The 144,179-nt window shown below is 36.1% G+C and overlaps 3 protein-coding genes and 2 long non-coding RNA genes across 8 annotated transcripts; 4 read left to right on the top strand and 1 right to left on the bottom strand.

The window, feature by feature from the left end:
- Positions 1-56,674: 56,674 nt before the first annotated feature.
- LOC148215924 (uncharacterized) lies at positions 56,675-64,688 on the top strand. Of its 3 annotated transcripts, none has more exons than XR_015796328.1 (4): positions 56,675-57,206; positions 57,690-57,837; positions 63,028-63,133; positions 64,592-64,688. It is a non-coding gene; the product is annotated as an uncharacterized LOC148215924 (long non-coding RNA). The 3 variants fall into 3 exon arrangements; XR_015796327.1 differs by having other exon boundaries at positions 57,687-57,837; XR_015796329.1 differs by lacking the exon at positions 57,690-57,837.
- Positions 64,689-65,556: 868 nt separating this feature from the next.
- On the top strand, positions 65,557-95,790 carry DCN (decorin). Its single transcript, XM_007432479.4, has 8 exons — positions 65,557-65,775; positions 69,558-69,789; positions 76,233-76,345; positions 86,507-86,720; positions 91,029-91,142; positions 93,008-93,101; positions 93,878-94,016; positions 95,514-95,790. Exons 2-8 carry the CDS (start codon positions 69,594-69,596, stop codon positions 95,706-95,708), a joined length of 1,065 nt encoding a protein of 354 aa, XP_007432541.1. The 5' UTR covers positions 65,557-65,775; positions 69,558-69,593; the 3' UTR covers positions 95,709-95,790.
- Positions 95,791-97,323: 1,533 nt separating this feature from the next.
- Positions 97,324-120,996, bottom strand: LOC148215923 (uncharacterized). The gene is made up of 3 exons (XR_015796423.1): positions 115,666-120,996; positions 115,410-115,531; positions 97,324-98,142 (listed from the first exon to the last, which is right to left on the bottom strand). It is a non-coding gene; the product is annotated as an uncharacterized LOC148215923 (long non-coding RNA).
- Positions 112,171-124,461, top strand: LUM (lumican). The gene is made up of 3 exons (XM_007432478.4): positions 112,171-112,540; positions 121,008-121,910; positions 123,534-124,461. Exons 2-3 carry the CDS (start codon positions 121,028-121,030, stop codon positions 123,686-123,688), a joined length of 1,038 nt encoding a protein of 345 aa, XP_007432540.1. The 5' UTR covers positions 112,171-112,540; positions 121,008-121,027; the 3' UTR covers positions 123,689-124,461.
- A 9,901-nt stretch (positions 124,462-134,362) lies between these two features.
- Positions 134,363-142,820, top strand: KERA (keratocan). 2 transcript variants are annotated; one of them, XM_088141542.1, is made up of 3 exons: positions 134,363-135,003; positions 136,493-137,385; positions 142,111-142,820. In XM_088141542.1, exons 2-3 carry the CDS (start codon positions 136,500-136,502, stop codon positions 142,275-142,277), a joined length of 1,053 nt encoding a protein of 350 aa, XP_087997668.1. In that variant the 5' UTR covers positions 134,363-135,003; positions 136,493-136,499; the 3' UTR covers positions 142,278-142,820. The 2 variants fall into 2 exon arrangements, with proteins under 2 accessions (XP_087997668.1, XP_087997669.1); XM_088141543.1 differs by lacking the exon at positions 134,363-135,003 and having other exon boundaries at positions 136,162-137,385.
- The last annotated feature ends 1,359 nt before the right edge of the window (positions 142,821-144,179 follow it).

Here is a 144,179-nt window from a genome sequence, read left to right as displayed (position 1 = left end):
TTACTCTTGCCAAATCTTTTGCCTGTCACTTACCTGTTGAAAGAAGTGAGGTTCTGGTAGGGTGGTGGGAAAGATTACAGCTCTAGTGGTGAATATGTGTAGCTCAGGGTTGAACTATGGAGTCCTTGGGGTTCTCTGAGCTTGGTTCTTTTCTTGCAAACGTTTCATTACCCAGCTAGGTAACATCTTCAGTGCTAAAATGGGATGGGGTTTGCTCTCTATTTATGTGCTGCGGCCTGGCTTGCCAGTGCTGGTGGGGGTGGGGGTTTTGTTTTTACCAGAGGAGCAAAACAAAACCCCCACCCTTACCAGCACTGGCAAGGCAGGCCACAGCACATAAATAGAGAGCAAACCCCATCCCATTTTAGCACTGAAGATGTTACCTAGCCGGGTAATGAAATGTTTGCAAGAAAAGAACCAAGCTCAGAGAACCCCAAGGACTCCACAATTACTCCTATTTTTAAATACCCCAAGATTTTGAAAGCTCTTGCTCTTTATTCCAGTATAAAGATATAAGTGGAGAAGGAGGTAAATAAGGATCTGGTCTTCAGTTTTAGGGGTAGGAAGAGTTCAAGGATTTTCAGATCATGGCAGATCCTCCTGTTTTTTCACTCTCTGCAGTGGCAAATGATCATGGGCCTATTCTTAAGCTCTTTATAAAACACATGAAGACATCCTGTTCAAGATATCAATTCAGAAAAGAAAAAAGAAATGGAAGAAACACTTTGGCTCTGATTTCACATCTATATCTGTATCTGTATCTGTTAAAAGTACTTCCTTGTTTAAGCCCTATGCACTATATGCCTCCTCTCAAAGATTATCCTGGAGGAAGGGCAACCTTGGATTTTTTTTAAAAAGTCCATCCTTCTCATGAACGAGCCACTACATGAACAACCGTGAGTCCTTATTTGGCCAAACAGTCCACTTAGAGGTAGTACGGAGGTAGAGAACAAAAATGATTTTTGGGTTGGGACATGAGAAGGATCCATCCCATGCTGTGGTTTTGCCAGAATATTTTAGCCCCTTTCAATATGATTTATAATAATGGGCCTTATTCTTAGCTGAAGAGGTACATAAGATGTGTATGACACAGCAGATTGTGTCATATTTGATGTGCAGTTGATGTGCAGTAGAACTACATGAAATATAACCTTACAATGCAGCTACAGCTGTCCTATCCTGCTCATTACTTGCCATCTTGCTGTGGGTTTCTCCCTTCTTTAGGTATTCAACTTCTATGGTTGAATTTAACTTCTTTGCCTCACTATGACCTAGAAACTTTATTAACTCATAATAGTTTGGGGTTTGATTGATGAAGCACACTCTGCTTTTGTCCTTTTTCATTTGAGTCCCAAGATAGGACTTTTCTGGGGTATAGCAGCAGTACAGCGGCAGCAGTTAAGGAAGTCACACAATCTCCAGTCTCAGATTTGATCAATGCCTGATCTATCTTCTGCGTTCTTTTTGATATCTTGTTGCAACCAAGTGCTTCAGAATGCATGCTTGTACCATCATAATGACAGCATTAGGCTTTTCTTTGACCAAAGGAAGCCAAATCCAAGCATTTGTTCCTGGCTTCTAATGAGATGATCTGCTAAGTATGGTTAATGCAACTGCCATAAGTCCCTCCAGTATATTGTACAGCAGGAGGTTGATTCCACTGGATGTTAGAAGCACTGGTCCAGAGGAGACTCAGAAATAGATCAACTCTGATGCTATCCAAAGAAGGAAGTCATAGTTAAATGAAATCCTCAGCGCTTCTCAACCAATACTATCTAAATTTACATTGATATTAAATCTTGGATTCATAGTCTACATATTAGGGTGAGGCAAGGTTTTGGTGGCCAAGGACTGCATTTGACATTTACAGATGGTGAAGAGTTCTAAGTGAGTGGGGCACTGCATATATACAAAGTCTATTCCTCTCTCTCTCTCTCTCTCTCTCTCTCTCTCTCTCTCTCTCTCTCTATATATATATATATATATATAATATATTTTTTTTCCTAAGAAAGAAATACCTGAGTTTCATTCATTAGATAATCTCATTGGTCGCTTGGTGTCACTGTTGCTCCCTTCACATTTGATTTATTCAGTAAAAAAAGAGATGGAAGAGAAAACAGTTCAGTAAAAAGTCAGATTTATACAAAGTTGTCTGATTCGCACCTCCAAAACTAAACTGTCCTTGCTCATTGACATTCTCACATTTCAGAATTTTATAACATAGTTTGCAACTTAAAAGATCATCCCAACATTTATATAATATGCTATCTTTAAGGAAATGTAATACATTTTATATATAATATACTTTAGTATAGAACAATGCTTACAAAAGTATTTAAAAACATACAATATTATATTAGAGAATATGGGGAACCTAGTTTACCAAATTATAATTGGGTACAATAAAGATACTGAAAGGAAAAGTACATACAAAGCATGAACATATTTTAGGATAAATTATTACCAAAACATGTACAATTTTTCAGTTTTTGCACAGATGTTGCGGGGTGGGGTGAGTCAGAAACTGATGCTAAAATTTGTTGAAATTAACTTTCAGAAGGAAAAATAAGAAACAGATTTCCCCATCCTTCAGTATGCTGCACAGGTATAGAATCTTGCTGTTACAGTGGCTGAGCCCCCTATAAGATAGTATATTCTACAATAACTAAAATATCCTCCAATAAACATATTGAAATAATCCAGTTAGTAGTTGCATATAAAATATAAAAATCAAGATTTGCCCTATATTCATTATTAATATGCATATATGCATCCTTAAATGTTTCATTATTTTAAGTATTCATATATTTCATTCACATTACTAACCGTGGGACATTGTTCACATGCAGTGTGTGTTGCATTTATAATCTTGGATACATGTGGTTCCAGGTTCAGTTCCTAACATCCTCATTCAACAGTCATTAGTAGCAGAAGTAATGCCTTACTGCCTCTATTCCAGAAAAGCTTTGCTAATTAAGGATATGTTTACTCAGCAAATAATTTAAGAACTAAGTTTTCCCAAGCAGTTTTGAAACTGTATCCAGACTCTCTCTCTCAACGCTAAGTGGCAGTACTAGCTTTATATCAAATTTCTGTTCCTCTGCTGAAACTCTTGAATCAACTGTTCCATTTTGCCTCATAGCTAATAGATGGCAGATTCCTGCATTCACTTAGCAAATTGATTTAACTCATCAGTCATTTCACCAGAGAATCTAGTCAAAGTGCTTGGATGTATTTCAGTTTAGTCCTGTTGAGATCAATAGAATGTTTAACAACATAGAAGAACTTCAAGTAGACTGCTTGTTGATAGGGCTGTATCATAACATCCAATAAACATATATGAGAATACAAGGGGTGGTTGCCTGAGTATAGCTTGTAGGATATGGCCATTTGGGAGCATAACCTATTGACATTTGACCCCTGTGGAATGATCTATAGCTCAATGATGTTTATATCTGCTCAGCATGTATAAGATCCTAAAGCTGAGGATCTCTGACATTTCCAGATGGGCCAGGAGAAAACTCCTATAAAATCATAGCAGGTCATTGGCAGTAGATCTGTTTCCCAAGTGGACTTAACTGGGTCAGCAGGGGAGGGTTAATGCCTAATGGGAAAGGATTAAGTGACCCAAATCAGCTAGCTCAAATCACATTTAGCTCCAAAAACGTTCAATTAAAGAAACCCCATATAGTTAGCTATGTTATGGGAAGACTAAAATCCAATCAGTTGTTCCATTTCACCCACCTTGTTCTTCATGAAAAAGCAATAGAGAAAAATGCCCGAAAAAGCAGAACTTTCCATTACAGAGCTCACTACTAAATTTGGCAGCCTGGAGGAGACCTCCCAAAACTGAGTCAAACCACCCTTCTTACTCCTTGCCAGGCTAATAGGAAAAGAGCTAGTGATGTAGTGAAGCCAATGAGCATCCTGGTGGACATGGATGGGGACTCTGTATTCCTGAAATATGATTTCAGACTCAAGTTAGTGTGATCTGTGCTGCCAGAAACACTGGTACAGGAGTCTGCCTGGGTTAATGACTGATTGGGTTAAGGAGGGCTGTGGGAATGTGGCAAGAGTAAATAATCCTGAACTAGCTGGATTAGATTTAAGACATCTTAGATCTCCACTACTAAACCATCACAAATATCAGTGATAAAGGGCAATACATAATGTCAGTGAAAAAAGCAAAAGAAGAAAATGGGGAATGGTGAAGAATATTTATTTATTCATTTATTTGGTTTTTATTTATAATTTTGATTTATAAGGCCACCACAGCTCAACCCTGTTGGCAATGTACAAGTAAAAACCAATACAGTATCTAAAAAAGTACATTAAATGAATAGAAAATAAATTTCCTATAACAGAGGGAAAGGCATATCACAATCTAAACAAACAGTACACATCAAATAGGCATACCACTGACCCAACCCAGAGCTTGGGGAAAAGCCAAGTTTGTAAAGATTACCTGAAGGCTTGGGAACTCAGAATGGTCCAGACTTTGGGGGGGGGGGGGTGTGCTATTCTAAGAGACAGGAACTGTGACAGAAAAGGCATGCTTCCTAGGTCCCATCAGATGACATGATCCACTCTGTGAGATCTTACAGGGTAGACAGAAGTTATGGGACAGAGGTGGATCTTCAGAGATCCAGGGCCTATTTAACAGGTATTTTCAAGCTTTAACATGTAGATTTTGAGAAGCAAATGCAATTTTTCCTACCTAAGCATAATCCTTATTTTGTAGTTTATGTGAATCTCACTCCTTGTGATAAAATTGTTCATCTTTTGTTTCCTCTATTCCCACTTGCACCATACATCTCCCAGTTCTGTGCAATATCTTGTATACTGAGAGAAGTGAATACATAAATATCCATCACCATGCTGTTTTCTTTTGGGGTAAGCAATGTAATGCAGAAAAAGTGAGAAGTAGTAGGCAAAATAAATAAAAGGAAGGAGTTAAGCAATAAGAAAGAGAAATCTGCATCTAGTTTACACCAACAGTTTCCATTTTTTTTGTTGCAAAGCATTCTTGCTTCTACCACATCCTTACACTGATTCAGATATTGCTTTTTGTTTTTTAAACACATTATCTCAGTTCCTCTTGATCCATTCATTCTTCCTTCATATATTTTTTTTGTGATTCAAGCTTTTTGTAAGTGATCTGGATAAAGGATTGTCATTCTGCTTATATCTGAAGGGTGTGTGTGATGTTCTCATTGTCCCACCACTTCAGCCTTCAAGTTGTTTGTTAAAGAAAATCAATAATGTATACATATAAATTGTATTAGCATATTTCAATAAACGATTATATAAGCAAATGTTTCAGAGAAAGCTATTCTTTTTCCCTTCAGTGACTGTATCAGTTTAATGAAAGCCATGAAACCAAATTTCTGCACATTATGAAATTTCACATAGAAACCAGATTTCATCAAGATCTAGGAGTTCACCATGTTTCATGATACATCACACATGCTGATAAACAAAATATTAGCTTCTCAGTGATATAGGTTTTGTAGTTTTTTTGTATGAGCGGTTATATTTTCAGAAAGTTGTGAATCAGTAAAAATGCAGTAGAAAAATATTATATGAATTTAATTCTGGCACACCAGCTTTTTCAGCTGATTTAGAGTGATTCCCTCCTTCAACTTCACTCCAGATAGGGCAACCTGATCTTGGCTGCAAATATCCAGACAATCACTAGATGGTAGCAAAGAGAATTTGTGTAACCCTTTGCTGCCACCTAATGGTGACCCAGAGTGGTGCAGTCCAGATTAAGTTGATTTAGGCCCACTCCTGTGATATAAAATATACAGAATAATAATCTGCTGTGAACAATAACTTGAAAGTTATGCCTATTAAATAGGGCACATGAACATGGAATGAAAAGTAGAAATGGATGCATCTGAAGTATGAGATTGTCTCGATGGTGGTTGAGATTCCAACTTGGAAACCTATCTTGGATTGATGGAAAATGAACTTTCAGGTGAAAGAACAGAAATATATATACAGGTATTATAATTAAATGATGATAAAGCTGAAACTGGAAAAAATTACATACTTCTTTGTTAGTTCTGTGCAAGATACCCTACTGACCATAACATGATAATAATAACATCCAATATAAAATGCTATATGGTAAAGGGCTTACTATATGCTAAGAAAAGAAACCTAGAAACTGCCTAAAGTTTATAAACCTTTATCAATTCCATGAGAGTTCATCAATTTAGTTCATCAGGGGGAAGGAAATGTTTATAATGTGTACATAATCTTATCATAGAGTCATGGGTGTATACCATACTTGTAATCCTTTGTGACATATCTAATATCTAATTTCTCATATACATGATGTAATTCATAACATGCACATTCCTCATAATGAAGAGCAAGTGTTACAATTGTAAAAAATGTCTAGCATCACTTTCTACCTTAGTTGATGGGTGGAAGAGAGAGACTTCTAAATTGTAAAATATGTTTAACACATTTTAAAGTTTTACCTTTTCTGCTGGAGTGGCCATATTTAAATATCATACACCACAAACACATAATCTAATTATATTTCATGAGAAAAACAATCTAGAGAAGATAATAAGTTTATTTGATAAACTTTGCAAGGGGCAGATGCTATGCATCTGGCATTGTAAACATCACTGGAGCTTTCATGGAAAGGAAACATATAGATTCACATGTTATAGCACTATACAACTCACTCTTACATGATGGGGTGTTGGTCTTGAGTTTACATTCATTAAAATAATCTTTCCCCAGTTATGTGTTCTGCATATGGACTATAACTCCCAGTATCTCCTAATAAACCAGGTAGATTTATTTTTTATTCCCAATTTCCTTACTTATTTGTACTTGTTGCATTCTCTAGTGATACAAAGGAAGTTACCTTATTATATTATCTTTTCATTAAGAAAATCCTAAATATGCCAGTGTTTATAAGGGCTTTGAGAATTGACTTTAGAAACCTCAGCAATGCACAAGATGCTTTGCCTCAAAGAAAGGGGAGAAAAAAGAATGGTCTTCCACCTACATTACTTGAAATTCAAAGAGGAATGACCAGGGAGTGGCCAATAATATAAAATGCGATCTAAAAATGTCCAGTCTGACAAGGAATGGGAAACTTTTTCACATAGTTTTTAAAGATATAAATAGTTTCTGTTGGAGAAGAAAAGAAGAAATAAGAACTAAGATTATCAACTACCCAATTTGTCCAATTCTAACTATCTCTTTACTGAATCAAAATGATAGTTGCAAACAAAAACAATAATACTGTCAAGAATATGTATTCTGATGTGACAGATAAATAACTTTATACCTATTGATAAAACTCTGTAAAGTACACATGTTGTTTGCCATCAGCGCATAAAATATTATCTAAATATTTTGCTCAGCAGGGTTATTTATGTTGTGTGGGGAAGAGGCAAAGAGTTGCAAATAAAATACTTGACAATTTGTTTCAGAGAGAGAAATGTGTTGGCTACAGCTTGTCAATTACATATATCAAGAGGTTTTGCTATGATTTAAGATCTACCTTCAAATATTATGCATTACCTAACTCTTTGTTGGTTGCATAACTTCAGGGTGGCAGGTTTGTAAGCAAATATGTGCTTTCCTACCATAGCTGGGCTGGGGAGGACCCTTGCGTTGGGCAGAGACCTCAGACTTCCCAGCCAAGTTAGCTTTTTGCCAGGGGCCTCTAATCCATTATGACTGGTCCTCAGCACCTGTCTATCACCTCAATGTCCCAAGCACAAACATAGGCCTCCAAATCTGCAGTGAAAGTAATTTGAACAACAGTTGTGTGTATTAACATAGCATCAAGGAAAGGGGTGAGGGAGAAAGCCCGGGTGCAGCATAGAAAGCCAACGCCTTACACAGGCAGTCACTTTTGAAATATGCCGGAATAATGGAATCATTTTCTATTTGCTGGCTACAAATACCTCCCTCCATTGTCTCCTTCTTTTGACCCTTGGGATATCTTCCTCTGTAAGGCAGATCTAGGTGCAAAATAAAAAGTATATGCATATGTAAAACCATAATGCAATCAACAGGATGAATTAAACAAATGCCTAACTTTATTTGTTTCTATCACTTCCTTTTTAATTTCTCAAGTTGTAGAGCATAAAATGGCACAGAAAGATTGCCTAATACAAACTTTCTCAGCTCAGAGTTCCTGAAATTCCTTTATTACTCTGGGATTGTTGAAAGAACACAAACAGGCATGAATGATTTAAAGAACACAGACCATGATTGATTAACTAATTGATTAATTAATCATATTCTGAAAAAACTGACATAGCTTATTTTTAGTGCTTTAGTTTTCTTCTTCCAAATGTGTGACAGAAATAATCCAGATTAAATTCATTCTCTGATCTGAAGATTCATGTTCTCCCACAAATCTGTTTGGAGCAAACACTTCCAAACAGCCAAATGCTTTGTTACCATTTCATAAACTTGCAATTCACTTAATTTGTCTGTTTTAATGCACAAGTGTTTTAGCTTGACTTTTCTTTATTATTCCAAGGCAAAAGAAAAATCTAAAGAATCCTTCTAAAATTGAACAAGGAGAACCAGTGTAACATAACAGTTACACTTTATTAACTTTATTAACAGTTATACTTTATATTATTAGACAAAGCTTCAGATCTCTATTCTACCAGAGAACCTATTGGAGGATCTTGGACCAGAGTCTTTCATCCCAATTTATTTCACAGGCTTACTGTAGTGAAATAGTAAAGGAGATTTCCATATAAGCCACCTTCAGCTTCCAGAGAAAAAGACTTAATTTAAACATAACATATAAACAAAATCGTTAGAAGATAATAGGTGGTGATATTCATAGCTAAAAAATAATGATATTTTCCTGACTTAGTATGATAATTCTACCTTTTTAGTAATCTGTGTATACCCAGTTTTGTAATAACAGTTTGCTTGATCTCAAAAGCTAAGTAGGATCAGACCTGGTTTAGTACTTGGATGGGAGACCACCAGGAGTTCTTAGGCCTATAGGCAGGACTGAAAAGTCAAACAAATAACCTGGAAGAAGGCAATGGAAAATTGTTGTCATACTGTTACCAGGAAAATTACATGGTTGTGTGAATGGAGTCACCATGGATTGAGACTGATAAACATGGCAGGACAGAAAACAAGGAATATAGCATTACTTTCATTACAGATGGAAATGTAACTGTTAACAGAGCAAAAGTTATTCTGAAAAGCGTCATCAAGCTTATGTTTGAGTATGGGAAGGGAATTTCTTCAGCTTCAGAAAAAAAGATGTGCAAAATATACTTCTGGGAATACAGATATAAAGCTAAGAACAATATCTGTTACTGAAACTTTCTTGCGTAATGGGAAAGGCATGTCTTTTTTACAAAATTTGATATTTTCCTTAGTTTTAGGGGACTCTGACAAATTGCAATACAATGCTGTCTTCTTGGCAAACAGACTGGAAATTGTGAACCTAATTTGGAATAGAGAAAATTTCCCTCACAGTTATGATTACTGTGTTGAGATTAACCCATAGAACAGGGGTAAAAAACATGTCACCCTTCAGTTGTTGTTGACTGCATCTCCCACTGATGTGAAATGGTATGTTGCTATGCAGATTTAAGTTAATAAACTCTTGACAAGTCAATATCTTTCTATCCATTGTACAGGTGTTCTCCTTTTTGACATATTGCATACAGTCAGGAAAATGCAAGAAGGTTTTACAACTTACTGCATGTGATAATTTTTTTGTGTGTGACAGTGCTGCGAAGATAAATGTACCTGAAGGATAAATTGCTAGAATGGAGAAAAAGCTTCATTCAAAGTTACTGCCTTGATTTGCAACATTTAACAAGAAACAGTACAATTATAGACAAATAATACCAATTAGTTTACAAATGTAAAAGCTTTGATAAAGTATCATATTTGATTTATATTGTAAACTATATTTTGTTTATATATTTCCTTGGATCACATTCTGTCTTTTTTCTTTGGTTTAGAGAAGCTCCGTGTCAAAATGGGATGCATTTCAACTCCCCATGCCCCTCGCTTCAAACACTTAAATATCTTCCCCTTCTCAGTTTCAAAATAAAATTTGTGATTGGATTTTAAGACTTTGAATTGCTTAGTTTTCATAGTTTGCAACCAGAACTGGATATAAGGTAGTGGACCTGCAAACATGGGTTAAATTAGAGCATAACTTTAATTATTTAACAGAAATAAGATCAACAGATGAAAACTACAGGATATTTTCACTGTAGCACTGTAGAATAGGTAGATAATGATTCCATTACAGGTTTGTCACCAGCCTCATGTTGAACGTCTTCTAAAATCCAACTACTCTGAATGTACTACCTATACAGGCCACAGAAGTGTTCCTACTGGTCCCTAAGGATTAGATACACCACTCTTCACCCCTGTGAAGAACATAGGCTCCACTTATTGACCAAAAATAATGATGTATTTTTCAGAGATTTACAGTAGTCCCAACAGGATGTCATCCATTGCTTGGGGGGGGGGGGAAGAGCTTTTGTGTTGAGAAGCTCATGTTCAACACCTTGGGATCCTTGGAAATGTTTTTCATTATATTTTGCATGTCAGCTTTGCTCTGGTTTGGCTGCAAATATCCATTCTCCCCAAGCAATAATCTGTAGTTTTTAGTTGTAATAAATATTGAAGTTCATATAGCTAGTGAAATGAATAAGCTCTGAAGAGTTGTTCACATAATTTGTTGGAGGAGCTAAGATTCTTTCTGTTAAACACAGGCTTGGCACCAATAATATGACCAACTCTTTACAAATTTGAGGGGTAACACAGAGTTCATGTTCCCTGTGTCTTAGCAATATAATTAGTTTTACAGAACAATTCTCTAATCATGGACTTCTCTTTTTTCATTGGGAAACTCTGTCTTCATCCTCCCAACCAACTCAGTTTTCCCAATCAGTAAGTAAAAGTATTTGTAGGCCTGCTGGATTTGAACATATCAGCAGAGACTAATTATCAGGATTAGTCTAACTAAATTTTCTAGTTATTATTGAGTTCTACCTTCATTCAGAAATAACTTGTTTCTGATCTGGTTCTGAAGAAGATGCAGTTGAAGATATTTTGGACTCCATGCATCAGCATTCTATTATTCATATCCTATTCAATGTGTTCAACTCTGTATATTAGTATCCTCTACTTTTTATTTTTAATTTTCATCTTACTTTTAAAATACAATGCAATATTTTGTAAATTTACTAGAGCTGTGCAGTGCTACAAATCCAAAAGATGAACCTAAGTGCGTCACAATCCTAAAATTTACCTGTGCCTTGTCATGTCATGCTGGTTGCATTGTTGATAAGACTGTGATCTGATTGATGCAAAGAATACTGTAGATCTGAAAGAAGGGCTAAACATGCCTTATTAGTCAAGTGTTTCAAGGACACTTATCTTTGTTGGCAGGAATGTGAATTGAAAAGGACTGCAAAGCGCTGTTAGGAAGTTTCTATACTGCCACCATTTCCATTTCAAAAGCAATTTGAAAATGAACCATCATTCTTAAGAAAGAATCACTTTCCAGATCAGAGCTGCCACAACCCTGGAGAAACATCCTTATCCATATTATATATGCATTTGTCTGGTTGTATATAAAAAAAAATCCTAAGTGGATTCTATGACGAAGAGCTGCGAGTTATTAAGCCTCCTTTCTCATACTCGGTGACTGGAAGGAAGAGTTCCTGCAAATGGAGATATAGATAACCTACAAACTCCACAGAGTCACAGCATTTCAAAGAAAAGATTGGTGTTACTGCAGTTTCAACTATACAACAGCTGAGCCAGAAATAAATCAGCTTAGCTCCCAAACATCGCTGATATCATAGGATCATAATTATGCAGAGCTTGTATTGAACTGGTGCAAAACCATTGAAAGAGTCCTACACACTTATTTTCCACTCAACAACTTTTGTTTTAGGTTGTCCTGCTCCGTGTGCAACATTCACCAATCGTATCTGATTATTCTTTTCGATTTTTTTTCAACCTGTTGCCAGCACATTTTACTTTTACACTGCTACAAACCCTGGAAACTTCTTTGTTAAATTAAAACTTCTAGTTAAAACTTCTTTAAAACTTCTGCCCAATATTTTTATTAATCTGAGTATGTTTCGTTTTATTAAGACATTTCTCTTTGTATTACTTGTACAGATTAATATTGTACTAAAAATCTGATCCAGTATTTACTATATTTTCTAGATGGATATTTATGGCACATAAAAGTGAACAAGAACAGTAATAATGGAAGAATTTTGCCTATCGTAGTGTAAGAGCTGCCAAATGTGTTGAGGCACATACCATCATGTGTAAATAGCCATCAGCAAGAGACATGATTATAAAAATGATGTATGGGGAAATAATAAAAGCTATGATCCCTAGAGGGAAACTGCTTGGATGTTTCAAGTAATCCAGTATTAAAAACCAGAGGGGGGAAAAATTAAGCAAAACTATTTCTAATAATCAAAGCAATTTAAGCAGAGATGTAATTAACTTCTGCTTGTTTCAGTCTGGGCAGTTAAAGTCACATGAAAAAAAATATTTTTATATATATATATAGTAGTGGTCTTTAAACAATCATAACTCTATTATGATTATAGAATCAATGCTAATTAAGTGAATTAATTATTTAACATCTATAATTATTTCATATCTATAATTCAGCTTCTTGGAGCAAAGTCAGGGAGTATTTGATGTCTGAGTTGGATTAGGTCAACCATGGGTCCATTTGGCTTTGAAGTAACAGGTTGGGGGAGGAGGCCCATAGCAGAATGCAGCTTATCCCAAAGTAAAGTATTTCTTTACAATAGATGAGGCCAGACATTTCCATAATTAGCTGGAAATGCAGAAATTCTACCTTGGAGAGAGAACATTTTTGACTATAATTAATATAGCCCATGAAATAATGGATCAGACATTCCTAGAAAGAATTTCATGATGCTTTTTGTGGTACAATGCCTTTTTAATTTAGGACAGTATTTGTATACTGTAATATCATGATCTTGGATATAAGGCATAAGTTGCTGAAATATGTAAATGTAAGTGCAGTGGGAAAAAAGCTACAGTCCTGCGCATATATCAGTAGACAGTGCTGTCTAAGTGCCCCATGTTGTTGAAATTCACCACTTTTGGGCCTGGCCACCTAGATAGGAATCAGAAATAAAAGATTCTCCTCTCTTCTTTTAGGAGAAAGGCCATTGAAGCCAGTGGAGTTTTGACTTTTCTTGAAGAAATGCAAATAGAACTGAGCTACATAAAATAACTGGGATCAATGGAATCCAGAATACTGACATATTCCTTTGAGACTTGTAGTCCTGGAGCCAAGAATTGCATCAGAAAAAAAGTATTAGCAGCAGCAATAGCAAAAGCAAAGATCAAAGTAATAAGGTTATTAGCAAAAAAAGAAGTAACTGTTCACTGGAAGCATCCTAAAGTCAAAGATGAAATTAATTCATTAATTCATTAATTCAATACATTTTAACTATAATTTTGTTATTTTATTTGTTAAATTAATGTGCAATAATTAAGAAAGAAAACCAATAGAAGAAGGATAATGCAGTTAAAAAAATAATGGTAATAATAAACTGAAAAAGAAGAGCAAAGGAGGGGATAAAGATAATCCATACATCATGCCAATCAGTATTATTAATATATATCAAGTTCAGCCCTTTAACAAGTCATTAAGTCTAGAAACATAAATACCTGGTGCTCCCTCATGTTAATTCTACCATATAAAAACCCTTCAAAGATCATTGGGAAACAAATTTATTGAATACATGCTTTAACATCTAAAGTCTTACATTCCAATTACATAAGATAATTCTTATACATGATCCCTAGGCTCAGGAGAGCCAAAGTTCTTCATAAAATGTCAGATTTGATTTTTTAAAAAATAGTTTAACATCTCATTTACATCTTCAACAACTGTGTTTTCCCCAAAATATTGTGTTAACAGGATGTTGTAATTTGAGACCAAAAGAAAATCATAAGGAAATAACAACTAAATCATATGAATTAAAAAGCCCTCAAATTTCTTACAATACCAATATGAAAATCCAGTAACTATTATCTGGGGAGTCTAGTATAAATGCAATTAAATTTTATGATTATTAACTTTACCCTTAAATTTTAAGCAGTATATTTAACATTTTTAAAATTGCAAGGAATTGCTGAGGTCATGTTACTACCCTATCTGATTAGTTGATGCATTGGCTCAATTAAACTCTATAATTCAATAGCTTTTTCCAGTGTTAAAGAAGACTGCATATACTTAGATATAAAATACTTGAGCCTCACTGAGATAGTACTGGGTGTGAATACAATGCTTTCAAGCTGTCAAGTTGAACATATATGCTGAATCATTTAGGGCAGGAAATAGAACACAATTAAGGAAGAATGTTAATTCTAGATTAACCTTTGATCCTTGAATATACATATACACAAAACGTAGCTAGATGGCAAATGTTTTTTAAATAAAATATGCACTTTTGTGTACTTTTAAAATGCTATGATTATCTTTCCTCCACAAGATTCCATTGTATTTCAAATTATAGAAAGTTTTTGCACAACATATTTACTTCGATTCATATGTAGTCTTTATATTTATATCTTTCATACACTTACTGTGGCTTGAATCTAAACTGTTAAATATTACTGGAAATACTCAAGGTTTTTCCAGATGCCCATGCCACATCACCAATTGCTTTAGAAGTGTGTTCAGTTTGAAAAGAAACTCATTATGTGGCAGATGGAGGATTTTCCTTGAGGAACCCCCACCATCCAATCTCTTTAAATGCACGGAATTAGTTACTGTATATTCAGACTTATAGTGCAGTTTGCAAAGATGCACACTACTTTTTATAAAACTGACATAAGTTGTTTTCAAGAATGTATTAGTTTTCACACATGTACTATTTATTTTATCTGAATACAATCAGTGTCATGCATCATTTAGGAATATAATTTAGTGCCTTCTAAACTAATAGCAACATTCATCTGGTGGGGGGGCACTCCACTGGTACACCTCCAGCCAAATCTTTTTTAGATGTTTGTTTTTAACTGAGATAACACATTTATGGTTGAGCCATTTATTCTATGATGTTTCTTGTTTTCTGAAATGTATCATATGTAGATAACATATAGATGACATTTTGACATCCAGCTGTCTGCCTTCGGGCCCTGTTTCACAAGTGCAATTGCTGTGGGAGCAACTATCCAACCCTCTTCAGATGGGCATAAATTGTATCTTATAAACTCTTATGCTGTAAGTAACATAGTGTTTAGAAAGCAGATTTGCTACAGTTGCTCCCCCTACCCAGTTTTAAGTCAAGATATAAAGGCAACAGATTCTGAGCTATGTTGCTCCCATACCTAAGCCTACAACTAAGTCCTGAAATTATCAGATGGTTCTCTCATATCTTCAAAACCAGTCAAAAACCAGCAATGAATTTTCCCCTCAGCATTTTTTCACATAGGTAAGCATAACTATTAACTTTGTTATGAGCTGACCAAACAGCCATGTGACGCCTTATTCATACTGACATAGTAAGAACAACAGCAGCATTGACTGTCTTCTTCCAGAGCATTTTCCTGACAGAGGTATACTGGGCAACTATGTTTTCAGCTGTCTAGTTTGATCCGGCATTTTAGACTAGATCCATTCCAAAGGGATGCGACCTTTGGAAAGATTGTTCTTTCTTCAGTCACCTTATGAAGATTAGCTCTTCCTCAGGCAAGTTTGTTCATCATGTATGTGAATCATAAAGACTATGATAAAGAATTGTTATTGCTGCACTTCAAATGGTCGTCTATGGAATCTATCTTCTTATCTCACTTGGTCTCAGATTAACTGTTTGTTCCTTTATACCTGCTACTTCAGTCTGCACCTTGCCAGGTGGTATGAGGCTTCTGCCATACATTAGAAGGTCCCAAATGAGCTTTCAATAGGTGCATGACCCATATGTGTGAATTCACAAAGGACCTACAATTACAGATAAGTAACCAGATCTTTCTTGAAGACATTTGAAATGAATACTGCTGTAGTTCAATGTAAACAAGACAGAACTGATAATTCCTGGGAATGCAGTAGATCTGGGCATCCACTCGCACTTGGTTGAAGTGGTCTTAATTATAAGGCATACATTCAGCCCTTGGCAGCGCTCCTGGACAAAGCATCGTTCATGGTTTCTCCTGTGGCACCTGCAGCCTTGACTGCCTGCTTTGGGATCTGATTGCATCACCAGCTGCGTGAATATTACACAACAGAAAGGTGGCCATTCTTACTTATTCCTAGTGACATCTATGTTTAATTACTCTTCAGGAAAGTTTGGAAATTGTATGTAACACAGAATATTGTTGCCCACCTGGTACCATGTATGGCTTATAAAGATATAATGTGTCTCTTAAGGATCTGTGCTGCATCGCCATTTATTTTCAACTCGGAGTCGATTTTGAATTTGGAAGCTATTTGTATACTGGCCTCTTAAAAAACATTCTGCTTTATATTCACTGTTTTGTAAGGTGATTCTGTTTCAAAAAAAGTCCCAGAAGAAACTGCTGCTGCAGTGCAGTCAAGAAAGTTACATGTATGCAGCCACCAGGAGTCAACTCGAGGGCATCTTTATCTTTTTATGCTGCAAGTATAATGATCTCCCAGGAAGCCTCTGTTCCAGATATTATCCCCTAAGGAGAGAAAATGATAATTTTTCAGAAGCAGAGTTTTTGTGTGTGCTTGCTTTGATTATGGTTTCTTTAGTTTTCTTTATTAATCTGACGACATTAAAGGATTATGATTATTCCTTCAGGTACCTCTTTTTTTCAATTTTTTTTCCGAATTATAGTTGGAAAGTGATAAAGATATACTGAAAAGATGTATTTATACTGATAAATAAACAAATACAATAACAGTACATGCATCTTGCTTACATCTAATACCATTTATAAATTGCCTGTTCTATCTTGTACACTTCACACTTTTATATATACCAATTATTACCTTCCTTTTTGATGTTGTAGAAAGAACTGAGAAGCTACATAGCATTCTGGAGCTTCTTTTTCATTTAATGTGTTTATTTCCCATATTAGCAACTCCTCTGTGGTTCAGCTTTGACCCTGCCTGCAGCCCTACCTCCAAAACACACTTAAGTTTTTAAATCTCCATTTAAAAAAACCAAAAAACAAACCTCTATTCTTCACCTTTTTATTTTACAGAAAGATAGCTTGCATGAAAAACCAACAAAAACAATTTATAATACCACTTTAAAAGAATGACAAGCAATTATCAAAACACTCATAATCCTCAGTAAAACAATCAGATCAATGAGGAGCGTTAGCAACTTGCTAGTAATCTAGTGTACTAACTTTGGCTTATTTAAATGATTCATAATTATTAAATGATTCCAAAACTGACATTTGACACCACCATGTCAGTATATGCTTTCCAATATGCCAACATTATTCCTTCTTAGAGATCTGCCTTGTCATTTTACATATAGTGAAGTGACTCTAACTCCTGGTGAATACCCAGCTGGGCTTATTGTATCATCTAAGGAAAGAGAGTGGCTACCTTTGCAGCCGGTAAAGCTATAAACAGGTCTCATTTTTTGTGCATATGGAGGAAATTCATAGCTGAAGCAGAGCTGAAGCACAACCACTGAGAGTCCAGTTTTTCAAACTCTAGGCGTCCACTAGGATTTGTATGGGTTTCAGAAGACTAAGGGGTAGGAGAACGTTCTCTGCAAGGGCTAAGGGGGAAAAAAATCTGCCCACAAGGGACTAAACCATAAATGCTATAGCCAAAAGCATTTTTGATCAGCTTTGGTTTCTGCATCAAAGGTGCCCTTACTGGAGAAGAGAAGCTTGTCATCAGTGTCATATGTCTTTGTCACCTCCATATTAGGCTATGGTCATACCTTCCAATTTTGGAGACCTTCCCAGTGTGGCAGCAAAAACCTCCACCTTTGTTTAATCCCTTCTGTTGAGGTTAGATGGGCATAGAAAGTGAAAAATACCTCACTATGATATAACATTTTAAAAGAATAAAGAACAGCAACAACAACAACAACAAAACATCAGAGAACATAAAAAAAAAAATGCTGTCCCGCTTACTTTCATAGGTATTGAGAGCAAGACTTAGGAAGTCATGTTCCTGTGCCATAGACTCACACTCACCCAGGTTATTTTACCCAGTTTCAAATAATTTTATAATTTTACACAACTGTATTATTCCTTTATCACGGATACTCTATTTCATTATGGTTTCCTGGCTAAACTTAACCCTTACTCTTTTTTTACACTCAAATTATACCATAGCTAAACTTCCTTAAATATTTACAGAGTCTAAATGTGCTTCTGCTGGACTGTATGCACAGTTCAGGGAAATAATTTAAGACAAAAGTGATACCGGAAAGAAATAGATGCACATTAAAAGGGGAAAGTCATTGTTGTAGGTTAAATTAGAAGGAAGCCACCATACACATATATTACAATGTGAAGATATTTGAAACTAGAGGGATATAGTGAATAAAATTGTTATTTACGGAGGTTCAGATGGTGGATATGTGTGCTCTGCCCTACGCAGCTTTGCAAAACTGTGTGCAGTGCTTTGCAAGAGTGCAAAGTGAACATTTGTGAGATGCTAGACATCTTTTCTGCAAACCAAATTAACTTTGTGCAGGCAGCCTGCTCAATGGTCCCCCGTTGCACCAATATAGCCTTATGGTCCTCAAGGACCCTTTCTGTCACAAGCAAAGCACATTACCAAAACATCCACTTTTTTTTTTCTTAAAAGACATAACTGAGGATTCAGAGCCTTGGGGGTTGGGGGGGATTCATCTTTGGAGTTTATCTGTTCACGTGCTTCTAAACCGATTCCCATTTCTACAGCTTAAAACAAAAAACTCTAGCTTTTTATTCTTACCATATGGATGGCACCTTCAAAAACTAGCAATGATAGTTCCTGATCCAATGCTAAGTAAGCTTCTTAAGGGCAGAAGTGCAGATATTGTGATTTCTGTAATAACATTATTGGAGGAGCAGATTTGTCTGTCTGTCTGATTGTTTTCAAACTAATTCACATTGTTTTATGTAGAAAATAAGTTTTAAGAACCAGATTTAAGGCAGGGCAGCAATGAATGGCTGAATATTATACTTCTGGATAATTTTATCAAAATTTACACATTAATACCAGGTATAGCAATTTGCATATTAATGTGACTAGATTCAGCTAATGTGCCTTAATTTGTGAAACACTATATTTCTACAAAAGATATACTGTAACAAAAAATGTTGTATTTGTCTGACATAGCATGTTTAGGTGATTATTTTGAAGTTGCAAGGTAGGGAAGAGTCTTCTGTATTCTTGGAAGATAATGTCTCCTGTTCCCTCATGTGCCCTTTTAATCTGCCCCCTTCATAAATGGGGAGAATTAAAAGAACAGAAACAATTTCACATATCATTGGGTACAATTCAGAAATTTTGCCAGGCTATTATATGTGATACCCAAGTGGACCCCCTAATGTCATATAGGATTGAATATTATCCGGAAGGAAAGACTCTGTTCTTCCCATTCTCTGCCCTTCAAAGTTCTAATAGGATTGGCTGTTGTTCACTATTGATTGACAGAAGGAGGGGGAAGGGGAGGCGGAAGAGGACAACCTTCTGGTGCCGGGAACCTTCCATCATTGGTCTTGGATGGGTTGGCATTGCCTCAGACAGACCTGGTGCATAATCTGGGGTTCTCCTGGACTCACAGCTCCTGCTTGTAAAGCAGGTGGCAGCTGTCATTAGGAGGGCCTTTGCATACCTTCTGGATGTATGCCAGCTGCGCCCATCCTTGGAGCAGGAGACCCTGCTCACTGTCACTCATGCCCTTGTGATCTCTCATCTGGACTACTGCAATGTACTCTATATGGGGCTGCCCTTGAAGAGCATTTGGAAGCTTCAAGTGGTGCAGAATCTGGCAGCATGGGTAGTAAATGGTGCCAGTTACAACACCACTATTCTGTGAGCTGCATTGGTTGCCAGTGTGCTTCTGGGTGCAATTCAGGGTGCTGGTTGTCACCTTTAAAGCCCTTCATAGCTTAGGACCAGGTTACATGAGGGACTATCTCTCCCCAGTTGTTTCTACCGTCTGATCTAGGATGTGCTTTGGGTCCTGTCGGCCAAAGAATGTCAGTTGGCAGAGCCTAAAAGACATGCCATTTCTACCATAGCACCCAGCTTTTGGAAGATTCTCCCTCTGGAGATCAGGATGGCCCCAACCCTGCTGGCTTTTTGTAAGGCCCCAAAGAGCTGGTTCTGTGCCTGGGCCTGGGGCCCCAAGGGTGTACAGGGATCCGTTTCTTGGTTATGCTAGTGATTTTGGTTGATGTTGCTCAGCTGCTGTGTATTTTAACTTTTGTAATGTTTATAATTAATTGTTTTTATTTTATTTTCATTTTGTTTACCACCTGAAGTCACTTGTTGAGATAGGCAGCTATATAAATTGGAAAGAAGGAGGAGGAGGAGGAGGAGGAGGAATGATGTCTGTTTTGAATCTGTAAATATGTGGTATATTTTATTTCGATCTCTTTTGAAGGGAATGGTGATTTGGGCCCATTGAACTCACATTAATTGCATACCATATGACCCATCCCCAATACCTTCCTATATAATTTTTTGCAGTGCACTTTTTGTTTGATGGGGTGGGGGGAGGCGCTGTAGGTAGTTTTATAGGTTGGAATGGGAGCACACAGACTGATGAAAAATCCCTAATTCCCACTCTTAAAGTCTTGCCCCTCCAATGAAATAAAAATGTTGGCTCTGCTGTTTCCAGTGATTGCACCTTCTGTAGCCTACTAGAGGCGAGGAAGCTAGCTTGCAGCCTCAATCCAGAAGAATTTGCTGCCATGCTATTTGCACTTATTGAGACATACCATGGAAGATGTGATGGAAATTCTTCATTCATGCCTGACTTAGCTAAATACACTAAGACTGAAATACCCTTGATGTGCAGATGTTAAGGGATGAATGGATGATGGCATTTTGTTGCAGATGTAATAAGGATACTGCCTCTTTAAGGCATATATTTTTACAATGTCCTATACTTATTAAGTTTTGGGATAAAGTAGTGGACTATATAAATATGACTCTGCGACAAAAGCTAAAATTTTCAGAGGATATTCTTTTGAACTATATACTTAGTACATGGAATTTCACATCTGGAGAGTATAAATGGATTCTCTGTGCCCTTACTATGGCCAAAAGACTGATATTGCAGCAATGGAAAGATAATTGTACGGCCCCATGTATTCAATGGATTGAAGACCTAATTGCACTTGCCACTTATGAGAGGATTGTCTACAGACATAGACTTTGTATGGACAAGTATAATGAAAAATGGGACTCATTTATACAAAATACAGTAGGTTAAAAAAAAAAAACAACTCATGATAATCATATAAATCTATTAGAAATATATATTACTTGAATATTTGTATTAGATAAGCATATACAGAATGGAAATTGTTTATTGTTAGAATGATTAACACTTTTTTCTCTGTTGTATTTTTTCACTTTTTTGTTAAAGCACTTTTATGTATTTTTTCTTCTTTTTGTAAATAAATAAATAAATAAATAAATAAATAAATAAATAAATAAAATTGAAATACTCAGAATCATGGACCTTATCAACCTCTGCCTCAATATCTGCTTTCAGTTTGATGGACAAATATACCAACAAGTCAGAGGAACACCCATGGGATCACCACTCTCAGGACTCATAGCAGAAATTGTAATGCAGTGTCTGGAAACTATAGCACTCCCATGCATACAACCAACAGTATGGATCTGGTATGTAAATGACACCTTCATTATAGAAAAAAAAAAGGAACAACTAAAGAAGATATGTGAAACAATCAACAACATCTTCAAAGGAATAAAATTCACAAGGGAAGAAGAAAACAACAACACACTACCCTTCCTGGATATCCTCATCAGCAGAGGAAATGACAACAAATTAAAAACGCAAATCTATTGAAAAACAACCCACACTATCCACATGCTCCATTACTAAAGTATCAACCCAACCTCCCACAAGAGAAGCTGTGTAAGAACTTTATTCAGATGAGTACAAACGCACTGCAGCAACCCAGAACACCAGAAAAAGAAAACAGACCACCTACACAACATCTTCCAACAAAATGGATACCCACACAACTTTATCCAAAAGTGCCTGAGCACTCAACCTACTACAGCAGGACCAACACAAACTATGAAAAGGATAACACTACCATACATCAAAAACATCTCAGAAGCAACCAACAGACTATTACAACCACACGGCATCACCGTAGTACACAAACCAACTAAACCCCTCCAAAACATCTTAAGTAAACCAAAAGACCCAGTAGCTCAAGAAATAAAACAGGAGTCATCTACAACATACAGTGTAAGGACTGTAACAGCCACTATGTAGGGCAGACAGGCAGAAGACTAGTAGAGTGCATCCATGAACACCAACTAGTAGTCAGAAGACACAATGAAAAGTTCTTAATCTCACAACACATGGACAGAATCAACCATAGTTTTAATTGGGAAACTGTGAGCATCCTAGACCAAGCTAAATCCAAAAATGTTAGGGAATTCCTGGAAGCTTGTCATTCAGACAAATCAGCCATTAACAGACATATAGAGTTAAACTACGTTTACAAACCATTCAAAATAGATAATAAAAAAGCTAAGAGAGAAACAAAAAGACCAGAACACATCCTCTCCAGTGGTCAACACTGAGATAAGCATGGATTAACGCCAGACAAATGATCAAGTAGAAAACAATACACTAATCAAGGAGCTACCAAGGAGAAAGCCACACCCCTACCAACACTGGCAGGGCAAACTACTCTATATAAACAAGAAACAAACCCCACACTCACTAGCACTGATAATGTTACCTAGTTGGATAATGAAACATCTACAAGCAAACAACCAAGCTCAGAGAGCACCAAGGACTCCACAGTTCAACCCTGAACTACACATATTCTCTTCTATTGGATTTTTCACTCAATAACAAACATGAGAGTGGTTTATCAAACATGAGAGTGGTTTACCAAATGAAGATGAAATGTACAACAAAAAAGTTAACAGCTGGTTAACTAAAAATTGTTAGTTAATAAACAATAATCACTAGCTAAACATCAGCAAGATGTTACCACATGTTGCTATCAGTTTTGTATAGTTTTGTGTAGTATGTTGGAAATCAGTACATGGAGAGATTTGTATTTTGAAGCATACAGATCTGATTTTGTCCTCTTGAATTAATATGCAAACCAAAATTCACTTAGCCTTCAAAATTCACACCTCTTTGCATTGTGCAAAGAAGTGTGTTTGTGATGGTATACTCCAGTTAAAATGTATAGAAAAGTGCATATCATAACTGCACATAATACCATATATATGTACAGAAATAACACAAAAAATTAAAATATGGGGAATTTATATTTACACTTTAGGTAGTAATGTTCAAAACCGGGCAGACATTTACATCTTGAAAGGTATCATCGTGAAATAAATAAAAATAAAAACTCACAGGATAACATTATTCATGACTTTTCATTCATTTCAGTGGGAATTACAGGTAGTCCTCAGGTTATGATGGCAATTGGGACTAGAATTTCCATTGCTTAGTGATGTGATCATAAAGCACAACATCACATGACTGCATTGCTTAGCGATGGCAATCCCGGCAGTCTCCATTGTCATTGTAATCCCAGGACTGTGCAGATCATTAAGTGAGGACCTCAATTGACTATGATGTGGGAAGAAGTGGGAGTCCCAAGGCAAGCAAGCCGGTGGGTGAGAGCTGCAGGTGAGAGCTATAGGAGGGTGGGCAGGTGCTGTGGGCAAGTGCTATGGAAAGTGGGTGGATGGGCGGGTGCTGCGGGTGGATGCTACGGAGTGCAGGAAGGGGCATGGATGCCACAGGTGGATGGGCAGATGCTGTGGGCATGCACTACAGAGCACAGGTAGGTGCACGGGTGCCACGGAGGGCAGGCAGTTGGCATGGGCAGGTGCTGTGGAGTGTGGGCAGGCAGGTAAAAAAGCAGCAGGAGTGAGAGCAGCTGCCAACCTCTTGCCTGCATCCCCATTGACTTTGCTTGTGGAAAGCTGGCAGGGAAGGTCACAAACAGCAATCATGTGACCACGAGATGCTGCAAACTTCATAATTGCAAGCCGTTTGCCAAGCACTCAAATCAGGATCACATGACAGTGGAGATGCTGCGATGGTTGCAACTTCGTGGACCAGACATTGTCCCTGTTGTTCAGCACCGTCGTATCTTTGAACAGTTGCTGAATGAGTGGTCATAACCCAAGGACTACTTGTAAGTGTGAAAAATGCAATCCACTCTATTGCATAGTAAGTGCTATTATATTCAGGGTTATTCAATGAATTTTGCCAGCATTGTGACTACCATCTTATTATTGCTTCACATGATGCTGTCCCGAATCTATTATCCTAGTGCTATATTATTCCCTTTCAGTTTGTTTGTTTGTTTATTTATTCTTTATTATATACATATATAATATATATATAGGCATCCATCTCAATCTTAAAACTGTAGGCAGCTCACGTTACTGTAAAGAATATTATAAAACAAATTTCATAAAGCAACACGCCAATGAAGCCTAAAAACAATATCCAATCTCTACCAAAAACCTGGCCTCAGCGCCTGTGGGAAAAGCCGTGTCTTCAAGGCCTACTGGAAGACTAACAGGGTCGGGGCCATCTGGATCTTAGGGAGGATGCTGTTTCATAGGGCAGGCACCAGGACAGAGAAGTTTTTGTTGCTGTTGTTCTGTTCCAGCTTTTATGATAGTTCTTATGAGTATAATGGCATAACCTGGTGTTGTGGGGCGTATCATCAGTGTCTGCTTCAAATCTGCAGTATTGAAATTCCATGATAGCTGTTCTCATAAAATGACTGCTATATGGATGAATGGAGACAGCAAGGAGCAAGAATGTGTAAGGGGAGCTTTACAGACACGGGGAACTGCCACTCTGACATTTTTTTCTTTTTCTTTTTGGCATTGTTTTGATACAAAAGAAACACTTGAGACTTACAGTAGATCCTAGCACAGGTTCATCCTGCTGCAATTAGTCAACAGGGTGCCAACATCTGCAGGAAATATTCTACCAAAATGTCACATAGATGGCAGGATAGATGGGACACTCTGATCTCTGTTTCCTGCAAAGGATGGGTAGTAAGAAAGACTTGTGTGTGTGTATATGTGTGTGTATGCATGTACACATACATTCACACACAAATGCAAAGGAACAAATGAAGATTCAGTCCTGTGCACATTCACAAAGAGAAATTGGACTATTAAAACAAACATGCTCACAGGGCAGCAACTGGAGCCCGCAGCTGCACGCAATTGCTTGCCAAAAACATGTCCCAGAGAAAGAAAAGGATTTGCTGAATTCAGAAAGTGTCTTCCTTAACTTGATGCATGACCTTCAACCTGGAATTCCAATTCTTGAATCAGGATCATGTGACTCATGATTAGCTTCCCATCTCTGGAAATCAAAAGCCTTGTTTGGCAGGTCAGAATTAGTGTGTGATTGATAAATCATGGTTACTGCTCCCTGTCATTCCATTCCCTCCCCCCCCCCCCCAGCAGTTCATTCATTCAGTGTTATCTCTGCCCACCTCCCTCACCATTTCTCCACAGGATTCTCAGACACGGTTGGACTGTAAAGTGATTCTGCCTGGCTGCTGAAGACCTTGGCATCTCTGCTAATCTCAGTCCTTAGAAGGTTCCTGTTGCTAAAATGGAAGGGCTTTCCCAGGAATGCCCTTCTACTGAATATGAAGCACTTTTTCTCCAGCATTCCCCATCAAGGGAACAACTGAGAGGATTTGAGAAAAAGATTCTCAATGTAAAAACAAAACGAAAACAAGCAAACAAACAAAACATTGGGTAAGCATGATGCTTGCCCCTTTCCTGCGGTCACGTCTACTGTTGCAAACATGACTAGAAATGACTCACCACACTGTGAATCTCATACCCTCTAGGTATGACAATTAATGAGTGGAGTGGCGGATCAAACACCAGTGGTAAATCATTTATTATATTGAAAAGGAATGGGAAAGAGCATCTGGTTTTAACTGCAACTGGCTATTTTAAAGGTCGTATCATTTAGTATTATTGTAGCTCACTTCTGTTCCTTCGTAAAATAAATCATTCACAAACTTTTCAATACTAATACAGTATGAAGGAATATTTGCAAGCATATATCGGAATAAAATGCTCTGAAGCAGGGTGCCTGATACAAAAGCTGAATTCTAAAACCAAGAAACCACATTGCTTGTAGATCTCAGTAAAAATAGAATGCTTGGTTTTAATACAGAATGCATGCAATGTAATTTAAAACTCCTGGAGCAAAAGCTGCTGCTATTACCGCTCGGGCAGTTAGGTGGCGCTTGTGCAGTCTGCCTCTGTCTGTCTCCGAGCCAGGGGAGCCAGGCGGACCCACAGCTGTAAGCTTCAGCCAGAGCGCTGCTGAGTTTGACATTGCTGCAAATGTTTTTCTAACCCTGAAAGTGATGTTACTCAGGGGCTACGAAGAAAAAGAGACAAACATCCTTTTCAGAATGAGAGATTCCATTTCTAATGTACTCTGTGCATGTGTTCTTTTAATTTGTTTGATAAAACTGAGTAAGGCTGTTTTCTGTCTCAGATTTGCTTTTTGTTTTTTTCTTTTGAAGCTTCCCATCTCGCCCAGGATCTATGGGGCATAATGCTTTTACCTTGTTTATCAGACAGCTGGTGCCTATCAAATCCTAGTGCTAAGACAGAGCAGACCTGGAAGGCTCTGAGTCTGGATGTTACCACTGCTAAGCTATAAGCTATAATTGGAAATCAGAGGAAAAACACGTTCGGTTCACTCAGCAGAACCAGCCTCATTTTTCTGTTCTTATAATTGGTTATAATAGCAATAGGTTGGATTATTCTAAACTTGAAGAAGGGGATTTTAAGTAAAGTTTGTCTGCTTTTACTTAAGAGGAAGATTTCATGGATAAGTAACTGAGTTGGGCACAGATGCCCTTGTAAAATTCTCCAGCAAAGAAGTTAGATGGATGATTTATTTGAATTTTTCAAGAGAAAGAAGAAATTCTTCACATTTTCTCAAGCCAAATGAGATAAATTCCTAATCATCCAGGGTCACTGGGAGTCGGGCAGCATATAAATTTAATGAATTGTTGTTATTGTTTTCTTGGCATTAAGTGGAAGTGTGGGGATCCAGCATGCGTGTACCTATACAAACACACACCATGGCATCCTTGTAACCAAACAGTTTTAAGAACCACAAGCTCTACTCATAAGTACTTCTCTGAAATTCTCATTTCTTTTGAAAGAATTTCTATAGCAAGGTCTTGTTCATCACATTGAATGAGAACTGGTAGAGTAAAAAATACTGGGAAATTTATCTGTCCAGGACTAAACAGCAGTGCTTAATTTGAAACAGAACTCCTGGCTTTAATCCCTGAGCAAGCCAATGTATAATGGTTAAGGTGTTGGACTGGCACTAGGGAAACCTAGGTTTAACTCCAACTCCATGGAAACTCAGTGGATGACTTGGGGCCAGTTATTTTCTCTTAGCCCAATCTATTTCCAAAGCCTGTAGCTGCAGGGAAAAATGGTAGGAAGGAATGCTATGTATGTTGCCTTGAGCCCCTGAAATAAAAACAGGATGTAAATGTAGCAAATAATAAATAAATCTTGCCAACTTTGGGTTAAAACAAAGCTGATAACTAGTACTCAATTTCTTTACAACATAAATCAGCCTTTTATTAAACAGTATTATCTGGTGATACTCTTTCTGCAATGCAAATAATCCAACACATCTCTAGAAAGGCAAGGCTGAAAGCAAAAATGTAATCTAATTTTTCCTCCTCCTGTCTGGAGCCTTTGTACACATTGGTATGGTAGTTTAGTGTAACCTAGAAAGAAACAATTTAGTTTCGCTTTTCAACTTAACTGGGTCATAATGTGGTTTTGACTCTTAATAATATCTAATGTGCTTTTAAAAGGATTGGAAACCTTTCAGGGCCGGCTGCTTTTAATGATAAGCTTTGGGTGCCTGCAACTAAAGTACAAAACAAAGACTTAAGAAAAAGGGCAGTCAAAACCACAAAGATCAGTATGTGGAGCTGTGCTTTAAACCATATGAAGTAAAATGGCTTGGAACAACAGTATTTTGTATATCCAAGGATAACCGCTTCAGCTACATAACTCAGGACAATCATAAAAACTGTGGGTTATAGGTCCAAATATAACCATGTCAAAAGTATATAGAAGCAGGTTCCATCTACTTATTGTTCACTGGCCTATGACATATAGTTTTAGTCTCCCATTCTATTATGTCCCCCAAAAAGGGAAACTACCTTTTAAAAATCCAATAAAAATTAAATTCAGCATTTAAGAATCCCAGTTGAGAAATCAAGAACTCCGATTAAAGGTCTCCTTTCCTTTGACCTAGCAGTGACAGAGTGGGCTTTCCTTTATAACTCTTTTAATAACACTGTAATATTTAAGAGTCACCAGCACCTTCCAAATCTGATTGCAAAAAAGGCCTGTTCCAAGCAAAACATTATATATAGTCACTCAAGATCTAATTTTGACCTCTCTATATAGGATGCAGTTTGGGTACATGTATGCAGGAATTCATAAACTGTACTTTGAATGAATGATGCATGAGCTGTTAGAAGTACAGTTGACACACTGGCTTTATATAGCTTTTAAGGAACGCCTAAATCTTCCCAGTAACTGCAGACAGACCATATAAGAACTTGTGTCCAGATGGCCTTAATAACAGACCTAAATAGATTAAGTTTAGTTAAATGTTTTGAATAAACAAGAAACTGTAATTGATCAAGGATCTAAATGCTATTCTTATGACTAAAAGTTAAGGATAGAATACTCCTATGGTTCATTCATTTCTGTATAAGAAATATTCATTTCTTCTACAAGCACAATCTCAGGCAAAATGTTACATCCAGAGCAGAATCAGATTAATTGAATTTAAGTTAGAGTCATCCCATCTTCAGGGTTGGAGACAGGAAATGTCATGGTACATACATAAACACAGAAAGGTAACCCAAAAGGCAATTTGTCAATCAAAGTTACAACTTCCTTACACAGGCATCATTTCTTTATATGGCAATATATCATTCCCCACATTCTTATATAGTGAGTTTTTGTGGCTTTTCCATCAGCCTGTCTTTCCTTGCTGTGGTTAAAGTGAACTGTTAAAATGAATGTGTAAAGGGGTTAGTTTAGCAAATCAGCAACTTTGGCTGTTTCCAGCATAGAACAGAAACTTGGGGTAAGAAAGAAATTAGGCTATATTTTTACTAGTTTACTATTTTGGAACTGAAGGAACAGTCATTTAGCTTTAGATAGGCTTTTGTCATTACTGGCCTCTTTGTGGAGTCAGGAAGTTGATGCTTGCTCTTTGAAAAGACTTTCATTTGAGACAGGCTATCGTCAACTTCCTTTTCTTTCTCAACGTTTTTGCTATATACTTCCTCCCATGTTTGCTGAGATTCAACCTGCAGGTATTCTGCTTCCCAAGTGAGGGATTATTCTGCTTCATACTTCTCTGTTGACATTTTTCCTCCTCTGTATAATATCTGAAGGATACAATGCTCCAGGAACAGCTTCAGTTTTTCCCAGGTTGTTCTTGTCCATTTTAGTATAAACAATCATAAGGCATGCACATTATTTATGAAATGCTTTTGGAATGTACAGTACTTAATCAAGAAGAAAGTGTGATTCTTCCAAGTCAAAACTAGGATGAAGTACAGCAATTGATGAATTTGGATCAAGAATGGAGATTCGTGTCCCTGCAGCTATAGCTGTGCTACAACTTCCTCTATCTCATAATTGGTTAAGCTAGGAGTTGCAGTTTAGGACATTTGGTTCTAATTTAATTATCTCAGATTCAAGTAATTCAGATTTTGTGGAACTGGTGACTCTCTGCAGTTTACTATTTTCCATCTGTTAAATCCTTAAGATTTTAATAGCTATAGAAAGATAGGCCTTGTCCTTCCCCAGGAGCTCAATGCAACAGTAATAGCATTATTTCTACCAATTTATTTCTAAAACAATAAACCTGGGTTGAAGATTGGCCCAGAGTCATAATTAAACATGGACTTCAACCCAAGTTCAGTAAAAATATTCTATTACTGCAATTCTGGAAATGGCATTTTTGATTAAAAATAAATCTCCCTCATAATCTCTTGCTGCTGGTACAAAGGTTCTGATGCATATTGTGAGCAGTTTATCACCCTTTACAGCATTTGGCATCCCTGCAAACTGGGGGATTCAAGAGGTCCATTAAAGTGGTTAGAGCATTGCTGAAACCAAAGAGAAAGTCTGCTTTCCCCTTCTCCCTAGTGCAACATACCTTTCCCTCCCAAAAGTTTCATATAAACAAATTGTACCATTTGTCAATTTGCTTTTCTACTTCAAAGCTGTTAATTGCTTCTCTTTTGTGTTCGTTCTGCCAGTTAGAATAAGCAGAACAGTCCTTCTATCTAGGTGGTCCCACATTTTTCTCCTATTGACTGCCAACATATCATTGCTGTTTTGTTTTTTTTATGCCTTGGGCATTGTCCAATTCTGAAATGTCTCTTGTTACTTAATTTTGTTGCTGTTTTGGGGAAAAGAATAAAAAAGGTAATTGAATTTAGAACAGAAGAATAATAATTGCTTGTTTGTGGATGGATTTGTGTGTACTTTTCTGACTTGCCAGAACCTTTTAGTCAGCAAATCTTAAACAAATATGTTTTTTTCCCCCCATCAAACTATAGGTTTTCAAAATGAAAGAGTAATTATAACTCCATATCTGAATGCCATCATATGTGATTAGGGAAAACCATTCAATCCTGCTTGAGGTCTTGAGCACAAGTAATTTATCTATACAACAATGACAATTGGTCTGGGCAGTGTGGTATGGAATAAGCTGTTTAGGCAACTTTCCTATGCATATTTATATCACTGTAAATTGTTTCAGCTACTCCTTGCTTGTAGATTGGGAGATGAATACATTCCTATAGCAACAATTATTATACAATGATAGAACTATGTATTTTTATATATACCAGAGATGACCTCATAAAATCTGGATCATACAAGTTGAGGTCACTATTGAGTTCTTTTTCATGATAATTCTTTGGTATAATATGATGAGACCAGGGTTTGTGTTGCCTGTAGGTGCTAATTCCTATTTGAACACCTTTGGTACTGGCCACCAGGCCACCTGCCACATTTGGTTTTAGTGTATTTCTCTAGAATCATCTTCTTCCGGGCCCCACATAAGCCACAAAGCATTCTAAAAGCACAGGTGGATGGCTGAAGGCAGGGCCAACAGTTCGGGCTGAAGGTTGGAGACTGGATGAAAATTGTCCAGAGCCATTGGGTCTAGCAATGGCTTCTTGAGGAGGGGACAAACCACTGCCTCTTTAAGAAGAGGAGGGACAACCTCCTTTCTCAAAGAAGAATTTACCACTACTAGCATCCAGCCACATGTCACATCCTGGGATGCCTCAGCCATTTCAAAATAATGTTTCAGCTCCTCTAAGAGAATGTTCTATCTCCTTTCAGAGCATAGGGCATGGTGCAATGGATCTAAGTTAAAGGAAGGAAACCTTTGACTGAATGTTATACCTCCTTATAGGCTAAGTGGCTTTGTGGAAAAAAATGCCCAAAGAGATGGTGGGATCTCCTTAAAAGGATGGGGTCAAGTTGAACCTAGTCATCGCTTGGGGGATGCTCTAATTTGGATTTCTGCATTGAGCATGGGGTTGGACTCATCTAAATGGTCCCTACCTACTCTATACTTGTATCATTTCCAAGCATCTAGTACACCAGATCTTTAATTGATACGAATTGATAGTAGAAGCTTGTCCCATCACCTGGAATGTATTCTGTGACCTGTCTTAGAATCTTTATAGGGAATTCTTTCTATAGACAGCATATCCATCAACACCAGCTTTGCTTTAAATAATTAAAGCTTTATAAGTGCCACAAGAAATTAAGTGTAAATGGACTTGGCTCATACCATCCAGAGCACTGTCAAAAAGTGCTTTATCTTATTGATCAGGTGTGTGTGTGGGTGGTCTTCCCAGTAAAGTCGGAGAGATTTTACTGCTTGCCATACCCTACTGATCAAGTGTCAGTAGCTCTCATAGGATACCTAAATGGGCAGTTTCTTCCACTTTAGCAAGAAAACTTCTCCCAAAGGTCTAAACATCTGTCATAATCATCTGTCAGTCACTACTGCATGTAGGTAATTTATAGGCTAATACTTTGAAGATATCTTTGTTCTTCTTTATGCTCCATTTATCAGGGGGAAACTATTCCTCAGTATCAAATGAAGGCATCTGAATCCTTCCCCCTTGAATATTATGATATGTTTTCCAAATAATACATGCCTGCAGTTTAAGAACATAAAATGTATGGATATCTGCAGATATGGATATTTATCAAAGGAACCACAAAAATCTTCAAAAAATATTTGAAGCTTCATAACTACATACTTTACTAGGAATAATTGAAAATATAAAATGCTTCCTATGTTCTAGATTTGAATGGCATTATTTCACTCATTATTGCTACATGTATTAATTAAGAAAAACAAAAGGAGGTTGTAGGTTGTCAAATGAAGCAGAAAAGGATTTTCTGATTATAAATTTGCATAGTATGAGAATGAAGACTAGATATACATAATCAACTTTTTATAATTTAAATTTGTCCACAATATGTTTAAAAAGGAGATAGAAATAATTTTTTTTTTTTAATCCACACTCAGTCGTGACCGATTCTGTGGCGACCGCCTGGACGAGTCCCTGCAGTTTTCAAGGCAAGGTGTTTCGGAAGTGGTTTGTCATTGCCTCCTTCCTAGAGTGGAGCCCAGCTGGCGAGCGCAGGAGGCGGGGTTTCCATTGCTTCTCCCCTTTTTTGGGCGTATGCGGCTTCCGCATTACCGGCAACTGGTCTCGTCTCCCATGTAAAGTGCTGCCAGCGTTTTTCCTCCCACCGGAGTGAGAGTACCCATTTATCTACTCGCAGATGCTTTCGAGCTGCTGGGTTGGCAGAAGCTGGGGATGAGACAGGAGCTCACTCTGCCATGCAGAGCTGGGCTCGAACCGCTGAAGTGTCAACCATTTCTGGCCGGCAACTTTCCGTGTCATTAAGCCGCTGCGCCACTGTGTCCCCTATGATAGTAATATTACAGGAATATTATTAGTGTTTCTATTAACAGTATATTATAACATTTCTCTATTATTACTATGTTCTTTCTTTCTCTATTGGTATGTGAATCAGACTTGCTCAAATCAGCAGGTGATTGCGGTAAGATGCAATCTGTATGTTAAATCTTTAGGATAATTATTTTAAAAAGTGATTTTAGAATCATTCAAAAATTAATAAAGTGAGGGTATATTTTATTTTTCAAAAATAAAAAAATGCAGTTGTAACATTGTAGATTAAAAAATGGCACTATTACTATAGGCTACCCACTTTCCAACACCTTTATTGAAATGGCAATAATAATTCACCTAAAATATATATAAAACTGTAATTATTAATTTGATTAGATATTTGCCATGATACATCCTTACCAACAACCATTTCTTGGTGGTTTATAATAAAGCAAATTTGAAATCTGAACAATAACATTATTAAAATAGCAAATAAAACAAAAACAAGAGGGAAAAAGAATTAACTGTTAAAAGTGCCAAATCAACATTAAAAACCTTTTGAAAATATGAATTTTAGGGTTCTTTAAAAAAAAGGAATAAAGGTGTTAGTTAGTTGAGGTTAGGCTCCTCAACTCTATAGGGAGTGCATTGAAAGAACTGGAGCAGCCACCAAGAAGGCTGAATCCCAAGGCACTGCCAGACAAACTTACAGCAAATTCAGCAAAAGTCCTCAGATGATCTCATGAGCCACGGACATTTTTTTGAAACACATGCTTTCTCAAGGAGCCTGGATCTGAGTGTCTCAGTTTTAAAATAATTTTCTTCCAGAAAGGGATGTGGTTGATCCATCAGCTGAAACTGATAAAAGATACTCCCCACCACCACCACCCTCCCATTCCCAAATTGCATACTTGTTCCTTCTGAAAGAGTGTACTGTCTTTCAGAACAGGTAGTTTTACTACTTCTCTGGAATTATGGCCCTCAAAAATGAGTACCTTCATTCAATTCCATATCAAAGTATTATGCAGCCCATTACTGACTGCAGACAGGCACTCCAGTTAGTCACACTATTTCCTGCAAATGTCAGAGAAATAGAACTGATATTGGATTGCAGCTCCAAATCTCCTGATGATCTCCCTCAGCAGTTTCATATAAATCTTGAAAAGCTTTGGACATAGAAAGAAGCCCCAAGAAATACTTTCTAATACCTCTGATTTCAATGAGCAACGGTCTTTAAGGGACACCACCTGAAATCTACCCAAGCAACAGAAACAGAATTTATATTCCCAAATCTCTGAGACAATACAGAAGGATACCATAATTGATGGTGCAAAAAGCTGCTGAGAATTCAAGAAAAACCAAAAGAAGCACACTCCCTCTGTTGAACTCCAGAGATCATCCACCAGACTAACCAAGGTATGTGAACCCTGTAGTCCATCCTGAAATCAGTTTGAACTTGATCAAGATAATCTGTTTCCTCCAGGACTGCCAGCAGTTGAGAAGTCCCCCTTCTCTCTCTCCTTATCCAAACATGTGAGATTAGAGATTGGCCTGAAACTGGACATCTCCGAAAGATCCAGGGCAGACTTTTCATTTTCTTTTATTTATTTTATTTCAAAACAATGGTAATTATATAGTATAACTAAATTCTTGACTTTCTATTATTTAGATATCTTAGAGTATTGGAGATAAAGCAAATAGAGAGAAGAAGTAGACATTCTATCAATATTCATGACAATTTAGGACATCAGTGTTACAAGCATTATAATTGTTTGGCTTTTTCCTTCAAATTTAACATTGGAAAAGAAGAAATTAAAAAAAGCACACTGAGACATACATTGTGGTATTTGTTATATAATAAAGATTTTGGTCTTAAGCTAAATTACTTGATATTGGATTCTCCATTGTATTATTACTAGGGCAGGCTTCTTAAGAAGAGGTCTAATAATTATCTCTTAAACAAGGACAAGATCTCAGCCTACCTCAGAGAAGAATTTATGATGTTAATCAGGTTGTTTATAATAATCTCCAAGCTAGAAATTGCAAGCCTGCTTGGACAAGGATCCAGACTAGTGGAGCATACTACTGAGCAGCCTGTCCACATTCTTTCATATTACAAATTCAGATGTATCTGATCTGACTGTGAAAGAGAAGTTACTGAAGACCCATATAATTGATTTCACATCAGAGGTGGCATACAGACAGGCCTGAACTTGGAGAGACTTTATCCATTAAAAACTCTCAAACAAGGTTCTGAATGTTCTAAAATAAAACTGCATGGCAGAGACAGGGGTATTAGTTAGCCCTCTCACAACATTAAACAGTGAATTTGCAAATGCAATAGATGCAAAAAGGACCTGCTCTTTGCCACTCATGTGCCCCAGCCTTCAAATGAATTTTACATTGTGTTTTTTAAATTTGTATCAGGTCTTTCTCGATGGATTCTCTAACCTTCTGTCTTGGCTTGTCAGCTCCTACAGTTCACCCATGTACCACAGACCCATCTTTGAAGCAGGTAGGAAAGGGAGCCTTAGCAGCAATTGCATAGATCCCATTGGCAAGGCCCCTTTTTCATCTACCAACCATGGCATTGGCAGAATCACTGGTGGACCCAGCCCTTTTAAGTCTTTTTGGAATCTGGATTTAATAAATATTTTGAATAGACCAAAGCAAAATACCAAATCACGTGTGTGACCGTCATCATATGTTAGTCCTATGATCAACTAGGATAGGTTGTCATGACTGCTATGAACTCCTGAGTTGAAGCCACCAGTAGCTCTCAATGTGTGAGAATTGCTAGCTTACTATTACTATTTTAGAGGTATATCAAACATTGAAAAACTGATTCCAATGTCCCTTAATAAAAAGAAGATGCCTATTTTTCCACAGCCTGAGAAGTTGCTGCAAGTTTAATCTATTTGTTTTCTAAAAGAGAGAAATACAGTATTGGTAAGTGGAGTCCTTAAGCAACAGCTATGCCTTTCCCCCTTCCTGCATAAGAGTGCCCCACAGTTTCAGACAGAAGCTCGGATTTCTCTTTTAGACAAAAGCAGAACACACACTGGTAAACCAAGGAATAAAAATGAAAGAACAATATTATATTTTGACAAATGCTGTATTCTTTCTGCTTCATGATTAAAAGTAATCAAAAAGTATGCACCCTTTTGATTTCATAGCTGTTAATGCAGTCCCTCCAAAAAAGGAAGAAACTCATGGGATGGGTGGGACAAATATTTTCAAAAGTGCAACTTTTCTTCTTTTTTATGTCACATATTTCATACAAATTCTGGATTAACCTTCCAGGTAGAAGAATGGAACTAGCAGGCTTCCATTTGTTTCCAAAACTAACAAAAATGTTCTGTGTGGAAATTTGTCACTTACCAACCTAGACTCATTTTTACTCACATGGTATGAAGATAGAATTACTTCCAATTCAATGCATTCCTTTCATAGCATACTCAATGTGCCACGTAAATACAAGCAATATTCATATTGTGAAGCATGATATGAGTGTAAACGGTCCTCAGAAATATTCTGGAGATCCAATTACTGCAAGACAGACAGTGGCTGGATATATTTTCCACTGCAGGACAAATATCTCCTCACCATGAGCTATAAAGTACTACAAGTAATCTGTGCATGAATGTGTCTTCCTTCAGCAAGCTATTTTCTGCCTGCCCCGTTGCCTGTTCAAGCCACCCATCACTTCTTGAGTGTAAGAACAGATGACGTTGTCATCTGCCTACTACCAGCTCATTGAAAATGTACCCGTCACCTATATTTTGAAGCCTGCTTCAACACTGCTGCTTTCTGTCCTATGTTGTCTTAAGCCTTTCCAAGCAGATAGTCTCCAATGCTTCTAGTGACTTCCCAGTCGCAGCTCCCATTGGATACAGCCCCTTGCACACCACCTCCTGTCCAGTGGCTGGTCGCTGCCCTGAGCTGCTAGACTCCTATATTCTTTGCTGCTTGGTTGCTGCCATTTTTACAATTCTCTTGTGGTTAATCCAGTGATGGCCTATTAAATTAATGAAGTTTTCTCATGCTTTAAAAAAAAATTAGGTTGCAAGGTAGGAATGTTGCTAACTTTGTTTCTATGAAGCTGAACTATCAGTTCTTCCTTGCTACCAAGTTTCCATGGACCTACCAAGGAAAGTAGGAATAAAACAATCTGTTCCCTGTTACTTTGGTTATTGCCATCAGAACAACAACGGTACCATAAGGAAGGAGGAAAAGAGAGTCTGCATTAAGTTTAAAGTGGAGAATGTGGAAATGAGGTATGAAGACATCTAGGGTGCAAACATCTGGGAAAGCAAAGGAATGGCATATGGAATAATGGAAAGGGACATTCCCTAAGAAGAAAAACAGGCCCTGGTATACCCATCCCCAAAAGGGCCAGCCAGCTGACATAAATGGGGAGGACAAGAATGATATTTCTCTCTTTCTGTACTATACCTCCACTAGATCTCATATGGTATTGTGTGGCTGAATTTGGGTTAAATTATATGCTATATTAAAGTAGAGTTAGCTATGCTATTTTATTTTTTACAGCTAGGGGTAGACTTTTATTAGGAGTGCTGCACAGTGAGGAAAGGTTTAAACCATAATCTTTTCTTCTCCAGCCCCAATGTTATAGATAATTACTTCTGCACAAAAATGAGAAGCCTTGGTATGGGTGTGTGTGTGTGGGGGGGACTTTTTCTATGGAGGGCAACTATTGATAAGATTGAGGTTGGGGACTAACGTAAGTGAAATCTAATCAGGGAATGATTAACTTCCCCTCTTTGTGAGTGTCCATGAGTCTGAGTAAAAAATTACCCCCCACCCCCCCAGTGTGCTAGCCATTTCATTAAAAGATGACATTTTTATACCCTGTGACCAGCAATAGTTGCTGTCCTTCCACTCTCAGGAGATTGTCTAACCACCTTGAGATACGGTCTCCTTTTTTGACCCCACCTTTGCAGATATCCCTGGTCTGTACACAAGCATGTCCTTTTTGCACTTTACGTGCTGCCCTTAATCCACTTACATCCACCACGTACTTTTATGCTTGGTACCAAAATAATCTTAAACAGGAGATAATAAGTAATACATCTTTCCCCTCCCACACCACCTGAAACAAGTTTTAGATTAGGATTTAATTTACAAGGACATCTTCCCTCATTTTGAAAACCTAATTTTGTTCACATAGTCTGGGAACTGAGACTGTGCTGCTTCAGTTTCTCTCTCCCTCCTCCCTCCCCTATTTATCATTGTCTGCTACTTCCTCCTGCAGCTGTTTAAACTATCTGGTCACTGAGTTGTGAACTCTTATAAGAAGAAGCATTGCCTTAATTTTTTCTTGTCTGCCTAATACAGTTGGCAAAAACTGGAAGCTAAAACAGATCATAATCTAAATTACACTCTGTAATTCAATGGCCAGCTGTTTGTTTGTTTTTTGTTTTAATGCCATCACTCAAGCAAGATTTTAATAGATTTCACAAACAGTTGTAAAAAGAGGATAATTGACAATACTTTATTTTTAACCTTGGTTCAGTCCCAGAGATTTTCATAGTGAAAAAAAAGTAATAATCTTACTCCATGATCTTTAAGCATGTCACTACTTTTGTTCAGTAGGGTTCTACTGATGGTGTCAATCTATTTTCTGCTTTTTAGGCCTGTATTTCTAATCCCACATTTTGTTTTTGAAATAGAGTAGAATTAACCAAAAGCTAGATCAACACCTAGCTGTACAAATGTGAGTTCACATTCACCTGGATGACAGTGTGAATAAATCTGTACACGTGTGTGGACAGAAAGCAAAATTATTAATAATGGTTGCTTGAGGAAAGTGTAGCTGGCTATGATCATAGAATGTGAGTCATTCTGAATTTGAAGCCTTCAGTCTCTTCATCTTTAAATATCTTTTTTAAAAGTCCTCTTCAAATTCAAATTCCTTCACACTAGCACAGATCTGCATATATTTCCACATGGCGGAAGAATTTCTTAATTATTAAAGCAGCTCTTGAAATGGTAAAAGTTACATATCATTGAATAAAATGGACAAAGGTAAAATAATGTCATTCTTTGGATCTGCAGAAATGCATAAAGATTGAAGGAAGGACCGAGATGTATATAGGTTGAAGAAAGGACAAACATCTGCTAGTCTGGAAATCATGCCAGTTTAGAAGCTATATTAAATCATGGTTAAATGTTCAGTTCAATTATCTCCTGTGATTTTCTGGAAAAGAGATTAATGCTTAAATATAAAACAGCCTTCCCCAACCTGGCTCCTTCTGGATATGATTGGAATCTACAATTCCCAAAGGACTTGCTAGCTGGAAATTCTCAGAATTACACTCCCAATGCATCTGGAGGGTGTCAGGTTGGGAAAAGGCTGATGCAAAATATAGGTCATCTGTTAATTGAAGCTGAATCAATGTGAATGTCATAAAGGGCAATAATTCCCCTATGCTGTTATTATTATTATTATTAGTGGTAGTAATAGTAGTTTTGGTAGTAGTAGGTATAGTAGTAATAGAATTAATATTGGAAGAATGTTCAAATACCTACCTAAACCGGATATTCTACATATAAAAGCTGAAACAGTCTTTGCCCACATCTATTTCAAAAATCAGGAATTTCAAAATATAGTTTTTATTTCTCTTCCATTTTCATTCTAGTCTACATACCAACATTCACATTTTTCTATTCAATGCAATTATTACTTTGGAATATTGTGCAGAATAATGATTTAGTCTGCAAAAGTTACATGTAAATTGAAGTGGGTTAAAAACCCTGTACTCAGATCTTTCCCTTTGGAATGTCAGTAGATTCTTGATATTTCACAGGTTTCTAGCACTTTGTTAACAGGAAACGTAAACCATGTTTCTGTCAGATAACTGTCCTGATAGATCAGCCCACACTATTTCTGCCAATAACCTTCTTAGTGATATAAAAATGCATGTTTATTTTACTGTCAGAGCTCAACAGTGCTTGAGTCTCATTCAAATATTTTGTTGGCTTAGGAAATGGAAATGATTTCAAATTACATTTTGTAATAATTTTGGTTCTCTGTTCCACTTTAACAGACTCTGTGTGTGTGTGTTCAGATATCACAATATTTAATTGACATTAATCTCAAAAAATGTCATAGGATTCCAGCTTTAGTTTTACAGTTAATTTTGATAGTTTAACCTTGTATAATGTCAAGACTATCAAACTGTGTGACCAGATCTAAGCTGATCTGCAGAATGAACATGTACTGCTTAAATGTCCTCATGTCAAAGTTCCTATTAAACTAAACACACATGACATTCATCTAATTTAATCTTCACAACTGAAAAAAAATCTGTCACCTCAGGATTACCTATATCATACTAGCTGTATTGCAGTTTAAGTGAATAAATGATGGGTCAAAGTTACATACATACTATTAATGTAGAGCAAGTACAATGGAAGCCATATGTATCCAAGTTTGTACAAGAGAAATTCCACTGGTAAATACAAGATCCACAGCTTGGCTCCACTTGAGTCACATTTGTTCCTGATAAGGAAAAGAAAATCTGAAGCTGCAAAGATAGAATTACAGTGGGTACATGGAGGATAAGAAGCATGAATAAGAAGTTCAACACAGTGAATGATGAAATGAATCAACTGTATATAGATATCCCAGGCATCAGTGAATCAAAATGGACTAAATTTTGACACCTCAATCAGAAGAGCATACTGTTTTATTATTCAGTACACAAAAACCAAGGAGGAACATAGTTGCTTCACAGGAAGATATAGCAAAGACTAAACTTTGGTATAAAGTAGTAAGTGACTCAATAACATCAATTAGATTTTGTTATCCACATTTTTGCTCCGCATTTATCCACATTTTGCTCCAACCACTTATGCAGAAGAGGAGGAGACTGATGAATTTTATGGAATTTTATGTTCTGAAATCATCAGAAGAAGATGTGCTGCTTGGGGTTGCAGACTGGAATACCAAAATTGAAAATATTAAGGAGGAAAATGTAGCTGTTATATAGACTATGAAAAAGAAATGAAGGATGACTTATTGATTTCTGCCAATCCAATAATTTCTTCATTGCTAACAAAGAATGACACATATAGTGAATATTACTAGACTGAGAACACAGGAATCAAATTCATTATATTATTGATACAAGGAAATAGAAGAGCTCACTTATAACAACAGAGATGTGGCCAAGAGCTGATTGTGGAAAAGATTAGAGGCTGTCATGTCCAAGTTCCAAGTCAACTAATGCAAAAGAAGGAAGCCAACCACTTTTCACTTTTTGATCTTGAGATATAGTCACCATTTTAAAGGAGAACATCAGAAATTGCTTGAACCTCATTGATTGGAAAACAAAAACATTGTTGAAAGAAATTAAATAAATTGTTAATGATTAATATGAAAAGAGGTCACCAAAGACCTTGAAACAGAAGAAAGCAAACTGGATATCAGAACAAATGGTGGAAATTGCCAAAAAGAGAAGAGAAGCCAAAACCAAGAAAGACAAAAATCTCAGAAGGAAGTTAAGAATTTCAGAAAGCTATTAGAAAAGAGAAGAAGCAGTATTACAATGACATCTGCAAAAACATCAATGATGGAAACAGACATGGAAAATTAAGGATAGTCTTCCAAAGATCTCCAAACTCAGAAGGCACTTCCAACCTGAAATTGATATGCTAAAGGATGCCAATGGACAGATGTAACTGATTCAAAGAAAATCAAACAAAGATAGAAGGAGTATACTGAAATTTTGTACAGGAGAGATGTCAACCTTAGAATATATTTCCTATTTACAAGAACCTCTAGGATTAGAAGATGAAGTTAAATTAGAACTCTAGTCTTTACCAAATATGAAGGCTACAGGAATTGATGGAATATCTACAGAAATATGGCAAGCAATAGAAGAAAAAACTGTAAAGATTCTAACCAGACTATGTCAGCAGATACGGAGAAAAGTGGACAAGAGATTGGAAAAGGTCAATCTTCATGACAACATCAAAGAAAGGAGACTTACCAGAGTGTACTAACTATTGAATAATATCCTTAATTTGACATACTAGTAAAATAATGCTTAGGATCATTCAATGCAGTTTAGAGCCTCATATAGATAGGAAGATGCCAGGTGTTCACTCTGGCTTTAGAAAAAGTCAAGGATTGCTGATGTGAAAGAATACAAGGCAATTTGTGATTCATTGATTATAGAAAGGCCTTAAATTTCATTGATCATCTCATCCTATGGAATGTGCTTAGGAAAATGGGTATCCCAGAACATCTTGTTCTCATACACAGGTCAGGAAGTCACATTCTGGATTAACATGGCAAAACAGCCTGATTCCAATTTGGCAAAGGAGTGAGACAAGGCTGAATATTCTCCCTTTATTTATTCAGTCCATATGCTGAATATATATTGAAGGAAGCCAGGTTGTAAAAAGTTAGGTGTAGTTTTAAAATTGTATGCTGATGACACCACTCTAAAAACTGAAAATGCAAATCAACTGTAAACTCTAGTAAAGAAAGTCAATCACAGTGAAAAAAATGGGACCAAAATTAAATATAAAGAAGACCAAACTCAAGAGAAGAAGCATAGCAATCAGCCTTAGAATTCACAGTGAAGTGATGAATAGTTTCTGCCTTTTAGAATTAATTATTAACAGTAAAGGAATCAGCAGCACTTGGTACAGTAGCAATGAAAGCCTTGAAAGGTATTCCAATGCTGTGATGTATCTATACTTTCAAAGACTGGAATCTTGCAAGTTTTTCTTGTGATACCGTATGGAAATGAAGGTTTGACTTTGAAGAAGCAAGTTAAAATGAGTATTGATGATTTTGAACTTAGATATAGAAGACTCCTGAAAATACCATGGATAGCCAAAAAAACCCAAACAAATGGAAAATTGAACAAATCAATCCAGAATTCTCACTCAAAGTTCAAATGACCAGATTCAGATGATCATATTTTTGAACACATTATGTGAAAACCTAGTTCTCTTCCTAATCTGTAATGCTTAGAAAGGTGGAAAGAAAGAGAAGACAACCAGCAGCAAGGTGGATGGACTCAATTACAACATTAATAACTGCATCTTTGGAAGACCTGAAGGAAAAAGTTGGGGAGAGATCTTCCTGGATAAAATCTATATGGTTAAGAGCCAATGCTGACTTGATGGGAAATCATCCTCATTCTTGATGTTCTCTGGGAGTGCTTCTCTGTTCCTACATCATAGTCATCTTTCGGCAGCTGAAGGATGTTCCAGCTTCTTTACCCAATATCTCAAAGTATAAACCCTTCATTTTGCTATTTAAGGCAACTAAGATCTGCAAATTTCCCATTGGCAGAAACTCCCACCAATGTACACCTCCCAGCTCCAAGACTTCCCCTGCTCCCTTCAGCTGTCCTGAATCTGGATCACTACTTTGTCTTTACACTGGCATCCAGTTTGTTTGTTTGCAGCCAACCTGTTTTTTTTCCTTGCCTTCTTTGCTGTGAACAAGATGACATGGTAGCACAAAGATGGGGAATGGGATGGGGTGGAGAATACTGGACAGAGGACAATATCTGGAATATCACATTTGTTGTCAAGAATATAGACAGGGTCTGACCATTCTTAGAATGGCTGGAATCCTAAGGTTGCACAGCATATTTTGGCTATGGACGTGGGCCCAAAATCTAACAACAATTGATTTAAAGCATAAACGTAATCAAAGCAATAGCAAATTACAGAAAATCATGGAAGCAACATAAAATATTATGTCAAATATAACAATTCAGTAAATTTATTGTTAAAATGCCTGGGCAGAGAAGTCTTACTTTAGTACCTAAAACTTAATAAAAAAAAGTTTTCATGTGAGATCCTGGAGAAGGGCATTTCATAAACACAGGTGAAAATTATATCCCAAAGCTAGTCATTTTCAGACCCCTGAATTAAACTGACATACTGTTCTCAGTATCTAATTTTTGCATTTTTTTCAGTGACGTAGAGGCTTTATAATACAGTTTTAAATGTAACCTGAGGAAACACATGGCTTCTCAAAGATCAGTTCCACTGAATGCAATAGAATGTTTTCCCACCTGACTATGTATAGGCCTATATCTGGTACTCTAATATATTCCTAACGTAATAGATTTAAAAAGAAAAGAAGAATGCTACTGAGTACTGTTTTTTTAAAAAAGGAAACTTAACTAATTAAATGTTAAAGCCCCTCTGAAGATGCCTATCTATTATCTTAAACAGCTCCCTTCAGTGAATATAAAGATTTTTCCCAGGTAAAGCAATCCTGCGGACTGACATACTTCCCTTTTGACCCATTACTAGCAAAAATAGCTCTGAGTCATGGTTAATTTTGCTGATTCTTGTTCTCTCTTTCTTTCTCTTAAGATAAGTTGATTAAAGTGTTCAGGTTCATTCATTTATTGCTGAATCAGAGTGTGTGTGTGAAACAGGAGAAAACATAATAAATTTGGCTCCATAGCTCTATGGAAAAAGAGCATAATTAAAAGCAGTCCATACAGCTGGCTCTTGCCTGCTTGCCAAGTGCATACAGGCTATGGTCTTTAACTAAACAAAAGCTGAGGTTATGTTTTACTAGCACTGGAAACAGCCAAAGAAAGAACAACCATTCCCAGAGGCTTTTAAGAATGAAATTGTACTATGGATGCTAAAGTACATACATTATATTAAATGCAGTGTACACAGTATTTGAGCCATTTTGTAAAATATTTAATTCTGGAGCTTTAAAATTTCTACCAACTTCTTTTTGTTTACAAACAAATTTGTAGGTCAGTCCATTTAAGGACTAATCTGTCACTGATAGGCTTGATAAAAAGTATTGCCAACCTCTGGTCCAGTGTCCATTGTTGGTAGTTTACAAGGGGGATCTCTGGTGCAGGAGTTAATAGTCAAAATATTAGGAAACCATCCAAACTTATACATTTTTAGTATTTTTCTCAACATTTTACAAGAATGAGTGAGAACACCAAAACATCACAAAATTAAAAAAACTCAATTATTTTAATTAATAGGGTTTTTTTTTTCTTTTGATATCCTGCAGACATCATCTTAAAAAGGACATGTGTCCACATTGTCAACCTCTGGATCTCAAAAATTTCAGCAGTGTTATAGTAATCTGCATAGCCATTGACCTAAGCATCTATTGTACAGTGTTGCTGAAATTTCTTTATTATGTCCCTTCCTTATGGGTCCAAAACCAAAAATGATAGCTTGAAGCCAATCAGAATTATAAGGTGCTCCAATAAATATCCCCTGTAAAACAAAAAATAAAATAAAATAAAAACATCCCCTACTGTGAATGGGGCTGCAAAATTGCAAGGTGGTGTTTAGACCAGCTCTAGAGCTGTTTAGATAAGTTGGACATGCCTAGTGGAGTGACTGAGGGGAAATGACTTCACCAGACCTGCCAGATTGTTGCAGTACTGTTGTCAGCTTGATAAATTACTGAAAAAATGCTCTTGCAGGGCAGCAAATCTCTTAACTACAGACTCTTCTTTCTCTTCCTACAGTTGCCTCTGAGTATTGGAAAACATCTGGTTGAGGTCCTATTACAAATTCAACTATACCAAGCACAAAAAGAATTAGGTTGTTCTTAACTGCTTGTGTTGCTCACGTTCTTGCATTTTGGTTGTAATTTTCCCATCTACTGCAAAGAAAAATAAGCTCTACAGAATGTTATGAAATAGGTTACATAAAGTTCAAATGGATGAAGAAAACAGCTGTTGCTGTCACCCTTCTAAGAGCACTTTATTCATGGAAGAGATATCATAGAATCTAAAACAGATACACAGTCCACGTACTACCTATGTAGAGTCCAACAATAGCCTGCCTTTGGCCTATCAAGAACCTTCTGAAGTTGCTATGAAATTGTAGAGACAATAAAAGTAAAATGTCCCAAAGAACAAGTAAAACACCCTATTGGTTTGTACTAGAGGTGAAGTTTAGCATTTTCACTCACCTTGATGCAGCCTGGAAGAGGAAGAACTCCTTTCTGAGCTCAGGTGCCTTGCCTTCCAATCTGATAGCCAATCCTTCCATAATTTCTTCAAAATAGCTGGTGTAAGCACATCTTGCTCCATTTTTAAATAGTCTAGGAGTGCAACTGCCCCAGAATAACATCTCCTTAAAAGCATGCTTCATATGTTTTGAGCAAGGATACTCATGGCATTCTTTATATGCTGTTTCCAGGCAAGTGGAAGATGGTAGCAAGGCTGGCCAATGAAGAAACCAAAGCTGTAAAAAAAGGGGCAGGGATTTCTTCCAGGTACAGGTAGTTCCCAGGTTAAGGATGACCCGTAGTTAAGAACAGGGCCTATTGTATCAAAATCCGAGTTAAATACACAGTGGTTCAAGTTAATTACACAATACTACTTTATCGGTATTATACAATAATGCTGTTCCAGCTTACGTACAAATTTAACTTAAGGACAGACCTTGGGAACAGAACTCTTTCTTAAACTGGGGATTACCTATATCAGTGTCAGCTGTTAAACTCTGTAAAGCAGCACTTCTTGGAGATATCAGGAAAGCTAATGTGAGAGTCAGCAATAAACTATACAGTTTTATTCTTTTCTTTGCTTAAGAAGAAATAGGCCAATATCTGGAAAACCTTCACATTGATTACATGTACAGTACTAGAAAAATATTTTAGAAAGTTATTTTCACCTAATATTTTTCTTGTTTCATTAATATGCACAAATCTTTTAAAGCATATTTGAATTGAACATTTTTAAAAAATCCTGAATATTTTTGGAAGACACACACATATACTCATTGCACTGGGTTGCCAACATTTTTATGTATTACAGTGTATGCACCGTAAATTAGATACTAGTTCTCAGTGGGTCGCAAAAGGCACTCTGAGCTTCCAAAATAAAATATAAAAAAGCAGAAAACTCACAAAGTCATCAAACCATCATGTTGGTATGACATTCCACCAAGATGTCAAGCAAGAATATCAAAACGTAGAGGGATGTCATCAAAATCTCATGAGTCTTGTGCAAGATTTCTTAAAATTGTAGCAAAGGAAGGGAGATTGGAAAAGGTTACTGACCCTTCAAATATTTACTTCTAAAATATCTCTTAATGTAATGCCAATCCTACTTGAAAGCAATGTGGGGGTGGAAAAAGCGTTTTTTTTCCCAATTTCCTACTCATTTTTTATTTTCTTTGTTATATTTCTATTTCCTATCAAACATAGACATTTTAATATTAAAATTAAAAATCAGTAAAAGTAAGATTATTTGTTCCCTGATGATCTGTTGTTTGCAGTCTCTTCATTTTACCCACATCATGATTAGAATCTGCTCACTTTTTCCCTTTAGAGAATGTAAAATCAATCCAACAAACAATACCTCAGTTATTTATTTTTAAAAATAGCAAAATTGGGGAAGCGAAATGGAAGAGAGATGCCTTCTATTTGTCAGCCCTCTACAAAATAGTAGAACTGAACTCTAGGTGGAAAGAAATGTTCAAAGACATCTGGATTTTGGGAGCTTTTCCCCACTTTAGTTTGCCTTTATTTTCAGCACGGTAATCTTCTTTTGTTATGATTATGGATGTTGTGCTATTTCATGGTGTTATGCTGTTTCATTCTTCCAGTGTTTGAGCATAAGTTACTGTACACATTATCAAGTTGATTGTATTGGTTTAACACCCATTTTTAATTTTTTTAAAAGGATTATGGGGAAATTCCTATAACCAGACCCATCCTGTTACTGCTCCAAGAGAAAGCATTTTCCCATTGTATAGGTGACATGCAGAAGAGGAAGGACAACCAAACCAGAGGAATCAACCTTTATGTTAGGCTGTGCTTATCATGTACTGCAATATACAAAATCAAGGCAGTGCCATTCAGCACTGCAGAGCAATGCAGTCAGGATAAGCATCAGGAGCTGGGCAGCAGATTAGCTGCAGGAATGGTTTTCTGCTGACTTGAGGATGGGTAGACTTTAACTCAATAGTGGGGGATCATGCATGGAAATGAAGCTGTTGAGGATTTTTAGAAGTATGATTGTCTTCCTGGAAAACATGGACTGTAGATTATCTTGCTTTTGAAATAAACTGCAAGCAAATTCCCCTTGGTTCTATTGCCTAATCCCCAAATTACTTTTTCTCTTTTCTGAAAGGTAAGGACTGCCTTTAAGGGTACACTGAATAGCCTATCATAGATAGTGACCTTTCTTCTCATAGACCTGGGTAGCAGGCTGAGCTTGGAGTGGCCCAACCTTGCACAGCAACTAATTAAGAAAGATAAGAAACAGAAACTAAATTCTATGGGAGATCAAATTCTGTCCCTTGTATCACTAGTGCAAGGTTTAAGCACTTGTTCCTCATCCAGTGTCTTATCTATTGCCATTAGCCAATAGCCCTCTAATTCAGGAAGGGTGCAGATTCTGTGCAAAAAAATAAATGGATATAAATCTAATATTAATGAAGGGCATTATTTTGAGACACAATTTTATATTCTATGCTTCACATAATGTATAACCCTACCTGTAACAGTGCACTCTGTTTTATTTCTAAAGGGTTAACTTGCTTTTGTTTTGTAAAGAGCACTGGTTTCTTCCCCCCTCGCATCTCTTTGCTGAATGCCCGATTGTCTTCGAATAAGCAATTAGCCGAGTACAAGCTCAATGTTGTACCAAGCTTTTTGCAAAAGTTGTGAGGCCCTACATTCTAGAGAAAGATAAGAAGAATCTGGTATGCCATTCCCTTGGTAACCAGAAGAAAAAGTTACATTTAAGTTTACCTTCCTAAGAACCACCTTTCACTTGCTCAGACCGTCCCAAAAATCCCTTGTATGGGTATGAGGGGATGTACTATCTGATTACAGATTTAAATGTCTATAAAGCCTCTGATGTTTGTTTTGTGAGGTGTGATTCCATCAACATCTCTTGTTAATGTGTTGATTGGGGTCACCCAGCTGTGTCTTGATCAAAATACATTGAGAAGTCTCATCTCAAGTCTTCTTATTGGCTTTTTATTGAAACTTGGGAAATAAAAGTGCCATACATTAGAAACTACATGTTTTTAGAATGGGGAGATACTATTGTGTCACAGGATGTTTTTCTTAAAGCAGAAAAAGTACATATTTTCACACAATTCTTTTGCATATGGCCACTTTTAACAACATAATTATTACTGTCTGTATTTCCACAAAAGTGTATATTACAATGCATATACTAGTATTTCAGGCACCACAAGGTTGTTTGTTTTTTCCCCCCTCTGCATGCTGTTTTTATATATGTCTCAGAATGTAAGAGCCAGCAAGATGGCAGCTTTAGTTAAAAGAAGAATACTTTGAAATGAAGCTATTTTTTTCCCTTTCATTTGTATGATACAGGGTAGTGGGAAATAGACGGACTTCCAATCCATGGATTAAACTATTAGTAAAGAAAATACGTCTATTTTTGTGGAAATTGGGCAAGGGAAACCAACATGTGTCAGGAATAAACTCTGAAGAAATGTGTGGTTTATGGAAAGCAATTAATCACTTCCCGTTTCCCAATTTAATTTCTTGCAACTTAATGTTATTAGATTAGACACACACATACTTGTATATGCATGTAAAGCAATACACTTAATCTGCATAAGGAAATTAAATACCTAGACTAGCAACAACCTGTGTGCACTGGATGGTAAGAAACCTGAATAAGCCACTAGTGTTGGTGGGGAGGGGGAAACCAGAAGGAAGGGTAATCTTTTCAACAACTCTTATCAGCAGATTGGCTTGTTAGTTATGCCAAATGTACCTTTAACCCATTTGGTCATTTCCCACCACTTCAACCTTACTATTTATGTTGCAGTAGATGTTCTCCCATTCTGAGAAGACAACTGTGGAGCAGAGGGTGTTGCAAAGTGGGCTGCAGAAGTGCCTATAAACCCTTTCCTCACAAGGGAATTAGAAAAGGGTCCAGTTTCTGGTGATTGCAAAACAGATGGAATCTCATGTTGTCTGCAATGAATCACCACTGACTTTTAAGTGGAAGATAAAAGTATTGTTTGCACTTGCAGATTGCATCTGGAGGACTCATGACATGGTGCAATTGCCCTGGACCTCCTGGATCTCTCAGCAGGTTTTGATACCATGGTATCCTTCTGAGCCAGCTTCAAGGACTGGGAGGGGGAGGCACTGTTTTACAGTGGTTCTCCTTTCTCTGCAGCCAGTTTCACTTGGTGTTGATAGTGGGAGGGAAGTTGAGCCCTAGGCCCTACAATGTGGGGTGCCTCAGAGTTTGGGTCTCTTTCCTCTTTAACAACTACATGAAATTGCTAGGTGAGGTCATCTGCCAGTATGGGGTGTGGTATCATCAGCATATTGATGATACCAAGTAATACATCTCCACCATTGCCTGGGCAGGTGATGCTGTCACGGAGCTGATCAAGTGCCTGGAGGCTATGAAACTTTGGATGGGGAGGAACTGACTTTGACTCAAACCTGGCAAGATGGAGTGACTTTTGGTTTTTGGAGCCCAGGGTCTGGTGATATGCCATCTTTGATTTTGGTCAGGGTTGCATTCCCCCAATGGAGCTGGTGTGCAATTTGGGAGTCCTCTAGACTTGCAGCTACTGCTCGATGAGCAGGTAGCAGCCATAGCTGGGAGGGAGGGCTTTGCACAGATCTGTCTTGTGCACCAATTTTGCCCTTTCCTGGGCCAGGAGGCCTTGCTCACAGTCACTCATGCCTTGGTCACTTCCTGTTTGGATTACTACAATGTGCTTTACATGTGGCTGCCCTTGATGACCACCCAGAAGTGACACACAGTGTTGGTTGCCCCTAGGTTCATGCATGTTACAACCCTGTTGCACAAGTTGCACTGGCTCACAGTTTTCTACAGGGTGCAATTCAAGATACTGGTTATTACCTCTACATGGCATGGGACCAGGTTACCTGTGGGGCCACCTGTCCCTGAGGGTGTCTGCCCAACCCACCAGAGAGGATAGGATAGGCATGCTCCAGGTTCCTTCCCTTAAATATTGCCATCTTGTGGGTCTTTGGAAGCATGTCTTTTCCATTGCAGCCCCTGCACTATGGAACACACTCCCCTCTGAGTTTCAACAGGCCCCTACCCTTTTATCCTTCTAAATTGCACTTAAGACCTGGCTCTTCTCCCAAGCATTGGGATAGGGTGAGATCAGAGTGAGATGAGAATGTGGGCTGCATCATGGAAGTAAGGTTGTGGCACCAGGTTTTTCTGTTTTTTGGGTTTTTGGTTTGTTTGTTTAATGATTGTATATATCATTTTATTGGTTGTAAGTTGTCCAGAGTTGATTTTAAGAGTTGGTTTTAAAACATTTATTTAAATGTTTTAAATGTTTTAAATAAATAAATGTTATGTTCTGAAGAAGTTTAATCCAATGGTCTGTCAACAAGGCACAGCTCCACATTTGTTCTACAGATGTCTCAATATGGAAATAAGACCACAATTTTTGCAAGAATGAAAGAGAGAACAAATCACATTGAGAGATTGGTTGGTCTACATTGTCAGGCATGCAATGCTGAATTAATCCATTCATAAAAGGTTGCTCCCTCTATAGACTAGAGTTACAGCTCGAAACTAATGGACTGTCACATTGTGGGCATTTCAAAGGAAAGTTATATATGGCATAGATTTCTATGTGAATCTATACTGCACTTGTGTATGTTACATTGTACTTTACAAAATACTGTACTTTGCAAAGTAATGGTTTCCAATAATACTCAAAACAGTAGTTGAATTGCAAAAAGTACTAGCTAAGGGTGCCAAAAGTTTAACCAACGCTGCAATTGTCAGCAAAATGCATAGTTTCTTTGGTAACCATCAATCATTCTGGCTTGCATGCAATCAAAATAAATTCAGCAAAATTCATCTAATACTTTTAATTCATTCCGTACAGAGAATCTGATGTACATTTTTGACCTTCTGAAAACATTTTTGTGCCTTGCCAACCACCTAAGTCAGTATTTGTCTTGGCTTTATTTTTTTTCAAAATGTGTCTCTCTGCAATGAAAAATATACTTCTTACATTCACTCATATATTTATTCTCTCCCTGAAGACTACAGTACCTACAATATAGTTTTCTCCTTTATATTATCGGAGCAATCTTGACTTGAACATTTCTCTTCCATTACTCTGACTTTCTAAGAGGTGATGACTAATATTGGGATCATAATGAATAGCTAGATGAAAATATTGACATACGTGTGGCAAACATGTTGGGAACGATTAGGAAAGCAACTGAAAACAACACTGTCAGTATCCTAAACTCTGTATAGAAATCCATGGTGAAACTGCATTTGGAACATTGTATACAATTCTGGTCATCAGCAATTCTTTAAAAAGAATTCTGCAGAGCTGAAAAAGCTTTTTTAAAAAATTAATTAATTAATTAATTGGTACAACTATTTGTAGACCGTTCATTTCCAAGTACAATTTAATGAAAATACAGCAGTTAAAGCCACCAATAATTTACACTAACACCCAAACAGAGCAAGAAAATTTGTAAGAAGATCTTCCTAAAACCCCAGAGGTTAGGGGTATTTCTTGTTTTGGGAAGCAAGTTGCTTTAAAGGGGAAGGCAATCACTGAGAAGGTGCATTATCAAGTTCACAGCCTCACACCACCCATGGAGTTAGAACCCTCAGCATTCCTTCCCTTTAAGGTAGTGTGGGGTGGGCCAAGTCTGGGCTGGGTAGACATCTCTGTGGGCACCGGGACATCAGAATAACCAGTACTGGGAATTGGACCCACAAGTGAATCACTAGCCAGAAAAGAACAAACTTGATCAAAGAGGCTAAAGCCACATGGTTATGAGGAACATAAAATACTTAGAGCTTCAAAACATAGGGAAAAAAAGCAAATAATTAGAGGCATGATCAAGTGGAAATAATAGATAAGAAGAAATGTTAAACTCTTCCTTATAATCCCTGAGATCAATTAAAATTAGATTTCTGTTTTATTAAAGTGGACTTTCAGAGAAAATTGATGAACCATGATGATCCTTAGTCCACTGAATTACATATCACATATATGTGTGGCAAGGGGTGGTGGGGGGAGGAAAGAATCCTGCTGATATCTATATATTTTGGATCAATGTATTTTGTTTGTGCAGATACTGAAACAGAAGAAATGTAGCTGTTATTATAAGATCAGTTTTAAGATTTAGAAGATCTGGCAATTTAAAATGCAAATTAAATATGAAGCTAAGTTTAAAACTAAGACAGCATTTCCAAAACAGATGTTCTTAGCCATTTATGGATTATCAAAGATTTTCACATGTGTTCCATTTGAAATGCTCCAGAAGACATTAATAAAATTTAAGAAGAAATACAAACTAATGCAAAATCAATAAATTAATATATCAGGATATAATTTTAATTGCAACAGAACTGAGACTGCAAACCTATACAAACTTACATGGGTATATATCCTACAGTGTGGGCATAAATAGGAGCCTTGTATTAAATAAGTAAAATACGGTTTAAATAAATCATGACTGAAGATGTTTTCACATGTATTATCCATCAAGGTCATTTCACAGGATTAAAGGGAAACAAGCCATATTTCTGAATCTGTGCCTGATCTTATGCCAAAACCTGCATGTTGAGTAAATCCCTGCATTCACAAGGTTCCACATGATCTGAAACTTCTAGTTTTTTCACCATTTGTATATAACTTGTAATTATTCACTCCATTTCCATGATAAGTAAGCTTACTTTACTCTTGTATACATTAATTTTAAAATCCATACTCCTCACTATATCATACAACATAACATTCACTGCTTATCACCATGTTCTCAGCCAACAACACAGCATTGTTGTACATGTACATTCATGTCTCCAACATCATCACAAGCAAGTGTTGGAGACTTCTTGTTTAACTTAAAAAAAAAAATTCAAAATTGTTTTGTATTTTCTTTGCCTCTTTTAACTGTAATCTTTCCTTGCTCTCTTTTTCTACATTATTTGCTAGTACTTTTTTCCCTCTGTACACATTATAAAATATAATTTTGTGTTTTGTGTTTTTTTAATAACAATCATTATATATATGATATATATTCTCTGCAGTTACTGTTTATGCGGATTCCTATCGATCAGCCCTGTTCAGAGTAGTTAGACTTTTTCAGGGAAAAATGGATGGGACAAAATGCCTGCAGGGGCACGGGATGGCTCTACAGGTTTCTTGGCAAATAGAGTTGCTTGTATCCACTTTAGCTGGACACCACATGGACAGAATTTGCTGTAGTAAGGTCTTATGTTCTTAATAGATACTTTGGAGCTTATTGAGCCTGAGAAATTGAATAGAGTCAATGGAATGAGCTCTGCACCTGTTGGTTGAATCCATGCCATTCTTCGTTGAAGTGTTCTGTGAGTGCATGTGAACCTTTCTGAGAGCAGAAATTTGATCTGAGCAATGATTAGTGATATAGGCTTTATTACTGAAACAGATTTATTTGCAGGAAATATGCTATAAGGATAGGCAAAGCTGGGCACCTAGCTAACCTCATCTTACCAGGAGAAGAGTAAAAAAACAGATACTGTACTCTGTGTGTGAGTACCTGGGAAAAAATCAGAAGGAAGTGACCTCAAATTATTAATCTTTTAGAAAAAGAACAGGCAGAGTGATGGACAAAGAGGGGACCCAGAGAAAATCTCTAACTCTCTATTTACACCTTACTGTTCCTTGTAAGCACCAGTTATGAGCTGCTGAAGAATCAGTGCCACTGGATTTGCATCTTCAACTCGACGAGCAGCCAGGCAGGGTATGGATGCTGGATAATGAAAATTGTCAGTGCTCTTTCAGAGAGGGAATAATACAGCCTGCATTAATGGAAACCTTCTCTTCATCCAGTTGCTACTGATTACTTTTGTCTAGTGTCCAATCTTCCCTTTTGGGGAATGTTGTTGAGAAGATGGTAGCAACTCAGCTACAGAAAATCCTAAAGAAGCTACTTATTTAGATCCTTGTAAGTCAGGATTCAGGGGACACAATGGCGCAGCGGCTTAATGACGCTGAAAGTTGCCGGCCAGAAATGGTCGACACTTCAGCAGTTCGAGCCCAGTTTTGCACAGTTTTGCTTCCTCCCCAGCTCCTGTCAACCCAGCAGATCGAAAACTTACGTGAGTAGATAAATGGATACTCTCACTCCGGTGGGAGGAAAAATGCTGGCGGTGCCTTGCAAAAGGAGGCGGAAGTAGTTGCCGGTAGCGCGGAAAACCACGCACGCCTGAAAAAGGCGCAAAGCAATGGAAACCCCGCCTCCTGTGCTCACCAGCTGGGCTCTGCTCTAGGAAGGAGGCACTGGCAAACCACTTCCGAAACACCTTGCCTTGAAACCTGCAAGGACTTGTCCAGGCAGTCACTGCACAATCGGTAACGATTGTGTGCGGATTAAAAAAAAAAAAAAGTCAGGATTCAGTTCACTCGTGGGATGAAAATGGAACTGGTTGCTCTTGTCAGTGATCTTTGTTGAGACCTCAGTGGGGAGTGTGCCCCTCTTGTCTTATTAGACTTCTCACAGGATTCAGTACCATTGGCCATGGTGTCGTACTGGACCATCTACAAGGGTTAGAAGTCAGGGACATTCTGCCCCTATGGTTATTGTCCTGCCTGAGTGGATAGTTCCAGTTTGTAATCTTCAGGGAAGATGTGTTCAGAGCCCTAATTGCTTACAGCCCCTTTTGCTTCATCATTCCATTAAGCATCCTTTTCCATACCTCCTGTTCCTACAATTGTTCCACTTTCACTCCATGTACTTTTACTTTCCTTTACTTCTATGTCCATGTCTCCTAAAAGCCACTCTTTGTAATAATGAAATAATGGAATCTGTTCAGAAATTCCTATCGTCCTTGTGTTCATCATAAAGAATCAAACCAATCATGCTTTTTTATTTATTCCTTTTCCATATAAATATTCATGAATAGACTGATTCTTAAGCTACATACAGAAAACAAGCAGTCTTTTTTTTCTAAGCAGATCCTCACCAGTCATTCTCATTCATTTTTGGGTTCCAAATGGCCGATCGCTTTTTCTGCTCATTCTCATCTCAGTCCCACCCATCTGTCACCTGACAGAGTAATTCTTTCCACAGGTCACATTCATTCACAATGTCCCACAGTTTTCCCCAAGGCTCATTCCTAGTTCTTCCATTATCAACTTTCACAGAAGCACAGACACACATATTCAGAGGTGTACAATGGTTGTTATTGTCATTATTACAGTATATAGTATTGTATTAATTACATAAGAAAAGCCTTGCTATGTCAAGTGATCAAGGGAATATCTATTCCAGCTGTTGCCACCATCAACTGATGCTCAGCACCATGGTTCCTATGAACCTGGATATGCTATTTAATTCTTACAGTTAATAGCCAATATATTTCTTCTCTTGATTTGTCAGATCTGTTATTAACATTTTCTTTGCCAGCAGTAATTCTGGATTGTATCTCAAGAGGAGAACATTTTGCTGGGTAACTTTGTTTTTCCCTCCAGAGTGCCAAGGTTGCTCAGGCTGCTCTTGCTCAAAGAAATAGCAGAAAGGTACTTTCTGAATTCACCCAATTAAATGACACATCTAGCTTGGCTCTGAGTTATTGCTGTTTTTTTCCTTAACACACCAATGATGCTTTAGATTTTCTTCTAAGAGGTGATATTCTAACTCTTTGTACATTTCAGTTGCCCTTGTTTGCATTTCTTCACATTGCATGCATATTTGGTGCTTCCTGAATTCTTCGTTTAACATTTTCATGAAGAACTGATGCATAAATTGTTCTGAAATTCCTGATCTTCTTTTGGAGCAGTCCATATTGAGAACATCACCAAATAACTGTACAGCATGTAGATTGGGGCCTTTACCACATGTACTCTGTATTTTAACTGAGACAGAACAAGCCTTGGAGGAAGGAATGCCTTGTGTACCACCATAAGCTACAGGAGAAAAGGTAAGACATAGCTCTAATGAAGAAATAAAATCAATGAAATCTTTGGGACAAAAATTGGGTAAAGCTATGATAGAAGAAGACTGCAATCAAATAAGTATTTCTGATACATAATTAACAGCGAGTTCCATGGGTAATAGAGCATAACAGATTGCAGTCTAGTGACAAAACCTTGTTTTGGATAATGCAGGAATGCACAGAAGAATTGCACATGTAAAATACATTATTGCTTGTACTCTGGCTGGATGAAATTAGATTTCCAATCATGGTGTAAGCAGGGGAAATAATAATAATGAAAATACTAACACAATCATAGAAGTGCTTTTATGGACTGAAAATAAATGCTCATGATTATATGCTAGAAGTTCATTAACTAAAATTATCCTGTTTAATTTCTGCAGTGCATTCCCCATTCCTATACATGATTAATTTCAAATGGAAAATAGATACTGAATAACGTCTCAGTTTTCACATTTCTCAAAGCAGCCCAGGGAACAAGACTATCAGCAACCATAATACCAGCCTTGTCTCTCCAAATAACATTCTATAAAGGATTAAGGAGACCGTGCATAAGTAATAGTTGAAACAATGAGGCTCTCTCCCTGACCAGCAGGAAGACTGGACTTGAGCTCCAGTAAGTTTGATTCCTTACTTTTCATAATATATGTCTCTCTTACCTAATGACTGTGGCTTAGATGGCTGCCAGCCAAACTTCTGCCTTTGTTCAACTAACAATTATTGACTAAGGATACACTTTAAAGCCAAAAGAGAAAGAGTGAACATACCAACACCTTAAAGAGTGCTCTACAATTAGTAGGATTAAGTTTTATCTTGGTGACTTCTTTTTAAAAGCATCTTGGGTACCTGGATAAAAACTAAAATATTTTCTTGATTAGCAATAGTTTGAATAGTTTGGAGATATATGCTTTTGATAATAGCCTAGTTATGAATTAACTGTGAAAGTAAGATGACATATGTTATGTGATAATAGTTCAAGAACTGGATAATTTCCAGAAACAATTTCAGAGTATGCATTTTATGAACTTTGAATCTCTGAGCAGCTCAGGCCCTGTGTACAAAATGAACAATTTGAGTTTGATGATTTGCATGAGTATGAGCACCATACCATAATTCTGCTTTTTTCCCCAGTCTGTGAAAAAAACCTTCCAAATCCAACAGTAGTGCATTTCATGGGAATTCCGCTGTTTCATTAAAAATGAAATTGCTAACATTCATTCTGATGTCCATTTGACTAGTTTAGTAAATGGGTTAGATTTAGATTTACTAGATGGGTTAGGCCTCTTTGGGTAGAGACTTATTATCCTTGGTAGTGAAACATCCAAATTAATAGAGCCATATAGCTAATCCTACAGCATGCCTGTTTCAAAATGAGATTATGATATAATAAGTCCAACAAGAAATATATCAGTACCAAGTCAAAAAAGCTACAAGCAAAGCAAAAGAACAGCCAACCATAACTTCATAAAGAATTTGTTTTGGATTTATTTGCTATTTTCCTCTCTTTCACTCAGGAAAAAAAAAATGTAGGGCAAAAATGAATGGGAAAGAAATGCTGGCTCCCGTATATTATTTTGTCTAAAAACTATTCATTTATTTACTTAATTCTTAAGATAGCAAATGTTTCATCAGTATTTTAATTACAAAGCTTTGATATTAGTCTCAGTGGAAATATCACTTTGGTTTATGCTGTGGAATTTCCTGTTGGGATTAATTCATTCATACTACTGTAAAGAATGATGGAAAAGGGGATTAAAAATTAAATTTATTTAATTACAATAAATAATGCTGTGGAATGGTTTTCATGTTACCAATTAAACATATAACACCAAGACTACCAAAATAGTCAAATTAGATGAGGATCAAAGATTTGTTTTTAGTATGATAATTGATCATCCAAATCAAGTATCTTTAGATACCAGTCATCAATATGTGGATAAAATAAAGTTTAAGTTAACCAGAAGACATCATTTATTAGTGATTACACTATTTGGGAATTTCAGTTTTGGTTTTGGTGCTTTTATTTTGTTTGTTCATTTAGAACTCTGGATCATAATAGGCAATGCACATCTATTCAGCCTAAGGAATGAGATATCAAGATATTCCAAATGTGAATGAATTCAACTCAAGAAGTATCCTACTGTGACACTCTGTGAATGTGTGTGTGTATGTGTGTGTGTATGTACGTTATGTATGTATGTATGTGTGTGTGTGTGTGTGTGTGTGTGTATATATATATATATATATATATATATGAATATATATATGAATATATATATATATGAATGAATGACAGCACTGGAAGTGAATTCAAGAATTAAGCAAAGTATATATATATATATATATATATATATATATATATATATACTTTGCTTAATTCTTGAATTCTTGCTGTCATCTTCAATATATGATCAAAGATCTCTAAAAGAATATCAGTAAAATAAATGTGCTTCCCCTATGCAGGTCAAATGTAATTTAACACTTACATAATTTTGATTGCTCTAGTAATAGCCCTTCATAAACACTGAAAATACATTTGCCTGGAGAGGCATTTCCAGGTTAAGAATAATTTCTGTAAAAATCCTCCAAGTACAATGTTAGAAAGCTACATCCATTCTGTTACTTCAGATAGCAGTACTCTTACAGCTTGAAATATCAGGCAAAACTTCACATCTGCCATGATTTAACATGGCTTTTGGCTAGTTAGTGGGAAAGTTGTCAGGAAATTGATGGTAAGAATTCAATACTGGTCTTTCCTGTTATCTGTTGGCCAAGTTGGTGGTGTGTGTCCAGCTCTTTCTGGTCATGATCATTTCCCTGCTAGTTGCTTCAAACTATTCTTGATGTGGAGCATATTATTTGAGTTCTTTTTTTTTTTTTAATTACCAGTGATCCATAGAAAAAACTTTTGAGGAATTATTCAGAAAATTTTGTTTATGCTTTTCCTGTTTCTTCAGAAAATTATTTCCAGATCATCTCAGATGGTTGTAATATATCCAATAATATTATTAGCTTGAAAAGAAAGAAGAGATTTGTGTGTGTGTGTGTGTGTGTGTTTTCCCCGCACTCAATCATTACCGATTCTACGGTGACTGCCTGGACAAGTCCTTGCAGTTTTCAAGGCAAGGTGTTTTGGAAGTGGTTTGCCAGTGCTTCCTTCCTAGAGCAGAGCCCAGCTGGCAAGCGCAGGAGGCAGGGTTTCCGTTGCTTCGCGCCTTTTTTGGGCATGCGCGGCTTCCGCGCTACCAGCAACTGCTCCCGACTCCTTTTGCAAGGGGCCGCCAGCATTTTTCCTCTCACTGGAGTGAGAGTACCCATTTATCTACTCACGTAAGTTTTCGATCTGCTGGGTTGACAGGAGCTGGGGAGGAAGCATATATTATATTATTATAAATTATATATTACATATATAATATGTAATATAATATAAACTATCTGGATTATATATATATATATATATAATCCAGATAGTTTATATGAGCTTTTTCCCAACCTGATTTTGAGATTTATGGTTCTCACACATCTGGAGGATGCCAGGTCAAGGTGTGATACTGTATTCCTAAATGCTAAACAGTACAATACACCCTGGAGTCCACAGCCTGGCAATGTGAAAGCCACTTGATTAGACACAGTGAATAAAAACAAAGCACTTGAGCCTGAAATGTATATATTTAGGCTCAGTACAAACCTGGATCGCGCAGCATATGACATCATCATATGCAAAGTATCTTATGAGTCATAGGTATTAAATTACATTTCATACATTTTAAAGGCATGCATTTTATACCAAGTGGCAAATGTATTTATTTGTGCTACTTTTTAAACATAACATCTATTTTCAAAATGGATTTTGCAACTTTTGGTTTATCCTATTGATGATTTGTCAAATGGATCTTGCTACATTTGTAGATTCATTCACAGAACTTTTGGATATGTAAATTCTGCCATCAGCATGGAATACCATTCTTATTGGAAATAATAACTCTGATTATTACACTGTATGGATCTCCTACCATCTCGCAAGCCAGTCTTAAAAGAATGAATCACAATCTTGCAAGCAAATCTTTAAAAAATGGATCAAACAGTATGTGAGGAAAGATTCTAAAGTTAAGTAGATACTTAATAGTTTTATATTCATAGTGCTTGGTCAATGTAGCTCACAGTCCCCCCCCCCCCCCGGTGATGATGGTGATGATGATGCTACTGAATCTTTTAATCTCTTATACAGTAAAGCATCCACATTAAAGAAAACAAGTACAACAAACTAGATACTGGAAGATAGAGTAAAATTATCCCATAAGCATCAGAAATTAAGAAACAACTCGTAGTATCAAAACCCATAACACTTACCATTAAAAAGCAAACAAACAATAATGATTAATAATGGAATCCAAAAAGTTCATCTTCATAGGCTTCCAGAAGGCCATTTACCAAGAAGACCAGTCAAGATGGAGATGATTCCAAAGAATGATAGAAAACAATGCTTTCTAGCCTTAGCCCTCTTCACCTCATGAAAATGGAACAGCATCAGCATCTTCTCCCAGAAGGACTTCCTTGGCCAACACAGGCTGGAGTAGGTGGTCCTGCAAGTATCCTGAGGCCAAGCTATATACAGCTTTATAAATCTAAATTAGCATTAAATTTGAACTGCACCCAGAAACCTATTGATAACCAGTGCAGGGCTACAAGATAGGTATAATGTGATCATGGCAACTAATACTATCAACAATCAAGTTGCTGATTTTTGTACCAACTATATAGTCTTCAAAGGCAGCCCCTGGAAAGTACATTGCAGAAAACTTACCATATGGGTGACCGTAGCCAGATCTTTCCACTCCAGGAAGCACTATAATGAATGAGCAGTCAATGCCTCTACCTGTCCATCCAGCAGAACTTGTGAGTCCTGAAGGGCTCCTAAGCCACAACGTGGTCACTCAAAGACAGTGCCACCCTTTCAAGAGATAACATTACATCTGATATAGAATTGTGATGAAGAAAGAATAATTTCATTTTGCCTGGGTTCAACTTTATTCAGTATAATCTAACACCCAGATAATTTTACTCTATATGATGCAATTCTTTTCACAAATCAAGCCTTCACTATAACAAAAGTGGAAAAATCTTTTGTTCATTACCAGGACTGAGTAAAACAGAAGTTAGATATTTTTTTTTTCATTTCTAGAGGCTAACGTTTACATAAGAAAATCTTGTAAAGTACAAGGCCGATCAAACCTTAGCTTAATATGTCCTTGAGCTATACTAATCAATGCTGTGCAAAGCTTTATTGTAAAACAGTATGTTGTCTGTATTTTTCCTTGATGAAATATAAGATATTATTGAACTAAAACATAGACGTGAAATACAAGTAGGTTCAATTTAACTGTCCTCTCTGCTTTAATTACAAACACAAGTCCATATTGTGTTTTCATTTTTGAGTAAGATCTTTTCAGATATGATTTCACAGAAGAAGCTATAAAATGTTTCCAGACAGACTGAACCTTCCCTTTGAGGTCCAAGAAGTATTTTAGTCAATATAAAGCCTATCTGCTGTCTCCAGTATACTTAGTGGAAACATTTTATACATATTTTACTGTGTAATTACCAATCACTTTACTTTCTTGATGCAAAGCATATTCGAAATGGTTTTCAAAAGACTACTGAAGAAAAACGTTTTAGTTGCTTTATTAAGAATCCATTTCTTGGCCTATTAAAGACATCACAGTAGAATTGGGGTATGGTAGGTGGGAGAGAATCAGCCTTAAAATAAATGTGGCACAATTTTATTTATTATTTCATTTTTATGCAGTCTTAGGCCCAGGTGGCTGAATTTTGGAGTACCTTGGTGTCCAGCTTCTGCTGGTAAAAGAAGCTACTGCATGTGCAGAATAAGACGGCATCCATGAAAGAAAAAGGTGATGGACAAATGTACATACCTGGTCTGTGTAACTGAGACCTGGCAGGGGAGCAACAAGGGTGTAGCCCTGTTGGAAATCTGCTTACCCGGGTTTTAGGTCCCATGGCCACCACAACACCAAGGCTGGTATTGAGCTGCAGCCATGATCATGACAAACTCACAATGATGCACTCCAATGTATGGTTGGTTACAACTACCTAGTCGAAGCACTTCATTAACACCTAGATGATATCTTGGGGCTGCTGTTGGAGATCCCAAGTTTCTCAGTTTTGCATGACTTCAACCTCTATGCCCTGGGGGAGGGATTTGGTGCAGCTTATGAATTAATGGCATCCATAGTGATGATGGGCTTATCACAAGTAATTGTGGCCCCAACATACATGGCTAGGCACACACTTGACCCTGTCTTTACTACCAAGCAGATGAGATAATAGGACATTGCCTTTTCCATGGTCAGGTTACTCCCTTGTCAAATTGTAGATCATGGATGCTCTGTACCTCCACATGGATGGAATTTCAATTCTTACAGCTCCCATAATAACTCAGAGTTGGTAAATGGAGAATAAATATACTCATATGCTTCTGAAAAAAAAAAAACATTAGGGACCCCTTCACATACCACATTTGTATCTATCTGCTATCAGCACCATATGGCTGTGTTTCTACCTCATTACCCATGGACAGCTGAAGCTTAGAGGTGAGACAGCTCAAATAGCATCATTTCCATTTTGCAATTTTGATAGTGGTGCTCCAGGGGCTTGGGGTTATCTCCCACAACCTGCATTTGAAGCTCTCTAACACTGTAGATTCAAGCAGTCTCATCAATGAACCCAACCATATTCTAGTCATGTTGACAATTCTTAAAAAAAATAAATAAAATAAAACTAAAACCTGCCTAGGTTAATTTTCCCTCCCTTCATTGCACTCATGCCTCACCTTCCTTCCCAATTCCTGTGTTTAAGTGAGATGTAATGCCACCCCCACACCCAAGATGATACATTGAAAGTACAGTCATGGTTATAGCATGTGCTGAGTTTTTTCCCTTTTCTATATGGAGTGGGAGATGTGGGTTTTTGTTACCTCAGAAGCCATTACAAGACCCTGAGGGATTGTATTTGACGTTCTTATTGGTTGGTTGGAAGAGACAGTGATTGGTGCCTGCCTGTTCTCAACATTTCAAGGTTGGCGGGAGGGAAGACAATTGTATGGCCAGCTTAAAAATGCTTTGGAAGGATTAGGGAGTGGAAACAAAGCCATATACAAATGTAAAAAGCAGCTTTCTCTGACGGAGCCCTTAGAAGTAAAATTTGCATGAACCTCTTAACCTAATGATTTTTAAGTTTCTGGTTTCCTTTTAATCATGTTCAGATAAATGAACTAACTAATACTTCCAGACCTCCAGGTCTAATAACACATCTCTCCCTCTCCCCCTCTTTCTCTCTTAAAATAACTTTAGGCTGATAGCATTCACACCTGGTTGCAGCCTGAGGGGATGGAGAATGGTGCAAGTCTAAACACAGAGTCACAAATCCACCAACTTTATACAAGAAAGGTAAGAATACAGGGAAGTTCCATTCTCCATGTACTTATTTGGCAGTTGCCTCTCAGTTCTGTCCATATGTGCTGTGAAGCAAACAACACTGAATTAGGTGGGTTTTTTTTTTCTAAAATAGGAATTCTGGGTAAATTTAAATGCCAATTATTGTAGTTGTTTTCACTGGGACTTGCACGTACAGATTTTGTAGTTCAGAGAGTCGTATTACAACATACCCATCAAAAAAAACTTATGCTACATATAGTTTCTAATTTTAAAAAAGAAATTAAAGTGTGATATTTATATTGGTGGAGGTTTGTTAGATCTTGGTTCATGCAATTGCCTATTCTGCACTTTCACTTAATTTAAAGTTCTAGTAGGACACATTTGTGATCATACATGATAAGCATCATTCTAGAAGTACACTCTGTACAGTTTACCTTAAGGGACATAGGACTGCAGTTTCAGACGTTTTATAAAAACCTATTGGCTTACTTTATTACTATTATAAAGATACTTGCAAGAAAATCTATTATTTAGCCTTTACTTTCCACTGTAATTTTATATCACGTCACTCAAATTGTACTTGTCTTCCACTTCGTTGAGTATCATATACCCTAAACAAGAAAGCTTTCTAAATAATTTTTTTCCTCTGATATATACGCTGGGAAAAAATGCTCCAAAGCTAGAAAGTCCTCAAATTAAGTATGTAGCTGGGCATGCTAAAGGGAAAAAATTGATATCCAGTATTCATGCTGATCTGTAAAAGCATTTAGGAAGTTGAACACATGAAAAAGAAATAAAGGAAAAGGGGAAAAAAAGGGGGGCTGATAAAGTTTCTGGCTACAATACAGGAGACATATCATTACCATATGATGTACTGTGGGTGTCAGCAGCCTGGAGTCTTTTCATTGAGGAAAACCTTGCTTTTTAACTGGGCTATGGAATAGAAGAAGCAGGAGGGGTTCCTGACAAGTGACAGTCACGGCTCACTCAACTACCCCTCCTCCTTTCCACACCTGCAGGATCTTCTGCCTGGCTGCAATCTTTTCGGTTAATTGCATCTCAGCTCCGAGGCTGTCTGTTGCAAATCCCTGGATTAAAAGGTATGGCTTTCATTAATAATTATTCTGAATGTTCTCAGGAACTTCAGTTTTAAAAAGCAAAATCTGCCTGAGAATATAAGAAAACTTCTTAACTGTGGGGAAAAAAATGTATTTGCAATATTTGAGAATGTTATTGAGAACAGTTGCTGTTTCCTAACCATATTTTGCATTTAGGAAGATTGATTTTTATTTTTTTTTTAGAAGGGTTGGTAAGCTTCTTAAGGCATTTTGCACCAATGGATTTTTTTGCATTGTGAAGTTTGGAGTTGGTGATATTGTAAGAGGAAAGAACCGTGAAACTTCATGTTTGCACTTGAAAAACTGGAAGGGTTTCTTTCCCAGTTATTATTTTAACTTAAAGAGGGAATCCGTTGCCTGTGGAATCCAAGCTCTTTCTAAACATTGTGAAGTTGTATATTTCATACGTAAGCATTGATTAGATATTTTAGACAAGGAAATTCTCAACTGAAAGCACTAAAGATAAACAAACATAGCTGTACAGTGGTAAAAGGCAATGAACTGTAGAGGCAGACATTCCTCCTGTTTGAAAGTGGATATTAATATGTTTCTCTAAGACTGAATGCATCCTGCAGAATATCTTATTCAACTCATCAATACCTAATATGATTTGGTACCTGCTGTAAAATGCAATCCATTTCTTGTTACTATAGCTTTTCAAAGGGTAATTCTGAAGTAAAATAGAGCTATATAAAGGTAAGATAAAGTATTGTCTTCCACAAGTCAATTAAGTTAAACATTTGTTCCAAGGCTTGTGGCTACAGCTGATTCATGTGGCAGGAAGAGATCTAAAATCCTGGATAGAAATACCACAACATAATGCAGTATGGAATTAAACCACCCCCCACCTCTGGACTCAGTGTAATGCTTCACAATATAATGTTTCCCACTGCTGGTTTGTAGTTTCTGTTGCGTGTTTATATATCTTTCTTTCTTCTAGTTAGTGTTTCCCCTGCCTTCACTTTACTGATCTTCTTTTGTGTGAATTAAAACACTAAAAATAGCAATTGTTATCCTCTTGAGGACTTCAAAGGCTTTGTATGTTTCTTCATAACCATGCATATTTATTCTGAATTTCCTATCCAAATTTCCTAAGTTCATTTGGCTCAGTGGGACTTATTCCCATTATGCAGCCATGGAGAAGTTGATGAAAGAATCTTACAGTTACTAAAGGATACAGCAGTAAAGGCCCATTTTTAATGAAAGCATGATCTTGTTTAATTAGTAGACTATGAAAAATGCTTTTTAAGACATTTCAATAAAAGTTTGTCTTCAAAATAAATGATGAATTGCTACTGTTTATTGTGGGAACTCAAATACATGTAGAAAAATACAGGATGTGCTGCTTTGCGAGACTTCCTTTTGGCTCTGATTTAAATGTGATAACCATATACCGATTATGAATACAGAACCTCCAAACCAATAATGAACATTAATTTTAGTAATGATTGCTACATTTTTAATTAAAAGCAATCCTTTAAAGTGTACATTCCACTCTCTAATCCAAAGCACCCCTTTGTTTTTATAGTGTCGTGATATTTCATTACTATTAGAAAATTTAAAAAATAATCATCATCATATGAATTAGTCTGTATACCATGACTGATTTGGTGAAAGAAATGACAATTGTATTATATATTTCAATTAATTCCATAGAACATGTGTTCACATGATATTCTTTTGAAATAGAAATACCAGCTATATTTATTCACTATACACTAAATATAGCTGACTATATAGATTAACTAATGAATCAGTTAATCCAGAATCAGTCTATTGGCTGGAAATTCTGGAAACTCTAGCTCTAGTCTAAATTATCTAGATGACTTTGAGTTGAGGTGGTTTGCTCTAGAGTGTTAGGACTGAGCCAGGGAGATCTGGCTGCAAATTACATAAGGGGTGGCTTTGGGCATTTTTCCTTCCTGTTTGATTTCCTCACAAGATGATTATGGGAATAATAGGTAGTGCATGTATGGGTGACGGAATCATGAGGATAATCCAATGTTACACAAATGGAAATCAATTTGTACAAAGGGATTTTTCCTTCTTTTCTACATTCTGTGTCTAGAGGGCTACAGGGAGGAAGGAAATTGCGTCCTCCTTGTCCTAAGCCTAGAAAAAATTCCACCTCTGGAAAATCTCATTGGATTTCATTCTCTATATTGTACCAGGATTTCTCTTTAAATATAGAAGTCTATAAATCCATTACTTTCCACTCTAATTTCCATGCAATTAAGCTCAGAGACCACTAAAATGCACTAAAAGCAATGAAGATTTATGGCTTGAAATATGGCTTTATATTTTAACACTCTCTAGCAATAATATCAGTCTTTTCTGTGAGCTGTGTTTTGTTTTCGCTGTTGTATCCAACTTAAGTAGTTGCAGTAGAGGAGTATTACAGCCCTATTTATAGGAACTTGCTAGGCTCCTCCCATTTCTTCTTGCCTCATTCACCCTGGAAGACCTGGATCTTCAATTAAAACTCAGTTGGCTAAATTACTAATGTGGATGTAGGTCCCCTACCATTTTAGCTGCTTAAAGGTCATTTGCACTATTATGATAGCTGTAGACTTTCCTCTCCCTTTAAAATGATGCATAAAGTTCATTTTAAGCAATTAAAGCTTCCTTTCACATGATCTTACCAGCCTGATCACTTTTGTTAAGTGCAGAAAACCAGAAGAAACCAACCCCACCAACTCTAGCCCCAGTCATAAGTTTCAGAACTTCAGAATAACCATCCTAAGGTACAATATACAAACAAAATATTTCAGTCCTGTTGCTATATTAACTAAGAACTAGCAGTTGAAATGTATGTATGGCTTCTTCTCATCGTTATTGTACAGAGTTCCAATAAAGGCATCTGTTATTAATAAAACACAAGTCAAATCAAACAGATATGTTTACAATTGTGTCCATGTTGCTTTGTGCAACTCTGGGTTACAATGGTTCTCTGTTTCTTGTATAAATTCTGAAAACACAACCCCTCTTTTTATTGTCATGTGGATAGACTGACAGATATGCCCATGTTTTCTTTTCATTCCATTCATTTAAAAGGAAAAAACCACAATGCTAAAAATGTTTTAAAACAATTCAGTAAAAGTCATCTAAAACATTTATTAAAACCCATAAAACCCTCCAAAACTATGTGATGTATCATATAATAACAATACCATGCAAGAACAGAAGTTGCAGAAATGCCAGAAGTAGAGGCATTTTCAGGGAGTCAGGAGGTGTCAAATAACAAAAGCTGCATCATGCTGCTGTAGTACAAGTCCTACCTCCTTTTTTCATGTATTGTAGCATCACACACATGTTTGAAGTAGGTGGAGTTTGCATTGTAACAACACAATGGTTCTGTTGTCAATTTGACAAAAGCACTGGTTACTTTGGACACCTCTGACCAGACATCTGGATAAACATACACATCTTAAGCTGATGCAGAAAGGTTTTTTTTAAAGATTTTTTTATCCCACCTTTCTTGTTTTTATAAATAGCTCAAGGTGGCAAACATACCTAATACTCCTTCCTCCTCCTACTTTCCCCACAACAAAAACCCTGTGAGGTGAGCTGGCCCAAAGTCACCCAGCCAGCTTTCATGCCTAAGGTGGGACTAGAACTCAGACTCCTTGTTTCTAGCCTGGTGCCTTAACCATTAGATCAAACTGGCTTGGGGCCAACTGTAAGTATACAATTCTTAAATGATAAATGTATAAAAGATACCCAAATTATGTTTCCATCTTGTACATCTTTGCTTTGACTTCTAGATTCATTACTGCTCTGCTGGGTAGATGAACTAAATCATGAAATTGGCTATCTTCTTTCTTCTACTCCTGCCACTTTGCTTGGCCAAACCATTCTATCAAAGAGGCTTGTTTGATTTTATGCTTGAAGATGAAGCAGGATCTGGAACTCCTGAACCTCCAGGGTATCCTCCTATCCCAGTGTGCCCATTTCGTTGTCAGTGCCACCTCCGAGTTGTCCAGTGTTCCGATTTAGGTAAGTTGAATGAAATGTTACCTCATAAAATGTTTGCCTGGGCTGATTTAAATGAACGGAATTATTCTATGGCAGTAACACTGGCATATGTGTTGAATTTCCTCTGAATAAATTGAAATATGTGATGTTATATTGAGTAATCCTATCAACATGTAGAAAAGTAAGGTCTTGTTTCCATTTCCTTTCCATTCATTTTATCCTATCTTTTATTCTTCAGGAGAACATTTTCTGCATTTGATGGAACAAAAGGGATGTAATTAAATAAAGGAGAAATGATCATTGGGACTTGGGATCATCATTGGGATGAATTAAATAAATTCATCAATTTAACTGCATTTTATTCATTTAGCATCAATAAATCTCTGTTTTGTCCTGTTTCTACTCACTTTGGGGATGTGTCTTTCTAAGATTGGCAAGGACAGAAGAAAAACAATTCAGTCAAATGTATCCCATAACAAGTAATCAGAATTTGAATGAAAACTATTGAATATAAAGGCTATAATGCCATTATGCTTTAAAGTTTTTCCAATTTCATTCAACCATAGTAACTTGCAGGGATAACATACTGGACATAACTTTTTTGACATGAAACATCTCCAGATATTTACAGCAATTTTGTAATATTATTTTATTTACAAATATGGAAGCAGCACAAAGGACAAGGCAAGAGGCATTAACAGTTCTAGCATATACCTATATCTGATACTTAACATTCCAAGTTGTTTTCAGTCTTCAGTTCTTCTCTGCACTTTCAGTTCTTTGTTCCAATCCCAAACTGTTTCTAATGTCTAATATAGATTAATTATCTTTTATTGCTTCTTCCTTTAAGTTGTAAAGAGGTCATTTTCCTGAGCCATTAGCTGTTTAGTAAAAAGATAGACATATAGGAATCATGTAATTGTCAGAAAACCAAGAAATACTTGTATTCATCAGTCATTCTTAACCATTCACAATGCCAGAAAGTTGAAATTTACCCTTATATCATTCATTTACTTGAAAGTGCCATTATGGCCTGATCACTCATTTCTAAAACAAGTTTCATGACAAATATTGATGCCATAAAGTGGAAAGCCTGCGATATTCCATAAATAATGGCAATGATGACAAACTAAGCCATGAACTGAAAGCCCTTAAGGTTTTTTTTTCCCCCTACATCACAAAATCTTATTTTAGTATTTGTGTCCACATTATGAGGTGTATTGTTTTTATATGAAAAACAATACATGGGAAAATAAAATATGAGAATTAACCAAAGGCTCTTGGTCCCAAAACGTAGAAGGGAATTTTAAGTTTTCTTAAATTTCCTACTGGAATCTAATCAAAAGAATTATATGAAAAGTTTAAACAGTAGCATATACTGATTTTCTGAGCATATGATGCATTTCTGGATATAACTTTTAGACTATGCTGATAATACATAAGAATATCTAATGTTTTTCATAATATCTGTATCAGACCATCCATCTAAGACTTTTTAAAAGGTTTGCCTTATAAATGTTTGAAAAAAACGTTAAAATAGTATTGTAACTTTTACCTATATCTAAGTCAAAGGTCAATAGTCATCCATATTCATCCACACTGAACTATTTCCTGAATTATATTTCCTTACTTCAGTTTTGGAAATACCTGAATACAGTTAACATGCTTCTTTGCTTGTTAAAAAGCTTAATATGCAAAAAAATAAGAGAAGCATGTTTAAGTTAAAAATCCTGTGATATTTTTAGGAGCTTCTAAAGAATTTACATATCTTGTACACGTGGCTGACTTTTTCTTAATCAATATAGCTATGTTTTTAACATTAAATGGTTGAAATGACTCCAAATGATGCTCTGGAATTTGGAGTATAATTTTATTGCAATCCAATGTTTCCATTTACTTATATTTATAGAATTCTGAAGATAAATACTGTCCTTACTATAAGAGCGGAAATTGTTAGGTTGCTCTGCTAGGTAATTCCAAATATTGTGCTGCCACAAGTAAGTAAGTTCCAAAGGGTACTGCAGAGCTCTACAGATTGTCTGTTCAAATGTCCTTTCAAAGATTCTGATTATATCCCAATTCATAAATATTTTTATAACTCTAAGAGATGATATGTGTTGCTCGTATTCATAAGTACACATTGCTTTATTCTAAATTACTGGGCTGAATGAATAGGATATCTGCCTTCTCTGATTCCCACATCAGGCAAACTATTGCTTTGCAAACAGTAGTGGGAGCCCCAAGACTCCAGCTGAATTAATGTTGCTATGGTGTAACAAGATTAATTGCTGCTCTCCAGATTTCCCAATTTCTAATGGGCAAGAGTAGAAAATGATATTATTACCAAACTTCAAAACACTGATAGTAATTCATAAACCTCTTGCATAAACTGAATTTCTGCTTGAACTAACCAATTAAATGTGAAAATATTCTTTAATCGCATGTTTGGCAGAATTTGGTAGTCAGTGTTAATACTGACTTAACTGTATAACAATTTGGGTGGAGATAGGGTTTTCATAATTGGTTTTAATGGATAAAATATAAATCTTTTTCCTGATTCTTTATTGCATCCATAACTGTAATGCTTTATTGAATCCATAACTATAATTCCATTCATATTCTTATGTTTTGAGTGTCTTTTATTTTCAAGAATCTGTACCACACTTTTAAGAGTGAATTAGTACCTCACTTGTAAGAGTTAAATTGCTTATTTGAATTTAGGTGGTTCCGGAAGAACTTAGCCATTTCATAGTTCACCACTAATTCTGGCTTATTATAAGGCAACCCTCCCAATACAGATCCTTGAGGAATCTAACTATTTATATGGTTCCTTTGGCAAGAATGCATAATTTATTCTTATTCTGTTTTCCATCATGTTGGTTCCCCAGTCTTCTCTGATGTAGACACTCTTAGCAACATGATACATATATTTATTAGAAAGTAAACAAATTCATAGCTGAATTCTTTAAGAACTCTCAGATGGATACCATCTGGAGTGAATCTAGTGATCTGTTTGTTTTCAGTATTTCGGAAAAAAAGCTAAATGTTCATATTTAGGCCATACTGAAAACTCTGGAAAACTTGTCTTTCTTTAATCTTTCTAGCTGATTTTCTCCTGCTGATGTATTTAAAGATTTGGAAACTATTTAACCTTAAGGTTTGTAATTATATCTTCTTTAAAATCCTGCTTTGCATCCATTATTATTTTTTTTCCAGTTTTGCAGTTTTTGCAAGTTTGTGCTTATTTTTGTTACCATTTGCAAACAAATTCCTTTCTCTAATACTTCCTTTACCACACTGCCTACTGACCATGCTGTGAACCTCTTGGACTTGATAGTACTTTCCTGATATTCTAAGTTTCTATTACTGTGATTTTAAATAAACTTTTAAATAACCCTTCAGTTCTGGAGATAGTTAATATTCATGATTACTCTTCCAACTTCCATGTTACCAGTTCCTTCATTTTTCAGAAGCTCCTTCCTGGAAATATAACTATAGTAGACTTTGTTGGCAATGCTCCCCATATATATAAATTAAACTTAATTGCCAGCTAGAATATATTCTACAAAAGATAGAAAAAACAATGAACATTTATAGGTCCTCAGGCTCAGACTGAGTCATATGTGAATAATAAATGCAGGGGTCTTCCAGGAAATCAATCATTACCTTCTTAAGGTTTGATCTGCTTCATAGGTTATAATCTGCTAAAAATTCAGAAAGGATGAATTATACAAGTTTATTCAAGCTGTATTTGTAAGAAATTTGACAGATAAGAGAGAACATGTAATGGCAAGTTGTCTTATCTTAATACTAAAAAATCAACCGAAAGGATTGGTCATTAGGCATTAAAACCAAGATAAAGCCACAGCCAACTTTTGCAACCTAACAATTTATAGGATTAGATTTTGAATTAAAGACTAGGAATCTGTGGTTTAAACAATATGAAAACAGCAGTGAAATACCTTCTCTGAAAATATATTGGATAGAAGTGGCACAGAAATTTAGAGAAAAGAATCCAGGAGTATTGTAGTTTGTGGTGTTGTAGTAGCTGATGGTGTAACAGACAGAATACAGATAATAAAGAAGGGGAAATCAAATGTGTGACTCTAATCACTGTAAGGGGTTAGGCAATATGAGATTTGAGGGAAAATGTAAGAAGTTTAATTCTGATGATTTTTGCAAAAAGTATGTATTTCAAATAATTAAGCAAAAATAACAAAGCACAGCAGAAACTTTAAGGATCAAGTATACAAGTATTATTATCTCTTCATAAAGTAGCAATCATCACGTTTTCTATTTATTTGATCTCCAAACCCTTGTAGGGGAGATGGCCTATGTCAGTAATATTATATGCCTCTGCATATAAAGTGAGCCCAAGAGTTCAAAACTCCATGGCCACTTCTTGGCCAAGTGGCAATCTTCCCTCTCACCACTTGCTGTTTGCTCCCCTATCCCTCCCTTGAAATCTGCTTCTACTCCCCTTCTCCTGCAAGTGCTCTAAATCATGCCTTTGTACAGTAGTTTTGGTTACCTGTATTGGAAAGGATTACCTAATTAGCAGATAGACATCCATAGTACATGAGATTCCAGATGCACTAATGGTTTGCACCATCAGAATAAACAACATTCCATTAAGGATTAGTATATCCCACATTCTAAGCACTCTCTTTGCTCATAGTTGCAACTTATGTCTTGATAGAATATACTGCATCCTATGCATCAAATTAGGCACCCGGAACAAAGCCCCCACTGAAGGACAATGCAGTAGATCATACCAGGTTTCAGCTCTATTACATGATTGATCACAACTTATTGAACACAAACTAGTGCCCATGGTTTGTGCATTTTGAACACTGGGAAAAAGAAAAGATGGAATACTGCAGGGCCAAAAAGAAATTGCTACATAGATGAATCTGAGTACTTGATATAGTATACTTCTAAATTGTTTTAACTCTGTTCAGTCCCAAGAAGGGAGACATCTGGAAATTCATTCATGCCACTACTGGCTCTTTGGTGAAAAAAAGATGAGATATAAATCTGCTAAAATAAAATTAAACTAATGAACAACCAGTTAAGTCACTTTAACTATCTTTTTAGCATTTGTGATTCTATTACAAAACAATATTGAAAGCCCTATTTCTACATTCCATAGTTGTGTGATCCTATTTCTTTGTCATGCAGCAATAATATGGAACCCAGAAACATATTCTACAAGAATGTGCAATATTTCATTAGACTGTGAGTGAAGCTAGATGGTATTACATGATTTTAGTTCCATCTAAATTGTGCTACTTGAAAAAGGCTGCACAGATATTTTTAAGCAATCTGCCTGATGGTATTCAAGCATTCACAGTTAAGCAGAAAGGAATATATTCTTCCACAACACAAAGACATCTGTGTTCATATTCACATACACACAAACACCCACAACCTGAGTTCTCAGTTTCAAAAAGAAATGATGCAATTCATATAGTTTCATTAAGAAATGTTCTTAGTTTTCATTAATTTAATAAAGTGAGCATTTACATTGTGACCAGTCATGTGAATATATTAGACTTTTTAAAAAATGTCTTGAAATTGTGATCATTACAATCAGAAATAATTTCACAGTTTATTTTAGTGGAAGGATATATATCCAATTAAACACCCACTTGATCTACTTATACTGATTGTACACAATTTATTATCTTCAGATGTATGATAAGTAACTGAACCCAAACAGGGCCTTTCTTGAAACATCTATCTGGTGAAGCCAGTAGAATATAGTATTGAGAAAGTTTCCAAGTCTGGCTTCTGATTGTTGTACAGAATTCCAGTTTAATTCTGACCATAATTAGAACATGGAATTTTCAGAATGACTGAATGTACTTAAAAACCTTGACCTAACTTTATATAAAGGAGTCACTAGTTTGAAATGGTGAAAAATGGAAAACTGATGGACTTTTGAAGATACTAATGAAATGGAGAAACATGAATAGGACTGGCTTCTTAATCCTTTCACATTAGTATGAATATCATTTAATCCTTATGTGGCTTTCAAAAACCCTCCATAGATTAAAAAAAGAGAGAGAAAGGATCACAAAGATTTATATTAAAAATTGCATATGGGACTACAATTAACAGTTGGTTAGTGTGTGTGTAATTTGATGGTAGTATTCCCCTGTCCTGTTTTAATAAGAAACATTTCCTCAGAGAGAACTGGAATCTATCTACTCTCCAAACTCTTATTGTTAGCATTGCTTGTTATCAAATGAAAGATGCAGAGTTAGATAAACCATTGTGTGTTCTAAAGGCAATTTGGAATAAGAACAGCTCTTAAAAATCTTCATAACTTTTAGATAATACAGTCTAGTATTTGTTTGCTGTAGATCTGGTTAAGTTGAAAGTCTAAAATATAATTAACTTTATCTTCTTTTATGTATCTTTATTCTTTTGCTTGTAATCACCTTTTCCCCCTATTACAGGTTTGAAGGAAGTTCCAAAAGATCTTCCCCCAGATACTACTCTATTGGACTTACAGAACAATAAAATAACTGAAATAAAGGATGGAGATTTCAAAAATCTGAAGGATCTTCATGTAAGTTGCAGTGAAACACACTATGTTAATTAGTGTTAAATGAAGCTTGTACAAACATTGTCTCTTCATCCCAATGTTCCATCTAAATATGGCATATGAAGTATTATGAACAACTTATTTCATGGAAATGAAGACCTAGTGCTTTGGGTTAGCAGAACTGGCTAGAAAAGAACAAAAAGCAGTGGTGAAATGGGAGATGAAAAAGAGAGGCAGGAAATATTCCAGGCCAATCTAATCTTGCTGACTATTTCAAACCGTTGGTAGATTATGTTTCTGTGGGGAATCTGGATGGCATGGGTTAGGGTTAGGAAATACACACACACACACACATGCAGACATATACATAAGCATACACTTAAAATATTTGATGTTTTTCATTATAAATCCATGAAACTTGATAATAAGATAATTATTAAATAAAAGGAGATTCTTGGGATATATATCTAGGAGTTTCAGAGCTTGGGATGTGTATCTAGGAGATTCCTAGGTGTGTATCTAGGAATTCAGAGCTGCTAAAGATACCAAAAGATGGCTATTCTCCAAAAAAGATAATTTTTAATCACATGGCAAGCATGCTTTGGCTCTTGCAAGGCTCTTTTAATGCTTGACCTATTTAACATCTACATAAAACAGACAAGTGAGGTTATCTGGAGCTTAAGAGTGCCACACCATCAATATGCTGATGACAGGGTGCTCTATTTCTCTTTTTCATAAGATCCCTGGAGAGAAAGTAAAAGTGTTTAATCAGTGTTTGCCCATAATAATGGACTGGGTAAGGCCAATAGACCTTAATCCTATGCACACATCACAGAAGTACTGTTAATAGGTGATTTTTCCAGATATTCTACATGTTTGGGAAGATATTAAAAATTTCTCCTTTGTTCTTAGAAGTAGAAATGTACTATGTAGAATGAGTGAATTTTACTCTCTTAAGCTAAAAATACCACCTACAAACCTACCTGGATAGAGATAGCTGGTTGTAATTATTTGTAGCCTGAAAAACCCCATGTTTATATTTCAGGAAGTGGTTACATATGAGTTTACGCTGGAAGATGGTTCAGAAACTTCCATTACTAGAAGTATGATGTCAAGGATAGTGTTTATAATAACCAAACTATTATTGATATCATCATCATCACCACCACCACATCACCATCATCTTATGTCAATACAATATCTTCTTCATTAGTTCTCAGTTAATTTCCTTGTCTCTTTATTGCTTACCAAAATACTCTTGCCAACTCATAAAGCCCTGATATTTCTGTGTATCAGAATTGTCCCATTAGTTTGAACAGACACATAATTCAAAAGATCCTAACAATTTTGGGGGAAAAAAAGTATTTATCAAATTTGTAGTACTTGTAACCTGGACTTCTGAATATACTATTTTATAGAATCTAAAGTAAACCATAAATACTAATGTAAGTGGTTTGCTATATATCTGTTAATATAAATTAAATTTTCTTATGTGAGGTAGCTTTTGTTAGCAGTGAATTTCTGGTCTAATTTACATGGCTTTATAGGACACTTTTGCATAGGTATTAAATCTAAGACTTCATGTTTATATTCATGACTCCAAGGTGACATACAGTAGCATCAAATGTACATACCAACTGTAAATGCTCAAGAGGCAAATACTTTTATTTATGTCCTCTACACCTTTGAGAAACACAGAAAAAGGACGGGGAAAATTCTCCTCCTCCTTCTCCTCCTCCTTCTCCTTCTCCTCCTCCTCCTCCTTCTCCTTCTCCTTCTCCTTCTCCTTCTCCTTCTCCTTCTCCTTCTCCTTCTCCTTCTCCTTCTCCTTCTCCTTCTCAAAACACCAGGACCAGGCTTCTTCTAGTAAAGCTTGCTGAAAGGAAATTTATAAGACGGAAAGGAAAACAGTTATTCATAAATAATTAACCTATGGAATTTGTTACCACAAAGATGTTAATGGCCACCAGCATGCATACATGGAGGTTCCAAGCTATTAGTCTTGAAGACTTAATGTTACCCTAACTTCAAATATCAATTACAAAGAAACAATAGTGGGTGAGGGTATGTCTTCATCTCCTGCTTGGAAGCATTCTAGAGTCACTTGGTTAGTCACTGTGAGAAAACAAAATGCTGGACTAGGATGGGCCTGATCTATCAAGTTATTAGATAGGTTGGAGCTGTCAGACATAATCAATGGCATTCCCTTCTGTTGGCTATTAATTCATGGGTTTCAAATCAGGTTTTCTAGTGTTATATCATTCAGGCAACTAGTTCAAAATCTAGTTCAAAATCTAGAACCTAACTTAAAGTTCTTTAAGCTTCACAGTTCTTGAATGATGATTAACATGGAATGCCCTAAATGGCTGATTCAGAAGGACAACAGGTAATTCTTATCAGGATGTCCTAGGTTCTAGATCCAAGGTCCTAGGTTTCCAGAAACAGAATGTATTGAAGAAGTGATGGCAGGACCTCATAACAATTCAAAGGTGTCTGATGGTATATGTCAACCCTGATGCAAATCTAATGTAATAATTCTTCATTCACATTGCCTAGCATATGGGTAGAACTAAGCTAGTGATATGTAAACAGTGTATCTGAAACCTGGTGTAGATCTACTCTGACTCGCTTCTAATTGAATAGATACTGTCATTTTAAATGCATTCTCCATTTCAACATGGAAGGTACAACTTGCCACATGCAAATGCAGTTCCATTCACTTTTAATTGAGATTGATATGATTGAGACAGTAGGATTAATTGTCAAGTTAACATGTTGGTATCAGTGTCTATGGGGGAGGCAAGAGGAATAAAATCATGATATATGGATGATGACATCATCATGCAAATGCTGCAATGTATGCATGTGCATCAGACCTCAGGATGAGGTGTATAATGGCGGCATTGTGTGATAGCAGGATTGCGTATGTGTTGTCATTCTGACGTTATTGCCCCTGATAAACACTTCCTCTGGATAGAAAAAAGAGTGTTAGGAGTTGGTGTCTGATTGTCAGTTAACTGCATTTCTGATATACATTTACTCTCCTTTTTAGTTTAGTGTCTATTAGCCTAGCTGGCATGAGCTTATCTGGAAAATTATGTTTTCTCATGGGTTTTCATTTAAAAGAATAAATAAATATGCATTATCAGTAATGCATCTAACCGATCACCTTCAGGTGGACCTAGTTTGATGGAAAGAGGTGATGAAACGTGAGAGTGACCATTTTCATGAAAGGTAAAAGGCTGGCCAATCAATTAAATGTCCAGCTGTACAAAGATTTCTCTGAAATGTATATTGCATGAAAAGGTGAAAACATTTTCTTTCTTTCTTTCTTTCTTTCTTTCTTTCTTTCTTTCTTTCTTTCTTTCTTTCTTTCTTTCTTTCTTTCTTTCTTTCTTTCTTTCTTTCTTTCTTTCTTCTAAAAGATGTTGTTTAGCAGCCTTCATCTGTGTCAGGCATAAAAACCACACAGTTCCAAGCTCAGTTAATGATCAGCAACTGGTATTAAAACAGATTAGATTTTACTTTCTCAGTGGATGTTCTTGCAGTTCTTATCTTGGACTGAAAAGCATTCCTATAGCTTCACATGAATGGTAAATGGTTTTAGGAGGAGGTGATGGGGTGGGGGAGGCTCCTTGCTAGTGCTGTTAAACTGTGCATGACCTTTTCCTCTCCCAAATGTGGCCACTGCTGCCTAGAACCCAGAATTAAAACCATACACATCTCTAGATATGCAAAACAGACCAATCTGTAAAATGTACCTCCTGTTTTTACTGATGATGAACAGGAAATGATATACATCGGGGACAGAATACACAACAGATACTGTTCAAAATGGCAGTTTCTTTACTTTTCCTTGACACTTTCCCTCCTCACTTTTTTCCCTGCAGCTGTTCAGAATGTTTTGATTTCCATTAATGTTCTTTTCTTTAACTTGTGCTAGTTTTACAGATATCTTGTGTATAATTAATGATGAAAGAATTTCAAATGGCTAAAAATCAAAGCATAAAGAGAAGAGCCATCTGTTTTTCCCACTCTTGCAAACAGGATAATGTAGTTAGTGAATAAAAATGTTTTGCAGCTGTACTACACTGGTTAGAATAATAAATAAGGGAGCTTTGTCCATGAAAAAGTATTGTTCCCCAAATACTTCAAAGCTGTTCTTGCAATACTTAAGTATATAATGAGGAAATAGGTAAATAGAAACAATAGCATGAGATTTACATGACAGATTCTAGATTTATATGCAAGCCTCAATCCCTCATTATTACTAGAAGAAGAAAGCAAATGTGCTATTCTGTATAAGCGAATGCAGTGTATATCTCTGGTTGCATTTTTTGGTAATTGTTGTTACAAAGAGTGTAGGAGTGAACATGAGAGACAAGGATAGTAGATTCATCCTGCTGCTGATTGGATGATTTTGCTCACATGTTGCTGTTATTCATTCACTTCCAACTCACTGAATGATGCTATCCTTGTGGTCTGAATGAACCTGAAACCTTATCTCCTGTATTTTCCCACTGCCCTTTCTACATTAATTTTTGGGTAGACATGCCTTTACTCCCTCCTAACAAAAGCAAATCTGTCATGAGGGAGAGGAAGTTTGCTTCCTGCTTGCAGATCAGAACCCTTCCATCACCAATAGAGTTGCTAAGTTTCTGCTAAATTCTGCAGGGATTTCAATAAAAAGGCATAAGATCTCCTAATCTTGGAGTGATGATATTGTGAATTTTTTTTTGAATTTTTAAAAATTGTATCTATATTTTATTCTGTTTCTATTTTATCTTATGTTTTATATGTTTGTCTGTTTCTGGTACATTATTTAATTCTTTCTCTTTTCAATTTTTTATGTCTTCATGTTTAGGTTTTATATGACTCATATACAGCTTTTACTGTATTTGGTCATTGCTTTTGTGGTTTTTACCTTGCTATCATTGACCATAATTAAATAAAATTGACTTGAAAGATTGGTTGATCTTATTATTCAGTTGTTTCCAACTGCTTGTGACCGAATGGATATTATTCGTCAGGATTGTCTGAATTCTTAGCTTGTGCTTGTGTTATCAGTGATAACATCTAGCTGTGTTGTCTTTTTTTTTTTTTAATTGTCTACAGGGTCTTCTCCAAATTGTTCTTGCCTTAATATTGTGCATTTAAAATATTTAAATGTTAGTTTCATTTTTCATTTTTCTTGCTTCATGAGCAGTCTGGTTTTGTCTAGTACAGAATGATTTCTTCTTCTTCTAGAAGGTTCAAGGTATTTTCAATTATTTTCTCCAGCAGCACAATTCAAAGGCATATTTTTTTCTTCATTCAGTTTTTCTGATGGTCCAGTTTTCACAGCCATATATTACAACTGGAAAATCATAGTCTTGACAATATGTGCATTTATTGTCAATGTGATATTTCTGTACTTTAATATTTTGTCTAGATCTGTCACAGTCTTTCCTCCAAGTAGCATCTCTCTATTTCATGGATAGAGTTATCATGCATCCTTCTAAGTCTAGGAAGAAAAAGTCTGTTATTTTTCTCTGTCTATTTGCAATGGAGGGGCATTTCCTGTTGACATAATCTTTATTGTTGTTAGGCTGCATAATAACATTTGCACTCTCTTTTTTCACCTTCCACAAGAGATTCATTAAAGTTTCCCTCACTTCCAGCTGTCAGAAAGATATCAGGGTAATTGAGGTTATTACTGTTTCTGCCAGCAATTTTAATTCCTATTTCTATTTCTTCTAGTCTAATATTTCTTATGATATCTTCTGATATAAGTTAAATAAATAAGAAATAAGGTGACACTATACATCCTTGGGGTATGCCTTTCCCAATTTTGAGCCATTTGGTTGCTCCATAGTTTGTTCTAACTATTGTGTTGTGGTCATCATACAAATTCTTCAGTAGACAGTTTTTAAGAACTAAGCACAGTGTGTGGGGTTTACCCAGTAGAAAATCTTGATCATTATCTTAATAGCATGCGAGATAAGTGTGATTGTTTGGCTATTGAGTGGTACTGTCTTTATTGAGAATTGGAATAGAACTAGCTATTTTCCAGTCCCTTGACCACCACTGCATTTTCCATATCTGCTTATGAACTTTAGGCAGCACTTTGACTGCATCATTTTGTAAAATTTAAAACTGTTATGCTAGTATTTCAGTAATTCCTACATTTTTGTTTGGAGATTTGGGGGACTTATGACTCCTGCTCTAATAGCAGGTGGCAGCCGTGGCTAGGGGGGCTTTAGCACAAATCCATCATGTGTGTCAGTTGGAGTTCTACAACGTGGTCTATGTGGGCTGCTTGTGCAGAACATTCAGAAGCTTCAGCTGGTCCTGAGTACAGTGTTATACACTATTTCAGGAGCATCAAGGTTTGCCTGGGCTATATCATTGCTGCTGGAGCTGCACTGCTCCCAGTATGCTTCCAAGGTCCAATTCAAGGACCTGATTATCACTTTTAAAGCCCTACACGGCACAGGGCCAGACTGTTTATGAGACTGCCTCTTCCCTATGGTTTCTGCCCACACCACCATCTGACATGGTGGGTGGATTCCAGGTCCCTGCTATCAAATAGTGTCATGTGGTGGGACCTAGGAGATGCCCCTTCTCTGTTGAGTCACCTGTGCTATGGAACAACCTCACCCACCCTGAGATCCAGAGGGCCTGGACCCTCTTGCCCTTCTGGAAGGCTGTGAAGTCTCTTCCTCCAACCACTGGGCCACAATATTTGTTGAGCCCAGTATTGACGCAGTTTGTTGGAAGTTTGCTATGATGCCTTGGTTAATGTATTATGGCTTTTTATTTTTATTTTTGTGCTTGAGGGGTTCTTTTAATGTATTAGTTGTTGTTTTTTGTTAGTTGCCCAGGGTTATATGTTTAAGATGAGCAGCCATGTAAATTGTTTAAATAAATAAATAAATAAATAAATAAATAAATAAATAAATAAGTTCGTGTCACTCTCATATTTTTGAGGTAGGCAGGTGAAGTGTTAGGGGATCTTTGCCCAAGGACCCCACTGGTAAGGTAGGTACCAGCCGGGATTTGAACCCCAGTCTCCTGCATCAAAGGCGGTATTCTAACCACTACGCTATCCAGCGTATCCAGCTGTTTATTTAAAAAATAAAAAAATATATATAAAAAATCTAGGGCTCATTTAACTTCACTTTCGTGACAGATCACTCCTTCAGAGTATTTATTTATGTCAGCCAAAGTCTGTAAAGGGTTATTTTGGAAGAGAGATAGGACAAAATGACTCCCTTAGGAACAAAATTCTCCTGGATTCAGCTTCAATATAAGGGTAATGTAGAAACCAGTGGTTGTCAGGCCTAGGAAGGCCAATATGTAAACATATCTCACCTGCTTCCCAAGGCTGCCAAGCAACTTGACAAGCATCTATTAATTCAAAGAGCTTAGAGTTTAAAATTTGAAGTATAAATGTGTAAGTATCAGTCTTCTTTGGACTGTAGTGGGCAATCAACTGTTGGACTTGATACTTCATTCCTGTCAGCAGTATAGATTCTAATGTAGTCAAGTCAGGTCTTCTGCCAAATGTAGCTGACAGCTGAATTAAGGATTAAGTGTTTGGAGACCTGTCTGCCATCCTCAGCTGTAAAGCCTAGCAGTCAGTACAAATTTTCCCAGGAATGAAATCGGAATGAAAGGTTAAGGGGCAGAGAATTATACAACAAATGCACTTGTGAATAGGGAGACTACAAAAGAGGCAGGGAAATCTGAAATATTTTTTCAGTTTTTTTTTTTTAAGTAAAGTATGAGGAGGTCAGTTATTTAACTGCACAGTATGCTGCAGGAAGGGGGCAGTACAAAAGGAAGGTGCTGAAATCTAGGGCTTAGAATAATCTTGCCACCTACTAGATTAATATGCTCAAAAGGAAAGGAACAGAAATAATACCTCTGTATCTACATCTACATCATCTACATCTATGCTTAGCTCAGAAATCCAAGTGAGTGAACTTGGTTAGGTTGTTAGAAAGTATCTGAGTTTAAGCAAAGGAACAAATAAAAGCAATACAGTTGTTAGAGTCTACTATCATCTATCCAACCAAAGATGTGGATGATGTGTTTCCACCTGGGGTCAAGTGACCCTTTACTTTCTTCCTGCTCCCCTGCCCTCCCATACACAGGGAGATTCTCACTGCAATCTACATTGTTCAAGCTATTGTGAAAAGCAACTGGTTAACAAAAATGCTCCCATGTTATCCTTTCAGTATCACGCTAGCTGAGGCTTTTCAAAAGAAAAAGAAGGAAGGGCGCTTTCACAATACTTATTTATTTATATTTCAAATTTAGATACCGCCCATTTCACAAAAAAGTGACTCCGGGAGGTTCACAATAAAGCAGGAATATATATTAAAATACAATAAGAACAATATAAAATAGAATAAAAAATCAAACATATGCAATATTTATTTATAATAAATATTTATAACATGTAAACAACAATATAGCATTGTTGTTGCAGGGGTTATGGGTTTTCATTTGTTTTTTATTTCTACCAACTGCACAGTATGTACCCCAAAAAGGGAAGGGTGTGGAGTCACAATTTATGTAATCTTATGTGTGTGTTTGTGTCTTGAGATAGCAAGGTGATTTTTGTTACTCCAGTGATTACTGCAGCTCAGAAGACAGCACAATCTTTGAGACACAGTTTTTAAATATTCCTATTAGTTTACTAAAAGGAAAACCAATTTAATCATGGTGTGTCCTGGCTCTTCTCAATGTTTCAAAATTGGCAGAAATGAAGATAATCAAAGTTCAGCTTCAAACTAGTTTTGTAAGGGATTGAGGGGTGGAAGTAGTAAAAACTGTGCCCAAGGAAGTGCCCTAATTATGTAAGAACATTGTTTAAGCTGTAGCTATTCAGTAGGGAAAAAAAGAGTGCACATACTCAGATTCACTTCTGATATTAGGGCTTGGACCCTGAATTTGTCTCAACTTCAGGCAACATTGATAATATATTTGTGTTTCAACTATATCAGACTCGAATGTGTTGAGCCTTAATGTAATCTAGAGAAATATTTTGTTTTATCATTCAAAAATTGTAATTAGTCTGGAATATCTGATATACATTTGGATCTCAACATGAAACCTAATTCAATCATGTAAACATTCATTGTGCAGAGACAGGCTGACTTAGAAGTCCCAGTTTTGGTTTGAGATTAGCCCTGTGGGGTTCATATTACTTTGTAACCAGGGACTTGACTTTGTGAGCAATTGTGATCTACTTCAATTGTTAGTTCAACTGACGGAGAAATGATCTTTAAAGGTAACAGATGAGGAACAAGAAAGATGCCCATGTCCAGCCAAGTTAAAGATCCTTTATTATATCAACATTCACAAAATGGCTAGGGTTAGATATTTGAGAAGGGAGGGGAAGCATTCTACTTTTAGCAGCTTTTCTTCCCCCACAATAAAGAGGGAGAGAGATAGGATAACTCTATGCATAGAGGTATATCTCTTCCCCTTTGGCTCAAACATCCCTGTTCAAGTCTCTCACTTCTTCACTGTTGTTTCCCCCAGGCCCAACCAGCCAAATACCTGAAACATATCTGAAAATATATTGATGCAAGCTTTCACAACCTGCAGGCTTTCACAGCCAGTGCCAATCCAATAGTAAGGAGCTTCTGGGCTAATAGGATATCATCATTGGATATCTGAAAAAAAGTCAAAACAGCTTGGTTCAATTTTAGATGTGTTTTAAAATGGACTCAGAAGGATTCAAAGAACTGATTATCTGGATGTGACCTTAGTTTTCAGGCATCTGTCATTGAAGTTGAGCTCTCATCACAATGGTTCATGCAATTTCCACTTAACATGTTAAGTATGGTTTCTCAGCAGATTTTTGTTTTCATTGAAAATTTGGTGAGTCTGATAGAGACAGTGTCAGGGAAAAGATTTAAAGCGCGTTCCTTTATGCCACAATCTTAATCCAAGTTTTTCTCCCACTCTATTGGCAGTCTTTTTAAAATTTCAGCCAAACCACATTTCATTTTGTTCTCAAATAAATACTGACTGCATAAAACTAGCACTGCTAATATGTACTTCAAAAATAAAATTCAAAACAGGCCATTGAGAGATTAGCATACAAGCGTTGTAGTGAATGTTTATAATCTTGCTTTTGATCGTATGTTTCCTGTCTGGCATTAACAACTGTCCTACTTTACTATTCAGGCATTGATCCTTGTTAACAACAAAATCAGCAAAATCAGCCCTGGAGCTTTTTCTCCACTCAAGAAACTGGAGAGACTTTACCTTTCCAAAAACAACTTGAAGGAACTTCCAGAAAACATGCCGAAAAGTTTGCAGGAACTGCGTGCGCATGAAAATGACATTGTCAAATTAAGGAAAGCTGTCTTCACTGGACTGAATAATGTGATTGTCATAGGTATGCACCATTACTTATAAATAAAAGTTTATAAGAGGAGTTTATTAGTTGGTAAATACAGAATATTACTGAAATTTGACAAAATCCAAACTTCATTAGAGCATCTTCATTGGACTATTAATGTAAACTCTCCAAAGAGAATTAAGTAATTATATCACAATGAATAGTTCAGTGTGAAAAAAAAATGTGAAAATGTAATTAAATGTGTAATATGGTTCATGCTGAGGTTAATAAACTGATGGTTATTTGCATCTTACATTGCATTACATTACCAAGAGATGTTTTGGATTACACTGGGATATAAATGTAATAAATAAATCTAAACATTTTCCCAATAATTTTATTAATGATTATATAGAACAGATAAAACTAATACAAAAACCTAATGCAAAATTACATTAAAAATAGTATATGAAAGTACTTAGAAAATAAAAAAAAATCCCCACAAATAAAAAGAAAAAGAAGAAACTTCCCCCTTCATCCCCAGCAAGTATATACATTAACAATTTATCACTGTCTCTTAAAATACTACCATATACATCTTCATTCCATACTTCACCCCATTTTCTATAGAGCCATCTCTAAATCCTCAGTTCTCCTTATTAATCAACAAAAGGTGTAAAGATTAACAGACATAACTAACAACATAAGCATTTAGTTCCCCTGTCCATTTAAACATAATCCCCCAATCCCACTCTTAATAATCAAAATTAATCCCAATTAATAATTAAACATTACAAAGAGATAAAAAATAACCATTGATCATCACTAGGGATAGCAACCCATTGTTAATCCCAATGAACAATTAAACATTATAGAAAAATAAAAACTGTGAAACATTACCAGAAATAATATCCCTTATTTGTATACCAAAAATAGTAACATAGATATTACAAGCTAATCCATTATACCTAACTGGACATTTCCAAGAGTTATCCAGTCAAAGTAACCATTAAACATCACCAGAGACAGCAACCCATTACTTAACCTTAATCAAATAAACCAGTTTTGTATTTTTTTCTTTTTCTTCCCATCAATCCTTGAATCTCATAGATAAAGTTCTAGCATCTGCTTTCTTCTATTATCCGTATCTCTTCTCTCAAAATCCTTGTCATCTTTATCAAAGTCCATATGGAATTTCAGTGTAGTCTCTCCAGTAAGTCTATTCCAATTTAAATGCATAATCCACATCCCTCTTGTGATACATTATTTATATGCCTTTTTAAATTTTCAAATGATCATCCAATTCTATTTCTAAATCCAATATTTCCATCTCTTTTTTATAGGTTATAATTTTTAAGTCCACCTTAAAATCCATTTCAGTTATTTTCCAAGGAACTTTGTTCTCTTCAGTAGCAACGTTTGGTTCCATTATAGGGTTAAATAGTCCAAGCATTTCTTGAACCAGTTTATAAAATGTTTCCATTAAAGTAACCATCTGGTGTTGTCTAGTGATTAACCTTCAAAGCTTTGTTATCAGGGCGAAATATAAACGTGATTTTTTTTCCCACACGAGAGGATTTTTTTAATTAACTTCAAAGTCTTTCTTTAAACCAATTTCATCCAAATCCTTAGCGTTCAAAAACTTTCCAAAAACAACACTATAGTCTCTCTTTTACAAAGCTGGAAACACAAAATTCTCTTTCTTTTTAAACGGATTGAAGAGACACTCACCCAGGGGAATACCCAACTTGTGGTTCCAAAGGTTTTTCAATCTTAAAGAAGTAGTAAGGGAAAAATAAATAAATAAATAAAAACTCCAAGGTGATTAAAAAGATGAGCTTTGTACAAACTTTACATCCTTAAAAGGCTACATTAATGGTTCAGAGCATGGTGAAACCCACGACTCCCAGCTGATCACAGGTGGCTGCAAAAACATTGGTTTTTGCTGCCAATTCACAAAAAGCCCAGCTGTCCAGAATGCATGAGTTCATGCATCAAGATCTCTCTTTCATCCAGAAAAAATTATTGGCAGACCGGATCCACATCCACCTGCCTTTCGGCCACAATGTCTCCCATAGAGCATGGGGCGTCAATTCACTAGCCTCGCCGGAAGTAAAAGTCAACCCATTAAACATTTTTAAAGGATGTTCATGTGATACAGCCTTCATCCACCCCCAGCCTACCATGGAAGAAGCTTACTTTTGTCTTTAGCGTTTGTGGTTTTAAAGGAGTATTTTTCCTACTGTCTTGAAGCATTTATCATACAAATGTTCCTTGATGGTATTTTACCTCATGCATTCAGGGGTAGAGTTCTCCTCAGCTTCCACTGGTTACTTTTGGGTGCTGAAGGCATGTTCTTCTCCTCCAACCACTGGACCCTGCTGTCCATGGCCAGTTTGATTTGAGCAGTACAGGAAGTTGGCACCTTCTGCAGAGACTTATGCTCACATAATGCCTAACCAGCACGCTGCAAATTGTCTAGGCATTACACATGTGGCTTATATACACACATCTAGGGTTATTCTTTGTTGTTGTTCAGTCATTAAGCCATGTCCAACTCTTTGTGACCCCATGAACCATATTGCGCCAGGCCTTCCTGTCCTTCACTGCCTCCCTGAGTTTGCTCAGTTTCATGCTCATTGCTTCAGTGATGCTATCTCATCCTCTGCCATCCCCTTCTCCTTTTGCCTTCAATCTTTCCCAGCATCAGGGTCTTTTCCAAAGAGTCCTCTCTTTGCATTAGGTGACCAAAGTATCTGAGCTTGAGCTTCATTATCAATCCTTCCAATGAGCAGTCAGGGTTGATTTCCTTTAAAATTGACTAGAAGAGCATTAAACGTGTTTTCAAATACATAGTTTGCCATGTTTTGAAAGAGCAATAGACCCGTGTTTAAAAAACAAGACTGTCTACACAAAAGGTTGATCTAAACCAGGAATATGAGTCTTATGTATGTTGCCAGATTTATCCCAAATGAAAGCATTACAGATTTTAAAGTGTTTCTGCCAATTTCAATCCTTCCAGCCCAAGTGACAGACGACAGTGTCAGCAGAGGAGTGCTATAAAAAGTGGGAATGCCTCCAAAGCCCCATGAAACTCTTCTGCCACACTTGGGGTTTGTCACTTGTGTCACTTGTTTGTCACAAGTCTAGCAAATAAGTTGATGTGCCATGTGATTTTCTTCCTGCTTCAGCACTCCTCCTCCACTCTACCAGACTATCAGCCCTGCTATTTTTGGACATGGTCTTCCAGACAATTGACAGAACTATATTCCTAAATAACCTGCTCAGTTACCAGAACAGACCACTTCCATGCAAGTGAATGTCACTTAGGACATTGGAAAACTGGCTAACGCCTCCATTCCAGGGACCTGCCCACATTCACCCAACCCCTCTCTACCACATGTTAAGGGAAGTAATTAGTGGCAGTTTTTCTCACTGGCAAATGATGGTGGGAAGGGGAATGAAGGTAGGGGAATCAACCAATCACAGCCTTAAATTGTCTGCCAATTCAAGAACCTGAGGAATGCACATTATCACAGCCACAAGGAATACTTTGTTTTGCTAGTAACATTTGAATTATAAGGTGATAGGTAAGAAAAAAAAAATCAAAGGAAGAGTTGCAGAAAATACTTTTATTTATTCCCATGTTTAATATTTTTGTTTACCACTTTCTACTATTTCAGAGCTTGAAACTGTCTTCACATTACAAATGTAAAAAAATAACATACTCAATTTAAAAAGTGGGAGGGGGAATAAAAAGAAGAAAAGCATAAAAGGAAGGCCTGGATGGAGACCTGCATTTAACCGAGGCCTAAAAGATGGCATTGGTTCCTTAGAAATTTTCTAAGGGAAAAGCATTCTGAGTGACCACAAGATGGCAGTTTGCAATTGTCACCAGACCGAAATAGAACCTCTTCAGGTAATCTTAGCAATCTACCTGGGACAATCTGTCAGGTCTCCTGGTTTCAAATTATTTAAGGCCCTAAATATTGAAATCAACAGCTTGACCTGGCTTGGTAGCTAATTGACAGCTATTCTATACATTAGATTAATAGAACTATTTCACTTTTTAAACTTGCCAATAAACATTCTATTTATTTTTAATTAATAGCATTTCACACATGCTTAAAATCAGAGAATACTATCAGGTAAAGGAAAACTCTAATGTCTATAGTCTGAATACTATTGACTTTTATCCATTTCCTTCAAAATGAAAAATCATTTTATAGACACAACAATTAACTGCACTGATTTTCCTTAATTATAACATAATTTACAGAAGAGTTGGAATTACTGTATTATATATTTTGGTGTTGGTGATTCTATAACCAGTATACTGTTTGTTTTTTTGCTAATGTATTTTAGAATTGGGCACCAATCCATTGAAAAGTTCAGGGATTGAAAATGGAGCCTTTCAAGGGATGAAGAAGCTCTCCTACATCCGTATTTCAGACACAAATATAACTACTATTCCTAAAGGTAAAATCACTGTTTTTAGAGGTTATGTGGAACATCAGCACTATATCTATATTTATATTTCAATGTTTGCTGTTGTTTTAAAATAACATATAAAATAAAAGGTGTCTGAGTATAAGGAATACATCATGTGAGAAAATCTCAGTGTTCTGAAATTAGGACAAAATGCATTTGAATCTTAGTAGTAATTTAAATTGATATTTGGATATTTTCTATTGTCAATTTAAAAGAAGGGTTTTCTTGCAAAACAATGGCTAGTAATGTAAAAGACATATATGTTCATCCTTTTATTTTCCTAATGTTTGAGTTTATTGTTATCTTTGTACAACCTTTTTTTCTCCTCCTATCAAGAAGTGGTTGCCATTTATCACTATGGCAGGAGATGAAGGAATGAATAGAAACATTGATGCAGAAAATGCTTCCATGCCTAGTAAATAAAGTAGCCCAGCTGAAAGACTGGAATTCCATAGGAGGGATGTGTGCAATGAGAACATAGGCTTCTTGACAGCTTCGCTGAATCTTGCAATATATGCATTTCCAGTCTATGTGTATTTGTTGTGAGTACATAACTTGCAGATCCAATTCTAAATGGAGTAGGGGGGAAAGGAAGTTGCTAAATTGGTTTTCAACTCTTTCTCACAGAATTATTTATTAAATGGGTTTGTTACTGCAAGAGTCAAAACTCATAGCCAGATTTATAGCTTACTGGGAGAGGAATAAATATAATTTTAGTCCAATTTCAGTCTCTCAACTTCAGCGTTTCTTGCTAACAAATCTCAAGAAGCAGGATTGCAACTGACTCAGTATACCATATCAGTATACTATATATCCCACATACACATTCAGACATAGGAAACTAAGTTTCCTGTTTTTGGCAGAGTAACAACAATACTAACAATTATGAACTAGAGAGAAGCAAAATGTGGTTTCAGGTTTTACTAAAAGATAAGTTGAGCATGCCTTCAGGACCATCTATTGCACAGTGTTGTCCTGAATATTATATTCAAGATAGCATATACTGTATTTAGTCTTTAGTGTTTATCAAGATGATTTGTACTTTTGTAGCTCCATATGTTGGTTCTTCACTTGGTATATGATGTAAGACTTGACACAGCAAACTAATTAAACATTCAAGCAAATTAAGTGTTCTAAGATTGAGGCAATACTTTTCAAAATTCTCTCTTAACAGCAGAAAATATGAGAGAATCCTTTCAGATCTTAACAAGAATATATGTTAACTGCAGTAAAGACATGAAGAGCCATCCCAAAAATCACTTATACTTCTGACTGTAATTTCTCAACATGTTTTAAGTGGAAAAGGCCATTGGATTTCAGCAGATCCTCCTTTTTGCATGACTGCGTAATCATAAGAACTGGCAGGTCAGCTTAAGGAAAATTTGTATTTAAGAGAAAAGGGCTGTGATGGAGTGTGAGAGTGACCTTGGAAGATGGTGGGGGAAGGGGGAAGAGATACTGCCTAGGGAATGATCAGATAAAAGAGAAAGGAGCCCGCAACAGAGTAATGGACAGAAAAAGAAACTTAGGAAGGACCCACCCTAACTACTCAGGTGATAAATAGGGAGAGCGGGAGATTAATACTTTCAGACTTGCAAGATTCTGTTAATGTAGCCTTACAATAAAGTAGAATTAGCTCATCTAGTCATGTTTCCTGTCTGGTTTACCTGGGAGGGCTGACAGGGGCAGAATGACTCAGTGCCAACAGTATATTAAAGTGGTGTCAATTAAAGAGCAAAAATGATTTATGCATCAGTGCTACATGATGCATAAATTCAAAATATAATGTTGCCTAGGAATTTTGCAGTTGTATGAAACGTATATAAACACAAATATTTTTTAAAAAATTCTAGGTCTTCCTGTGTCTCTGACAGAACTTCATCTTGATGGAAACAAAATCACCAAACTTGAAGCAGATAGTTTAAGTGACCTTCCCAATTTGGCTAAGTATGCTTTTTAATATATATATATATATAAACATATTAAGGCAGATCTCATTTTGTAACAGGCTCTTTTAGTTTTGATCATGCCTAACATATTTGCAGAGAAAATTAGAAATACAGAAGAACAGCAGTATTCAAATTACTGTAGAAAACAGAGATTTTATAATACCCTAAAATACCACATGAACTAGTTTTCTAATTGTGAACAGTTATCCTTCATTATTTTAATACCTTTATCAGGATAGGCTAAAATCAATAAATGAATACTTTTTTTAAAAAATGTGTAAATTAGAAAGTATTTAAGGGTAAAATTGCAGAGCTATTTTGCTCTTTATTTACCTGAATATGTAAAAAATGACCTGAGGGTGAGGGTGGGGGTGGGATCTTAAGTGATGCTATGGAGGCTTCTGTAAGGCTTAAAATACTTACTCTATCTGTTAAACTGTTCCTCCAAAAGACAGTCAAAATATTATGTCTGTGCCTACTCTGAGGTGGATTATAGAGCACAAATGAGGTTCTGGAGGGGTCACATGCAGCCCACAAAAAGCCCACCCTGCTATAACGCATTAGTTTTTAAAAATATATTCCTTTTGCTGAGACACACTGCATCTGGGTTCTGTGGAATAAATGTTTTTGTATATAGTAACTTGTAGCATAGTAAAAAATACATATAATACAGAATAAGATCGCAACAAATCAAGATGTTAAATTATGTTTAATGAACACACAGGAACAAACTTTTACCTCAGCAGAGTTGGCACAATATTTTTCTCCTCATAGGCTTGGCCTCAGTTACAATCACATTGCTAGTGTGGATAATGGATCTTTAGCCAGAGTGCCACATTTGAGAGAACTCCATTTAGACAACAATGATCTTGCCAAAGTACCTGCTGGACTAGGAGAACACAAATACATACAGGTAAAGTATATCATAAGGAGAGTAATGAGAAATATTGTTAAACTCACAGAGAAAATACAGTATATTGGAGTGGTACCTAGGCCCAAGAAAGACATGTAGTAAGGAAAAATGCAGCATTTTTCTTCAGAATGACAGGCTGAGGAATTGTCATTTTAATAATGTGACATGATGGTGCATTGATGGTGGAAAGCAGTGGACTGAAGATGGCAAATACAACAACCAACCTGAAAGAAAATAAGTCGGGGTCCATGATAAGTATTTAGATGGGAGTTCCCACAGGAACCTTAAGCCCAGAGTTTATTCACAGAATGAAGCAAATAAACATGCAATAATATCTATATATTGAATTTATAAAGATAACATAAAATATTAATTGCCTGAATGCAACACATAATACTTAGCTATTGCAATAAATTAATCCTGATCCTAAATCTGTCATATTTTCCAAAAATGTTTTTTTCTTACAAAAGTTTCCATTTTTCTATCTCATACTCAGTATATTTTAGATTTCCTTTCTTTTCTTTTTTTTAAGTTTGTGTTTTTGAGCTTTTTTTTTTTTTTTTTTTTAGTTGTCAGTTAATGCAGGGTGTTTTCTGGCATAGATCTCTCCATCACTTTGCAATCTCTCTGACTATCAGTAGTTCCTGATCTGAAATCTTCCTTTGGATTTAATTATGTAGGGAAGCCCTGGGGACTGTAAATTGCTAGAGAGATAATTTTATAATGAAAGATGGGTTAAACAGATTATTTTGCTACTTGTAACTGCAGGTGGTATAAAAAGCTTACATCATATCCAGGAAAATTTCATCATTTTTCCCCTATTAAATTAAATTATAATGGTTAAGCATATAGAATCATAGATTTGGAAGGGATTTGGAAGGAAGCCATCAAGTCCAATCTCGTGTAGAAGAAATATCTATTGCAGAATTTAGTATTTTACTGTATGTTGTAAAAATAATATTTAGACACAATTACTTCAATCTGGTAGAGGTCTAGAGAATCACAAAATCCATTATGAAATACCATCTTATTACTCTCCACATTAACAAACACTCCACATATGAAGATATTCAGATCACTGAGTTATGCAGAAGGATATGAAATATCTGTGATTACAATATGAAAAGAACTCCTGCGTTATCATCTTCTAGCTGTTAGAATCTAGCATCAGAAATTTATCTCTCTGAAATATTGAAATAGTTGGAAATCTGTGGAATGTAAGTATTTGAAATGTACAAATATACAGTATGGAAGTGACCGAAGATAGCAGCTTAAGGCACTGAAATGTAATTGTTATGCCATGGAAAGAACTGACTACAAATGTCCACATATGCTTTGTTTGCAATGAGAATGGGTGAAGTTGAAAAGTATTTTGACTCAAACATTTAGATATTCATACACACACACGCACACGCACACACATACACACACATATCTTTTTTAGTTGACAGTAACAAAACAATTTGATTGTTTCACTTCTATGTTTCTGATTTTCAGGTTATCTACCTTCACAACAACAAAATTGCTGCCATTGGCCCTAATGATTTCTGTCCTCTTGGATACAATAGCAAAAAAGCTTCTTATTCAGGAGTAAGCCTGTTTAGTAACCCTGTGCAGTTCTGGGAAATTCAGCCATCTGCGTTCCGATGCATCTATGAACGATCTGTAATACAACTTGGAAACTACAAATAAATGCACAGAAGTGTTTCCACTTAAATACCTGTTGCTTTTTAAAATTGTTGGTGACTATTAAAGCCAAATACTGAAGACTTAACTGCAGAGTGGAGATTATTATGTTTGTAAAAGACCCAAGAGATCATTTCCAGAGAAAAATAGCTGAATTCACTGTGTTTTTACTTCATCAACAACACATGATATAGTTTGTGGTATCTTCCCATTAGGTGAGCACAACAGATTTTTCAATATTCCACTGTGCATGAGATCTGGGAGTAAATATTGGTCGAGCTTTTTATAATTAGGAATTATGAAAGCACATTTTTACTCTGCAGTGACCCACAGAAATTACTTGGAGGAAAAAGAAATAAAGCATAATTTTTCTTAAAAAAAAAATCAACCAAGTCTTAATGAACTCCCATCTGTTTAAAATTTAAAGCATAAGTGCAGGTATCAAAATATCAGATATACAGATAAGCAATATAGAAATGTTGCTTTTGTTAATATTTTTGGTTAAAATGCTATTTTAATATATGCTTATTTTCTTTTCTGAATATGTTTAAATCTTCCCAGATAATTTATGTACAATTAGGAAAATATTCTACAGCTCAAAATACACTCCTAGCCCTGGCTTTTTCTAGAAAGAAATAAGAATTTTTGTGAGCCATGGCTACTGAGGCTTTCGTTGGATTCCCCATGGAATAGAAATGGTGCTGCCTCGCCCGGCCTGTAATGAAGGTCACCAAGATCTGTCATGTCTCATTAGGTAATTGAGGTTGCAACTAAACATTAGGACATCAGCATCAGGGAAAGGACTTGTAGCCATGTCCCCAACTTTCTGCTTCATTCTCCAATTCTCCATTCATCCCTACCTTCTAGAAGACACAACTAATGGTTTTAAAGTGAAAATTGTTTCTCCCTGTTCACACAATCACTGCTCTTGTTCATAATCTGCTAAAAGTATTCCAATGCAATTCCCATTAATTTGAGAGTCTTTGAGAAAGTACTCTGTGGATTGTGACCAGTAAATCTGCAAGCATGTATAAATTAAGCAAGATTGGCCTACTACATTAATAAATTGCTCTTAAATGCAACAATGGACATTCATCTACTTTAATTTGAATTTTAACACTGTTCTCAAATGTAATGTAAAGAGATATCCAGATTATTTGTTTAGCAATACCTAGACTTACAATTAGGAACAGGGGAACATCAACTGGCCAGAAGTAGAAGAGCATTATCTGAAAATATTCTTTTAAAACACATCTGAAAGCAAACTTTATTTTTATATCTCTATAACTGGTTTTATTCAGTAACAAGAATATAAAAAAATGGCTGTACATTTCTGGGATTCTTGTCTCCAAATTTAACTGTATTTCTTTCAACATGACACATTAAAGAAAAGTTTGGATACCTCTTAATTGTTCAAAATACAGTATTTTCAATGTATGTATGTTTTATATTAAACAGTACTGGCAAACTCCAAAATCCTGGTGTGTGTTATGTAGGCTCTGCTACCCAAAGCAGTGAAAGGCACAGTTGTTTTCTAGTCCCATTCAAAGCAATGAGTCCAGTTAGTTATAATATAGTCTGAATCCAGTTCTTCATAAAATGAAATAGCTGGAGTTAAAATCTTGATTATCACGTGCCTTAAGAGATGAAAAATACAGTACATACGATATAGTTGTTCATTAAAAAGACATTTATTAAGAGACAAAATTTATCATTATGAGAGCAATGTAAAAATAACAGCTACTTGTACAATGTATTCACTTTTTATCATATAAAAACATGAACTTATATAGAGAATGTTCTTTATAAGACTGAACTAAAGGGTATTAAAATGCCATAATTTGTCTGCTTCAGCAAAAACAATGAAAAATCTTAAGGTACCCTAAAAATTTATTGTGTCATGAATGTTCCCAAACTACAGATTTCTTCACCAAATGCTGAAGAATTATCTTGAGAGGTTAGTATACATGCATCCATTGTTATGAAAGGGTAGATAGGAAAAAGAAGGGCTAAGGGGAAATGAAATGAAATGAAATGAGGGAATTATATTCAAATATTTTTTTATGAACACTGTTCACAAAACAGCTACTAATACAATACATACAATATGATAAGAAATATTCTTTGACTTTAACCAAATAGTGTATATGAATGTCTATCGACACAGTTTAAATAATAATATTTAAATGATATTTTTAAAAAAAGCCCCAACCATCAACAACACATGTTATTTCATTTAAGATTTTGACCATACCAGCATAAAATTATTTCCAACCTGATGTTCTTCTATGCCAGTCTTCTCCAACATGGTGCCAACTTCTATAATTTTGCCACCTGAACATCTATATGAGTTGATTTGGTTGGGGTAAGTTGTTCCACATCTTCCACACATTAACTCAGCTAAAGTTCTCATCCTCCCTGATTAAAATCTTCTGGGGATCTTAAAACAAAACAAAACAAAACAAAACAAAACATAAACACACCTAAAACTGCAAAGTCAGTCATAATCTTATAGATAGGTCAACAGATTGAAGGAGTTGGGGGAGCTAGCTAAAACTGAAACTGGATAGAACAACAAGGATCTGTATTGGATTCTTCAGGAAGGACATTGTGAATGGGATAAAATACTGGGATTTTCACCATTTTCCTCATGACTTTTTTCCAAATAAAATTACTGCTTTATGTAATTAGAAGAATTGTATGTTTGGGCATCCTGCATTCCTTTTGCATTAGTGTCTTGGTTTTTTTTCTTTTTTTTAACCCAAATGTTTAAAAGGTTTGGTAATCCAATCATCCAGTTTACTCTGAGGTGTGCTGTTTAAAATAGCTATGTGTGATTGTGGGAGAGAATGAGGGTACTCAGGAAACCTAATGATTCTATGGCCAAAACATGATGCAATTTGGAGGAAAGAAGTCTTCAAGATAATGTTGAAGTGAAGGAGCTATCAAAGCAGATAATGGGAATAGACTTGGCAGTTTTACAGTCTGCATACAAACATACACCCACGTGCATGTGCACATGAACATGTGCATGCATACAGAGAGAGAGAGAGAGAGAGATGCACACAGGTTTAGTCTTAAAATTGATTCAATAGCATGATACTAGTGCCACTAGGAAAGAGGCGAGAGATCCCTCTGTCCTAGCCAGCATTTCTAATTCTGGAACTGGGATATTTAGCAGTAAGCCAATACCTAATGTAATTTATGGCTGTTAATTCTCCAACTTCTTTTTAAATAGGAAGGAAATGAAAAAAGAATTAGTACTTTCTCCAGGAAAAGTAGCCAGAACTCCTAAAAAACTTGGCAGAAATAGAAAAATCAAGATGTAGATAAAGAAGCCAAACATGCTCAACTGTTAAAAGAATGCAGCTAATTTTGCACAATATTGGAAAACAGAACATTATCAGTTGAAGTTTGGAAAGAATAGGAAGCATCTAAAGATTTTCTGAGTAAATTGAAGAACCTCACAAAATTAAGCTGATTCAAGCTGTTCTGGGATTAGGATTTTGAGGGCTCAAGAGTTGAAGAATGGGAAGCTGTAGCATGGATGAATTTGAAAATATAGTATCATTATCTTTATTCCTCATGGCCCTTACTTCCTTGCCCAACTACCTTCAAGAAAGCTAAGTAGTTAACCACTAAGTATCATAGTGGCCTCTAGTGATCAGACATTTTCCTTGCATGCTGTTTGAACTAACAGAAAAATGTAATTTCACACATTCATTATAGCCATACAATATGTGAATAGTTTCTCATTAAAAGATTTTCTGTTCTTCAGAGAATTTTAATTAAGTATGTTGTAGTTGATTGTTCTTTATTAACCTTTAAAAAATGAGCTGTTTCTGAAGAATAATTCTCTTCAGAATATCTCAATTCTGTTAATAAGACAGAATCTTGAGTTTTTTCTTCAGAGAAGGATGAGGCTTGTCTACATTTCTGTAGAAATTTACTACATTTGCTTCTCCTGAAACTATTGGTAAACCTGAGCATATGTGTGCATCACCAATATCTTTACAAAAATTTCACAATAGAATTTCTTTATGTCTTAAAAAGAAAAACCAAAAATATATATTTTGTCTCACATAGTTGCAGGGTCTGCTTGTTCTTGTACTGTGCTGGCCTAGTTATTACAGTAAAGCTATTACTGCCTGATTCAACAATGCTTTTGTTTAGCAACTGGCTTTTTGAAGATTGGGGCTGAGAGGGAGTGACTGGTGCAAGGTCAACTGGATGGCTAAGGAAGGACTAGAACTTGTGTCTCCCTGCTCCTAGTCCAGGATCTTAACCACTATACCACATGGCCTTTCTCATTAAATGATCATAAATGGCATATAATTGGGTTGAGTGAATTATTGAAATTAATACCTTGTATAATCCTCTTGTCAAAGAAGCTGTTAAAATCTTGGCATCAACCTATAGCAAAGGAATTGGATAATAGCTTGCACAATTCAAGGAGTCCTTTTCAGCTTTTAAAATTTGAAGCTAATATAGTCTCTTTTACAAAGGATTCCTAAAATATTTCCCAAAAAATAGGAGTCAAAGTGTCCTAATTATTTTTTCCTGCCATTCTGTAGGCATTCCATCTAGCCCAGAGATCTTTCCAATATTCACTGTTATTAATAGCATCATCTCCCCCCGCCCCCCAAGTTAGTCATGCAACTAAATCTGTTAATTTGGCAGCATAGATTTCTGGAAAATGTATTCCATTAAAAAAAACAAAACTCACATCTAATTGAGTATTTCTATATTTTCAGAAAATAAATCTTTGTAAAGGTTCAAAAATTGGAAATTAATTTATGTATGATCACTAAGAATTATCTCCCATTTATCTCTTATTGTCGTTATTATTTTACTTTCTTTCAGTTGTTTCAGTTGAGAACCAATAATTTACCAGATTGTTCTCCCTACTTCCAAAACTTCAGTTTAATATTACTAATGAGTATTCAGCATTCAAAGCATATGATTGATCAAACTCCTATTTAATTGAGCTAAAAAATTATTTATATTTATTAATAATTTTTGCATACATAAAAGACAAATCAAAAGAAAAATAAAAGGAAAGGAAAGAAAAGAAAGAAAAAGAAATAAAGGAAATAAAGAGAAAGAGAAAGAGAAAGAGAAAGAAAAAAGGGCAAAAAAAGGAAAGGAAGGAAAAAACTAAAGTTAAGAAATGACTTCTGAGCTTCCTTTCAACAGATAATTATAATCTTATTTTCCCTCCTCCCTCTTAAATGTTATACTAGTCCCTTCAGGTCCTTATTTAAACCACATCTTTCCTAATCTTCAAATCCATAAATCATCAATTCATTTCTTTCTTCTTTCAACAAAAAGTCCATATAAGGTTTCCAGTCTTTCAGAAGACTCTTTGCTATTTTTTCTCTGACCAAACAGGTCAGTTTTGCCATTTCTGCAAATTCTGACATTTTCACAATCCATTCCTCCACTGTGGGAATTTCATTATTCTTTCATAATTGATCTAAAGTTAAATTATTATTATTATTTTATTTTATTTTATTTTATTTTATTTAAAATAATAAATACAGCATAACCCAGACAGCTCACAAGCAAAAAACAAAACAGTAAAAACAGCAAACAAACAAACAAGCAATAAATAAATAAATGTAAAAGCCAACAAAAAACTTCCTGGGGCCCCAAACACAGCATATCTCCACAACACCAGAACAAACTAGAGCTTGCTTAGGTTCAGCCTCCCACTATCCCAAGGCTTAAGGGAATGGCCCGGTTTTCACAGCTTTTCAGAAGGCAGGAAGGTAGTTACCTAACAGATCTCAAGGGGGAGGGTCTTTCGAAGGGCAGAGGCAGCCACAGAGAAGGCATGCTGTCTAGGTCCTATAAGGTGGCAACATTCAAGGGAAGGGATCTGGAGCTTACCTATCCTGTCAGACCTACTGAAATGGGCAGATACTCTCAGGGAGACATGGTTGCACAAATGGCTTTAAAATCACATCCAAAAAGAAACTGGAAGCCAGTGACACTCCTGCAGCAGTGGTGTAACATGAGCAAACCATAGGTGCCCAGAACTGCATACACTGCTGAATTCTGGAGCAGTTGTAATTTCCAGATGGTCATCCAGGGGAGACTGATACAGAGATTAGGAATATAATTCCTGACACAGATGTTCAAAGCTTCTTTTACTTCAGTTTCTAACTTTCAAGTGTGATTCTCTCAATTTTTTTTCTCTAACAGGCATAAGTCTTTTCTTATCATGTATAAATGTTTCAAAGACTATCCTCACAGTGGTTGATTCTCTGTTTATTTGAAAACAAAACTTTATGCTTGTGCTGTTGCTGTTGAAGTATTGTTTGTAATGAAACATATTACATCATTATCAGTTGATGATTAGAAACTGCAATTGAACCAATACTAATTTTGCCTTCTAAACTAACAATTAATTGATATATTAAAATATTCTGCCATTCGAAATAGATATTCAAGTATATTCTTGCTTGTTTAAGTACTACTGTTGCCATAATTGATTAAACTAAAATCCCAGATGTGATGTTGAGGAATATTCAAACTATGTAGAATATCAGGTTTATCTTTGGTTGGATCAAAAGAAAAAAGAAAAAAAAAACCCAAGCCATCCAGTAACCTCCATTTTTCACAACTGAAATTATATAATGTCCTTTAGAAACCAAATTTTCTTGTTTAGCTATATAATTAAAAGATTTCTTAATCAGAACTCCTGTAGCAAATTTTAAATTTCCAGTAATACAAGTCACATTGACCCACTTTCTGGCCCATATATGTTTTTCATCATTAGTTTCTTGTAAAAACAAAACAACAAGAACAACAACAAACCCTTCAGACTTCATTGTCTTCAATTTATAAAGAACCCTTAGTTATATATCTCATTTTTCCTGATGTTCAAGAATCCTGAAAAGCATTCCTTGGGTGGGGCGGGGGTAACTGCACCCTTGGTTAGGGTACAGAACTCCACAGAAATGGCATTTTTCAGAGTCTCTCCTGACTACAATCCAGTTCAAACAATATTGCCTGGTTTACATAATACTAGCATTTCCCATTTTTTACAAATCGGAAGGGTTTGATTTAATCTTAGAACCAACCAGGATAAGAAGCTAGAGTCCGATTCACATTTATTATTTAATCATAACCTGGTTTGGGTGGGTGGGAGGATAACTCCTTTCAGCTTCATGCTTTATGGAAGCAGAAAATATCAACCATCATTTCTATGATGTTCCCTTTTCAACCAAACAGATTCTTCTTTCCTTTGTATGTATACAACATGCTTTAGAGATCTGAAGAGATCTGAAGATCTGAAGAGTGACTGTTTAGCCTCCTTGTCTCTTTTTATCTTTGGAAGAATTTCATTCCATGGTTCCTTGAATTTTGGACAGAAACTATTCAGAAACTGCAGGATATGCAGTAAACTGAAGCAAGAAAAGGAAAACGCCTACTTCATTTCACCAAATATCATTGCTGTCTTTCTAACTGCTGCTTGAAAAGTAAATAAATGGAAAGACAGTATGAGTTGGAAGTTGAGGAGCTGGCACAGAAGCTGGATCAGCTGTTTGAGCCCTTGGATTGGCTTGAGAAGAATGACCTGAGTTTCAATTTATCCAAGAATGAATCACCCAGCTCGACTTGGTTCTTTCCCCATCAGCTTGATGTCTCACTCCATGCATGAGAAATGCACATCAGTATTGTCTTCTAAAGGTACAAGAACAATATTTTACTGCATCCTATCTCAGCCTTCAGCAAAATAAATTATTGCATAATTGAAAGCATCCTTCTAATTTACATAATGTGATAAAACAAGAAATTATGTATGTTGATCATGATCAAACATACACACAAGACTTACACAATCAGAGAAAAAATAAAATTCAAAATAATCCTCTCATCCTTCTTAAATTACTGATTAATAATTAACTTTTTCTAATATATTACAGAATTAGTAATTAGTAATATCCAAAACCAATGCAAATAAATTGTGTTTCATTTCATCAATATATTTACAACTTGTGTATAGTTTCCCATATAATTTAATATAAACTTACATTATATCAACATATTTCTCTATTTTTCTTGCTCTTTCACTCTGTGTGCTGCCTTAGCCACTAATTTAGGCTTCCTTTTTTTTCCCCTCTAGTTCAATTTTGGCAAAATAATTTCTTTTAAAAGTCTAGAATTCCCCAACACCACTAAGTTTACTGTTTAGCAGAAAGAAGTCTAAAAGTTTACTTATTTCTTCTTTAAAAGCCTATCTTGTTTCAGTGCCCAAGACAACCACTGTTAAAATGTTACATTTTGAAATGTTGGGTGAAACAATGTTTCTCAACCTTGACAACTTTAAGATGTCTGGACTTCAACTCCCAGAATTCTCCAGCCAGCATGTTGACTGGGGAATTCTGGGAGTTGAACTCCAAACATCTTAAAGTTGCTTTTTAAAACAATTAACTACTTATTTGCAAAGCTGACACTGGACCCGCTTAAAAAAAAAAAAAAAAGCTAAAGGAGAATTAGTTTTTGCTGTTTTGCTCTGTGAGGAAAAGAAGAATTTACATCACAAAACACAGAGGAAATTATTAATCATCTCCCATAACCCATATCATGATTAAAGAACTTTTACCCTACCTGAAGCATAATTGAAAGGCATGGAATATACAATTCTAGATCTGTTATTTTGCCATTTGTTTTTCTACATTTACCAAACAAGTGAAGAAACACTGTCAATGAAGCTCATGTAACTCCTTTTATTGTAGAAAATACTTTGTTTTAGAAACATTAAAGACTGCCATCACACAACACACAAAACCTAGTTACTGAATTAATTGATTTTATTTGTTTGCTCATTTATTTATTTATCAAATTTATACCCTGCCACAATCTGAGTCTTGGACGCTTTCATGATGTAAAAACTGATTTAAACATTCATGATACATTAAACATAAATCAAAATCGTAAAATCATAAACAATAAATTATCTCAACAACGGTCACAAAAACAATAAAGGCAAAGAATAAAGGTAAGAAGATTAAAACATGGCACAAGTAAAGAGCTCAGCTGGAATGCTGTCCAAAAGCATTCAGGTTTAACATCTCTCTAAAAGTCATCAGGATAGAGCTTGTCTGATCTCCCACAGAAGATTCTTCCTAAGCCGTGGCATTGCCACTGAAAAGCAGCACTTCCTGGCTTGGGCTCTTTTCACCTCTGGAAATTGAAGACCACAAGGAACTTCTTGATAGATGATCTGGTAGGTCAGGCTGATTCAGATTGGAACAGGCACTCCTGTAGATACCCAGGTGCCAAGTCATAAAGAGCTTTATAGGTAAAGACCAGTACTTTAAATCATACCCAGAAACCAACTGACAACCAGTGCAGGAGCTGCAGTCTCAGTGTTATATGTTCCATTTGTTCTGGTCCAGCTGCAGTTTCTGAGTAGTTTTTTAAGGCAGCCCCATGTTGAAATGTACAGTGTACTGCAGTAGTCTAACCAGATGGTAATGAGGGTATGAGGTACTGTAGCCAGATCTTCCTATAAGGTAAGGGCACAGCGGGTGCACCAGAGGAAGCTGGCCAAAAGTTCCTCTAACCATGGTTTCTACCTGTTGCTTGAGCATAATCTATGAATCCAGAAGGACCCCAAATTGCAAAGCTGCTCCCTCACAGATATTTCAAGCCTGTCCAAAGATAACATTGGTGTCAGCAGAAAACCTTTATGAACAAACAGCAATTCATCTTGCCCGGGTTCAATTTCAATCTTTTCTGTCCCAACCACAACCAACTTCCAAGTTCCTGGATAAGATGTAGACAGCATCAGCTCTACAGCATGGGGTGGCAATGTAAAGTTGAATATAATTAATGCACTTATGATACCACACCTATAACTGTCAGATGGCATCACCCAGCAGCTTCATATAGATGTTAAATAGGATGGGATATAGGACTGAACCTTGTGGCATAAATCAGTCATGGGCTTCCGGGCCAGCATCTCATCCTCTACCACTGTGGACTGAAGTATCCTGATGAAGAAGGAGTAGAACCACTGCAAGGTCCTTTTTAGCCAACTGATAGATTATCAAGGAGAACAACCAATGCAATCTCATCCCAATCCTGGTCTGAACCTTGATTGAAAAGGGTCCAGATAATCCACTTCTTCCAGTGTGGTGTCTTCCACACTGTCTCAACAACCTTACCCAAGATTACCAAATCCAGGGAAAATCGTCAGAAGATGACACACCACAGCTTTCTTAAGGGAATTGCAGACAACTCCTCTTCCTATAATGATACTTTGAGAATCTCCAAGATCCAGGTGGTAATATATTTGGCCATTGCATGGAAGCCAGGATGGCAGATAACCAAGTTACAGCTGGCAGAGGACAATCTTGACAACACCCTATCCATGTCCTCAGATTTTCTGGGTTTGCATAACACACTGAACCATAAGTAATTTATTTGATAGGTTTCTACCACACTTTTTATCCAGGAGCTGAAGATAACTTACCTAGCACTACCGCCTCCATTTTTTCCTATAATGCCTATAATGCCATGAAGGAGGCTGGGCTGAGAAAAAGTAGAACTGCTCAAAGTCACCCAATAGGCTTTCGTGGCTGAAGGTGGACATGAACACTGATCTTCCTGATCTTCCTTGATACCTTAACCATTGTACCACATTGTCTCTGATAAACTACAGGTTCTATTCATACTACATTAAGCCATAAAACAAGGTTAATACCATCTAAAGTTACTACTAAGTTTACCATGGTGTGTGAATGCAGCTGTTAAGTCTTTATCTGGCCTGACTAAGTATATTTTGTGAATACAGCCTAAATATATGAATGTTATGCATATAATAATATGCCCCTTTCTGAAGATCCTCTTCAAAATATTATATAGCTATTTCTAAGAATAGTACTTATTTTGAAAGTTGAGGAGCATTGTTTCTATCAGGGGTGTCTTCTAAATTAGTAAACAGACAGTTCTGATGGCAATTCAACATGTCATCTCTTCAATATAAGAAACAGTGAAGTAGTTAATCTGTTCTTGGTCTGTCACCTCCAAACACAGAAGGCCAATTATAGATCTTATTCCCTCAACCCACAGTAAGAATAAGGGGGGTGATACTTATTAGTTACTGTAGTAACTAATAAAAACACAAGTATCCCAAGCTGCTCAGCATGCCAGCTTCTCCTCATAAAGCGTCCTCTCCTGCATATGGGCTGCCTGAAGTGGGAATACAGGCTTAGCACCAGGATGTCCTTCAGAAAAAAAGCCCAGGAACAGCCAAATAATTAACAGCCAGTTCACTCAAACCAGACTAGATGATACTTCTGATTTACCTAGTATTTCAAATATAGGTTTCCAGGACAGCCTTTGGAACAGTACCTACTGGATTTTTTAAAAAAAAGCTTACATGATTATTTAAAAGAACTTACAGTTCTCATCAGCCCTCAGAGACATGAAATGATAAAGTCCTCCCACAAATACACTCTACAGCACAAAATAAAATAAAATAAAATAAAATAAAATAAAGGATTAAGTCCGCATTTTCCAAATGTACAGTGTATTTACAGCACAATCTTTTTCTTTTCTTTAAATCTGAAGGACAGAAAAGACATTGGTCCTTTCCAAATCTCATTTTTCCTAATCACAAGATTAATTGTAATGTTAAAAAAAAAAAAAAAAGCGCTACCATATCGGAGTTTCAACATTTTAGATGTCCACAAGATGGCAGCAAAAAGAGTTTTAGGTATCTCTTTGCTGCTATCTAGTGGTAATCTGGATCTTTGCAGATTAGATATAGCAGCCTTAATAAATAGATGCTTGGTGATTGATTTATTCATTTGCTTTATAAACTGAAATTCTAATCCAATTTTGTCACTGAAGAAAGTTGAGACATAAAATCAGTGAAAATAGCCAAACAGTATAACTACTGATGTAAAATATAAAGCTCTGGTGCAACTTACCACCCAAATATGTCACTAATTTTGCCAGTCTCTTTTCTGCATGTACATTCCTATTTCCTTACATTCTGGAGAATCTAAGAATCTCTGGTACCCTCAAAGCACTCTAAACTTTTTTTCCCAGACTCTTTCTTTGACCATTGTGAAACAAGAAAGTAAGAAACATCATGGGATAAAGATAGTCAGTATTATACATTTTCAAGAAGGAAAACAAGGCAATAAGTAATTCTTAATTCCCATAAAAATGATATAGTGTTTCGGTAAAGCAGACTTGTGGTCTGTTAATAGGTTGTAGCAGAACTACCACTTTGTAAATCCTCAAATCTCTATTTTCCATTTTAGGAATAAAAAACAAGTCTGAAATGACCACAAATTCCCAAATGCTTATTATGTGTCCTAATACTTTCCATTTGAAATGTGAGTGCAGCATGGATGTTAGGCAAATAGACTGATAGCTTAGGAGCCTCCCTATTTAAAATAATGAATGCCTTCACTAGCTGAAGCTGAGTGTCATCATGGAATGCCTTCTATATAAATCAAAGTTTAGTTGTAGGTCTAAAAATAAAAGGATTCCAAGAAAAATAGATTGTTGCTAAAATGTAGGGGCAATATCACATTCTTCTTCAGCTAGATACAATAATGCACATACAAGGCTTATTTACACACTTCCCAAAAGTGTAAATTCTCATGTTATGAATGCAGTATTTTTTTAATGACAAGTACTACTTGTTTGCAAAAAAGCCTACATATTTTGATAGTCAGAGCATCCTCTGTTTAGCAAACAACAATAGGTAGCATATTGACTACAACAGACATTACTGGCAGTTACTTAAGACAAAGTATGTTTCAGAGTGTGGACATGGTGAATGCAAGGACTATTTGTAAAGACAGAAAGGAATAGCAAAAGGTGTTGGTTCTTTTACTCCTAACCTATCCCCTTATCCCTTTAATTTAATTTGGTTAGTATTTTTTTACACCTTTCTAGAAATTTTGTGAAAGAAATGTTGTGAAAGGCTGTTCATATGTACTTAAGGTACAGTTTATTTGGGGTGCTAGGGCAGATAGAGTACCCAGATACTCTTACTCAATATTGACAAGATAAGCAAGGTCAGACCTGGCTGGTACTCAGGTGTGAGACCTCCTGGATACGCCAGGGCTATAGGCTTGATGGGGAGGAGAACCACAGCAATTACTTCTGAATACCTGCCAAGAAAATGCGTCAATGAAATCTCCAGGAGTTGAGTTGGCCCAAAGGAAACTTCATCTTTTTAAAATGCAGATGAAAATGCCCTGAACTTTCACAAAGGAACCTGAATTCCAACTCAAAGGATCAAAGGATTTCGAATTATATGGTATAGTAGCCTGAGCTGAAGAATATGATGGAAAGTCATGACATCACAAAGTCACAATGATCAAGAAACAGTCTAATGTTACTTGGGTATTTTGGCCATAAATAAAACTAATTGTTCTAATGTGGAAATTACTTTAAAATCAAAGGTGTTGGATATGTAGAAACCCTCAAGTGGAAAAAAAATGTAGTGCTTAAGCAAATTGTTTTCCTTGATGTTTCATTCCATGTTTCCAATGGACTAGTAATACATTTCTGTACACATTTCTTGGTTAAAGAATTTGATGCGTAATTTGAAAAACCATATTTTGCTTCATGTATTGCTGTGGGAAGTATAAGTTAGGTAATCATGTTGTGCAGGACTTTGGAATGGAAAGCACAAAAGTCCTTTGGAACGTGCAGGGGCTTGAGTGTAGCACCTGCCAGCAACTCCTTAAAGCAGCTCTTCCTTTCCCCAGCTTTTTAATAAAAGGACAAAATGGGATACAGGTTTTTATACAAATAAAGTATTGATTAAATCCTTGTAACAGGTGCCTTTGTCCGAAATCAAGGGAAAGAGTGGTGTAAGTTGTATGTAAGGACAAGTCTTACCAGACGTTTGGCAAAGAGGGAAACACAAAATGTTTCTAAATGTTTCTTGAGCCACAGAGTCTTTTTCATCAGCATTGGCCATCCCGGTGCCTGCTAGAAGCACACATTCTTTGCTTCTGTTTATTTTTGGCATATGAGATATGACAGCCACTTTGGTGTAGTGATTAAGGCACCAGAGTAGAAACCAGGACACTTAGACATGAAGCTAGCTGGGTGGTCTTGGGCCAGTCACTCTTTCTCAGTCCTGGGAAGAAGGTAGTGGCAAAGCACTTCTGAAAATCTTGCCAAGAAAACTGCCCAGGCAATCAACAGGAGTCAACACTGACTTGAATTCACGCACACAGAGACACACAGAAACTCAGATATGATTGCTCTTCTATACTTTCAGCACATTCTGAAAGTACAGCCATGCTAATGCTAAATGACATAGCAAAGGATCCATGAAAGGTATTTCATATAGCCTGTGTCATCAGATCTGTCATTACTGAGGCTGTTCAAATCTTTTGAAATAGTTGCTTTGGAATGCATGGAAGAATCTATGAATTACTTCTTGTCCAATAGTTAAAGCAGCTGTGTCCTTTTCCAGGCTCATGCAGCTGCTTCCAGCTGTGTCTACTTCCTTGTGGATGCAGAGCCACTTTGCCTTACATCATTCAGAACAAAGTAAAATGACCAGGAGCAGCTTCTAAAGTAGCCATGAAAATCCTAAAATATGTAGCTTTAATTATTTAGAAAGTGCTTTGTACTTTCAGAAGAACCTGTTTTAAAGGATTTCCATAACTCTAATTTTACACAAATCATGGACACATATTAGGGAATAAACAGTGAGACAAAAAGTTCCTAAACTAGTATTTTTAAAAAATAATCCTCTCTTAATTTAAATATATGCAACATACAGTAACACACACAACAGATGTAATTAGTGGTAATAGAGTTTTAGCAGTTTTTTTGTGCTTTTTTTTTTTTACTGGAAGTATTAAAGAAAATTTCAGTTCAAACTAAATGGATTTAAAGGATTTCATCTCTTTCTGAAGTACTTTTCTTGCTAAGTTCTTGCTAATATTTGTTTTAGCTCTCTTCCTTTATGTTCCTAAGACATTAAAAAAAATGCATTGTTGGGAAGCATTCTTTGACTTTGTGCAAATGTTATTTTACAATTATCAATATCAGTTTTTGATATACTATTTTGGCCTACAGCATCATACATATACAGATTTAAGAATGCAACCGCATAAAAGCAAATTCAGTACCCTTCTACAAGTTTTTAACAGGCATGAAATCAAAAAGCAAAAATCTGTAGAATGATATTGCAGTGACGTGTTGCAAAATGGGGATGTGCAAGTTGACTTGTTTAAACATGGCTGTCAAAATGAATTGTGTAATTAACTTTTTATCCTTGAACGTTTTTGGAGCCCAAAAAGGTTAAAGGAGTATAAGGCTCTCTCTTTCCCTCTTTCTGTCATTTTCCCACCTCCTGATCTGCTACTGCTTCACACCTCCACTTTTTATTTTCTTGTTCCTCTCACCCCCAGCACCACAATGACTATGTGATTCCAGGTTAATGTAAATAATGACAGTAGTGCATCACATAGCTTTAGATGAAACTATAGTCCTTGAACTGAATACAGTGCCCATGGAAACCAGGTCAAGAAATTCCTTCTTCCTATACTGATGTACCACCAGACCAATATTTACTGCCTTGCAAATAGCAAGCCATGTCCCAGCAGCCATGTCACAATATAACTCAGTACATTTTGATATTCTGCCAATGAAGAAAACCTCTGAAAATGTACAAATTAGTTATCCATTATTAACTTTCCCACAAATATTATATACTATAAATGTACAGTTGATAACTTTTTTCTTAGACGTTCTTTCTAGGTGACCCTGAAAAGCTCACACTTCTCCCATTTTCTTCCTGTCACTTATCAAGCCAGTTGGGTCCTTGAAGGAAGCATGTATCCCAGAACAAACAAGGTCTTTCATGGGAGTTTCTTGGTGATATTAAAACCAGAATAAATACTTATAGTTTTGCCAATTGTTTTCTTTATTATTTTTATTCCATTTCTGGCAATGTCTATTTCAACAACATTTGCATCCAAGCTTTAGGATGCATTCTTGAACAGCATCCATGAAATAAGAAACAGACAGCCTTCAGTTGATTGGTTCCAGATCCCAATGGCCCTAAAAGTGACAAATGTTTGTGTACTTTTAGGAAGCTGCCAACTATTTATCTCTATCATGGACAATTCACTTCTGTATGTAAATATTTAGATGAATACATATACCATTACTAAACATAAACATCATATTCAGTCTTAATTCGATTGCGCTGATGAACATTTCTGACGGCACAATATGACAAAGGAAAAACTTACATGGTTCCTTCATTATTTTCTACTGAAAAGACTTTTAGTAAGCTATTATGCATGTAACTTAGTAGAAAGAAAAAAATGAAAAAGTGAATGAGTCACTTGGTTGAAAAAATGTGGTTGAACTGAGGCTTGGGGGTTATTTGTTAGATCTTGCTAAAGGCTATAAAGTGAGTTGGGGAAATGAAATGTCTGTTTGCAATCTGGACGTTGTTTAGAATAATGTCTCCCTTTAGAAGTCTGTTGTTTGTGCTATAGCAGAGCTTGAACTTTTCTTAGGTTGCTTAAAGGGGTTATCTCTCGTTCCATGGGGAGAATAGATGGGTTGTCTTTTACCATTTTCAGTCTCCACCTGCATTTGATTAGACAGCAGCAGTTTCACATACCCCACGCCAGAATACCATGATGACATAGCAGCTTCAGACAACAGCGTGACTAGGATTTTTTTCCCTAAACCCTTGAATCACAGAGGATCTGGCAGCCAGTTACCATCTGACACTGTTTATAGCATATATTGTTCGATCCACTCCCTTACTGAATCTGCTGTGGGAATTACCGAAGCAGCTTCTAGTGAGAAAGGTAAGTGCTCTTGCATGTTTTAACACTTAGAATCAAGCAACTGAACAAAGCAGCACTGAGAGCACAACTCAACTTTGCCAGTTTGCAGACTGGACACAAGTGCCTTCGTGTATTTGCTTTCTGAGTTTATGGTAAAATGCTCTTCATGTTTGGTAGGTTACTGTTGCATTTCTTTGCAGAATCTGATCACTTCCAGAAGGGCCATTCAGTACAAATGGCCAAACCATGGGGAGGAACACAGTGTTCATCTAATAAATATTTCTACTCTTAGCAAAAACTCTGATATTAAATAGGTGGATTATATTGGAACAATGCATTGATAAAACAATAGTTCATGTTGCTGAAGAACAGCAAAACTATTATAGGTTATTCCTCTAGCAATATACATTTTCATTAACCTTTTATGGAACTGCAGTGATGGTTGTACCATGAAAGTTTGAAAAAGAAAAGTGTACAGAAGAAGATTCCTTCTTTGCTAACTGCTAGTGAAAAAGATTTTTTTTCCATTTGGGAGAAGGTGCCAAATGACAACTGTAGTCCTTGCATGCAAATGTTTAGCAGATGTTCACAGGAATACATTCAATCATTTGTACCAGAGAAATATCCCTATACTACAAATAGAAGTTTCCTGCTGATCTTACAGGAAATAATATACACATTTAAGCATGTGCATGAAGTGAACACAGAACAAAGAAGAGTCTCACAAATTTCAAAAAGTAGAATCTTGAATGCAAAAGATTACCCTTGATTTTATAGACTCATGGATTATTCACATGACTAACAAATGTAATACTGTAGTTTTTGTTTGAAAAATTGTGCGTACTTTATTAGCAAATACAAATGGTGTTTTTGAACCAAATCTTTTTTAAGTCTGAAAAAAATGTTAAAACTACTCTGTAATATTTTAGAATATTTAACTAAATATTAATATATCTCACATTTTCTACACGGTAGTTCATTGCTTACCAGTCAGTTTTGCTCTCTAATGCAGTGTATGCCAAAATGATACAAAAAGGATAGAGTGGTACAAATAGATCAGAAATGTCTTAGACATATTTCCAAGGCCAAAGTGTGTAATTCTAAATGAGGCCTTATTTTTTTCAATTTCTATAGTTGTTTTTTTTTTTAAAAAGCAAAAACTGTTGTTTCACTGTTAAAGGAAAGGTTGTGAAGTATTTCTGATCAATCAACATCACTCTACTATATCTGCAGCTAAATTTACTCACTTACAGTTAATACTATGTTCTTATCCAAAGACATTTACAAGTGAAATCTGTACATTGAGACTTACACTGTATCCAGTGGGGATTTTTCCAGTATCTCCAGTGGCAATTCAATTGCATAAAATAATATTAATTTCAGACTATATATTTTTATATATAAATTTGCAAGGCATAGAATTGCCTGATATGTACAAACATATTAATATATTCCATAAATGTATGACAAAATTCATAACAAGTACTTAGTATTCACTGATCAGAATAAAGATTTCAGTTATTATATATTCAGCTATAATTTATCATGTTACTTCGTCTTTTCCTCCCACTTTTTTCACAACTAACGTTTTTGCTAACTATGATATTTTGTAATTCTTCTCTAATGGATAAATTAGTGTCTTAGACAAAATGGTATTTACTTTTAATTAATTAATTTATAGCCTCCCTTTCCACTCAAAAACAGTGCTCAGAAAGGGAAAAAATGTGTAGTTCACATAAAATTAGTGCCAGAAATAGTTTTTGGATCATTAATATAAGAACTTGTTTCCTCCAAGTCCAAGGTGTCCTTTCATCATGATATAATTTGCAAAGAAATCAAGTGACACCAGAATATATTGAAGTATAGCTATCCATTCAAATGCAGCTGTGACAGCTTTACTTCAAAGATGCAAATTTCATTATAATTTACCTGTCTGTTTCTCTCATACTAAACCTCTTACCACAAACATTCTCAGTGGAATAGTTTTATGGGGTTGGTGGTTCCTATCGGCCTTGAAGCCAACAAATCTTTTGTTATTATTTAATACAGTGACTAATTATTTTTAAACTAAGAGTGAACAAACCATATGGCTTATATACTGTCAACTGAGTGAATTGAATCTGCCCCTCCCACTGTACTCTCTGCGTGTGTCTCAAATCTGCTCCAAAGTTTTGGAAGATGCTGGAGCAAATTGGACTGAGTATGGAAGCACAGAGGAGTTGAAACCTCCATTTCATGAGGGGAAGTCCATTTGCATACGACTGAATATGGCCCTTGTTACAATCTATATCAAAACTGTAGATATCCAGTCATGTCTGTTCCATACAATTCTCTACAGGAATCTCTACATTTTTATTAAAGTGTTGCAAATTATTATTCCATATACAGTTTTCTTTAATGTAGACATTAATTAATCATCAATATACATTAAATCTTCCATAATAACAATCAGGAAGTGCAAATTACATCATTTCACATGAAAATGCAGAGGAAAAAAAATCTCCCTATGATATTTATTTATTTATTTATTTGTATTTGTTATAGCTGCCCAGCAATAATAGACTCTGGGTATCATATAAAACCAAAAAATCCATAAAACCCATACGTACTATAGCCCTAATTTTGTGAATGTAATATTCTTTTAAGAAAATAGAAAATGTGGGCGTTTCCAAACCATCCAACATAACAAAAGAAGATATTTTTATGTTTCTATATGATTCTGACAATAGCTCAGTATAGATTTTACATATAGGCATATATCTTAAGAACTTTGCTGAAACAGAGAAATATGACAAAGTAAATCATTATTAGACTTATTTGTACCAATAACATTTTTACTGATTCTGTTTGCCCCTCTATCTGCTTTTAGGTTTTGGCTCTTTCTACTTACCTGGATTCTGTGGTACATGATCCGTAGCATATCCTCATATTCCCACCTTGCTTTTGGTTTCCAGCAGCTCTTCTGCAGCTGAGCTAATTAGCTTCAGGTTCAGGATAGCTCCAGCATAAATACTAAGAAGACATTTCGCAGTGTTAAGATTGAATCTGAGGGACACACAGCTTACCACGTATGAGAATTCACATACAATCCACCCTCCTTAGCTCTTTCCCCACCCTTCTGCAGTTAAGATGCCATAGCATCTTACCAATCATTTCACTATGCTTCTTAAACTTAAAAATGAGTTGTGCTTTCTTTCTCTCTTTCTCTGCAAAATCAATCACTACGACACCCATGCAAGGTTGGGGGATAAAATGGTAGTTGGTTCCAGTTGTACAATTGGTTGGCTGGAGATACAGACAAAAATAGTAACATAGCATAAATAAAATGAAAATGTGAAAATAGTACAATAAAAAGCCAAACATTTAATAAAGTGGATAACAAATCATATTCAAACAGCAGTAAAAACCTGTAGATATTACCATTATTAAACTGAGAACCCTTGCAATTAAGCAAAAAAATGGCAACCCTTTTACATATTCCTATAGACTGATCTGCTAGCAAGAACAAAATATTTTCAAACCAGTGTAATATAAGATGCAGTGCAGCAAAATATGTGATCCTATCTCAGTCACCCCATTGAAACAAAGATACAGGCAGTTTGATGTGAAATATATTACTAAATCTCCCTTCTAGAATCATGGACATTAAGTCTAGTCAATAAGAATTTGGTCCATATGATATGGAGAAGTCACTGGTGAAATAATTAGGTAAAGTGAAAGAACGGTCACACCCATTTCTCTGTCAGCTGAAAGACTTGCTGCTTTGTTTCTGAAGTGACTTTAAGTCTCAATATCATAACGATTTGGGGTCAGAAACCACTGGTTTCTTGGCCTTTCTTCCAAGAAGCAGCAAATTTATCAACAAAACTACTTAGCATCTACATGAAGTCATTGGAGGGAGTCATCTGTCAGCACAGAGTTAGGGGTCATCAGTATGTGGATGATATTTAATATCTCAACTCCAGGCCACATTGGAGATGCAGGTGAGGTTCTTTTCTGAGGCTGTTAGGGTCTGGGTAGGGAAAAGCAGACTTAGACTTAATGCCATCAAGATGGAGTAACTGTGAGTTATACAGTATACCATCCAATGCCAGTGTTGTTCCATCTTTAGTTCTAGATGGGATTATCCCTTCCCACTACTACTCCCGTAATGAACTGGTTTTGAACTCATTATTCCTGCTTAACAAGCAGATCACTACTGTCGCACAGCTTTATCTTTTGTGCCCAAACCATTACTGGACTGGGAGACTCTTCTCATAGTCATTCATACTTTGGTAACTTCTTGATTGGATTATTGCAATATATTCTACATGGAACTGGCCATGAGGCCACTTAGAAGATAAAGCTGATCCACAACGCAGCTGCTCGAGTAGTTATGGATATACTTGGGTTGCCAGTATATCCATATGAGTACTTTGAGAGAGTTGCCTAGTTAATAGCTGACTTCCAGGTACAAGTCTAGGTGCTGATTGTCATGTTTAAAGCTCTACATGGATCAGGACCTGGGTATCAGTGAGACTGCCTGCTTCTATATCATCTGCCCATCTGTTAAGATTTAGAAGGGAAAGGTTCCTTCAGATCTATACCAACAGGGAGTGTCCCAAGCAACAACCACGAAGGCAGACCTTCTCTATTACCAGTCATCAAAATATTAAAAATAATAAACGTATAGTAATATGTGTACTTCTTTATTAATCCATTAAATCAATAACATGACAAGCTTAATTTCAGTTAGAGGTTAGTGAAAATAAAGTGGTAATTCTTTTCTAATCCAAGTTCAAAGAGCTCCTGAAATCTACCCATAGACCTCAGGTTAAGAACCCTTCTCTTATGCCTTCCTACCTCAAATAGCTGCATTACTGGTAAAAAGGAAGTTGGAAAAGGCTTTATTTGCCAACGATGAATGGAGAAGCTTACTGCTATACAAAACTTGAATGATGAAATTAATATAGAAGTTAAAGGAAACCTGGTAGAACAGTATTCTAAGTATGCATCCTTGTCTAACTCCTTTTCAAATAAATATTGAAAAAGACTTCAAAAGATAACTCTTCTAACCTGCATTTAGGTGTTTTATGCAGCAACATAATTAACTGAAAAAAAGGCTGATCTGTAGTTGTTTCTGTCAGTTTAACCATAGGTTGACTTTGGTTACTGAATCTACGGCTGCCTTCAAATTGTTGAAGGCAGTATAAAGCATTTCATATGATTGAATAGAATACTGTTCTGCCAAGTACTGAGACACAATGTATTGTCAAACATTAACAAATCAGTTCTAAAGCCAGTTTAGTCCTCAGCCAACATCTTACCTTGAATAAAACTAATGGGATCAGAGTTAGCAAACTGATGAGGAAAAAGATCTTGAAGTAAATATCAAAGTTCAAAGAAAGTGTCAACACAGTGTTCATCTGCTGTGAAAAAAGGCCAATAGCATATTAGGAATAATAAGAAACAGTATTGCAAATAAGGACACCAATATTTTAATGCCCTTATATAAATAAATGGTGTGACTACATCTGGAATATTGTGTGCAGTTCTGGTAGCCATACCTCAAAAGGACATAGTGGAGCTAGAGAAGGTCCTGAGAAGGCAAATAAGGTGATCAAGGGGCTGGAGCAGTTTCCCTATGAGGAAAGGTTGCAACACTTGGGGCCTTTTCGTCTAGAAAGGAGGCCAACAAGAGGGGATATGATTGAGGTGTACGAAATTATGCATGCTGTGAATAAAGTGGATAAAGAGAAGCTATTTTCCCTTTCCCAAAATACTCAAACCAGAGGTCATCCAGTGAAATTGAATACTGGAAGAATCAGGACAGAAAAAGGGATTTATTTATTTTTTTTACACAATGCATAGTTCAACTTTGGAATTCATTATCACATGATGTGCAGCTAGCTACCAAATTGGCTGGCTTCACAAAAAGTTTGGACCAATACATGGAAGCCATGAAGATTAATGGCTATTAGCCTTGATGATGGTTTGACTGCCTCTGAAGGCCATCTGCTGGGAGACAAGTGGGCTTCTTTGTGCAGTTGGTTAACCATTGTGAGAACTAGCCCATGCTGGACTAGATGGGCCAGGGTTCTGATCCATTATGGCATTGATCATGTTGTTATGTTCATAGTCACTCAATACATTTCCCATCTGGATGCCTAGTCCAGTTTCCTAATAATACTTGAATAATTGGCCAAAAATTAGATGAAATATTTTTATCAACTTTTTTGAAGATTGGGATTCTTACAGAATGATACTATTCCTTTGGCATCTGAAAGGAGCAGACAGTTTGAGTAACAAGAGAGTAAGCAGTCAGCTTAAGTAACAAGCGAGGACAATACTGAGACCCACCCATCATAATTTATAAAACCACCCACTGTAGTTTATGAAACCACCCATTGTGGCTTTTCCTTTCTTAAAACGGGCCTTTTGGCTAAGATTAAATAATGAGTTTATTCAAAGGGTAGCATAAGAATGCTTCTGAGAGAAGTAGGATATGAATCTGGTGAATCTGATTCCTGGATGAATTTATTTAATCACAATATAGAAGCCTTTGCTTATCAATTACATCTTCCTCTTCTATTTGTACTTCCATGAACTGATTTACAGAATACAGAAGGATCGATTCCAGGGATATGAATGCATGAGAGAAAAGATATTGGTGACAGAATAGGTCCTACCTATGGGAGAGTATCTATTTAGATATGCATGGAGCTAAATTTCAGCACGGCTGCTTTGGATTTCTTTCCTTCTGAGGCATATACATGGTAAAAGACCAAAACTTACAAGGGCAATCTTGGCAGAAATGTTTGCTGCCCATTCAGATGCATCATGTCTTCTGTCTATACAAACACGTAAGACCAGAAAAGATATTGAGGTAACTGCACTAAGAATTCAAGAGACGCAGCTGCCAATTAGCTACATATTCAAAAAAATGTAAGGACATAAGAATAGATTTCTTGGATCAGGTTTAGCACTTTGTTTCTCACAGGCCAAATCCCTGTCCCACCATTGTTCTCTGGTGTTCCCGCTGGTATTTGGAAGTGTGCTGTCTTCAACCCAGAGATAACATCAAGTTTCAAGAATCATAGCCCTTCATAAACTTGCCATCCATAAATGTATTCAATCCCATTTGTTTACTTAATTTACATGCCACCCAAAGTATACGATTCCTGCCAGTTTCCAATAAAAAATTACACCTTAAAGCTATCCAAGTTAGGGGGCCATCACTACATCTCATGATGAATTACCTAAATTATTTACTGTGTAATGAAGTATGCTCTTTTCTCTGTTCCAAATATCCTTCCAGTCACCTTTACTGAATGATTTCTGGTCCTAGTGTTTTGAGAGGGAGAGAAAGAATTCTCCTTTTCTATTTTCTTCATAGGATGCATGATTTCATTGAGCTCAACCCCTCAGGAACCCTTTTTTAAAGCTGAAGAGTCCCAAACATCCTACCCTTTTCTTGTAAAGCAGCTGTTGGATCCTGTCATAATTATGGTTTCAGTATTATATCCTTTTTGATATAGTGACCAGAACTATACAGAGTTTTCCAGATGCAATGATATGTTCATATAAAGGCATTAAAAACAGATCATTAACAAGTGATTCCTCTCATAATAAATACATTGAACACTGTCTATCCAAGGTTTCTTTTTTCCAATACAGCTGGAATAAAGCATAGAGGGGTGTGTGTGTGTGTGTGTGTGTGTATGTGTGTGTGTGTCTGTCTGTCTGTCTGTCTATCTATCTATCTATCTATCTATCTATCTATCTATCTATCTATCTATCTCTGTGTATATGTTTCTCTTTCTGTATGTATACATTTGTTTATGGATTTCCCCTCTGGTTTGTTTCAACTGGAAGTAGTCATCATGCTGAATTTATTGAATGTGTTCATCATAAAAGAAATGATGAATCAGCATTTTGTAGCCATAACGTTTTGAGGGATGAGCCACTAGGCAGATTGGCAAGTAAACTGTCGTTAACAACATCTGTGTATACCTTCCATTTTTTTCCATGAATAAAGCTATTTTTACCCACATAGACAGATATGTCAGTTTGGAACAGAATGGTTGGCCCAAGAGATCCATTTCCTTAATGTCTAGGAGTTTTCAGTCAACAATTTAGCAATTAGAATTGTTAATAATATATTACATTTCTCTGCACTTTCATATGAAATTCATATATAATAACATTATAAGGAAAATTTATTATTATGCATATAAATATTCCATAACCATTGCCATGTCACATCATAAGTTTGCACTTATTGCTAGTTGTATTATTTATTTTGTCATTTGATTAAAACTGTCAACACTTAATGTAACATAATAATAATAACCTATACATCTAATCATGATAAATGCTACAGTACACAAAAACATTCTTTATATATACAGAAGTTGTTATAAAAATCTGTTTTTTTCTTTTTTTGCTCTTGATACACTTCTTTATAATAACAATGAGGTAACTCTATGCATTTTATCTCCTTTAACAGAAACAATCCTGACTCCAAAGATGTATCTGAGTTCTCTTCCTTTCTTCTTTCTCTTGATCAGCAGCATCTTCTGTCAATATGACTATGATTTTGACCCAGATTTTGGTTTTCATTTTCCAATGTTTGAGCTATCATCTGCAGTCTGTGCACCAGAATGTAATTGCCCTATAACCTATCCTACAGCCATGTATTGTGACGATCTTAAACTGAAGAATTTACCCATTATTCCTTCCGGAATCAAATACCTGTATCTCCGCAATAATCTGCTTGAAGGCATAGAAGATAATGCTTTTGAGAATGTGACCGATCTGGAGTGGCTAATCCTAGATAATAACCAACTGAAAAATTCAAATATTAAAGGCAAAGTCTTTTCCAAATTAAAGAATTTAAAAAAGCTGCACATAAATCACAACAACTTAACTGAAGTTGTTGGGCCACTTCCTAATACTCTGGATGACCTGCAACTCACTCACAATAAGATTTCAAAAATCAACCCTAATACACTTGAGGGACTAGTGAATCTGACTGTCATTCACCTACAGCACAATGACCTGTCTGAAGATACACTTTCTGGAGTTTTTAAAGGCTTAAAATCACTCTTGTATCTTGACTTGAGCTTTAATAAACTGACTAAACTGCCTTCAGGACTGCCTCATAACTTACTGATGCTGTATTTCGATAATAATCAGATTAACAAGGTTCCTAATGAGTATTTCCAGGGTTTAAAAGCACTGCAGTATTTACGTCTCTCCCACAATAAGCTGACAGATTCTGGAATACCAAGCAATGTTTTCAATATCTCTACACTTGTGGAGCTGGATCTCTCCTATAATGAGCTAAAGAGCATTCCGACAGTCAATGAGCACCTTGAAAACTACTACCTCCAAGTCAACCAAATTAACAGTGAGTAATATTTCCGTTTAAAAAAAAAAAAAACTAGAAAGGAGTCGTTAATAGTTAAATGAGATGACCAATGTAGAACTCTCCAAGTTTTTTTCCCCAGTCTTTATGTTCATTCTGTCTTTTTTTTTAAAAAAAACAGCTATTAAAATAAAAACCTGCAATTGTTTCAAAGAATAATTGGTAATCATACATACCCTAGCTAGCGACAGCAGAAGTCCATAGATCCTGCTTTCACTTCATAATGCCTTCCTCTTCTGGAAGTAATAATTTCAAGCCATTTCTGGATTCTGACTCATAATAAATCATGTTGATGATAATGGTCCTAGTTATGATGGCCCATCAAAACAGTCTGGTCAGTTTTTTAAAAAACCCAACATTTATTTTTACTGCCAAACAAATCCATACATTTTCTATAATCTGCTATGTAATGCATGTTACTCATTGAGCATGACTTGCTCAACTTGGCTTCTGTGCCACTTATTATAGTAACGTTTTAATTTTTTTTTAAAAACCAACTCTTTATTATACTTTACTGCTATACTTCTCACAATAATAGTAATAATAATAATAAAATAAAATAATAATCTGGTAATAAATATCACCAAAGCTGTAATTACTATGCATTTTGATCGGATCAGCATATGATGATAATCAAAATAAAGCTTTATTTGAAAATACTTGAAAACAAATTAGGGAACTAGTATAGATATTAACTATACTACATTCTGTTACTTTCAACAGGAGATTAAACAAATGCACTAAATTCTAGTTAGTGTAATTCCTTCAATATTATTCCAGTGGGGGGAAAAAAATAAAGCATAGCATGGGAAGTCTTATACATTTAATAGTTTGTTATTTCCATAATCAAACAAGCATACAGTACAGAGAAAGTGAGAAAAAAAGTTCACTTGAAGAACCAATGAAGGGAATAGCAATAGTTGTCCTGCATGCTTACCTGAGAATACGTCATAATAACATTCCAAACACCAAAACCAAAAACAGGCAAGACAATAGATCCTGATACATATTTTTACTATTTTATTCTGTAATATTAATAATAGATATATACAATTTAGAAAACTTTTTCTGAGTTTCACTTAGAAATTTTGCTGTCGGGACATAACAAATATTTTGGCCATCGTACGATGGTTTATTTGCAGAATGAGAACACTCTCTGGAGACATCCAAAAGGAAGGGTGTAAAAATCACATGACATAAAGACCCATGAAAAAGTAGATGAACATGATAGGCATGTGTCCTAGCTAAACTATGCCAAGTTTGACATGTTGTAGTATAGTATAGACAAGTAAAGCTTGTATTAACATCTTCATACTGTACCAGTATTGTTGCATCTGTTCATCTCATGGCTTAAAACTGAAAAGCTCTGAGATGTATTTTTGTATTTTAATTTTTTTATATCAAAATTTTAAGCATAATGTCTGACATATGGGTAATACACACACACACACACATACACACACACGCACTAATAGGAAACAGAATTTAACTAGCTGTGATACCTAAAATCTGCTAGAACTCCTAGTATGAGTGAAATTTGTAAATGTCCTAACCTGAATGTGAAAGTGATGTTGTATTACTAATATTGTGTTATTTACATTACAGAATTTCCAGTGAACAGCTTTTGTAAGGTTGTTGGGATACTAACCTATTCCAGGGTCAGACATCTGCGTCTGGATGGAAATAATCTCACAAGAGCTGATCTTCCACAAGAAATGTACAACTGTCTCCGAGTGGCTACTGAAATTTCTCTGGAATGAGTTGTACAACCCTTTATTCAGAGTCTTTTGATCATCATGCTTGCACCATAGTAACGCTTTAGAACTAAAATGTCATCTGGCATAAGATCTTTTGTGTTTGTTAATAAACAGCATGACTGTGTGGCTATTTTTAATGTGTATATTCTAGAATGCCTGTGATGCAGAATTTTTTTGTAAAGCTAGGAAGTCCCATAGATTGTGGACAAAAATTGTTCTCATGTTTATTTCTTAGACTGTTTTATTAACATAGCTAAATACAGCCTGAGTTTGAAAAGGTTTTTAAAAAGCACTGGTGTATACTCACAATAAACACATACCACACTCCTTGTGGGTATGAACTTCTACTCAGGTTTGCAAAAGTCAGGCATATTCTAATCAAGATAGAATATTTAGTATTTAGGGCTGGACCAGATCTGTACAGTAGTTCACATATTGAAATAAAATCTCTCCTGCTTTATACCTTTGATTCACTTCTATGATACAGAAACAGTAATTCAGTATAGCTATATAAGCTCTTTACATATAAAGTAAAATAAAATTTAAAATTCCAATCAGCATATTTTATGTGAAGAATTGAGAAAACAGCAACATTTTCAGGTTTTTATTTTGTTCATGCATTTTACTTGGTTCAGTGACAATGTTCTAGTGAGGTCAATTAAAAGTTTTAAAGGAATGGTTATTTTACAGTAAAACTTAAAAATCATTTGTTATTCTCTTATTTCTGCATGCTATATTAAATGACTTTAGAAAATAAAAACAGCAAATTAAAAATATTGAGTGTATATTATTGTGAAAATAGACAATTTTTTTTAAAATGTACATTGAAACAAACTAATTTTTTTTTAAAAAATACTTTGCTGAATATAAGGTTACATTCCCATTAAATAAATTGTTTTATGTTTTCTAGTTTTTAAAAGTTCTTCAAACAAAACTTTTTAATGATCACTATCTCAGGCTTTGAATTCTGCTATGTACTGGAGAATGGCTATGGATTAAAGGATGTAATTTGCAAATTACCGTCATAAAAATCCCTGAAATCAATAAGATGCAGATTACAGACAATATGGAAAATGTTTATGGCATAATTTGCACTGCTGAACTGTATAACAGAAACATATTTTACTGCAGCACAAATTTAATTTTGTACTGGGCAAAGCAGTGGAGATGGTCTGTGTTACGAAAACAGTAAGGTCTCAGTAACTGAAAAATGAGTTGACATCTCCAGGTAAGGTTGAAAAATAGCTCCTGAAATTCTTGAATAATCACTAGAGAGACACATGGTGTAGGCATTTTTTTATAAGAACTCTAATCTCAACCTTGCCATAGTGTTTTTCACACATCACACAATTTAGAAAACCCTTTTTTCCTGAGGTTTGCACATTGCTTGTAATCATCAATAGAGGAAACTCATGAGCTACCAGTCCAGCGGATGTTTTCAGCTGTTTCTTTTTGCCTTAACTTATGGTCAAACCCTACATGTGAATGCAGGCAATAAGTGACTATGGAAGATTAAATATTCAGTGCTTTTCCTATCACATCACTTGAAGCACAAGCAGTAAAAGGTACCATGGGAATTTGTTTCTAAAGCACCCTCAATAAAGCTTTGCAAAATGAGAGGCTATGAAGATAGATAATTTAAAAAAAATGTCAAGTCATGATTAGGGTAATAACTTGTTCCTGGATTCGGAAAGATGGAAGATTTAAACTGTAGCAAGCAACGCATCTGTTTTCCTGTGTGTTAGTTTCTAGAATTAGAAAGGTGTTCCAGTTAAAATAAATAGCTGAAGTTCTTGTGCATAGCCTGGATATACTACAATGTTTTTCAAACTTGGCAACTTTATGATGCCTGGACTTCAACTCCCAGAATTCCCCAGCCAGCATGTTGATGTCCACACATCTTAAAGTTGCTAAGTTTGAAAACTGCTGATATACTAGATATTGTACTCTGGCTTCTGTCACAAATCCTTTTCATTTTACCCCAGCTTGTGTTTTATTCTGGCTTTACATGTGTATCTGAATGTATGAATGTGTCCCCTTAGTCTGAGATTTCCAGAGGGATTCAGCTCTGCTGTTGATTTTCAAATTCAATTTTAGTGTAAATCTTTCTGGGATAAGTTTTATAGACAGAATCTCCATCTAAAAACTCTTTATGTAAGTTCACATGTTTATAGCCAATAAGCAAACTGAAATCATTCCAAAAGAATCAGGAGGACAGAGAGGGAAATACATATGCATAGACTACTTTTGGAAGAAACTAAATTTATCTGGATCTTGTTATAATTTCATTTGACTTCAACAGGAGCCAAGCCACATCATCACAAAATGTTGCCTTTTGACTGTTAAAATTTCTAAGAAAGTCAGTAAACCACTATACAAAATACCAGACAACCAAGGTATTGTTTTTCCTTCTAAAGGTGGTTTTTAATTCATGTTTTGAAACAAAGATAGCCCATCCTTTTTCTGCATACTTATGTATCAAGAGAAGAATGAATTTAGAAAAGAAAAATTCAGATAAACTGGATGTCTTGAAATTCTATTCACACTTCCAAACTGCTAGGATTGGTTATATTTTCTGTTACTGTATTTAAAACATATCTATTTTTTTTATTTATTTATATATCAAATTTGTCATCACCCATCTTGTTGAAACTGGGCAGTTTACAAAGTGGTTAAAATCAATTAAGATTACAATATGCAATCATCTTAAATAAATAGAAAATAAATAGATGTTAAAATTGGCAGTCACTCGGGGAGTGTCACTGAGGCACCAGCCACCCCAGGATTGGGTAAGATTATTGTCACCCCATGCAAGCTGGCAGAGCCAGGTCTTTAATCCTTTCTGGAAAGCCAGGATGGTAGGGGCCTGCTGCATCTCTGTGGGGAGAATATTCCAAAGGGTGGGGGAAACGGCACAGGAGGCTCCTCCTGGGCCCCGCCATCCGACATTCTCTCACTTATCTTATTCAATGTTCACTGCTACTTTGTTGGTGTGCCAAATGGATATATTCATTTGCACACAATTTTACATTCATGTTAAAGTATCAGTAAAAATGGTGCTTTTAGTAGTGTTACATTGAAGAAGTGGATTATTTGGACCCTTGGCAATCAGGCTTCAAGACTGGGTATAGCATGGAAGTTTAGAGAGCTTGGTATGGTAGTTAAGGCATCAGGCTAGAAACTGAGAGACTGTGAGTTCTGGTCCTACCTTGGGCACAAAGCCAGCTGGATGACCTTGAGCCAGTCACTTTCTCTCAGCCCTAGGAAGCAGGTAATGGCAAACCACTTCCAAAAAAAACCTTGCCAAGAAAACTGCAGGGACTAGTCCAGGCAGTTGGCAGGAGTCAAAAACTGATTCGAAGACGCATGTGCACATGGAAGTTTGGTAATCAAAGCTTCAATGGCCCTGCTACTTTTGCCTGCTATTGCTGAATGCTGGGTTAGTCTGTAATACAGTATATCTCATCTATAATATAATCCTGTATTGTGGGGTACCACAGCTCTCAGCTATCTTCCTGCTCCTATTTAATGCCTACATGAAACCACTGGATAAGGTCATTTGTCAGCATAGACTGAAGTATTATCAGTATGCTGATATTATTCTGTTACGTACCTCTGTCCTGGGTCACCCAGGTGATGCAATTAATGTACTTTTTCAATGCCTGGAAACTGTACGGGTCTGGATGGGGAAGAACCAGCTTTGGCACAACCAATGCAAGACTGAGTGGTGGCAGAATTTAGGGCTCCCTAATATCTAGTGATTTTTTATTGGTGCATAATCTGGAGCTTCTCCTGGAGTCTCCTGTTCCTGCTCAAGCAGCAGGTGGCAGCCATAGCCAAGACAGTCTTAGCACAATTACATCTTGTGCACCAGTTACAATTGTCCCTCGATTGGGAGGCACTGCTTATGATCACTCATGCCTTAGTCACCTCCTGATTGGACTAGTGCAATGCACTTTACTAGTATTGTTGATGCCCTTGAAGAGCATTCAGAAGCTTCAGTTGGTCCAGAACACAGCAGCACATGCATTATTTGGCACACCACAGTATGTCCATGTAACCCCATTGCTATGTGAGCTGCACTGGTTCCCAGTAGACTTCTGAATGCAATTCAAGGTGCTGGTTGTCACCTTTAAAGCCCTACATGGCATGGGGCCAGGTTACTTGCAGAAACACCTCTTCCTAATGGTTTCTATCTATCCCACTAAAGTAGAGATGGTGGGCAAGCCCTGGATCCCGATAGTGAAACAGTGTCACTTTGCGAGGTCCAGGAAGTGTGCCTTCTCTATCATGGCGCCTGTCTTGTGAAACAGCCTTCCCCATAAGATGGGGACAGTCCTGATCCTGTTAGCTTTCTGGAAGGCTGTGAAGACCTGGCTCTTCCCCAGGCACTGGGGCCAGGACTTTGCTGGATCTCTCACATGAGTGTGGATGTGTTCTGGATATGTCAGCATGAAGATTGTTTAGGAGCCTCAACATAGTTTCTCTTAATTGTATATTTGGATTTTGTTTTTATTTTGCTTTGCTCCCCAGAGTTGCTCTGGTAGATGGGCAGCTATATTAATTAATTAATGTTAATTAATTAATAAATATTGTATTGGTCACACTTATGGATGATCTCTGGAAGATCTGGATCAGGGGAAGGCAACCCTCTTGGTCCTCATTAATCTCAGTGGTTTTTGCTACCATTGACCATGATATATTTCTGGACCACTTACATGGATTGCCATGGGAAGTAATGTTTTGCAATAGCTTTCCTCCTTCTCGAGGGGGTGGTTCTAGCTGGGAGGGGTGAGCTGTCTGGAGACCTCTATTTTTTGGAGTGCCTCCGTGTTTTGTATGCTCTCAACTTCTTTTTAATGTTTACATGAAACCACTGGGGGATGTTATTCATTGGAACAGTGTTACCAGTGTGCTGTTGTACCTAGCTATATCTCTTGCCCATGGGCCAAACAGATGATCCAGTAGAAGTGCCTGAAGGAAAGGAACAGACTCAGATTGAATCATCCAAGAAGGAGTGGCTTTTGGTTTATGGATCAAATGATTCTGGGACTATATTTGATTCTTTATGGAATTGTATTCCCCCATTTAAAGGTGATACACAGTTTGAGGGTGTTCCTGGACTAATAGATACTGCTCAATCAGCTGTTGGCAGATGTGGCCAGGAAGGCTTTTGGCTTGTGCATCAATTGCAGCCATTCCTGGATTGGGAGACCCTTCTCACAGTCACTCAGGTCTTAGTCACATCCTGCTTGGATTACTGAAGAGTAATCCTTCAAAAGCTGTAGCTGGCAAAAAATTGATGGCGGGTGTATCCTGATATGTTCAAGTGACCCACTTTGGGAGCTGCATTGTTGCCATTTGGCTTCTGGGTGTGATTCAAGGCCAGATTATTTGAGGGACTGCCTTGTCCTATATTCATCTGTCTGGCTGATCAGATCCAACCGGGTCAATTCCTTCCAGGACCATCTATATGAGATTGTCATTGGATGGCACCTCAGTGTTTCCATTGGTGATCCCATACTTTAGAATTTCCTTCCCACAGATCCATTCTGTTCCTTCTCTCCTGGGTTTCAGGAGAGCAATTAAGACCTGGTTGCTCTATGTGGTACAGGAGGAGGACAGAAAAATGAAGGTAAATGAAGTTTGGAATCTGATGGGCTCATGACTGCATATTTATTTTTATCATTTTAAAGTTGTCAATGTTTATATTATGAATAGATTTATTATTTTGGAGGGGTTGCTTTTTTATACTGATCTTAACTGTTAGTCACTCAAAGTCTTCATTTATTTGGGTGGCAAATTAATAAATAAAATAAATTCCATCTACCAACAGAATAGCAACCATGGGCTGAGCAGATATTTCCTTTTTTGCAACTTTCTTCATCAAATACTCCAATTTGTTACAAAGGAAATAGATCTGAAGGGCACAATGGTTGGTGCAGGGAGAACATTGCTCAAGCAAGTGTGTCACTTAACTCTGAACATTTTAAAAAAAAATTATTTAACTAGTTGGTCAATTTCTTAGATAACTGTGGTTGGCCTGGAGTTTCAGAGCAATCTGAAAAGAAGGTATTGGCAGCAAAGTATTTTAGAAGGCATTTTCCAAGCTGGTGTCCTCCAGATGTATTGATTTACACCCCAGAATTAATAGCCAGCATGTCCAATGACTGTGAATTATGGAATTTGTAGTCCATCACATCTTTATTACACCAAAATAACTTAATCGAGGCAGTAGAATTGCATTGCACAAAGACTGAACAATATTTCCAGAAACGCCTTTTTGTTTCTTTTCATTGAGACTGCTGGGTCCAATTATGTGAAGCTGGTCAGTCAAACATGCCAGCTCATTTGGGAAGATCTGAAGATGGATTTCAAAAACCCTCTATATTTTACAGATGGAAATAACTGGCTTTAGTTTTATGATGGGTAGATTTATAGTTCTTACTGACATTGGCTTACAGTTACTTGTACAGGAGAATCAACTACAAACCACAAATCATAGTATTTGTGAAACTGTGTAGTTACTTTGAAGTCATGTGGACTAACAATGCAATTGTTGCAAGACAATTATCATTTGCCAACGGTTAGCTGCATTGTCCTTGTTGCAACTTAGTTCTACATGGTGATTTATAGCTCCATTTAGCATCATCCAATCTTTCTTATGCCTATGTATCAGTAATAAAGACAGACTTTATATCATCCCAATAGCTATGTGCCAGTATATGACTCTAAAAATCATTCCTGAGGAAATGATCATATATGAGAGAATTGCAGTGTTAAACTAATTTAATTCCTAAATTATGTTTCAATTAGTAGATAGATAAGCCTGCTCTTAATTATTAAAAAGTGACATTTTGCTCTCTGTTGCAAACTATTCAATTTTAGAGACCTCCAGGTAATGAGTAAAGCAAGCCACCATAATATGGCCTTATAAGAAGAACGTGCATGTCAAGTCTGATCTTTTTATATTAGTTTATCTGTGTTTGTTTTTATTTTCAGATGCTGATATTAGCATAGGAGTCTTAACGTAATTTAGAGAGATGACATTCCTGTATATCTTTAGAGGGAAGTATTGAATACTGTAGAAATGCTTGCCCCATTACATAACTTTCCAGTGGAATATTCCATTGAAATATCTAGTCAAGGTGGATTCTAAATCATCAAGGGTGGCTGCTATCGTCTTCGTCTTTCATCAAACACCATATAATTGTTCTTTACACTGAAGAATATTAAAGAGCATAGCAGTTCTGGATCAACCTGGGTAGAGAGAACTAACAGATCCATGAAAAAAGGAGGAATGTTACTCTTTTCTTTTTTGACAAAATTTGGTGAAAGAAGATTGGAAACAATGCAATGGAAGAACAGCTTACTTTTCTCACTGCAGGGTTAGAAAGCAAAGGGAAAATAAACCAACTAAAGTTTATTAACTGCCCCCTCCCTTGCCAAGAGGGTCTGGATAATTCCCTTGTCATCTAGATGAGATTGATGGCATGTGGGTCATGCCATCACAATGTTGGTACATTAATTCAACACCAGTAAGAATTTTAAAGTCAAGACCAGTGGAAAGGCACAGTGCCGCTATGGATTTATTTGGGATAATGGAAATAATAGTGGTGGAACTAATACTGGTGTGGTAGAGCTCAGTGTCTTAACACTTCCTGAATCAGAACACCTTTTCCCCTGCAATCACTAGCCAGATGTTTCTAAGTTGATGACAATCAGAGGAGTGGACAATGTTTATCTGTTGTCATTGCAGCAGTATAGATATTGCCTCTGGGCATGGAAGTTTCACTGAGCAATTAGGAATAATTAAACTAGCTTCTCCGGATGAAACTTGGTTAAAGGAACAGGAGGAGATGAAAAAGGTTACTTAGCAGGTCTGTTGGAACCGTACCTTTCTCAGGAGAAAATGCAGCTGCCATAGTCTAAGGATTACCACGCACAGTTTTGTAATCCTAATTATTAAATGCTAGGCTCCTTAAAAGATTTTGAACTTCAGTTTGCTCCTTGAATGGGCTAAATAGTTTTGTCTAACTGCAGGATATAACTACTGAATAAATAAATAAAAACTAATGAAAATCAGATGCTATACTATAGTTAGAATTACAATGACATTATTTTTCAGAAAACTGATCAAAATCATAGAAACAAGACTGATAAAATAATAACCAAAGTTTGCACATAACTGTGTTTGTTTCTCATTTAGCCTTCATTCCTGCCTCCTGATGTTATTCATCTAACTGATAGTGGAGGGTTTTCAATTGTTTTGCAGAACACATGCTGTACATAGATTGCTACAGATGTCCACTCTCGGACATCTGTAGCGATGGGGGAAAAAAAGCAAGTAAAATGAAAAGCCAGTGCCAGTCAGCATGACTAGTAAAGCTAGTTTGTCAGACCAATAATTGTACTGAGTATGAAAAAGTTTACTACTTAAATTACTGCCTTAAGTCATTTCTCCAACAGAAAACATAGCATAGTGTTGGCAGAGGAAGCACTGAAAGGTTATGTTTACATGCAACTTTAATTAAAACGGTACATTTCAAAATATTTATCTTTAGAACTGAGTCATTAAAGCTTTAGGTTCCCTGAAATTTACAACATAGCATATCCATAACTACATTTATTTGAAGTTCAATGTGTTAGAACTTTGAATAAAGAATTTAGCGTGTACCTGAAAGGAAGACTACTTTTTCCCCAAAACAATTTATCTTAAAATCAGAAGTTCATCTTTGTGTCATTATGAGTACAAAAAGGAGGCAGGCAAGAATTATGGTTTGTGTGGTCTAATCTTCCTTTGAGGGATTGTCATCACTCCTTCATGCCTCCCAACTCAAAACACCTATTTTCCTGAGCACACACAACCCAAGCAAGCACAGGAAAGGCCTGGTTCTTTTAAGGAACTACTTACAGGTTCAGTGAGGGTGCTAACTTTTGCCTGCTTTGGATCTGAATCCTGCAAATTTTCTGTCTGATCCAGGACTGATCAACTGGTTCTTTGGTACTCTTACTTAACTGTATCAAATCCATAATCAAAGGTGTCTATCTTCTTTCTCTTACTTTATCTTAGTTGTGCAATACCACATTAACTTCTTTCTTCCTTTCTCTTGCAGGTATATGCATTTGCATATCTCAAAAGTTGTTAGTATTTTGAACTCCAATTTTGATTCCAGCTGGCATCACTTTCAATCCTACCATTTTTGTTATATATTAGCTGTATAAGTTAGAGATATTGGGACAATATGCACCCTGTTTATTCCTTTCCTTATTTTGAACTTCTCCTAATTCACTTCTTAGAGTAGCTTCTTATTCTTTTTAAAAATTCCTCAGAAGAATAATCAGGTGTTCTGGTATTTTCCACTTTATGGCATGTGCTATGTTGTTAAAGGCCTTGCAATAGTCAATGAAACAAAAGTAAACTTCCTTTTCACTTTCCATTACCTATTTAACATTATCAATTTTATGCCTGTCTAGCTTTTCTGAAACTTGTCAATTCATTTGGCATTTCTCTCTCCATGTATGACTCTATTTTTTAAACAGCATAAGCAAAACTTTGGTTCCATAGGAAATGAGCACAAAGCATGGGTAATCTGCTGTTTCTCTCCAGTCTCCCTTTTCTGATAGAGGCTTATAGATAGGTCTTTTCTCTCTAGGCCTCTAGGCCACTCAGTTTTATTCCATATTTTTGACAGAGATGTTAGCATTCTCTTGGTTTTCTTGCAACTTTAATGACTAAGAAGATTATGGATAATCTCAGGAGAAAGTGGCACAGACTGAATACAGATTGGATTATCCATCTGTATCATAGTGCAAGGATTTTTCAGCAGTATGCTACACCCATACAGCTCATGTGATGCTTTCGTGCCCACTTCAATTGAACAGATTTCACATTTTGATAGTGTCAGTCATCTGTGAGAAAAAAAAAAGCTTTATTTATTCCTTAGGTCAGGGGTTGTCAATATGACATTTGGGTCATGCCATCTACAACATCCCCAGAAAGTACAATATAATTTTTAAAATAATCAATAGGTGGAATGATGAATTGGCAACCCAAGGATTTTTTTTAAAAAAAAAACCTTTAAAATCTTTTCAATCAAGCAAGGAGTTAGGAGGAGGAATTAAATCCAGTGTCTCTGTTCGGAGACACTGGATGTTGGGTTAGGATCATGCAAGTGCTGGTTATAAGAATCTATTGCCCAATAAGGCATTTTCAAAAAGTTAATTAAACTAGACCTCTGTGATGTTGAATCAGACTCCACATGTTCCTGCTTCTTAACACCTATTGATGAAACTTGTAGGCCATTCTGCTTGTCTGCTCCTTAGCAGTGGCAAACATTAGGAGAAAGACTATAGCTCAGTGTTAGATCAGGTGCTGCTTTGTCATGAAAACCTAGATAGCTGCTGCAAGTCAGTGCTGATCGTACTAGATGAGATGAATCCATAGTCTCACTCAATGTAAGACAGCTTCTTGTGTATCTCCTACAATATATCATCAGCTGAATCAGCCAATTTAAAGACAGATTTTCTGGGATATTGATCTGGTTATGATAATAGTAGTGATTTTCTGTCCTACCTCTTCTTCGTCCCATGTGTCATGGACATATCCTTAATTGGAAAGCTAGAGAGAGATAAATTCTTAAAAGGATTTAAGAGTATAGGTGGAGGAGTGATTGCAAAAGCATCATTTAGAATAAGTGGCAAAGTTTCAGTCCTAGAAAATGTCATTATTCTGGGGACAAGAAATTTTACAACATGTAAAGAACAAGAATTGTATTAAACTATTCTAATAGTGGCAAACCTATTTTATCAAAATTTCTGAACAGTCTTCTCTAGTCTTCCTAATCAAGAATAATATCTGTAAAAACATTCTTGCATCTGGTTTTGATCAAAATCAAATAAAAGGTTTCCACAGGAACAGATGGCACTAGTTTGAATTCTTTGTTCTCTAATTAGAGTAGCTTGAAAATAAATGCAAATATTTGAATGCATCTACATTAATATTGCAGATTTCTACTAAGACCAGTCCATTATTTCAAAACCTGAGCTTAGTATTTACCGGGAATAACTCCAAAGTCTTCTTGATGGGAAATACAGAATTTCCTGTATTCTATTGTGTAGGTGCTGAGGTAAGTAACTATTTCAGGGGTTAAATGTTGTAGTCGCTGATGTGTGTGTGTGTGTGTGTGTGTGTATGTGTGTGTGTATATATATATATATATATATTAGTTTGTATTCATAAAACACTGCCTGTTGCCTGTATCATCCTCATATAGTCTAACAACAGTTACCATAGAAAGAAGAGAATCCAAGCTGAGGTAAGTTAGATTCTGAAACAGTGTTATATTAGAAACAATAGTCAGGTGTTTGGGATAATGTGTCTGTATATTTTAAATCTGAATGCTACATATTTTCAGGAAATGAGATTACAAGTAATGCTGAAAGCAAGAAAGATGTTTGTTTTTGATGAATTTCCACAAGCCTCCTGTACCTAACCTGTACAGGAAAATATTTTAATTATTGATTCTATCAAAGTTGGAAATGAGCATAAATGTTTATGTAGGAGAAAGAGATGCCAAATTAATATATCAATAGATTACAATATTTCCTTAAAATTATTTAGTCTCCCTCCATGTCTCTCACTCAGTTCATATGATACCTAGCAATTTTGCAGACAGTTATCCATCAGTTTCAAAGGCTGCCAGGACATTGTAATGTTGGATTTCATGTTTTAAAGCAACAGTATATAAACACACCCTTCACATAAACACACAGAGCAAAATATTGTTTTCCTGTTTCTTTAACACTCCCTATAATTTTTAACATTAATATTGTTTGTTATTCATAAGTGCACAAACTTTACTGAAGAACACTTCAGTATATGTTTCTGCAGCTGGTCTCTCTTTTTTTTAAACAGCTAATTTTTATAAATCAAGACTCTTATAATTTGAGATTTACTATTACAGAATTGTACAAATACTACCCTGTGATAGAAACTTGGCTTGTATATTCATTTTTTAATGTACAGCAATGGAAAAAGTTAGCTTCAATGTGAATACTTTAAGAATGGATCTGGGCAAAGAAATCTAATTATGTGTCAAGCAACAAAAGTGAAAATCTAGACAGAATTTGTTTTCAAAGCAATTACATTTTTTTTAGAAGAAAGCCAATAATTTGTAGCACAGGAAATAACTGAAACAAAGCAGTAAATTTTTAAGAGTTCTCCAGACATAGAGGGAACTTGCCCAAAGAGCAGCTATAATATTCTTTGTGTAATGAGTGTGTGTGTAATGAGATCTGGACCTGCAAAATCTGATCCAGATACCTTCTCATCACAGAATACAAAAATCCTTTAAAGAATCACTGAACTAAGGCTGGATAGCTGTCAATAAAGGCAATGATGTCAGTCATTGTGTGTGTGTCTGTGGGGGGGTGGGGGTGGGGGTGGTTTTTTTGTAGATAAATATGTTGCCAGGTTAAGGGTAAGGCCAGTTAAAGTAATTTGTTACCGGTTAGAGAAGCAAACTTTTTTAAAGCTTCTTTTAAACAAATATTGAATGTGCACACAGCTTATTTGATTTGTAACTTATAAGGACTCCAGAATGATGCATAAATTAGCTGCAGATCACAGATGCTAAGCAACACTTTTTCTAATAAAGACGGGTGTAGGGGAGTGGACAGAACTGATATAAGACTATATTTTACTCTTATGAAAATATAAACTTTCAAATTTTATTATAAAATTAAATTAATGTATTTTGTTGCTGGAAAATGTATTCTGTAACTTCATTTTGCCCTCTTTTTAAGGTAAACTATGAATATAATATTCTGTTCCAGCCTTTTGGTATCCTTCTTAACCAGTATTGTGTGGACTCGCACTATCAGAGCAGTGGATGATCAACCTGATCCATACAACTGGCTGTTTTATAATTTTGAGTGTCCACAAGAATGTTTCTGTCCTCCCAGCTTTCCAAATGCTTTATACTGTGATAGCAAGGCACTTAAAGAAATACCTGTCATCCCAGCAAGAATCTGGTATCTCTATCTCCAAAACAATCTAATTGAGACGATTACAGAAAAGTCTTTTGTGAATGCCACCCAACTAAAATGGATAAATCTGAACAATAACAAAATCACTACCAATGGAATTGAAAAGGGTGTGTTTAACAATTTAAAAAGTTTACTCTACTTGTTTCTGGAAGACAATTATTTAGAAGAGGTGCCTGCTCCCCTGCCAATAAGCCTTGAGCAACTGCGTTTAGCAAGAAACAGAATCAGTATAATTCCTGAAGGAGTCTTCAACAATTTGGAAAATCTAACTATGTTAGACTTACATCAAAACAAGCTGTTGGACAACACTCTCTCAAGCAACACCTTCCAAGGACTGAGAAGCCTCATGCAACTCAACGTCGCTCAAAATGCCCTTACAAAAATGCCACCAATCCTTCCACCTAATGTAATGCAACTATTTCTGGACAGTAATTCTATTGAAGCAATACCTGAAAATTATTTTGATGCAATGTTCAAATTAGTTTCCCTACGGCTGAACAACAATAAATTAACTGATGGCGGTTTACCAATCAAAGTCTTTAATATTTCATCGCTTCTTGATCTTCAGCTATCATACAATGAACTCACCATAGTCCCAGCGATTAGTATCTACCTTGAGCAACTTCATCTTGATAACAATAGGATCAATAGTAAGTGCATATGACCCAACTCTTTGCAGTAACTCTATTTTCCTACTATTTACGGAAATTTGCAATCTTGTGCTTAGCTGGTCTTTCTTCTGAATAATATGCATTGGACTATGCGGCAGAATGGGAAAAAAAAAAAAACTAAGCATTTTGAAATTTTCCACAAGTATAAAGTTACCTTAATATTATTTATATATTTATTCATTAGATTTCAAGGCTACTCAACTCCAAAAACATTGAGGGGGGGGGGTCACAGTTTCAAAAGAATACATAATATAAAAATATGAATGCCCAGACAGAGCCATATGAATAACAACTAAAACATTGTCAAGAGCTCCAGAAACATGTAACCCCAGGCCTGGGGACAAAGCCAAGTCTTCAGAGACTTTCAGAATATTTGAAGGGTGGGAACTGTATTTATCTCGGGGGGGATGCTATTTTAGACACCAGGCCCATGACAGAGAAGGCACGCTTTCTTGGTCCTGCAAGATAACAAAGTTTAACTGAAGGGACCCAAAGCATACCCACTCTGCCAATCATACAAATGGGCAGAAACTATTAGAGGCAGACACTACCTCAAATAACCAGGCCTTATGCCATAAAGTGCCTTTATAGGTTACAGCCAGCATCTTGAATTGCAGTTGGAAGCCAACTGGTTAACCAATGCAGCTCACTAAACAGTGATGAGAAAGGGGGTAGCAAGAAATTTCCATTATTGCCTGTGCCACATTTTGAACTAGCTGTAGTTTCTGAATGGTTTTCAAGGGGAGCCCCATATACAGCACATTGTAATGGTCATGTCATGAGGTGAATAGGGCATGAATGACTGTCTGAAGGGCCTCCAAACTGAAGAAAGGGTACAACTGGCACACAAGGTGGTCCTGTGGAAAGGCCCTCCTGGCCTTTGAGCAGGAGCTCAAAGCAGGGGGACTCTGACATCGTGCACTAGTCATGAATGGGGACGTGCCACGCAATCAAAGAACAACAGTGAAAATGTGCCAGATCTGTGGCCCAAATAGCCACAGCCACTCAGACTTGTATGGATTGAGCTTGAGTCTTCCTCTCCATCCAGGTCTGAACAGCTTCCAGACACTGGATCAGTACATTGACAGCTTCCCCTGTGCAGCCATGAACTGAGATATACAATTGATACAATCTGATGATTATGGATTCTGAGGATTCTGAACGTACAGATGACCTCACCAAGCTGTTTCATGCAAATATTAAACAGGAGGGGTGAGAGCATCAATCCCTGAGGCATTCCATTAGTGAGGGGCTATGGGCACAATCTCTCCCCTCTTCAAAACCAACTGAAATTGGCCACTGAGGAAGGAAGCAAACCACTGCAGCACAGGATCCCCACATCCAACTCCCACAGCTAGTCCAAAAGGATACCATAGTCAATGTTATCAAAATACAGAGAGATCAAGGAGCACAAGGATGGATGCACCACCTCCATACCAGCTCTGCAAAAGGTCACTGAAAGTACAGCCACAAAGGGAAGGTTGGAAACCGGACAGTAACTGTCCCCAGTGGTAAGGTCAGTGATGGCCCCTGGAGGAGGGGGTACTACCACTTCCTTCAAGGTCAGAGAAACTATCTCTGCCCTCAAGGAGGCTGACACCATTGCCTGGACCCAACCACAGGTCACCTTCCAGGCCGTCTTCATGACCCAAGAGAGGCCTGGATCTAACCAACAGGTAGCTGAAGTTAAGTTCAGAGGACCTTATTTATCTCATTGGGAGTCCCGGAATCAAACTCAGTTCAGTTAACATCATAAGACTATGCCCAGGCAACTCACTTGGACCTGCCCTGTCAGAGTCCAACTTCAAGGGAAAGAATTAGAACTGATAACTTTAAAAAGTCCTTATTTAATCAGAACCTGACAGAAATCAGATATACAAATTATAAAGGAATATATGATGTATTTTATCTATTGAAATATCTATCACTATGATAGTACAGAAGAACTAATTAAGATAACCATGATGAATTCTGCTCAGTTTGGCTACCCAAACAGGAAGAGATATTATTATTATTATTATTATTATTATTATTATTATTATTATTATTATGCTGCTGCTGCTGCTGCTGCTGCTGCTGCTGCTGCTGCTGCTGCCGCCGCCCAACTCCCAGCCACCCAGGGAATGAGGTCTCTCTCTCTCTCTTTATGTGAATATGAAGTAATAGGATAAGCACCAAATAGTTGAACTGTATGACAAGTAGAGATGTCAACTCTAAAGTCTAGAATTGGGAAAATACATGGGATGGGCTTGGAGGCATAAGCCTGAGATAATATCTCAAGTTTGTTTATTTTATGTCATCTTATAATGCATACATGCCCCTCATTGTCTAATAGAATTATATACTCATTATGTATCTAATTCTATGCATACATGGCCCTCCTTGTCTAATAGAATTAGATACTCATTATGTATCTAAACATTATGTTATAAACAATCTATTATTGTACAGTTGAAAATGCTGAGAGCTTTTGTTGCAAAGAACCATCACAGGAGAGAAACAGAAATCTCTAATAAATCAGAATACACAGAAATTTATTTTAAGCCACAAACTACAAAAAGACCAAATGAATCCATTACAGGGAACTGAACCACATGCAGAGCAAATCACTGGGAACGTGAGGCAACTGCATCTGCTTCCCGTTTAGAAACATATAGAAATGCTCTCTGAAATTCACAACAAACTGTATATACATTTTTGATGCCCTTGCTGTCAACATTTTGCATTCCATTTTGTATGAAAATACACTGTTATCCAACACAATGCTTTTTGGTTTTTAGAACTCTCTTACTGCAAGAAAATTTCCCACTCATAAAGTCGCTGAAGACATTCTTGTGGCTTTCAGTGAGTTTCTGACCATTTAAGGCAGAAAAGTAAAAACAAAACTGCCAAAATAAAGGTGAACATTTTTCCTGTCCCTGTAAGGGTCCTTTATCTTTAAAAACAAAAAAGAGAAATTCAGATAAGTGCACCCTCAAATTGTAAAATTCTTTGTCTGAGATCTGCCTGGTGAAATATTGCCAAGATATATTTAAAAGTATTAGTCAACAAAGAATTGAGGGATTTAAATGTAATGGTTAAATCTGTGGATGCAATACTTTAGTAGTCCTTAAATATTTACTATGTTTCTTGAAATTATTTTAAGCTTTTTCCACTCCAATAGGAACTTCAGAATATGTGCACTAAAGTCAGCTGACCTAATTTCCACATGTCCATAATTACATAATTCTTTAACAAATTGGACCATTGATTTATGAACACCAATCTAATTGTGTAGAACTAAAGAGTCTTTCACAATTTTACTTGACCTGTTCAACAAGTAAGCTCTCATAAAAATGTCAGCATTAGGGTTTCCCCTGCCAGCCCTACCCCTATGACCAAGAGTAGCTTAAAATATAGGATTATCTCAATTTATTCTTCAAATAGCTTTGAGAAATAGACCAGGATAATATCAAATGCTAAAGTAACTATCTTAAAAATTGAGCAGCACTTTAAACTTAGGTCTTCCATATTCAGGAAGAAACATTATTTTTAATTCACTTCTATAAGCAAACTATATATCTTATACACATTTTCACATTTGGAAAATTTAAGAATTACATTATCAAATTCTGCTCCAGTGGATTATAGAAAAAAAAACCACAGTTTTATGGGAATTGTCAGCAATTTTGGTGACAGCTTGGTACCAAGACTGATCTTAATTCCTTTAATACCAACTTGAGATGTACAACACAGGCTTCACCATAGTTAATTTTACATTTTACAAATCTATGAAATGGGACTTGTTCAAATACAACTTGTTACGCTGGTAGTAATTTTTTTTTCTAAAATTACCAAATTACTTTCATTATGATGCTGTAACACAAAGAATGCATAAGATTTGTAAAATGAATGATGAAAAACAATTTCAAAGAAGGTGCTGGAATGTATCTGGATCAGTGTGCCCTTTGTAGCACTCTTTAAAAGATGTAAAGAGGGGAAAAAATAAGCAATATTAAATGTTCCTTTGTATTAAACTCCCCTTTAAATTATCAGTGCCTTCACCTTGCAGCAAAGCTTAGATTTATTTATTACATTTATATACCCTCTGACTCCCAACAATTCTGGACAGTTCACAAGTAAAATATATTAAAAACAATAGAGAGAGAGAGACGACAAGATGGTGCTATCTAGGGATGGAGAAATCCAGTAATTTATCACAAATGCCATTAAAAAAGTAAAGTCACCAAGCTGAGCTTGACTTCTTGGCAACCACACAGAAGTGGTTTGTTATGCTTTCTTCTGGGACATTTTTCAACTTCCAGCTGTAGCCTACAGCTAGAGACTAGAAGCTATTTTCTGTAAGATTCCCATCCAAGTTCTAACCAGATCTGATCCTGTTTAGCTTTTGAGTCTGGACAAGGTCAGCCAGATGCTACTGCCTGCTGACACAAAGAAAACTCACACTTCTTTATGATTTGAGAAATGAGGTTGAAGGTACTCTTACCACTAAATTGATGGTTGACCAACAAAAACATCTCAACTGATGTTGTTGTCTTTCTCATCTTCCATAGGAGAATGGAGAACATGATACTGACTGGTGACCTTACTCTCTTCTGAACAATGCAAAAAATTAAATATTCAAAAGTATCAATAAGTTTTACCCAGTAATCTAATAATTTTTTCCTAGTAACTTTTCTCTTATTTATTTGGTATTCTTTTTAGCTCTTAATGGAACTCAGATGTGTCCAATTCCTCTCCCAGGAGATTATGTTTACGAGAAAAATTTGCCACAGCTCCGTTATCTGCGCCTGGATGGCAATGGAATCCAACCCCCACTTCCGCTGGACCTCATGCTATGCTTCCGGCTCCTTCAGGCTCTTGTTATTTAAAGACTGCTTTGTGACACAATGACTTAATGAACATTTTTGCTGGCATTGAACTTGTTACACTTTCCACATATTTCCTAATATACTTTTGTTTTTCCTTGCAGTGTTGAAGTATTTCCTACTTTTTCCTAGTAGCTCCTTTACTTTAAGTATTCTATTAAGAATACTTTTCATAGAGATGGATTCTAATACAGCCAGAGAAAGTAGCTTAAAAATTGCTTTGTTGTTGTATATTTTATGCATCTTGGCCTGAATATTCAGGAATCGTGTTTTAACATGTTAAGCAAAAGTAGTATATATAATTTAGACATGTTATAATCTTTATAGAAATAATATTACTGTAAATGTCAGATAGCTGTGTTTAATTATGAAACTACATATCAGCAATCTTCCCCTCCTCATTCACCATTTAAGGTGCTCCATTATTTCATAATTAAAAAGTAAGGGCGTAAATTAATGTATTTGTGAAAAAATGAACATATTCAGTCACCATAATATTCTTAACTGCGCATACCTAGAACATTTTTTTTTAAATAAAATGGTCTTCATTCCTATATAACAGCAAAACATGTTTTGAAAATTCATTCAAATAGTTCTGGTAAGCTTTGTAAGACATTCATGTATTTGTAATTCCTTTCTTCGTACAAACTTATTTTGTCCATATTATATCTGGATAGCTTAATCTACACAGCATATATAATATATGTATATCAGATAGATACAGAAACACATACACATAAAATCTCTAGATATAAATAAAAATGAAAGCATAAAATACACTAAAAACAATAATAATAATGGAAATCATCAAGATTAATACTATTGTTCAGTCACAAATTAAATGAATAGAAGAAATAGGAGTACAAAATCACACAGCCAGGGAGGATACATCAGAGTCCTGGTCAGACAGAAATGACAAGCTTTGTACTCTGTGCCATCTGGATAGCAAAAACAGTGTCCCTAGTGGTCAAGGAAAGAAAATATAAATATTCAGGGGCATCCTATCATATAATTTTTCCTCCGTAATAATTAGACTTAAATTAAAGATTCAGAAATTATTGAGGATGTTCCATAACAGTATGATCACGTGATATCTATTAACAAATAAGTTGTATTGTATTCAGTGGAACTCTTTCTTTAATAACTGAGCTTAGAATCACAAATCAATGGCATCAACATAATGACAATATGCCCAGCTAGATGGCAACACTTAGCCAAATTTGGCTATATATATATATATATATATATATATATATATATATATATAAAACAGGATTGTTAATACTTGACTGAAGGAAATCCCAGAGCCACAGGCTAGACTACAAAGTGTACGTGTATATACAGTATATGAAGAAAGAAATAGTAAACCACTTCTATATTGTGGCCAAGAATATACGTTCATATATCTATAAAGTCACAGAAGTCAATTTGCCTAGAAGAAGTCTTAACATTTTAAGGACAATAAACTGAATCTGAATTCTTATATTTCCAGCATAAATACAAGTTTATAAAAATAGTTTATTTTTACTTTAAATTAGGAATTCCAGTGTCTTCTCAATGAATACAGAAACATGATACTGTATATTCATATTGTTGCTAGCTTCTTTTTCAAAATGAGCCTTGAACTGTCACTACAAATGAAATCATATGGATGACACTTAATTCAATAGCTAGCCTATCTTGAAGCTGTGTAGATCTAGACAGGGAGGAACAGACTCAAGCTCAACTCTGACAAGTTTGAGTGCCTGTGGATATTTGTACAACCAAAGTTTAGAAGTGTTCACCTTTGTTCCTGAATGGGTTGTACTTATATCTTTGGGATTGGTGAACAATGTGAGGGTCTTCTTGGACTCATAGCTCCTGCTCAAGGAGCAGGTGGCAGCTGTGACCTAGAAAACCTTTACC

The sequence above is a fragment of the Python bivittatus genome, unplaced genomic scaffold (assembly GCF_059951505.1).
Source record: "Python bivittatus isolate LINGU-HERP-01145 unplaced genomic scaffold, Pbiv_v1 ctg000330_np1212, whole genome shotgun sequence".
Taxonomy (NCBI): Eukaryota; Metazoa; Chordata; class Lepidosauria; order Squamata; family Pythonidae; genus Python; species Python bivittatus.
Note: the sequence above shows the minus strand (reverse complement) of the source record. Positions and strands in the feature narration are given on the sequence as shown.

Excerpts from the sequence above, each read along its gene's own strand:
- DCN (XM_007432479.4), top strand. The coding sequence starts at position 69,594 with ATGAAATTGGCTATCTTCTTTCTTCTACTCCTGCCACTTTGCTTGGCC. Across the intron at positions 86,721-91,028 it reads GAATAATGTGATTGTCATAG|AATTGGGCACCAATCCATTG; the intron begins GTATGCACCATT and ends AATGTATTTTAG. Across the intron at positions 91,143-93,007 it reads TATAACTACTATTCCTAAAG|GTCTTCCTGTGTCTCTGACA; the intron begins GTAAAATCACTG and ends AAAAAATTCTAG.
- LUM (XM_007432478.4), top strand. The coding sequence starts at position 121,028 with ATGTATCTGAGTTCTCTTCCTTTCTTCTTTCTCTTGATCAGCAGCATC. Across the intron at positions 121,911-123,533 it reads CCAAGTCAACCAAATTAACA|AATTTCCAGTGAACAGCTTT; the intron begins GTGAGTAATATT and ends TTTACATTACAG.
- KERA (XM_088141542.1), top strand. The coding sequence starts at position 136,500 with ATGAATATAATATTCTGTTCCAGCCTTTTGGTATCCTTCTTAACCAGT. Across the intron at positions 137,386-142,110 it reads TGATAACAATAGGATCAATA|CTCTTAATGGAACTCAGATG; the intron begins GTAAGTGCATAT and ends TATTCTTTTTAG.